The sequence below is a fragment of the Coregonus clupeaformis genome, chromosome 31 (genome assembly GCF_020615455.1).
Source record: "Coregonus clupeaformis isolate EN_2021a chromosome 31, ASM2061545v1, whole genome shotgun sequence".
NCBI classification, from domain to species: domain Eukaryota; kingdom Metazoa; phylum Chordata; class Actinopteri; order Salmoniformes; family Salmonidae; genus Coregonus; species Coregonus clupeaformis.
Window position 1 is genome coordinate 23,037,407 of NC_059222.1, and position 134,027 is coordinate 23,171,433.

General features: G+C 42.7%; 1 protein-coding gene across 5 annotated transcripts; it reads left to right on the plus strand.

The window, feature by feature from the left end:
• Positions 1-3,004: 3,004 nt before the first annotated feature.
• LOC121547263 (rho GTPase-activating protein 44-like) lies at positions 3,005-121,513 on the plus strand. Of its 5 annotated transcripts, XM_045209813.1 has the most exons (22): positions 3,005-3,277; positions 103,738-103,777; positions 104,303-104,422; positions 104,522-104,598; positions 105,050-105,161; positions 105,342-105,418; positions 106,167-106,278; positions 106,390-106,458; positions 106,762-106,843; positions 107,342-107,469; positions 107,541-107,652; positions 110,275-110,356; positions 110,520-110,600; positions 111,375-111,488; positions 111,746-111,837; positions 112,113-112,293; positions 113,719-113,739; positions 114,282-114,470; positions 117,722-117,840; positions 118,008-118,376; positions 118,684-118,735; positions 119,703-119,785. In XM_045209813.1, exons 1-21 carry the CDS (start codon positions 3,225-3,227, stop codon positions 118,689-118,691), a joined length of 2,238 nt encoding a protein of 745 aa, XP_045065748.1. In that variant the 5' UTR covers positions 3,005-3,224; the 3' UTR covers positions 118,692-118,735; positions 119,703-119,785. The 5 variants fall into 5 exon arrangements, 4 of the variants coding, with proteins under 4 accessions (XP_045065748.1, XP_041714372.2, XP_045065747.1 ...); XM_041858438.2 differs by lacking the exon at positions 118,684-118,735 and having other exon boundaries at positions 119,703-121,513; XR_006657688.1 differs by lacking the exons at positions 118,008-118,376; positions 118,684-118,735; positions 119,703-119,785 and adding an exon at positions 116,084-116,618 and having other exon boundaries at positions 117,722-117,804.
• Positions 121,514-134,027: the final 12,514 nt, after the last annotated feature.

Sequence of the window (134,027 nt, forward strand, 5' to 3'; positions counted from 1 at the left end):
GTCTCTTAAAGAAATCAGCTGGATCAACACCCTCCCTATCTTTCTGTAGTCTCTCCAACACTTCTAGATCAACTACTGGAGACGGGAGTAGCCATGGTGGATTTACAGGAATAACTACCGTTGGACTAAACTCCCTTCCAGACAGTCTCATCTCCTTCACCTGGGTATTACCCACCCACCCAAAGCTCGTGTTCGGTCTTCGCTCATGTTCCCAGCATGCCTGTAAAAAAATCCCTTTTGCAAGGATGAGACACCCCATGTCCTTGTAGGTTGACCCAGTAATTCATTGCCAGCTGCTGTCTCCTAATCTGCAACGTCATATCCCCCATCTCCACCTGTAATGCAGCCACTGGGGACGTCCGAAATGCCCCACTACATATTCTGAGTCCTTGCCCCTGTATGACATCTAGCCTTTCCAGTGAGGTCCGGGCTTCCGAACCATATGCTATACTTCCATAGACTATTACAGATCGGATCAATGCAACATACATGGTCTTCAATGAGGAACGCCCAGGCCCCAACTCCTTCCCCGTCAGACAGCGCATCACATTTAGCACCTTCTTACACTTTCCCACCACTCTCTCAATGTGTTCCAGGTCAGTGTAGTATCAAAGTATACCCCAAGGAACCTGAAGGCCCCCACCCTCTCCAAGTTTCTTCCATATAACCTCAAGCATACCTCATCTCCCACCTTCCTCCTGGTAAAGAACACTGTTTGAGTTTTCTCTACAGAGAACCTGAATCCCCACATTAATGCCCACCGCTGTACCTCATAAATTGCTTCCTGTACCTTCCTGACTATGTATGGCACATTTCTTCCCCTCTTCCATAAGGCACCATCATCTGCAAATAACGACCTCCCTATATCCAGCTGTACCTGAGAGTAAACATCATTGATCATGATTGAGAACAACAGAGGACTAATCACGCGCCCCTGCGGTGTACCATTATCCACCAAGTAGCTGCCTGATAAAGACTGCCCCACCCTCACCTGGATAGACCTTCCAAACAGGAAATCCTTTATCCAGTTGTACATTCATCCTCCTCCCCCATAATATCAAGCTTGATTAACAACCCCTCCTTCCACGTCATATCATACGCCTTCTCTACATCAAAAAAGACAGCTACAACAGTCTCCTTGTTCACCTGAGCCTTCCTGACCTCTGCTTCTAAGCAGAGCACTGGATCCATAGTTCCCCTACCCTTCCTGAACCCACTCTAATGTGGCGTTACTAGCCCTCTGCTCTCCAGGAAGTAAGTTAGCCTCTCCGTAATCATCCGTTCCATAATCTTACATACATGTGATGTTAAAGCTATTGGCCGATAGCTTGTTGGCTTCGTTGGATCCTTCCCGGGCTTCCGGATTGGTACCACTACTGCCTCCTTCCAACTGCCTGGTAGTTTCCCCTCCTCCCACACTCTGTTGTACAACACCAATACCTTATCCAGTGCCTCATTAAGATGGGCCAACATAACATAGCACACCTCATCTTTCCCAGGTGAAGTTAACCCACCCTTACCTATTGCTCTTTTCACCTCTGCCCTGGTAAATGGTGCACTCAACGCATCATTTACATCCTCCCTCCTTTCCAGCACTCCAGGATGCTCCTCTCTCGTGTTCTCTCTCCCCCTCTGCCCCTCCTCTGACAGATTTGCGGAGCTATGCACTTGGACAAATGCTTTGGCCATCATCTCTGCTTTCTCCTCATCTATTACTGCCACATCCTCCCCACTCGTCAACACTGGATAATCCCACTCCCTTCTGATCCCACTCATCCTCTTAATCATCCCCCACACTTCTCCCACAGGTGTCGCCCTTCCAATGGTGTCACAGAACCGATGCCAACATCTGCATTGCTTGCTCTTTGGGGTTTTAGTCTGGGTTTCTGTATAAGCACTTTGTGACATCTGCTGATGTAAAAGGGGCTTTCTAAATAAATTGTATTTGATTTGAAGCTCTCGACCCGCTCCACTACAGCCCTGTTGATGTGAATGGGGGTGTGCTCGGCCTTCCTTTTCCTGTAGTCCACGAACAGCTCCTTTTGTCTTGCTCACGTTGAGGGAGAGGTTGTTGTCCTGACACCACACTGCCAGGTCTCTGACCTCCTCCCTATAGGCTGTCTCATTGTCGTCGGTGATCAGGCCTACCACCATCGTGTCGTCTGCAAATTTAATGATGGTGTTGGAGTCATGCGTGGCCACGCAGTCGTGGGTGAACAGGAAGTGCAGGAGGGGACTAAGCACACATGCACCCATCAGATCAGATTAAATCAAAACCAACATCAAGATTTCTAGGGGAGGAAAACACACCATCCCTTGTATAGGTATGATATTCAGATTAATTTAATTAATAAATGATGTGTTGTTTGACAAGTCACAGTATAATCACTTTAAATGCAGATTCTCAGTGTAGTAATGTTTTAATAGCCACAAGATGATGCTGTTTGCCTTACTAAACCACAGAATCCTTTTTTTCTGCTGAGTAGGCCTACCTAAACTAGTTATACTACCTGACTGCTTTATTATACTATCAACAAACCAAATTGTTCAACATAAGGACATTTTAGGGATATGTGCCAGGGTCTGTGTGTGACCAACCAGGTATCAAACCAGGTTCCTCAGACATTATCTGACATGCTGTATTAGATGCATATTTAACCTAATATTGTAAGTAGATTAAATTGGCTATAATGAAATACAAAAAGTACATTTTGGTACTTGGGGTCTGCAAGTAGACCTTGGCCCATACGAATTCCCACTCAATTCTTATTTTTCAATGTAACCTATAGAGCAATGGAATTGCTTTAAAACTGAACAAGGGTGTTAGCTAGATCTTTTGTCAGGTTGAAAAAAATAGTTGATTCACCTTGTTTTAAACACTGTATCATAAAGAATTCATTATGGTCTCTTTGTAGGCTCAACGTTTGGTTGGTGAAACTACATTCCCCATACTGCGCTAGTGCGCAGCGTCTTGTGAGCTGTCACTCTGCCCGGAGAAATTGGTCCAGCATCTCTGAGCAGTGGACTGCGTGACAGAGACCATAAAATCCGTTGAAATTGTCTCACCTATTCCTCTTTATTTGCGATGCATTCCTTATGGCTATGATAAAAACGGATCGTTAAAGGGTGGACTGTCTTGTTATCCTCGTTGGAGAACAGGACTTTTTGTCGATGAGATATGTGGAGTCGCTCTTACTATCGGTGTTAACGCAGAAAAATAGAAGATGAAGAAGCAATTCAATAGAATGCGACAGCTCGCCAACCAAACAGTGGGCAGGTAAGGGCAAATGCATTGAGAGACCCATTCAGTTGTGCTGTCTTGGAGGGACTTCGATGAGGCAGAAAAGGCTTCCTTTATATGCTCCATCCGACTTCTCGGTCGAAAATGATTTAATCTTACATGAAGTTTGCATTTTCATATTGCAGATTAAATCTGTATGCATCACTGCTGGTTTTAGAAGTTTTCTTTATAAGGCCTTAATTGATGTAACGGTGGCCGCGCGGCTGACCATGGTTCGCGCGCACAATCGGGGAGTGTGCGAATGTGACACGACGGGAATGCGAGGTATTCTCTGCTTGTGTACTATTCCAAACTGATGTTGGACACCTGGACATCACAAAAGCAAATTATTCAATGCTTTACTGTGATTGAATAGCTTAATGCATAGCATATGCAATTTAAAGGTACAGTCAAACAAAATCTAATGTAGCCTATTCGCCAATCTTTGATGTTGAAACTACGTTGTACCACAATTCCTGGGTATTAACCGCATTTATTCACTACATTCAAGAATGCTATCCAACAATAGAAAATACATGTCAAAATTGCATAGCATTTGAAAACACAAGGCTCACAGTAGAAAGTAGACACAAGTTGCATGCCATTTGCCTGTTCTATCTATGTCTGGACAGAAGGCCTGCAATATCAGATAGTCTGAACTGGTGTTTTCTCCTAATTTGAATATTTATGGGGGCAAAAATGCGCCCCCTATTCAGTGAAATGAAATCCAAGAGCTGTGTGTCTTTGTTACTACGTCAACAGCAGAGCCAAGAGCACTAGTAGTTTTTATGTCACTGAGGTAGTGGTATTAGTGAGGCCATGCATTAACCCTGGGGCCAAATTGATTTGTGACAGACAGGGTTACAGTAAGAGCGAATGGGACACCAGAAAAGAGGTGCGATTTTGAATCCATTCCCTCAGGAATCTGGTGTTCTATTTTTTTCTCCTCCTTTTATTTCTCAAACCCACCCATACCTCATAAGGTAACTACACTGACCAAAAATATACACTGACCAAAAATATAAACACAACATGTAAGGTGTTGGTCCCATGTTTCATGATCTGAAATAATAGATCCCAGAAATGTTCCATGCACATAAAAAGCTTATTTCTCTAATATTTTGTTCACAAATTTGTTTACATCCCTGTTAGTGAGCATTTCTCCTTTGCCAAGATAATCCATCCACCTGACAGGTGTGGCATATCAAGAAGCTGATTAAACAGCATGATCATTACACAGGTGCACCTTGTGCAGGGGCCAATAAAAGGCCACTCTAAAATGTGCAGTTTTGTCACACAACACAATGCCACAGATGTCTCAAGTTTTGAGGGAGCGTGCAATTTGCATGCTGACTGCAGGAATGTCCACCAAAGCTGTTACCAGATAATTGAATGGTCATTTCTCTACCATAAGCCGCCTCCAACGTTGTTTTAGAGAATTTGACAGTACATCCAACCGGCCTCACAACCGCAAACCACGTGTATAGCTTTGTGTGGGCGAGCGGTTTGCTGATGTCAACGTTGTGAACAGAGTGCCCCATGGTGGTGGTGGGATTAGGGTATGGGCAGGCATAAGCTACGGACAATGAACACAATTGCATTTTATCGATGGCAATTTGAATGCACAGAGATAACGTGACGAGATCCTGAGGCCCATTGTCGTGCCATTCATCCGCCGCCATTACCTAATGTTTCAGCATGATAACGCACGGCCCCATGTCGCAAGGATCTGTACACAATTCCTGGAAGCTGAAAATGTCCCAGTTCTTCCATGGCCTGCATACTCACCAGAAATGTCACCCATTGAGCATGTTTGGGATGCTCTGGATCGATGTGTACGACAGCGTGTTCCAGTTCCTGTCATATCCAGCAACTTCGCACAGCCATTGAAGAGGAGTGGGACAACATTCCACAGGCCAAAATCAACAGCCTGGTCAACTCTATGAGATGGAGATGTGTCACACTGCATGAGGCAAATGGTGGTCACACCAGATACTGACTGGTTTTCTGATCCACGCCCCTACCTTCTTTTTTTAAGGTATCTGTGATCAACAGATGCATATCTGTATTCCCAGTCATGTGAAATACATAAATTAGGGCCTAATGAATTTATTTCAATTGACTGATTTCCTTATATGAACTGTAACTCAGTAAAATCTTTGAAATTGTTGCATGTTGCATTTATATTTTTGTTCAGCGTAAAAGTCAAAGTAATGTCAACATTGTGTCTTTGTCGCTTGACTGAAGAGCTTTTCTCTGTCACTGTTGCATAACCCAATGCACAATCAATGTTGTGTTTGTTTAAACTCAAATCGTTATTCTTCAGGTAATAAAAAATTGGCAAACAGGACCTGCTAGTCAGTTCAAACACAAAGACAATGATTTATGCACCACAACCAGATGAACTTGTTTTAGTTCTCAGGTTCATGACTTGTGTATTGTCAGTGTTGACTCTGATACATCCCTGCGGTGGTATAGGTATGTTAGAACCAGTTTGTTTTTCTTGGCTGAGTCTGAGACCATGTTAACGGATGATGCTGGCACACCTACAGGATATCCTATGTCATAACATCAATATAGCCTAGCCTGCTGACTTGCTCTTTAAGGCTTCGGTGAGTCAGTTAGTCAGACACTGATACAGACGCTGATCGATGCAAAAGGTATTACCTCTCAACAGAGTGGACTTGGCAGGCAGAGGTAATAGGAAACTGTGATGGAAGCAGTTTAAGGGAAAAGTGATACCTAGTCAGTTGCACAACTGAATGCATTCAGCTGAAATGCGTCTTCCGCATTTAACCCAACCCCTCTGAATCAGAGAGGTGCGGGGGGCTGGCTTAATCAACATCATCGGCACCCGGGGAGCAGTTGTTGTTGGTTAACTGCCTTGCTCAAGGGCAGAACAGCTGATTTTTCCACCTTGCCGGCTCAGGGATTCGAACCAGCAACGTTTCGGTTACTGGTACAACGCGCTTAAGCGCTAGACTACCTGGTTGTAAGTCAGTACTGGAACTAAGGAGGAGTCTTAGACCATATCCTCCAACCACTATCATCAAGGCATTTAGAAAGGATGAGTCACTATTAAAAAGCCTTGGGAGGATTCCTTTGTGACCATGGAATGTAATCTGGAGCTATATTAGGTTTGTCTTCCTATTAGACAGTAGAGTCTTACTGTATGTGTGCCTCACGAGACCCAGAGGTAGTGTTGGGATCTCATTTAGTATCTTTGTAAGAGAGTCGAAGTGTGCACGTACCTCTGCCCTGTGGGTGCAGCCAGGTGTGGTGTGTTTATATAACCACACTCTAGTGACAGCATCAACATGTTGTCCCATCCGGCTGTGTGTGTGTGTGTGTGTGTGTGTGTGTGTGTGTGTGTGTGTGTGCGTGCGTGCGTGCGTGTTTGTGTGCGTCTCCATGCATGCACAAGTGTGTGTATGTGTGTGTTTATGTGTTTCCCTGTCTACTTTGAGAGCTGAAGCTGATGCATGGAGCACTAGCCCACTGAGGCATCACACCCCGGTAATGAGTTATAACCTGTATCCTAAGAGGCAGAACATTAGGGGCAATTAGTCATATTTAGAGGGTGGCGGCACCAGCAGGGCTCCTGACTGCTGGGCATACATGTAAATGGGGATGTCTCTGTGACCTTGGCAGCTGCCTGGCTTACACTGGCTCACTCAGTAACCTATAGGAAGAAGATGCACTACCGCAAAGGCTTCTTCAATGATATGTTGTACTATTTTAGCGTGGTCCTGTGTAATGGTGTTGTATAAAAATGTGTGTCTGTGTGAAAATGTGTGACTGTCTGGGCTGTGGTGAGGGAGGCAACAGGCAAGTCACAAAGACGACTGCTTTAATTCCTCTGGCTGTTTATTTTTAGCTCTCTTCTCATTCACAGTTTTTGTGTTGATTGGACTTTCTGTGAGAGGTCAGGTCTTGATTGGGGGAAACTGTTATGTTAGCGGGAAGTGGCGGCATCTCTTTAAGAAAGGATGTCTTCATCTCGAAAACGGGAAAGAGAGATTTGCGTTTCGGATCTTTCGGCCATACTGCTGGGTCATCAGCAGAAGTGAAAGAATATGGGGACTGATAAAAGAGCAAAAGGAAATGGGGGAAACTTATGTTATACCCGTTCCCTGTTTTCCAGGAAATGGGGATGTCAGAAAAACAGTGAGAAATAGTTTATTTTTTTCACTTTATGATTTGTTTCGACTATCAGACCCCAGGGGCATTATTTGCCTCCATACATTGCATTTCTGGCCTTACCATTACTGACTGACTGTCATTCTGCCCTGTTATGGCTGATGATTGAAGACATTGGCGTAAATTGCATGTTTTTCTCAGGGAAAAAAGCAGGCACGCCACTAATGTCTTCATTATTTTGGAGTATCCAACTCGTGCTTTTACTGTTTTCCCTGTCAAAACGAAGGTGGAATGATGTATAACCATTATTTGATTGATGAACAGGGTTGTTCAATGACAAACAACAAACTATACTTGTAACTTAGGGCAGCGTGTATGGCTTTTTTTCTGGACCTTGGCTGTGGAGGTTTGAGTGCCATACTGGGGATGGTGAACCCTGTTCAAGGCCTTGTGTGAGGATAGGTGACATTACATACCCTGAGGTAGCAGGCAGTGCCAGTGTCCCACAAGACAGGGAAGAGAATGATGGGACCTTGCATGTGGAATCCCCAGGATGCCTGAAGTCTCATTGAAGACAAATCCAGAGTTTCTCCCTCGAGCTGCTGTACTTACAGTAAGCCTATGTGTCTGTGACATAATGCTCTGTACATGTACTATCTAACCAGTTAATGTCTCACCAGGAGCAACGATTGTGGTTCATCTCGGAGTTGAGTGTTTTCTTAGCTTTGTTTCAGCGTTTCATCAATGCTGATACAAGGACAGGTGTGTGGCACTTGTTTGTGTCTGTCAGGGTATAGAATTCCCCAGGGATTCTATATCCACTCTGGCATTCACTGTCAATCCCTGACCTCTTATACCACTGCATGGATGTCCCCATGTGGCCGGCACTACTGTGTCCTTCTATACATATGAGAGGCATTGTTTTCTTGACCCTGTCAACCCTCACAACCATTAACTTGGTCTTGTTTTGATGACCACCGCCACCCAACTGCTGGGTCTTAATGAGAGTATCTTTCTACATGTTTCAGATTAGGCCAAATTACTCCATAAGGCGGGCCACCCGAGTGGCGCATTGGTCTACAGATCCGGGTTCGATCCCGTGCTGTGTCGCAGCCGTCCGCGACCGGGAGACCCATGAGGCGGAGACCCATGAGCGTCGTCCGGGTTAGGGGAGGGTTTGGCCGGCCGGGATGTCCTTGTCCCATCACGCTCTAGCGACTCCAGCATGCACGCTGACACGGTTGCCAGTTGGACGGTGTTTCCTCTGACACATTGATGCAGCTGGCTTCCGGGTTAAGCGAGCAGTGTGTCAAGAAGCAGTGCGGCTTGGCAGGGTCATGTTTCGGAGGACGCATGGCTCTCGAACTTCGCCTCTTCCGAGTCTGTACGTAAATTGCAGCGATGGGAAAAGACTGTAACTACCAATTGGGGAGAAAAAGGGGTAAAGAATAAGGCTGTGAACATAAATTACGTTAATCTGTTTTTCATCCTCCCTGACTGCTGGACCATTCAGTTAAAAGTTAATGAACCCCATTTGTCAAACATTGTACGAATACTCGACTTGATTCTACAGTGCAGTGTATGTATGGTCATTTTCATGGCTTATGAATTGATTGTCCTTTACTTGGAACGTAATCAGTATTGTGTAGTGTCCCAGATGCCTAATGCAATGACAAAATGTTGTTGTGCATGCCAAATTCAATCATGTAGGTGTGACAGACTGGGTTTAAACCTGGGTTGTTTGCACACTATTGTGTTAACCCTCTGAGCTAAAGCCTAGGCATTAGCACGGGGTGGCTATTGTGAGTTCTGAGGTCTCAAACAAGATGCAGTGAGTGGTGAATTGCTACAGGGGGTTCAGTAGTGGACCAGTTAATGGGAGCTGACAGAGGTGATATTACCTTTATAGTGTGAAGTGTTGCACCTCACCGGGGTGTGGAGAGGCGCTGAGACACATGGGGTGAGAACAACTGTCTTCATCACCATCACCTTCTTCACACACGATGAGTGTGTGTATGTGTGTGTGTGTGTGTGTGTGCATCCTCGTTAATCATGGCGATAGCGCAGTAATAATAGATTCCTACAAGCTATTAGAGCCAGGGCCCATCTCTGGGCTCCACTGTAATTAGGAGAAAATGAAAGGTGCACACACACACACACACCTCCCCCCTAAACTTTCTGTCTCTCTCTGTCTGATAGCATATTCACACAAACTTTCCATTTCCAAACTTACCATTTCCATGTAAACGGACCCATGAGCACCAACATGTGAAGTACATAGGAGCACATCCAATTTGGTGTCAAATGAAAGCTAAGAGTCTATATATATTTTTAATTAAGGCATATATACATTTATCCACCACTTTCCATCCTAGAAATTATGAATAAGCGAAGGCTTTGATTTCTGGTGGAAAAGGGGTCCAACAGAGCTGTTGCCAGATAATTGAATGTTCATTTCTCTACCATAAGCCGCCTCCAAGGTCATTTCAGAGAATTTGGCAATACATCCAACCGGCCTCACAACCAGTGGGCAAATGCTCACCTTCGATGGCTACTGGCACGCTGGATAAGTGTGCTCTTCACGGATGAATCCCAGTTTCAACTGTACCGGGCAGATGGAAGACAGCATGTGTGGCGTCGTGTGGGTGAGCGGTTTGCTGATGTTAATGTTGTGAACAGAGTGCCCCATGGTGGCGACGGGGTAATGGTATGGGCAGGCATAAGCTATTGACAATGAACACAATTGCATTTTATCGATGTCAATTTGAATGCACAGAGATACCGAGACCAGATCCTGAGGCCCATTGTCGTGCCATACATCTGCCGCCATCACCTCATGTTTCAGCATGATAATGCACGGCCCCATGTCGCAAGGATCTGTATACAATTCCTGGAAGCTGAAAATGTCCCAGTTCTTCCATGGCCTACATACTCACCAGACTTGTCACCCATTGAGCATGTTTGGGATGCTCTGGATCAACGTGTACAACAGCGTGTTCCAGTTCCCGCCAATATCCAGCAACTTCGCACAGCCATTGAAGAGGAATGGGACAACATTACACAGGCCACAATCAACAGCCTGATCACCTCTATGTTAAAGAGATGTGTCATGCTGCACACCAGATACTGACTGGTTTTCTGATCCACGCCCCAACTTTTTTAAAAAGGTATCTGTCACCAACATATGCATATCTGTATTCCCAGGTATGTGAAATCCATAGAATAGGGCCTAATTAATTTATTTCAATTGACTGATATCCTTATGAAGTGTAACTCAGCCAAAAAAGAAATGGTTGCATGTTGCGTTTATATTTTTTTCAGTGTAAATGTGTTTTTGGGAAATTGTTGAAAGTAGTCCTTGTGCATAGAGTTTTATGGTTTGTTAACTTTGCAATCAATGGTTTTTGTTTGAAGGTGATACATTTTAAGTCTCAGCGTCATTCTGTTACCATGGAATTGCCCCTCTCCATGTTCCTGTCTCTTCCTCATTCGCTCCATTTTTACATTTCACTCTGAATTCACTACATTTCCCCTGCAGTCTACCCTTTTGTGGATCCTGATTGCTTCACAGAAAACAGGCCACAGCCTTTCAGAGCTGTTACATCCGTGCCGTGAAAGTGACAGAAATTAAGGAAGAGAGGATGGGGGGATGGTATTGCCTCTCGAGATATGGTTCAGAAATGTGCCTCTCGGAGAGATGAAATGAACTTGTTTTCTGTGCGCTCCACTGATCATGATCAAACAGGACTTGCAACTTACAAGTGCTCCATAATGAGATCCTGTAGTTAGGGTTAGCGCCATGAGTTTTTCTTGGTCATGTCACGTGGTCAGGGAAAACTCAAGGCCCTACCAGTACCTATACTTCTGAAATAGCATAGGGCAATTTTAGAGGGTAGTCTCAGTCAAAAATAATCTGAGACAGTTTGCTTGTAAGGGCTTCTGAGTGTGTTCCTGTGGGACGTCATCAGCCCTGTTCTCTCTGTAACCTGGGGAGGCTCTCGGTCTGTCTTGCTGTCTGCAGCCGAGCGTTGCTGCAACCACTGGAGTGTGACACTGGGAGACATGCAGGCGCTGCTGAGGGATATGAGTCGGAGCCCCTTAGGACCATGCAGACGCCACACCCGACCGTTCTTTGCTCTACCCGATGACAGCATCTTCTAGATCAGAGGATGGGAGGTGGACTGGAGGAAGCCAATGGTCTGGAACAGTGTGTTTCTCCTAGCTGTTTGGCCTGTGTTTATCCACGATGACAGACAGAAATGATAGCCTCAAAATGGCTGCCTTTTTTGTCATTTTGGCTCATACTTTAATTAGATGCCATGTCTCTCTCCGTGAAAGACCAAAGAAAGATATAGCTTGTCAGAATGATGCAGCGTAACCTCAAAGAGTGATCTATCATAGGAGCTGGAAGAGGTTGGGGGCAGGGAGGGGAAGGAACCAATAATGTGGAGTAAGTCAGAGAGGTGGCCAATGGCATTATAGCATGGTCTATTCTGTGACGCCCTTCCATCACCAGGGCAACCCAGGTCATTGAGTGAAACTTATCCAACAGTGCCAGTGAGTGGCCTCACAACCCTCCACACCTTTCCTGCATGCCCACTTGTCTCCCTGCCAAACTCTGGGATTTCAACATTACAAAACAGGACTCTACAGAGCGACCATTTTACTCGCATATGCTCCTAAACACCAGTGCGCCTAGAAATAGTAAGGATTGTAGCTTTAAAAATAATCCTACAAATTCTCATTTGGGTTTGTTTATGGAGTTGTGAAATTAGCTGGGTCTATGTCTTCTACAAAGGATAGGAAAGGTTGCCAGATATTATAAAATGTAATTGCAGATCCCCTAACAGAGTAGCGTATTTTCTCTAGCTTGAGATGTTGCATAACTTCCTTTATCCAATGGTTAAAAGTAGGAGGAAACCGATCCTTCTACTTAAATAGTATAAGACGTCTAGCTAGAAGAGTAGTAAATGCCAGCATGTTGTCCATAGAGCTGTTTAGACGGGCCTCCTGTGGTGCCACTCTGAATAATGCAATAAAGTCAGAAGGTTCTATAGGTCTCACGAGTATCTTAGAAAATGTCTCAAAAATTGATATCCAGAAATCTGTCAATTTCGGGCATGTCCTAAACGTGTAATAAAGTAGCAGGAGCCTGCTTACATTGGTCACGATCTTGGATAATTTTGCCTTTGACCAATGCAGCCAATGAACTATTTTACATTTAATTACAGCATGTCTTAGACATATAGATGAAGAATGTATTCTCTGAAGCATTCTCTGCCAAGTTTCGTCTGAAAGTTGTTCACCTAAATCCTCTTCCCATTGGTTCTTCAGAGAGTTCAAGGAATCCAGATTGTGCGAGTTTAATAACGTATATATCAAGCTTATGCCCCCTTTGATATAAGGGTTCACTTTAAAAATAGAATCTAGACGGGAGGTAGGTGCGCGTGATGGGAAGTGACTAGAGTATGAATTTACAAAACTACGCAATTGCAGGTATCTAAAGAAATGGGATCTAGGAATATTGAACTTTTGTTCAAAAGATGCAAAATCCATATCAAGGTACAAGTCGCTCAGTGAGGAGATCCCCTTTCCATACCAGATATGAAACGCCCGGTCTAATAATGGTGTAGAGAATGTATGGTTCTTTAATAATGGGGCAGAAGTTGTAAATTCACTGAGACCAAATTATCGCCTGAACTGTTCCCAGACTTTTAGAGAATGTTTCACAATAGGGTTTTTAGTGTATTTGTAAACAGGCTCAGCTAATGCACGTTTTGAGCAGAGTAAGGCAGCTAAGGAGGTGGGGCCACAGGATGACATCTCCAAGGTCAACCATATTGGGCCTATAACATCAGGGATTTCTGTCATCCATTATAGAATGATTCTTATATTAGCTGCCCAGTAATAATATTGAACGTTCGGAAGTGTTAGAACACCCTGGGGGCGAGATCTCTGCAATACGCTCTTACGTATCCAAGGGTTTTTCTTGTTCCAGATAAAAGCAGATATCAGTTTATCAATGGAAATAAAAAAAGATTTTGTCAGAAAGAAAGGAATAAATTGAAATAAGTATAAAAACAATACATAATACGAAATACATTCATTTTAACAGTGTTAATTCTTCCGCCCAAAGAAACAGAAAGTAAATCTCAGCGTTCAAGATCCTGTTTCAGGCAGAGTATCAAGGGAGGGAAATTGGCTTTATAGAGATCTTTGAAATTGCGTGTGACCCAGATTCCCAAATATTTCACTCTGAAGGGCACATGACTAAAATAAGTTTGCATGGCAGAAGGATTAATAGGCATCAATTCACTTTTTTGCAGGTTAATCTTATACCCGGATATTTTACCAAATGTCTTTAGTAGAACCTGGATCTCTGGAAGACCAGTTAAAGGGTCAGACATATATACTAGCATGTCATCCACATAGAGTGAAACTTTATGCTCTAAGCCCCCTCTTCAAATACCTTTGATAGTGGTGTTATTACGTATTGCTATGGCTAAAGGCTCAATTGCGATGGCAAACAGTTGAGGGGATAGAAGACAACCCTGTCTTGTCCCACGTTGAAGTTGGAAATAGGATGAAAGGTTATTTGTGCGCACTGCAGCCATAGGGGAGGAGTAAAGGACTTTGATCCAGGACATAAAATAGGGACCGAATCCAAATTGTTTGATGATCTGTAACGTAGACGCTGGGAGTCGAGAAGCAGGTGCAGGTGGTAAGTTTAATATAACAAAGAGCATGGAACGATACAACATAGGAGTAGTGTCTTGACATGAAACACAGAAACAATACAGCCTGGGGAAAGAATGGTCCAGGTAGCCATGATTAGCTGTTCAGGAGTCTTATGGCTTGGGGGTAGAGGCTGTTAAGAAGCCTTTTGGACCTAGACTTGGCGCTCTGGTACCGCTTGCCGTGCGGTAGCAAAGAGAACAGTCTATGACTAGGGTGGCTGGCGTCTTTGATGAAGTGCAGGTGTGCGTAATGATGGTTACCAGGACCGGTGGTTAGTAAACCGGCGACGTCGAACGCCGGAGGGGAGGAGCGGGAGTAGACGTGACATAATCCCACTCCACCTGATCAAACGCCTTCTCAGCATCAAGTGATAACAATATCTCTGGATTGTCAGATGAAGAGGGATTATAAAGTATATTATCAAGATGTCTGATGTTGAAAAAAGAATGACGATTTTTAATGAACCCAGTTTGATCTGTAGAGATAATGGAGGGAAGGACTGACTCTAAACGGCAGGCAATCATCTTAGAAAGTATCTTTAAATCGCAATTCAGTAAATAAATTGGCCTATAAGAACTACACTCAAGGTTTTTTTTCTTTTTCAGAATAAGTGAAATACATGCTTGTCTCATTGTTGAGGGTAAAGAGTTGAGGGTAAAGCGTTGATCTGAGAATTCGCTTGGAAATCTGTCGCGTCCAGGGGATTTACCACACTCCATAGATTGAATTGCCAACACAATCTCTTCTACAGAGAACTGACTGTTCTTCTAATTCAGCAGTAATCTCAGGTTCAACTGTAGGAATATCTAAGAAGGTGTTGAGCATTTTCCCTGATTTCTCTTCATGTTCATAATTTTTGTATCGAGATTTACTAAGTAGATTTTCAGCTTGTCGAGTTGAAAGAAGATCAAACTCTGTCTGAAGTGTCAAACGTTGTTTTAGTAAATCTGCGGATGAAGAGTGTGAATATGCCATATCCAAATCCAATATGTTATTTGTATGTTCCCCTAGGCGTTGAATATTGCACTTACTTAATCTTGCGCTGTACGAAATAATTTGACACCTTAGATAAGCCTTCATTGACTCCCATACTGTTGTAGGAGTCATTCCAGGGGTTTGATTAAGCTTGAGAAATAGCTAAATTTGAGATTATATAAAAGCAACAAAGGTTTCTTCTGATAGCAGTAGTGAGTTAAGATGCCAAGGGCGATAATTAGGCTGTGTATTTGGTATAAGTCGTTTCATAGTAAGAGGAGAATGATCTGAAATGACTATAGCTTGGTAATCACACTCTGTGATAAGTGGCAGAAATCTGTTGTCTAGGAAAAAGCAGTCTATACATGAGAAGGTCTTATGAACTGGCGAGAAAAAATTATACTCCCTAGCTGTGTGATTGCGGAAACGCCACGCATCAGATTTGCCATATGTCTTAAGAAATAGCTGAATTGTGGATACTGTCTTTGATGAAGATGATACCTTAGGAGAGCTACGATCCAGATTGGGTGACAGTACACAATTCATATCACCACCTAGTATTAGGTGGTGTGTGTCCATATTTGGTAATCAAGAAAATGTATTTGTGAATGAACTGTTATCCCAATTTGCTCCATAAATGTCAGCCAAGATAACAGGTGTATTATACAGTCTTCCTACTACAATAATGAAACGGCCTGTTGAGTCTGCCGCTACACTTGACATTGCGAACGGTATGTTTTTAGTAATTAAAATGGCTGCTCCTCTAGTTTTAGAATGAAAATTGGAATGATATGATTGACCGATCCACCCTCCTTTTAAACAAAAGTGGTCGAAAGTGCGGAGATGTGTCTCCTGAAGAAAGGCGATATCTACTTTAAGGTGATTTAAATGAGAAAGAACCCTTTTACGTTTCACTGGGTGATTTAAAGATTTAACATTCCAGCTAGCAAAAGTGGCCGAGCAACCAGCCGTCCCTCTCATGATATTAGGCCTAGCCATGTAAAGTCAGGTGGGAAAAGGATAGATGCCAGATTACAATAACAACTGATCCACTAAACATTTTTCCCCCCCAACAAAAAAAAAGAGTTGAAGAAGAATAAAAAAACATAAACAAACAATACTCTGAAGTCTGGTATGAAAAAGAAAACCCACCCTGGTCACCTAATAGAACAAGGTAACCGCTAATCATTTACATTTACATTTGAGTCATTTAGCCCCACGCAAAGATATCCACACATGATATGCTTGTAGTGGGGAACACTAAACCTATCAAGTAGAGAACCCTGCTGCAATAATGAAGAATTTTTAACAAGTTGCGCATAATAAATAAATAAATAAATAATAAATACTTATTTACAACCCAAAACTAGGCTATTTTAAAAGAAAGTATAAAACATTTATAAATCACATCTTACAGCAATACCACTAAAGTTAGCAGCAACGACTTTAAAGAAATAACATAACCTAATAATATAACTGTGCTTTATCTACCCTGGATACGAGTACCATCGAGAAATAGAAATGAGCAGCTTCATGGTAATAAAATAAAACTTTAAAACAAAATGAGAATTGACTCACCAGAACTAAGGCACTAACATTACCTAATAATAACAATATCAACTGATACCACTGGGAACGCTATACAGTATCTACAAAAGAGAGACTGAGTCTGCAGTGGTAGACACATTCATCCATTACCCTAATCGCCAAATAGGTGAACATTCAGCCGTTTGCTTCATCCGACCTCGGTAGAATGTTCGCCTTTACGAAGACCATCGCCTTATGGGGGTCTTGGAACTCTTTCTCAGTGCCGTTCTATGTTATACGGAGCCGGGCAGGAAAAGCCACCCCATACCGAACGTCGCTCCGTCCACGGAGCAGACTCTTGACATCGTTGAAAAAGCGGCACGGTCACGAGCAACCTGGGGGCATAGTCTGAGAAGATAGAGATGGGTGCTCCGTTGCATCGAAGTGGGCCAAATTCTCTGGCACGCTGAAGAACATCAATACAATCCTGATAGTAGTGTAGTTTAGCCACAATGACGCAAGGTTTTCTGCCAGGCTTTCTTGCTTGAGAGCCCCGATGTGAGCGGTCTACAAGGACGTCTTTATCCATTTTGAGGGCTTACTTCAATAACTTTGAGACCGATGAAGTAGAACTTGAGCCCGGGTCCTCAGCTACCCCCATGATCCTGATATTGGATCTTCGCATATAACCTTGTAAGTGTATGGATTGTTCCTTAAGGCTAGCCACATCAGTATCGAGCTTCTTAACCGTGGTTTGTAGCGTAGTCATGTCGTCCGAGCATGTTGACAAGCATTGGTCCATGTCGGAGACAGTTTTCTTAACTGCTTGTAACTCCGATTTAATAAAATTAAAGTCCTCACTGAGCGCCTCCTTGAGTTACGACTTGAGTATAGATAAATGTCCGCTCTGAGGGCAGCAAGAATCTCGGCCTTCAAATCCTCAGTGTTAATTTTTTCGCCGAGCCGAGGAGAGGAGCCGCTGCTCCCACTTGTTGAAGAACTCAAGCTCCTCGTCTTGGGCCTAGTGTTTTCTCTTTTGTCAGTGACTCCGCTGAACTTAAACATTTGCAGGTTATGCGCCATTTACGCATTAAAACAAAAATAAAAGCTCAGTTTGGCCGGTCGGCCAGCTCTAGGAAGAGTGTTGGTGGTTCCAAACTTCTTCCATTTAAGAATGATGGAGGCCACTGTGTTTTTGGGGACCTTCAATGCTGCATAAATGTTTTGTTAGCCTTCCCCAGATCTGTGCCTCTACACAATCCTGTCTCGGAGTTCTACAGACAATTCCTTTGACCTCATGGCTTGGTTTTTGCGCTGACATGCACTGTCAACTGTGGGACCTTATATAGACAGGTGTGTGCCTTTCCAGATCATGTTCAATTAATTGAATTTACGACAGGTGGACTCCAATCAAGTTGTAGAAACATCTCAAGGATGATCAATGGAAACAGGATGCACCTGAGCCATAGTGTCGGAAGACCTGCTGGAACAGTGCCTCAGCGACCTGGAGAGCGGTAGGGAGACCAGAGAGAGGGATAAAATGTCAAGATTTGGAGAATCTGTCGACAAGAACCATAACAGTGGTGAAACCATCAGACGGGGGAAGATCAGTAACAAAATCTATGGACAGATGGGACCAAGGCTGCTGAGGCACGGGCAGGGGAAGGAGTTTCCCTGCTGGAGCGTGCCGGGGAGATTTGGATTGGGTACATATGGAGCATGAGTTGACATAGTGGGCGACTTCCTGCACCAAGGTGGGCCACCAGTACTTCTCGGAGAGGGATTGGATGGTGCAGGTGATACATCCCTCGCCACTGGACATCCAGGTATGTGCCCAGGTCAACAGCCAATCTCTGACCCCGTGGGGACATAGATGCGTTCTGGAGGGCAGGTGGCAGGAGCGGGTTCCCTCTCCAGAGCCTGGCGGATGTCCACATCTACGTCCCAAAACACGGGCCCAATGATACGGGAGGACCAATTGATGGGCTGGTGGGCACTTAGAGGACTCTCAACCGGTGTAGAACCACAGGGTATGGGGAAGCAGGTCCTCTGAAATCCTGGTCCCAAGGCGGTGATTTTCATGCTCGACCATGAAATGGTGGGGTTGTAACGTTGGAGGATTACAGGAGGCCGAGGATTACATTGTGTACTGTTGCGGTGGTGATGAAGAAGGAAAGGCTTTCATGGTGCATGGGTCCCATGGTGAGGGTGAGTGGTGCGGTGATGTGCGTAAGAATGATGGGACCTTGGATCCCAATGGTCGCGTATCTAGGGCTTGGACAGGAAAAGGAGAGCGGGTACGAGGTTAAGTTCAGGTTGGAGGCGAGGGCCTGGTCGATGAAGTTCTCAGCGGCACCGGAGTCCATTAGAGCAGTAGAGAAAACACTTGAGGGACAGCCAGCCAGTGAAATAGGAACCATAAAGGGTTTGATGGAAAATGATGATAATGGAATACTCACGCCTACCCTGGGAGACGGAAGGTCATGGGGCCCCGGGTTAGGGCGCACCGGACACCGCTGAAGCTGGTGCTCCTCCTGGCCACAATAGGGACAGAGCCCCAGCTGTCTCCGGCGGCGCCGTTCTGCCACAGAGAGGTGTGTGGCCCCTACCTCCATGGGTTCAGGTTCTGCCTCAGGACAGCCAAAGGAGGGAGGCAAGTGGAGAGGTGGACATCGGCACTCCAGAAGAAGGTTATCCAGATCGATGGCCATCGAGATGAGAGCGTCCAAGTATATGTTGTCTTCCCGACATGCCAACTCCGTCTGGACCTCCTCGCGCAGTCCACTGCGGAATAGAGTGTGGAGCGCCGGCTCATTCCATCCACTGGAGGCTGCCACAGTCAGAAAGGTGAGGGCGTACTCCGCAGCGGTCTGTGTTACAAAGACAAAACATTTTATGCTCAAAATATCATATTGATGTGCTTATAAAGACAGTATGCCTACACTTACCTAGCAAATAACAATACGTTGTGTATAGAGTACAACTTCAGCTGTCTAACCAGAACTAGAATGGCATTCTATTAGTCTATTTGGCTAAATCTAAGGATTTAGCTGTCTAACCACACACTGACATGCACAGCTCTCTGGGTGAGGTTCTGTCTTTAAGTCTCCAGTGGGTGATGAAGTTCGTACCGTCTATGTCATGTATTACAGGTTATAGTCAGGTGTCGAGTTTGCCTCAACCCATGGGTCCAGCAGGCAGAGTTCAATAACTACAGGCAGATGTGAGATGCAGGAGGATGGCACTCTTCTCATACCACTCTGTAGGTACTGACCAATTAAAAGGTTACCTCCAGGAGGAAGCTTTGCATCGGTCACTAGCCTACAGAGTAATATGAGAAGAACTATGACAGACAAAATGAGAGAAAAAAATCCAGAAAATCACATTGTAGGATTTTAAATGATTTTATTTGCAAATTATGGTGGAAAATAAGTATTTGGTCACCTACAAACAAGCAAGATTTCTGGCTCTCACAGACCTGTAACTTCTTCTTTAAGAGGCTCCTCTGTCCTCCACTCGTTACCTGTATTAATGGCACCTGTTTGAACTTGTTATCAGTATAAAAGACACCTGTCCACAACCTCAAACAGTCACACTCCAAACTCCACTATGGCCAAGATCAAAGAGCTGTCAAAGGACACCAGAAACAAAATTGTAGACCTGCACCAGGCTGGGAAGACTGAATAGTGACGAACTCACTAACAAAACTCAGTTTTGGACGAGACTGATTTTATGACCAAAATGATCCTATTTACACTTTGTAGTCAATATTGACACTCAAATGAATGTTTCTGACTCATATTGATGCCACATAGGCCGTTTAAAACCAGAGACGTTGGTTCTAAGGGGCAGTTAACGTTTAAACCTACAGAAGGCAAATAATTTATGCAAAACTAAATATAAATGTTGATATTAGTTGCCAGAGGCCTTTACTTCAATATTAATGTGTTTTGATGTATTCCTAGTACCTTTTAAGACTTATTCTAGTAGATGTTTTATAAGAGCCCCTTTCCATCTGTGTGACCAGAAATCAAAGCCTTTGCTTATTCCAGGATGGAAAATGGTTGGAAAACCTATGCCTTCATTTCCACAAAATATAGACTCTTAGCTTTCATTTGATGCCACATTTTATATGCTCCTATAAACTTCACATGTTGGTGCTCATGGGTCCTTTTACATGGAAATGACCTGTTGTAATAATAGACGCTAGGCTAATTGTTGCCTGTTGGGATTGGGAGTATATATGAATCCCACTCAGTGACCACATGCTCTTTCCAGTACGTTGGCATCTAACTCAGAGTTGTCACATCCGCTATACTGGAGTCTCGACCACTGCTAAAGCTGTCAGACGAGGTCCCAAAGAAAATACATCACATCATGGTCCTCTTGTCGTCATCACCTCATTCAAATGGGAACATTGGCCATTAATCAGGGATGAGTAGAGGTTTCATTAATGGAACCTCTGCTTCCTGTTAGTGTTTTCACTCTCTTCTGTTATTAGATTAGTCAAAGGTAACACTTTACATGATGTTGTTCTTAATGTAATGCAGTAGCATTGTTATTACTATGGTAATATTACATTGTTACAGGATATAGAAAGGAGTGGTCCTTATTCCACTTTGTGTTATAACAAAAAAAATTCAACTCAAAACTATGTAATAACAAAGCAATTACACTGATGAGTTTTTTTATGATACATCAACCTTGTCTACTCTCTCTGTTCTTATCTCATTGCTGTTCATAAACATTCTCATAAACCAATGGTGCTTGCAGGGTCAAAAATCTCCTGCTCCGTCCAGCTCCCATCCAGCAGTGTAATAGTGAGGAATAATGGATGGAATTATAAATTAGGCTAATGGAGGAGAGAGACCCTCCTCATTATATTCACATTAGCTCTATGCTCCTCTCAGGGAGCGCACAAAAAACATTCCAATGGGCAAGATTTTTCTTCTTTCATGCTCCTTTCCCTCCATACAGTGAGGGAAAAAAGTATTTGATCCCCTGCTGATTTTGTACGTTTTCCCACTGACAAAGAAATGATCAGTCTATAATTTTTATGCAAATAAATGCAAAGACATTTATAACATTTCTGACATGTGTTTTTCTGGATTTTTGTTGTTGTTATTCTGTCTCTCACTGTTCAAATAAACCTACCATTAAAATTATAGACTGATCATGTCTTTGTCAGTGGGCAAACGTACAAAATCAGCAGGGGATCAAATACTTTTTTCCATCCTCCGCTGTAATGGTGGCCTTTGCACGACACACTACATCCCCTGTGGAGTGACATTCACTGAGCCTAATCTTCTCGGAAACAGGAAAATTGTCCAGCGGAGTTGGCTGCCTGGGTTTATAGTCGTTGGTTTATTTTTCCTTTTACAGGGCTTTTTTGAAGGCTGAGGCTACGGATCCGGAGGTAACCGCCCTGACATTGATTCAGCTTTGATTTAACTTTATTAAACGAGGACCATTCTCCAGAGTAGCTAGTTCTCTGGGCAGCCAAATTAGTAGAGCAGAGAATCCCGCAAATGCGCAGAAGTTTTGGACCTCTAGCTGTCGGGAAGAGATGTCCTGGGAAGTCGGATCCGCAGCCACTCCGCTTTTGAAAATGGGGACCATTGTGACAGACGGATTGTTTTGAGACTATTACATATGTGGGGGTTACAGACATTTCTGGGGAGTCACAGATATCTATTGTACAATTGGGGTCACCTGTATAAAGGATAAATTAAGGCCTAGATTGAATCAGTCCAAGCATTAACCCGCGATAGCCGACACCCGCATAGCTGGTGATTTGGCAGTGTCGGAGGTGTAACTGCATTAGAGCTGTCAAATCGGTGAGCGGCGGCTTTTGTGGTCATTGTCACGAAGCCACACCCGTCCCACTCACGTTAGAATTTCAGAAAGAGAAAGTGTAGGCTACATAGAAATAATGACACTCAAATTCAAAATCATTAAACAAAATAATGAGGATTTCTATCAGCCTAATCGAGGTGCGTGCGTGTATACGTGTATGCGTGCAGGCATGTGCACATGTCTAACTGTATGTCTATGTGTGTCTAGATGTGTATGATTGGTGTATGATTGTGTGTGTGTGTATTATACATTTCTAAATAACCTCTAACACCATTCTTCCTACCTTTTGATTGGAGTTTGCTTTATCAAGTCCCCCCGATCACCTGATCCATATGGGATCAGGATGCCAAACCCCCTCTCCTCACCCAGCTGTCAGAGGGTGTGGCCACAGCGACCATGTTACCTACACTACTATACCTGCCTGTTAAACTTTAATGGCAAGTCAACCCTCTGTGGCTCAGGTGTCACCCATGCCAGCCGCTGGGTGAGACGGGGCAGGGGTGAGGAGGGTAGCTGTGGGGTACTGGGTAGGTCTACGGAGGAGAGATGAGGACTGGAGCGGGCACAGGACTGGCTTAGGCCTAGAACTGGCAGAGCCTCTGAGGAGCTGAATTGTAGTGTGACCCAGGTCAGCCATGAGTGGTTGTATAATACATTGAGTGGATGTGCGGCAGTCAAAATGACTTGAATTAAATATAGCAATTATGCAGAGACAGTAGAGTGCTATTACAAAACCATGATATGTCAACCTGTCTCTATTTTGTTGACGTTCTATATTCAACACTGTTCTGCTGCTTTATCTCTGAGAACCCTGAGGTAGGTCTAAACACTGTCTGGTAGGTGCAGTATTTTGGTAGTGGCTTCCTTTAGGCCTCATACTTATTTTACATTTACATTTACGTCATTTAGCAGACGCTCTTATCCAGAGCGACTTACAAATAGGTGCATTCACCTTATAGCCAGTGGGATAACCACTTTACAATGTTTTTGGTGGGGTGGGTTGGGGTAAGGGGGGATACTTTATCCTATCCCAGGTATTCCTTAAAGAGGTGGGGTTTCAAATGTCTCCGGAAGGTGGTGAGTGACTCCGCTGTCCTGGCGTCGTGAGGGAGCTTGTTCCACCATTGGGGTGCCAGAGCAGCGAACAGTTTTGACTGGGCTGAGCGGGAACTATGCTTCCGCAGAGGTAGGGGAGCCCGCAGGCCAGAGGTGGATGAACGCAATGCCCTCGTTTGGGTGTAGGGACTGATCAGAGCCTGAAGGTACGGAGGTGCCGTTCCCCTCACAGCTCCGTAGGCAAGCACCATGGTCTTGTAGCAGATGCAAGCTTCAACTGGAAGCCAGTGGAGTGTGCGGAGGAGCGGGGTGACGTGAGAGAACTTGGGAAGGTTGAACACCAGATGGGCTGCGGCATTCTGGATGAGTTGTAGGGGTTTACTGGCACAGGCAGGGAGCCCAGCCAACAGCGAGACAAGTGCCTGGATTAGGACCTGTGCCACTTCCTGTGTAAGGCAGGGTCGTACTCTCCGAATGTTGTAGAGGATGAACCTACAGGATCGGGTCACCGCCTTGATGTTAGCGGAGAACGACAGGGTGTTGTCCAGGGTCACGCCAAGGCTCTTCGCACTCTGGGAGGAGGACACAACGGAGTTGTCAACCGTGATGGCGAGATCATGGAACAGGCAGTCCTTCCCCGGGAGACCAGCATCACTCTTGGGTGTTAATTTGCTGCAAGTCAGTGACCCAGTGTAGAGCGCCTCAAAGGTAAGGGCTACAGAACTGTTCCCTTGCGGCTGGAATGACTGTCTGATAGTGGCCTGTAGAGAGGGAGAGAGAGAGAGATAGAGGCAGAGAGAGTGGGAGAGTGAGGATATCAGTGTGAAAAGTGGCATTCTGGGAAGGGGAGTCCACTACAAAGGGCTGGCTAAGGGGGATGGAGCCTTGGCTCTCGGGTGGGAGTTACAGTATCACAACACTAGGGATGGGAAATAGAGGAGAGCGAGATAGAGAGGGATGGGCAATAGAGGAGAGATAGAGGGATCGTCTGAGGATGCCTGAAGGGAAAGAGCAGTGGGCTGAATGAAATCCTCCCCTTCATTTCCTGCCTCCCATTCCGTAGCCTATGTCTCCTTCAATGAGATGCTGTCGTATATCACTTTAATAGGCCCCAGCCCATACGCTCTCATTTCCGGACAGGAATTCCATGGCAGCAGTTGATTCATTCGCATAGGAGGCCACAGTAGTTATTTAAATGTGTTGTATTCCTGAGATATTTAGCATATTTCAACAACAGTATCAGCTGGGGGAAAGCATAATCTATGAGCATACTTCGGTTTTCTGGATAATTTTTAGATAGCAGATGTTATCAGCTTTACAGATTATGTGCTTTAATGTGGGATATCCTTTCAACAACAAAATGGCTCTGTGTGAAAGATGCTGTTATGGACCTTGGAATACCTCTATTTTATATTCCATAATTGAATAATTTAAATCAATGCAGAATTTGATTTAAATAATGCTGGAATTGCATTGAGGGGAGCAATGTGCTGTTCAGAGATAGAAAACATTGTTACGAGCTAGCTCTTCCTGAAATTAATCAGAGACTTCCCTTCACGGCAGGTGCCTCAAATCTCTTTATCCCCACACACCTTGTAAAGAACAGCATCGTAGCTAATGCGCTAACTGAGCTCAGTTCTCCAACACATAGTACTTCTTCATAATAAAGTAACATAATTGGACAGCGCTGCGCGAGCAGATCTAAGTGCCCCTTAAATTTCTTTGCTAATTGACTCCTTTCTTTTTGGGATTTTAATGCTATTAGATTGGACACGGAGACACTGAAAACTAGGCCACCGACACCCTCTCAGACTCCACTGTCTCAGTCTGGATAGACATCAGCTTTTCTTTTATTTCTCTTCCCTCCACTTTTTAAAAAGACTGGGTCGAATACTAAAATAACTGCTTTTGTTTTGTCCTTTTATTTATACATCCTTGTCAGCATTGTATATTGCCCCACACAAAGTGGACTTCCAATTAATGTCTTTAAAGCAACATGGTGTCTAACTCCATTCACTAAATCCAGCAACAAGACAGGATGATGAATATGATTAATTGTCCCTTTTATATCACCACTTGTAGCCCTTTACTGCAGTCTTATGACCAAAGCGCCCTCTAGTGGCCTCATGGGTGGAATGTTATTAGTATTTTTCATAATTTCATAATTAATCAACATTATTGTTGATTATTGTTTCTATGTCAAACGTTTTTGTTGTATTTCAGTCTTCTGTGATGTATATAAAGTGTAATATTGAGATGCAAACTCAACATTTTATACATTTCAACTCTATATCTGACATGGTACAGGTATCTTTAAAAAAAACATAACCATGTGTGTGAGGTGTATACTTTTGTTTCAAAGTAGATTTGTTTAAGACTACCAAGAAACACCTGATTTAGCCGGCTGCAGTAAAAGGCAAAAGAACCTAAGCTACGTCTTGTCTGTGACACCGTGTGCACCATGTTAATTACTTTCCTGTGTAAGAAACTGCCACCTCCTGTATTGTATTGGAGGAACAATGCAGTGGGTGACCCTGACAGACAGACAGACAGTTCAGGAGTGGGCGTGGCACACACACACCTACACACCCGTGATGAGTGACGACAACCACACCATCTCACACTATCACGAGTCAACAGGTGTGCTCTTACAGTCAGGTAACCCAAGAGAGAGCGACATGACTTGGCTAAACCCTCACAGCCACCCTCTGTGTTTGTGAATTGTTTATGTTCCCTGCACCGACAAGGCAGCAAGGCAGCGGAGCTTATTTTAGCTCATGGACTTCAGTTGCCCTCTTTCTCGCTCTTCAAAATGTTGTCTACGAGCATCGCACAGCACCAATCATCACTGCAACTCAGAGATTAAAGGATTTGATGAAACATAAAGATGTTGCTCATGAAGTGATATGACATGATATATCTCTATAATGAGCCAGCGCACACCAGGAGCAATGTTAGCCCAGGTTCTGGCTTCTTTCAAGCGTGTGGGTCTTTGTAGCCTCCCACTGCGAACGGATCAGGTAGGTGGAAGGGGAGAGCTAACTCTTGCACTAACACAGCTACCTGTTACCTCTCTATGTGATAGACAGGGTCATGGGTTAAAGGATGTCTTTGCATCCTAAGGTGAGGAACAAACAGGATACATACCAACAACAAAGCGTCAAATGAGACATAATATAGAGTGGCTCGAGTGAATGACGAACCTGGTTTGTGTGTGCTTGTGTGTGTGTGAGTAACTCATTGCAGTGATGATCTCTGCCAGCTAAATCACTGGTTCATTGATCTCTGGATAGCTAGCTTGTGGGAAATTGATACAGGCCGTTTCCCCTGTGTCCACACTGGTTTTATAACAGTGAATATCTTTGTCACTCCACACTGCACTTACCTAATACCTAACTAGCTCCATTAAGCACGACAGGTGCTGTTATATACACTGAACAAAAATATAAACGCAAGATGTAAAGTGTTGGTCCCATGTTTCCTGAGCTGAAATAAAAGATCCAAGAAATTTTCCATATGCACAAAAGCTTATTTCTCTCAAATGTTGTGCACAAATGTGTATACATTCCTGTTAGTGAGCATTTTATCCTTTGTCAAGATAATCCATCCACCTGACAGCTGTGGCATATCAAGAAGCTGATTAACCAGCATGATCATTACACAGATTATTATTATTATTATTATTATATTATTACAGATGCACTTTGTGCTGGGGACAATAAAAGCCCACTCTAAAATGTGCAGTTTTGTCACACAACAATGGAAATAGTTGTTTTTCAGTTCAACATCTGTTTAGAATCTGTGTCGGGGTTCCAACCAGGGACTCACAGCTACATGTGGCAAGTTCTCATTGGTCCAAATGGTCTATACATTGAGCCTGAAACAGGATTCTTGGTATTTGGCCATTGGCCCAATTTTATTGCAAGGAATTCTAATTGGTCAGCCACATGCTAGGCTTGAGTCTATAAACTACATCCTGTCTCTTTGTTCAGTGGAGAAAACATTGAGGACAGGGAAGAATGAACATCTACTTTCCAGCATAACAACTATGGTTAGTTCTCTTTGAATAAATATATTTGATCTCCCCCTGATTTGCTTAGGGGTCGGTGTTATTGAAGAATAACATCAACTGCTAACATCAGCTAGGCACAAAATCAAGATGTTTCTGTCTTTCTGTGACCACCGATATCTTCAGAATGAATCTGACTACAAATACAATGTCTTTGCAATTGTTACAAACAAGTGAAGGATATAAAGATGATTGTATTAAAAGATCAATACAGTATAGGCTACATAGACCTATATATTTCAATGATATTCATGTTCATTCAATAGAGTTTTATTGAGCTATTTGTACACTACTGTCTGTAATTTTTGCCTCAATATAAAGTATTTGTGTAGCCTACATGTGCGCAATTAACTGCCAAATCTTGATTTAGTGTATTATTATAGGGTAAGCGTTAGAATAAGCCGCCTCAATATTTGTAGCCATAGGTGATAATATCTCATAGAAGCTGATCCATCGCCAGTATTGTGGAATAATTCTAATTTTAAGGTAAGATTTGAAAGGGAGAACCCTGATCCGAGAGCAGCGCTGCCTTTCTATCCTATCAGTATCGATACATGCCTCAACAACGCACTTAGCGGACGTTCTCTCTGCGTGGTGTTTTGGGAAACGCATGTTACATCTTCGGCCGTTGTAGGGAAGATGCATCTATCGGGAAACCAGGCCCTGTTCAGTTTGTGAAGAAAACTATCCTGTCTCTCAATATTTGTTTATTTAATTTTTTACAATTAAGATTAAGATCACTTCATTGGTCAATTGCACACAAGGTCCAACTGAAATTTGACTTCCGCTTTTAAACCAACCCCTCCGAAAGCAACTGTACATATACAGGTTTTGGAGAGGTGCAGGGGGCTGCCACATTGGGAGCCCGGGGAGCTGTTATTGTGGGTGGTTAAGTGCCTTGCATCTAGGATTTGATACTAGCAACCCTCCGGTTGGCAGCTCACCCAATAGATTTTTCCCGTCGGACCCTGCATTCAAACTGTCAATGCTCCAGTTGCTTGCTCGTCTCTCTAACCGCTAGGCTACCTGCCGCTATCGCAATATACATTTTCGCCCATCTATTGTCAGCTTTTATTTTGTGAGACTGTCAGCTGTCTTCTTGAGACGTCAATATAGTGGCCAGTTTATTAGGTACACCACCCTGTTGACACCGCTACTACAGACTGAGTCAAATGGTCGTGGCTTGCTATATAAAGCAGGCAGACAGGCATCGAGTTATTCAGTTACTGTTCGATTGAACATTAGAATGAGCAAAACGAGTGACCTAAGCGACGTTGAGCGTGGTATGATCATTGGTGCCAGGCATGCCGGTTCCAGTATCTCAGAAACAGCTGACCTCCTGGGCTTTTCATGCACAACAGTGTCTCGGGTTTACAGAGAATGGTGCGACAAACAGAAAACATCCAGTCAGCGGCAGTCTTGTGGGCGAAAACATCTCGTTGATGAGAGAGGTCGAAGGAAAATGGCAAGAATCGTGCAAGCTAACAGGTGGGCCACCAACAGGCAAATAACGGCGCAGTACAACAGTGGTGTGAAAAACGACAAGAACGCACAACTCATCGGTCCTTGTCACGGATGAGCTATTGCAGCAGATGACCACACCGGGTCCCACTCCTATCAGCTTAAAACAAGAAGAAGTGGCTCCAGTGGGCACGCGATCACCAACACTGGACAATTGAGGAATGGAAAAGCATTGTCTGGTCTGACGAATCACAGTTCCTGTTGTGTCATGCTGATGGCAAAGTCCATGACCCCATCCTGCCTGGTGTCAACGGTACAGGCAGGTTGTGGTGGTGTAATGGTGTGAGGAATGTTTTCCTGGCACACGTTATGTCCCTTGATACCAATTGAGCAATGTTTGAACACCATACCTTGTATAATCCATGCCCCGAAGAATTCAGGCTGTTCTGGAGGCAAAGGGGTGTCCGACCCGGTACTAAATGGGTGTACCTAATAAACTGTATGTCAAGCGTGTGTGTGTGCAGGGTGTCACGCCCTGACTCTGGGGACTCTTATTTGTTGAGTCAGGGTGTGTATTTTCTATGTGGTGTAGGTCTATGTTATAAGTCTAGTATGTCTAGATCTATGTTGGCCGGTGTGGTTCCCAATCAGAGGCAGCTGTTGCTCGTTGTCTCTGATTGGGGACCATACTTAGGCAGCCTATTGGCACTAGTGGGTTGTGGGATCTTGTTCTGTATAAGGTTTGTTGTGTTACCTTAAGACTTCACGTGTCGTTAGTTTATTGTTTTGTCGTGTGTTTATTCGTGTAAATAAACATGCATATCACGCTGCACCTTGGTCCGTCTCGTCAATGAACGAACGTGACACAGGGATTCTTCTGCCATTGAAATCCTTGGGCAGGTTGCCTTAGCATTTTTTGGGGGGAGGGGGTCGCATAAGTCCAAACAGTGTAAAAAATGTATATATATTATTATTATTATAATACATTTTCAGGATGGAAAAACGCTTTCAGTGGTAACTTAAACAACTTAAACCAGATATAAAGTATGTAGAAAAGATAATGTACCTATATATTTTTTTGTAATATAATCTTTGAAAACGAACAATCACCAAAATAAAAGCTAGACAGTCAGGGAAAATAGAAAATTCCAAAAACAATTAATTTAGCAGTATAGATTTTGTTATTATGTTTAAGCAAAATAACACTGCATTAGCATAGAATTGCAGCAAATTAGCTTTAAAAATGTGTAGAATTGCAAGGAATTGGCTTAAAAATTCAGACATTTCTCTACACCGCAAAGATAGGGGCCTCTAATGTTCTCTAAAATTCAGCCGTGCTGACGAGCCGACCGCATCCCCTGCCACGCCCACCACCTAAGCCCCTTTTTTATCTAGAAAAAACCCTGTGTGTGTGTGTGTGTACTGTATATATATATGTGTGTGTGACTGTGTGATACCTACTTGCATATGTATGTACAGTATACTGTGCTCCATGTATACTTGCTCATATGAAGTCTCATGCACAGTCTAACTGCAGCTTACAAAACTGAGACAGAGAAGCCTGCTGCTTACAATGTCATGCCGGTGTTTGAGTGTCCTTCCTTGAAGTAGACAGTCTTTCTCTTACCTTCTTATCATCACAAAAGGATATGTTATTGTTGGTTATCATTCCCCTGTCATTCAGTTGAGAATCAGGCAGCATATGATCCTTAATAACCTAGCAGGTGCTCCTCCTAATGCATGTGGTGAACCAGACTTACCATGGCGTGTTACACTTCAAAGTCTCCCCCTTTGGACTGTAACAACAATCCCCACTATCGGTGCTCTATTTGTGCTGAATTGCTAAGCCATCTCCTAGCCCTGTGAGCCATCCTGTATTCCCAGCACCTCTCTCCTGGTCTGTCATTTCAGATGAGAGGATAGGGATTTGCTGGGCTTCACTCAAGGGCCCGAGGGCTGCCTTTCAGCCCAAGCATCTGGTGCCCAGTCGGAGAGCCTTAGAATGCGCATGAAGTCACCGCTGACATTTTAAAAACCCGCCACGCATCCAGAACAGTAGATAAGATGAGGTGATAGTAGAATACATTTGGTCTGAAGCCGAGATCTACGAAATCCCTCCTAAGAGCCTGGACCCTCTCTTCATATTTCAAGGCCGTGTTAAGATATTGACTCAGAGACAGAATAAGGCCCGCTCAGGTAATACCTCCCACCATTTCTAAGGGTTGTCGTCGTACTGTTGTCTATACTGTCAGTAGTGGCAGTTGGTGCCATTTAAGATGAGGGAGGACAATATTTTTTTTATGAGCATGGGCTTCTATTACAGCATATTGGATGACTGTCGTTCATATTCCATTCACCCAGCTCAATGTAACATCAATTGCTTTAGGCTACTACATGATACTCTAAATTTCCCTATACCCATCAGTGTAGGCTCCTCAGAGGAGGAAGGGGAGGACCATCCTCCTCAGTGAATTTCATAAAAATAAAAATTGTAAAACATTAAAAAAGTTATCCTTTTTAGATTAAACTATACTAAATATATTCACGTCACCAAATAATTGATTAAAACACACTGTTTTGCAATGAAGGTCTACAGTAGCCTCAACAGCACTCTGTAGGGTAGCACCATGGTGTAGCCGGAGGACAGCTAGCTTCCATCCTCCTCTGGGTACATTGACTTCAATACAAAATCTAGGAGGCTCATGGTTCTCACCCGCTTCCATAGACTTACACAGTAATTATGACAACTTCCGGAGGATGTCCTCCAACCTACCAGAGCTCTTGCAGCATGAACTGACATGTTGTCCACCCAATCAAAGGATCAGAGAATTAATCTTGTACTGAAAGCATGAGCTACAGCTAGCTAGCACTGTAGTGCATAAAATGTGGTGAGTAGTTGTCTCAAAGAGAGAGAAAGACAATAGTTGAACAGTTTTTAACAAGAGCAAGAGAGAGAGAGATATTTCGTAATTGTTTTACACCCCCTGATCACACGCAGTTCACTTTCATAGCAGCCACATACAAACAGCATGATCCCTTTGATTGTTGTATAATTTCTTCTCGCATCTATGTGCTCTCCTCTCACCTTTTCCCTTCGCTTGTGGACTTCAGTGCACAACACATCAGCTGTCTGTGACCAGGCGAAAAAACCTTTCCAAACCAAACCTTCATGTCATAACCGCTAACCTGTACACACATCCTACATCGTTGTTACCATATTAGCTAACATCATATTCAACATAGCTACTAGAACTAATGGGTTAGTAAATCCGCTACAGTCATGCAGTACAATGTACAGTCAGCAAGCAGTTTAGCAGTTACACCAGGATAATGCCATCATTGATGCATTTAATCGCCATGTTATTTCAACGGGCTATCTCTTTGAAATAACTTGTAAGCCTATTCACAATGATACTGGGCTGGATGCTAATAGGGAAGACTTACTGAATGATCAGAGAAATGATAGTCAAAGCTTTTCTTTTAGGCTATTTACAGAAAAAGAAGTCCTGGATGCTTTGCTAGCAATAGACAACAAGAAATCTATAGGGGCTGACCAATTGGATCCCGGTCTGCTTAAATGTGCAGCGGCCATCATTGTTGGCTCAATAACCCACATTTTTTATTTAACATTGTTATCAGGAAATATTCAAAAAGTATGGAAATCAGCTCTTGTACTGCCACTCAATAAGGGTGGGATTAGTAGTGATCTTAATAATTATCGCCCCATTTCAAGGCTTCCTTGTTTAGCTAAGATTCTTGAGTCCTTGGTAAATGTACAACTTTGCTATTTTTTATCTGAGAAATATATTTGGAATGTAAAAAAATCAGGGTTTAGGCCTGGGTATAGCACTATTACAGCAACCACTTTAGTTGGTAATGATCTTGTCGATGCTTTAGACACTAAAATGAAATGTGCTGCTTTGTTTGTGGATCTGTCAAAAGCTTTTAATACTGTTGATCATGCTATTTTATTGAATACGTTTTCCTCAATAGGCCTGAGCTCTGACACCTGTTCATGGTTTCATGATTATCTTGGTGACAGAACTCAGGCCATCGTGATTGATGGGATTAAGTCTGAATTTCTTGAAGTGCATGAAGGTGTACCAGAGGACTTGATTTTGGGACCTGTTCTCTTCACTATTTATATAAACACCATTGGTCAATCTGTTAAAAATGGTCAACTTCATCTATATGATACTATTATGTATCCTATTGCCCCGACTGTTGAGCTGGCTGTGTCAAAACTACAGTCAGAATGTATAGCTATTCAGCAATCCCTTACTGATTTAAAACATGTGCTTAATACAGGCAAAACAAAATACATGTTGTTTTTAAACTCTCGTAAGAATGTTTCAGATGAACTACATGTTCACTCATTAGATGGTTCTCCAATTGAACGTGTTCCCGCATATAAATACTTAGGCATTTGGATTGATATGGATTTGACGTTTAAAAAACATATAGATGAGCTGGTTAAGAAGCTAAGATTTAAAGTTGGCTTTTTCTACAGAAACAGATCGTGTCTTTCTCTAAGCAGTAGAAAGCAGATTATTCAGTCAACCTTTTTATCTGTTCTTGATTATGGTGATATTATTTATCAAAGTGCAGCTGCTACTACTCTTAAACCTTTGGATGCCATCTACCATAGTGCCCTTCGTGTTGTTACAGGTGACAGTTTTGATACTCATCACTGCATCCTGTATGAAAAGGTTGGCTGGACTTCGCTAAAGACCCGTAGATCTCTACATTACTCCCTTTTTGTTTACAAGGCCCTACTTCATAAACTTCCAGCTTATCTAACTTTGCTGTTGAGGTATAGACACCTGAGTTGCCTAACATGTTCACAGGATTGGTTAACTCTTGAGGTTCCTAGGGTCTCCACCGAGCTAGGTAAATCTGCTTTTTGTTTTAATGCACCGTATCGCTGGAACAAAATTCTAAACATTCGGGCAGTTTAGAGTATTGATTGGGGAATTATTTGTGGAGGAATGTAACTGTTTTTCTGGGTGATTTGGGATGTTTTACTTGTGCTTCCCATGACTGTGTTTTTGTATTTTAATGTGTATATACAGTGCATTCGGAAAGTATTCAGACCCCTTGACTTTTTCCACATTTTGTTACGTTACAGCCTTATTCTAAAATTGATTAAATCGTTTTTTCACCCTCATCAATCTACACACAATACCCCATAATGACAAAGCAAAAACCGTTTTTTAGAATTTTTTGCAAATAAACAACTGAAATATGACATTTACATAAGTATTCAGACCCTTTACTCAGTACTTTGTTGAAGCACCTTTGGCAGCCTCAAGTCTTCTTGGGTATGATGCTACAAGCTCGGCACATCTGTATTTGGGGAGATTCTCCCATTCTTTTCTGCAGATCCTCTCAAACTCTGTCAGGTTGGATGGGGAGCGTCGCTGCACAGCTATTTTCAGGTCTCTACAGAGATGTTCGATCGGGTTCAAGACCAGGCTCTGGCTGGGCCACTCAAGGACATTCAGATACTTTGTATTTGTAATTGTCTGCATCACTTCCAATCCCCCATTTTTTTTATATATATACTCCCCTTTATTACTTTTCAACCCCGCCATCCTTTCCCTACTTGGGGTAAATTAGTGAACAACAATGCCCAGGCCTCTACTTCCAGCCTATACTTACTATCTACACCTTATGGACACAGTCAATTTTACAATAATTCTATTTGATTTGTTTTTGCTCCTGAACTTCTTCTACTCTCAACCTCTCCGATCATTTTCATGATGTCCATCCGGTTTGCTTCTATATGACATATCTTTCTAACTGTGCTCTTTCCCAAAAGCTCCCAACATACAACCTATATACTTATTATGGACACAGTATGCTTACATTATTAGTTATCTTGTTATTATTTGTTGTTATTTGTTATTAGTCCCATCCTTCAACTCCATTCAATACCTCCCATCTATCTCTTAACACCATCCATATAGGATTTCTATTTGCCATATATATTTCAACCGTACTGTGATGTTTTACAAAAGTGAATTAAAAATAAACATTTTTGCTAAAAGTATTATTATATTATTGATCGATTGACTATGACTTTTCAGATCACCCAGTAATGCTATCTGCAAGGTTAGCTCCAGGTAAATATTGCAATCCTTTAGCCATTCCTGGACCTGTGTCCAAAAACAAGCTACAAATGGACAGAACCAAAACAAATGATCTAATGATTCTGTCTCTTCACAGCAAAATCTGCAGAGCTGGGAAGATTGTATCCCCCATATAAATAACATTCTATTGGTAGCAAGAATTTTATATAATAATTTAAATTGAAAGATTCTAATTTTTGAATCCGGTGTCGTTTTGCGTGTCAGTTCATAAACACTATGCCATGGGATCGGTACGTCAAAAATCTCTTCCCAACTATTTTGCAATCTATATGGGACGGCTGTCAATCCTTTGGTCCTTAAGTGAAACTGATATACTTTTTTATTTATCACAGTTTTCCTTAACCAATTATGTTCTTTAATGCAAGGGCGACAGACAAGTTCCTTACTTTCTCCCCCTTCCACTTTCCTCTTCCACTTTTGTGGTAAGGCTGCAATTATTTGGTTGTAATTTTGGGTAGAGCAGACATTTCTATATGTTTTTGTTAGCTGCATGTGCGACATAACTCCACCAGTCCTACCGATTATATCATTTACGAAGATTATAACTTTTTTAAACATTCTGTCAAAAAAAAAAGTTGTTTTGTCAATTAGTATATTTCAATTTAACCACAATATTTGTTGCATTATTTGTTCTGTCGTTTCTGGAGGATTAAATTGAAATTGCAACCAACTTTCTATGGCTTGTTTTAGAAATAGTGATATTTGGGAGATGATTTCCTTTTCAAATAATTGAAAATTAGTTGTTGTAATCTGAATAAAGGGAAAAAGGCCATTCTTGAACATTGGGTGAGACAATCTTACTAATTTGCTTGAGAACCAGTTAGGATTTAAGTATAACTTTTGTATGACTGAAGCTTTTAGTGATAGGTCTAATGCTTTAATAGACAAGTTTACGCGCTGTATCATGGGTGGCGCCATAACTCTACACAAATGCATTTCATTTCCGCCGGAAGTTGTTTGCACAACGTCTGCCGGTGTAAACACAGCGATGTCGACGCTAGCTTGGGAACACGGTTCTACTACTTTGACTGGAGATGGCGTTACTCTCCTCCACCCGAATTCAGTGCAGAACTGGGAGGATAACATGACGACGTGGCCCAACATAACATACAGCAAGATTTGCTCCTACTTCGTGCAATCCATGGCAATAGATGGAAAAGCAATGGACAATCTGAAAGCCTCCGAGGCATATCAATATCTGCACAGCAACAAAGTCGGTTGTGTCATGTCATACAAACATGATCGTTTTGTTTATCTGAAAGCAAATGTAGAGCCTAGCCAGTGTTTGAACAATGCATGGCATAATGCTTGGGTGCTGGTAACTGAAGCTGGAGAAGTCAAAACTGCGGGATGTACGTGTGTTGCTGGACCAGGGAGATCTTGTTCCCACTCAGCTGCGATCCTGTGGAAGGTAATTATTTGACCATTGTAGCCTAGGCCTATGTCTTCTTTTCAAAACGCTATAAATCCATAAATTTGTTATTTAAAAAAAAAACTATTTTGTGTTTTAATTTTCGTGTTTGCATTTATGAGGAAAAAACAATGTTAGGCCTACGACAGTTCTCCATTACGGACGTGAGCGCTCTGAAAGCGGCACTAAAGACTTTCAAACTTTCACAGACACCTCAAAACAGAAAGAACAAAGCCTTTAAAGCGAATTTTGTTTTGTATTAATTGTATCTTAATTTTAATAAATTTTTCATTAACCAAATTCCTGGATTTAATAAATAAAAAATAAATATAGCAGACAGACAATAGATAATGACAACATAAGGCTCCGGCCTGAACTGGAGCTTATGCATGAACCGAACACTTGTTTATGAATAAACAATTAAAATGTCTCATTGCAATATTTTACATATTCATAATCATTACTTTTGCTGGTTCTTTGAGACAGCTTTTAGGTGCCGTTTAGATAAGCGCGCTCATAATTGAATTGAATTATGATAATAACGCATTTTCTTCATATTCGTGTTACATCATATGACATGTGTGCAGTGAACCCATTATAATATCTATGCACTGTTTTTACTATATCTCTCTAGGTAGAAAATGCTGTGAGACAGGGGAAAACCGGGCGTGCCTGCACAGACGGACAGAACCAGTGGAATGCTGGGTCTAAAAGAAATGCTGGTCAGAGGAAGATGAAGTATGTCCGCTTCAAACGACACAACAGGAAGGATCTCTACCAGCCGCCACCAACTTCACCGCCATCCTCTACCACTCCAGAACCGGCACAGGAGGTGACACTCTTTAGGACTCATGAAGAGTGGAGGAAGAACGCACTTGCCTCACCAATGGCAGCACTTTTCAATTGCCCTGGGAATAGCCTCCTGCAGCTCTGCTTTAATGCTATAATGCTACCTCCTCCATCACCGAGCCAACACCATGTCCACACCTCCATCTCCTACACCATGAAGAGCACCACACACCACTGGCTTGTGTAAAATGCAGAACCTTCTATGATGAATACATTAACATGTCCACAGCCCAGCTTGAGGAGATTGAGAAGGCTACAAAAGCACAGAGCAAAGAACAGGTCTGGCATGATGCGCGGAGAGTGCGCATCACAGCGAGCACAGCTAGAAAGGTGCCCATTCGCTCAACCACGGCGCCTGACAAGTTTTTGTCAGAACACTTACACCCATCCTTCCGTGGCAATGCCGCAACCCGTCAAGGAGCGGAGGGGGAGGAACTTGCAAGGGACTATTTGGAAACTCTGGGCAACAGCATTGAAACCAAAGGCTTAGTGGTGTGCGAAAAGGAACCGTGGCTTGCAGCATCTCCCGATGGAGTGATAAACAACGACATTCTGTTGGAGATCAAATCACCTGTGATGGGAAACAAGTCACTTGCAGAATTTTTGGCAACAAAGAACTGCGAAATCACAACTGTGGCAAACGGAGATAGGGTAGATTACCATATTGCCTGCAATGGTCCAAAAGGCTACTACATGCAGGTACAAATTGGGATGCACTGCACAGGGCTTCAGCACTCCAGGTTGGTGATCTGGAACAAAACTGAGCACCTAGAAATCGAAGTACCCTACGACCAAGGCTTTGTCCAGGGGCATATCATAAGGCTGCGCACATTCTACTTTGCCCACATGCTCCCGAAAATTGTTGATGATTTTGTTGAGGGAAGGTTACAGTTCTGCAGTAAATATCTCAGCATTTTAAAACCAAAATAAACTGCCTTATTTAGGTCATGCCCACAGGAGCCAACAGATGTCCATTGTTTACATGATCTCTTTATGCTGTGCAATATATCAGTGTGCCTACTGTTTGAGTGAAAATAAAGTTTGATGTAATTTCAATCCTTAGAGTGCTACAATTTATTTTAACACAGTTCATAATTCATAGTAAGCTCATACTGTACATAAATAACACTCGATTAATTAATTGTTTTGAGGAAACTAAACAAATGGCTTCAACAAGAAAGATTGCGTGTTTAATCTCAACAGGTATTAAAAAGTAAAATACAAAAGCAGCCCACACAATTACATCACTATGAAAATATTCATATATAATATTAAAAAATACAATGCACGCAGTATTTGTTGTGTTTATCTGTATTTAATGAACAACATGGCTGGGTGTTGGTAGACAGGGACACAGGGCAAGATTCTAAACCTCACTGATCAGTGGACTCTTCAGGTTAACTAGGCCAGCACAGATGGTTAAGATGTTGTCCAGTTTCGGTGCCATGCTGATGGGAACATTCTGGGATAAAATCTTAAACACCTTCAGTCTCTGGATTGCTCTTTCCACATGTATGCGGACATTGGCTACCCATTGGGTCTGGGCATCTCGAAATTTTGGTGTAGCAGGCTCGGCCTCACAGACAGGCTGACAGGTTTCTGGAGCATCTAAAAAGGGGAAGAGAAAACATGGATGGAGCTAAATTAATGCAGGCATAGAGTCCTCTCACTACAAACATCACAATGGAAAAATGTGTACTACAACATTGCACTCACACGCACACACACAATCATCATCACAACAGCCTGCCACCTTGCATTGTATTTATGATGTAGACTAAGGCACATGCAGGCAGGCACACACACACACACACACACACACACACACACACACACACACACACACACACACACACACACACAATTAATGATGTAGCTATCGTGGGCATTGTTTGTCCCATCTCCAAAACAATCAACTGCCTTAGCAAAATACCGGTAGCAATGTTAATGTATGACAACTTCTTCATAATTAACAGTATTGTCAGCTTCATAGCTAAAGTTGCTGAACTTACCCTCAGATTCAAGTCTGGGTTTCTTTATCTGGGAGGAGGCAGTGGTCCGCTGGGTGAGTTGACGCCTATTTGGCTGGGGAGGGCGATTGTATCCCAACCACAACTCTGGGAAAGGATTATCCTTGGTAGGTTTTTGGTCAACAAAGTGATAGGAACAAACAAAATCGTTGAGGGGTGGTTTCTTTAGATTCAATGCCTTCAGCCAGGTCCTTGATTCCGAGTCGGTATCAGGCTTGCGAAAAAATGTAAACAATGGAGCGCATGGACATTGCCTCTTTGTAGCTGGTTTGTGGTCGTAGCACTCTCTATCTAACCACTCGTTCAGGTGCTTTCTCGAGTTTTTGCAACCAACTACCGCACACGTCGTTCCCGAACCACTTTTCTTCATGTTGTAATTGTAATTTTTATATCCTCTTTGTCACTGCGATATCAGTGCTTTGTCGGCACAACGGAGCTAGCTAGCAAAACAAACCCAGCCCGGCAGAACGGAACTGGATTGCATCGACGGGAGGAGTTCAGGAAGTAGAGCGGAAACGGCTCAAAAACTTGTCTATATTTAATCATTTCTGTCCTCTGAATTCATATTCATTATATAAATAGGCCCTTTTAATTTTGTCTGGCTTGCCGTTCCAAATAAAATTGAATATTTTTTTCTCATATAATTTAATAAACTGTTCGCTAGGCGTAGGCAAGACCATAAGCAAATAGGTAAACTGAGATAATACTAAAGAGTTAATCAGGGTGTTTTGGTATTTACCTTTCCATGGTAGTAAGATCTTATCTATTTTTGCTAACTTTCTATTAAACTGTATTGAAGTGAGATCATTTATTTCCTTTGGGATATGTATTCCGAGTATATCCACATCACCATCAGACCATTTTATTGGTAAACTACATTGTAATGTAAAAATTGTATTTTTTAGTGATCCAATACGTAATATAGTACATTTGTCATAATTTGGTTGTAATCCAGAGAGGTTAGAAAATGTATCTAGATCCTCTATGAGGCTGTGGAGGGATTCTAGTTGTGGATTTAAAAGAAAACATGAATCATCAGCGTACAATGACACCTTTGTTTTTAAGCCCTGGATGTCTAATCCTCTGATATTATTATTGGATCTGATTTTAATAGCTAACATCTCGATGGCCACAATAAATAGATATGCCGATAGTGGACAACCTTGTTTCACTCCTCTTGACAGTTTAAAACTTTCTGAGAAATAGCCATTATTTACTATTTTACACCTAGGGTTACTATACATGATTTTGACCCATTTTATAAGAGATTCTCCAAAATTGAAATGCTCCAGGCATTTATATATAAACCCCAGTCGTACTTTATCAAATGCCTTTTCGAAGTCTGCTATGAATAGCAGGCCTGGCTTTCTTGCCTTATATTATCTCCAATGTATCTTCCATGTAAAAAACCTGTCTGATTAGAATGAATAATATCCGACAATACCTTTTTAATTCTATGCACTATACATTTTGCTAGAATTTTTGCATCACAACACTGAAGTGTAAGGGGCTTCCAACTTTTTAAATGGACTGGATCTTTATATTTTCCACTTGTATCCTGTTTCAGTAATAATGAGATCAGACCTTCTTCTTGAGTGTCAGATAATCTACCATTTACCTAGGAGTGGTTAAAACATGCTAATAACGGTCCTCTCAGTATATCAAAAAAAGGTTTGGTATACCTCGACTGGTATGCCATCCAACCCTGGAGTTTTCCCGGACTTAAAGTCTTTAATTGCATCCAGAAGTTCCTCCTCTGTAATTTCACCTTCACATGAGTCTTTCTGTATAGCTGTTAATTTTACATTATCAATAGAAAAACATCTCTACAATTAGCTTCAGTTAGAGGAGATGGAGGCGACTGAAAAGAAAACATATGCTTAAAGTACTTTGTTTCCTCCTTCAAAATATCATTTGGTGAATCATAGGTGACTCCGTCAATTGTAACCAGTTTTATTAAGTTCTTTTTGGTAGCATTCCTATGTTGAAGATTAAAAAAGAATTTTGTGCATTTCTCCCCATATTCCATCCAGTTTGCTTTATTTTTATAATATATTACACTTGATCTTTCTTGAATAAGTTTCTCCATTTCTTTTAGTTTTTCCTCTAATTTCTTCTGAGCCTCTATGTTACAGTTTTTATTGCCATCTATCTGTTCTGTTAGACTTTCAATTTTCTTTGTTAGTATAAACTCTTTTGACCTAAATTGCTTTTGTTTTCGAGATGAGTACTGAATTGCATGGCCTCTAAAGGCACATTTAAAGGTGTCCCATACAATAAGGGGATTTGCTGTACCTATGCTATGTCGGAAAAAGTCAGTTATAAATTCCTTTGTTCTAATTATAAATAAATTATCATCCAATAGGCTTTGATTAAATTTCCAATATCCTCGCCCACATGGAAATTCAGTAAGAGTAATGTATATGCCAGTTATATGATGGTCCGACCGCATTCTCTCACCTATCAACAATTTTTAATCTTTTGGTGCCAACGAGAATGAGATAAGAAGTCAAGACGACTAGCTTGATTGAGTCTCCGCCATGTATATCTCACTAGATCAGTATATTTAAGCCTCCATATATCTACTAGTTCTAATGTATCCATGACATTCACAATTTCCTTAAGAGCATGTGGGTGATTGTTTGTGGTGTGATTTCCTTTACGGTCCATTGAGCTATTTAAAACAGTATTATAATCCCCCACCATAATATATTGTCTTGAATTGCTTGCAGGGTTGATAATTTATTATATTTATTGTCAAAGAATTGTGGATCATCATTATTTGGTCCGTAAAGGTTAATGAGCCATATCTGTTTATGGTCCAATAACATATTTAAAATAATCCATCTACCTTGCGTATCTATTTGGACAATTTGCACATTCGGATCGAAATTACTATTAATTAATATCATCACCCCTTTTGAATTTCTTTGCCCATGGGAGAAGTATATTTCACCCCCCCATTCCTTTTTCCACGCAACTTCATCTCGAATTGTTGAATGAGTTTCCTGTATACAATAGATATTATATTCCTTCTCTTTGAGCCATGTGAATATTGTTCTTCTTTTGTTATTATCAGCTAAGCCATTACAATTATAACAGGCTATACTTATTTCACCATACACCATAATGAGATACAAGTTTCAAGTCTATTTATCATTATATATGTTTGTAAATTTACCAATAAAAAATACCGTAATGATTGAGTGTCCATATAGCTGTACCGTAATATTTGCATTGCTACTGAGTAACCCTTCAATTGTTCTCCACTAATTCCCCCGCTAAAGCCCCTCCATTCAGAGACTTGACCCGAAGCCACTCCTGCATTGTCTTGGCTATGTGCTTAGGGTCGTTGTCTTGTTGGAAGGTGAACCTTCGCCCCAGTCTGAGGTCCTGAGCGCTCTGGAGCAGGTTTTCACGAAGGATCTCTCTGTACTTTGCTCCGTTCATCTTTCCCTCGATCCTGACTAGTCTCCCAGTCCCTGCCGCTGAAAAACATCCCCACAGCATGATGCTGCCACCACCATGCTTCACCGTAGGGATGGTGCCAGGTTTCCTCCAGACGTGATGCTTGGCATTCAGGCCAAAGAGTTAAATCTTGGTTTCATCAGACCAGAGAATCTTGTTTCTCATGGTCCGAAAGTCCTTTAGGTGCCTTTTGGCAAAGTCCAAGCGGGCTGTCGTGCCTTTTGCTGAGGAGTGGCTTCCGTCTGGCCACTCTACCATAAAGGCCTAATTAGTGTAGTGCTGCAGAGATGGTTGTCCTTCTGGAAGGTTCTCCCATCTCCACAGAGGAACTCTGGAGCTCTGTCAGAGTGACCATCGGGTTCTTGGTCACCTCCCTGACCAAGTCCCTTCTCCCGCTATTGCTCAGTTTGGCCAGGCGGCCAGCTCTAGGAAGAGCCTTCGTGGTTCCAAACTTCTTCCATTTAAGAATGATGGAGGCCACTGTGTTCTTGGGGACCTTCAATGCTGCAGACATTTTTTGGTACCCTTCCCCATATCTGTGCCTCGACACAATCCTGTCTCAGAGCTCTACAGACAATTCCTTCGACCTCATGGCTTGGTTTTGCTCTGACCTGCACTGTCAACTGTGGTACCTTATATAGACAGGTGTGTGCCTTTCCAAATAATGTCCAATCAATTGAATTTACCACAGGTGGACTCCTGTGAGTCTCATAGCAAAGGGTCTGAATACTTATGTAAATTTGCAAACATTTCTAAAATCCTGTTTTCGCTTTGTCATTATGGGTTATTGTGTGTAGATTAATTAAGTCAAGGGGTCTGAATACTTTCCGAATGCACTGTATACAGTGGGGAAAAAAAGTATTTAGTCAGCCACCAAATGTGCAAGTTCTCCCACTTAAAAAGATGAGAGAGGCCTGTAATTCTCATCATAGGTACACGTCAACTATGACAGACATTGAGATTTTTTTTCCAGAAAATCACATTGTAGGATTTTTTATGAATTTATTTGCAAATTATGGTGGAAAATAAGTATTTGGTCACCTACAAACAAGCAAGATTTCTGGCTCTCACAGACCTGTAACTTCTTCTTTAAGAGGCTTCTCTGTCCTCCACTCGTTACCTGTATTAATGGCACCTGTTTGAACTTGTTATCAGTATAAAAGACACCTGTCCACAACCTCAAACAGTCACACTCCAAACTCCACTATGGCCAAGACCAAAGATCTGTCAAAGGACACCAGAAACAAAATTGTAGACCTGCACCAGGCTGGGAAGACTGAATCTGCAATAGGTAAGCAGCTTGGTTTGAAGAAATCAACTGTGGGAGCAATTATTAGGAAATGGAAGACATACAAGACCATTGATAATCTCCCTCGATCTGGGGCTCCATGCAAGATCTCACCCCGTGGGGTCAAAATGATCACACATACAAGACCATTGATAATCTCCCTCGATCTGGGGCTCCACGCAAGATCTCACCCCGTGGGGTCAAAATGATCACAAGAACGGTGAGCAAAAATCCCAGAACCACACGGGGGGACCTAGTGAATGACCTGCAGAGAGCTGGGACCAAAGTCTACCATCAGTAACACACTACGCCGCCAGGGACTCAAATCCTGCAGTGCCAGACGTGTCCCCCTGCTTAAGCCAGTACATGTCCAGGCCCGTCTGAAGTTTGCTAGAGTGCATTTGGATGATCCAGAAGAGGATTGGGAGAATGTCATATGGTCAGATGAAACCAAAATATATTTTTTTGGTAAAAACTCAACTTGTCGTGTTTGGAGGACAAAGAATGCTGAGTTGCATCCAAAGAACACCATACCTACTGTGAAGCATGGGGGTGGAAACATCATGCTTTGGGGCTGTTTTTCTGCAAAGGGACCAGGACGACTGATCCGTGTTAAGGAAAGAATGAATGGGCCATGTATCGTGAGATTTTGAGTGAAAACCTCCTTCCATCAGCAAGGGCATTGAAGATGAAACGTGGCTGGGTCTTTCTGCATGACAATGATCCCAAACACACCGCCCTGGCAACGAAGGAGTGGCTTCGTAAGAAGCATTTCAAGGTCCTGGAGTGGCCTAGCCAGTCTCCAGATCTCAACCCCATAGAAAATCTTTGGAGGGAGTTGAAAGTCTGTGTTGCCCAGCGACAGCCCCAAAACATCACTGCTCTAGAGGAGATCTGCATGGAGGAATGGGCCAAAATACCAGCAACAGTGTGTGAAAACCTTGTGAAGACTTACAGAAAACGTTTGACCTGTGTCATTGCCAACAAAGGGTATATAACAAAGTATTTAGAAACTTTTGTTATTGACCAAATACTTATTTTCCACCATAATTTGCAAATAAATTCATAAAAAATCCTACAATGTGATTTTCTGGATTTTTCCCCCTCATTTTGTCTGTCATAGTTGACGTGTACCTATGATGAAAATTACAGGCCTCTCTCATCTTTTTAAGTGGGAGAACTTGCACAATTGGTGGCTGACTAAATACTTTTTTTCCCCACTGTATGTATATTTTGTGTATAATGTGTATATTTGGGTTGTATTGTGCAGGGCACATTTGAAAAAGAGACCTAGGTCTCAATATTTCTTCCCTGGTAAAATAATAATAATAAAAAAATATGTATATATTGCGGCTCTACCCAAGCCCCCTGTGTATGTGACTGAATGATATCCCAAGGTGTAATTGGAAATTATCAATCGTGGCATGAAGCCATTGTCATTCCTTTGATGAGCTGGCTGACCTTTCCAGATTGTAAATGGCATAATATGGCGCTCTGGAAGTGGGAATGAGAAGGAACAACATCTATGAAGTCACAAATTAAAGGACCCCTATAGGGACTCTAAGAGAGGGTCATTGAAAAAGATGACTCCTGCACACACGATTACCTCTGCATGTTTATTGTTGATGTTTTGGTACGTTGGTGACCTTTCTCAAGACAAGATGCAGGAGTATTATTTTTACAATGGTGGAGGGAGAGTGACACTTGGCCAGTCTATAGTTATCAAGACCCTTTCTCACACAGTTCCATCACACAAAGCAAGGATATGATGAGATAACCATGAATTCACTGTGATCTGTGTTCTGATCCGATAAAGACACAGAGTGTGTCCGAAATGGCACCCTATTCCCTATAAAGTGCACTACGTTTGACCAGAACACTATGGAACCATATATGGGGAATATGGTGCCATTTCAAACGTAGCCACAGTAACAATGCACACTGCTTTCCCATGCTATTGTGGAGGCAGAAAGAAATCATGATCAGCAGTGATATGATGAATATTTCAGCGTGATAGGATGGAATGTGGGTCGGAATGAGGGAGAGGCCTTGCAGGCAGCCAGAGCAGTGCAACAGAGACTGTATGCCATAAATATCCCTACTGTTTTAATGGTTCTGCTGGGCTTTATTAGAACTGCGTGTGTCTGCGGGGCTCATGGTATAACGGGTACAAGTAAACCCAGAGGACCTCCACATGGCCTGGAGGGACCTTCTCTCTCTTCATCTGCAGTCTGTGCAGCAGCAAGGAGGAATTTCTATATTCCTGTATTCTTCTACTTCAGGCTTTGTGGGTTGCTGACTGATAAATTAATCTGTGTGTGGGGGGAGGGTGTATGTGTGTGTGTGTGTGTGTCTGTGTGTGTGCGCATGTATGGTTGTTTGTGTGTGCGCATGTACAGAAAGAGTGTTCTTTTTACATATTGGCACATTTCGCAACACTTGTGATTTGAATGTGTCAGTCTACTGCTCTAGTATATGCATGATGAGGCAGTGTGTTATTTCAGTATGAGTCATGTAGGTATGTACAGTTGAAGTCGGAAGTTTACATACACTTAGGTTGGAGTCATTAAAACTTGTTTTTCAACCACTATTGTTTCGGCAAGTTGTTTAGGACATCTACTTTGTGCACGACACAAGTAATTTCTCCAACAATTGTTTACAGACAGATTATTTCACTTATAATTCACTGTATCACAATTCCAGTGGGTCAGAAGTTTACATACACTAAGTTGACTGTGCCTTTAAACAGCTTGGAAAATTCCAGAAAATGCTTCTGATAGGCTGATAGGCTAATTGACATAATATTTAAAAAATATATATAATATATATATATATATAAAAATATAAATATAATATAAATATATAATTCGAGTCAATTGGAGGGGTACCTGTGGATGTATTTCAAGGCCTACCTTCAAACTCACTGCCTCTTTGCTTAACATCATGGGAAAATCAAAAGAAATCAGCCAAGACCTCAGAAAACAAATTTTTAGACCTCCACAAGTCTGGTTCATCCTTGGGAGCAATTTCCAAATGCCGGAAGGCACCACGTTCATCTGTACAAACAATAGTACGCAAGTATAAACACTATGGGACCACGCAGCCATCATACCGCTCAGGAAGGAGATGCATTCTGTCTCCTAGAGATGAACGTACTTTGGTGCGAAAAGTGCAAATCAATCCCAGAACAACAGCAAAGGACCTTGTGAAGATGCTGGAGGAAACAGGTACAAAAGTATCTATATCCACAGTAAAACGAGTCCTATATCGACATAACCTGAAAGGCCGCTCAGCAAGGAAGAAGCCACTGCTCCAAAACCGCCATAAAAAAGCCAGACTACGGTTTGCAACTGCACATGGGGACAAAGATCGTACTTTTTGGAGAAATGTCCTCAGGTCTGATGAAACAAAAATAGAACTGTTTGGCCATAATGACCATCGTTATGTTTGGAGGAAAAAGGGGGCCTTGCAAGCCGAAGAACACCATCCCAACCGTGAAGCACGGAGGTGGCAGCATCAAGCTGTGTGGGTGCTTTGCTGCAGGAGGGACTGGTGCACTTCACAAAATAGATGGCATCATGAGGAAAGAAAATTATGTGGATATATTGAAGCAACATCTCAAGACATTAGTCAGGAAGTTAAAGCTTGGTCGCAAATGGGTCTTCCAAATGGACAATGACCCTAAGCATACTTCCAAAGTTGTGGCAAAATGGCTTAAGGAAAACAAAGTCAAGGTATTGGAGTGGCCATCACAAAGCCCTGACCTCAATCCTATAGAACATTTGTGGGCAGAACTGAAAAAGCGTGTGCGAGCAAGGAGGCCTACAAACCTGACTCAGTTCCACCAGCTCTGTCAGGAGGAAAGGGCCAAAATTCACCCAACTTATTGTGGGAAGCTTGTGGAAGGCTACCCGAAACGTTTGACCCAAGTTAAACAATTTAAAGGCAATGCTACCAAATACTAATTGAGTGTATGTAAACCTCTGACCCACTGGGAATGTGATGAAAGAAATAAAAGCTGAAAGAAATCATTCTCTCTACTATTATTCTGACATTTCACATTCTTAAAATAAAGTGGTGATCCTAACTGACCTAAGACAGGGAATTTGTACAAGGATTAAATGTCAGGAATTGTGAAAAACTGAGTTTAAATGAATTTGGCTAAGGTGTATGTAAACGTCCGACTTCAACTGTATGTGTTGTATCTATATGTAGGATTATGGGATAGCAGCTCTCTGTTTGTGACCCATGTGGGTGGTGTGTTATACCAATACCTGTATCGGGAGTAAAAGTGATGCTGGTCCCTGCAGACTGTGATATGAGAGAAAAGCTATGCGCAAAATATTATAGATCTGCACACAAAAAGATGTATCAAAAATATTTTTCACTGGACAGGAGATGGCTTACACAGACATTTAGGCTTAGCTGAATACACATATTTTTAAAGTCTTAATACCCAGTTATGTGTCTTATCTGTGTTAGTGGCCATTGTCTTGGCTGTCATGTACGACAGCAGCTATTTTAACTCTGTGCCGGCTGTTTTATCACAGAATGTACGATTGGATTCCCTTCCTGAGGGAATCCAATCTGTTTCGAATGGCTGTTTTGCCTGGCTGTTTCTCTGGAGGGCTTTCACAGTGGGTGTCACTCTCACCTGTCACAATGTTGTCCCTTTTTTTAAAGGCGTGCCTGTAGAAAAGTGCCTTGGTAAACAGACACACCTATAGTAAAGAGTACAAAGAGTTGTTGCTAGTTTATTGTGACCTTGACGCTGGTTGGTTCTCTTGCCACTTAACATTCACTGTTAGGCTCTGTCACTCACTTCATATATGCTTGTATACTCTATGTGTGTGCTTTTGTCTATGTTATATTGTATAGTACAATAGGAAAGTCATCCTCTGAGTCTCACGTCAACCACAAGCAAAGAGCTGACATTTTGTCCCAGTGCTTTTTCTTTTACTATTTTACAATCAGAGTGCACATTCCTCTGAACCTTCCAGCCCGTCTGGCTGTGTTGTCCCTCCTTGAGGTATTCCCCCCACCTCAATGAGGATCCAAGCTGTGTCTGATAGGAAGAATGGAGCCATGCCTGGACTACAGACACACATACACACACTCCCACACACACACACACACACACACACACACACACACACACACACACACACACACACACACAAACTCTTGCTGAGTCAGGATAGAGAAACTCCCAGGATAGCCAGCTGTACACCATTATCCATCTGATCCCACATTCTGAACATATTCTATACAGCCCTCCTAGAGAGCTGTTAAAATGCAGGTTGTGTGTTTTTGTGTGCAGCCTGGCCACATTAAACAGACGATTGCTATTTTTCGTAAATTGTTCTACCTGCATTCAGTATGATTTGTTACGTTACGTTATAAATGGAATAATGTTCTGGTTCCTTAAGACAGAAACGAGAGTAGGGTGTTGGTCGGGGAAGATGGGCATATACTGCAACCTTCTAGTCATTTAGCTAACCCTTCCCCTAACCCTTTTCCTAACCTTTTACTTAAATTCTCTTAACCTTTGGCGTTAGTTCTCCTAACCGGCAACGTAAATTCTCCTAACCTTTGTCGTTACGACGCACAAGCATTCTGGTCTCAAAAACGATACAATACGTCCTCCAAGATGTATGATAGGTTAAATCATCCAATTCATATGATATTATACGACCGGTTAAGACGTATGATAATATACATCCTCCAATTTGTATGATATTGTCAAATCAAAACAAATCAAATCAAATTTTATTGCTCACATACAGTGCTCACATACAGTTTCTCCCATTCTGCTCTGCAGGTCCTCTCAAGCTCTGTCAGATTGGATGGGGAGCGTCGCTGCACAGCTATTTTCAGGTCTCTCCAGAGATGTTCAATCGGGTTCAAGTCCGGGCTCTGACTGGGCCACTCAAGGACATTCAGAGACTTGTCCCGAAGCCACTCTTGCTTTGTCTTGACTGTGTACTTAGGGTCGTTGTCCTGTTGGAAGGTGAACCTTCGCCCCAGTCTGAGGTCCTGAGCGCTCTGGAGGAGGTTTTCATCAAGGATCTCTCTGTACTTTGCTCCGTTCATCTTTCCCTCGATCCTGACTAGTCTCCCAGTCCCTGCCACTAAAAAACATCCCCACAGCATGATGCTGTCACCACCGTGCTTCACCGTAGAGATGGTGCCAGGTTTCCTCCAGACGTGACGCTTGGCATTCAGGCCAAAGAGTTCAATCTTGGTTTCATCAGACCAGAGAATCTTGTTTCTCATGGTCTGAGAGTCCTTTAGGTGCCTTTTGGCAAACTCCAAGCGGACTGTCATGTGCCTTTTACTGAGGAGTGGCTTCCGTCTGGCCACTCCACTGATTGGTGGAGTGCTGCAGAGATGGTTGTCCTTCTGGAAGAATCTCCCATCTCCACAGAGGAACTCTGGAGCTCTGTCAGAGTGACCATTGGGTTCTTGGTCACCTCCCTGACCAAGGCCCTTCTCCCCCGATTGCTCAGTTTGGCCGGGCGGCCAACTCTAGGAAGAGCCTTGGTGGTTCCAAATTTCTTCCATTTAAGAATGATGGAGCCCACTGTGTTCTTGGGGAACTTCAATGCTGCAGAAATTTTTTGGTACCCTTCCCCAGATCTGTGCCTCGACACGATCCTGTCTCAGAGCTCTACGGACAATTTCTTCGACCTCATGGCTTGGTTTTTGCTCTGACATGCACTGTCAGCTGTGGGACCTTATATTGACAGGTGTGTGACTTTCTAAATCATGTCCAATCAATTTAATTTACCACAGGTGGAATCCAATCAAGTTGTAGAAACATCTCAAGACCGATCAATGGAAACAGGATGCACCTGAGCTCAATTTCGAGTCTCATAGCAAAGGGTCTGAATACTTATGTAAATAAGGTATTTCAGTTTTACATTTTTTATAAGTTTGCAAAAAACCAAAAAAACTTTTTTTTTTTTCGTTTTGTCATTATGGGGTATTTTGTGTAGATTGATGAGGATTTTTTATTTATTTAATCCATTTTAGAATAAGGTTGTAACGTAACAAAATGTGGATAAAGTCAAGGGGTCTGAATAGTTTCCGAATGCACTGTACACATATTTAGCAGATGTTATTGCGGGTGTAGCGAAATGGTTGTGTTCCTAGCTCCAACAGTGCAGTATTATCTAACAATTCACAACAATACACACAAATCTAAAAGTAAAAGAATGGAATTAAGAAATATATAAATATTAGGATGAGCAATGTCGGAGTAGCATTGACTAAAATACAGTAGAATAGAATACAGTATATATGTATGCAATGAGTAAAGCAGTATGTAAACATGATTAAAGTGACCAGTGATTCCATGTCTATGTATATGGTGCAGGGTTGAGTAACCGGGATGTAGCCGGCTAGTGGTGGCTATTTAACAGTCTGATGGCCTTGAGATAGAAGCTGTTTTTCAGTCTCTCGGTCCCAGCTTTGATGCACCTGTACTGACCTCGCCTTCTGGATGATAGCGGGGTGAACAGGCCGTGGCTCTGGTGGTTGATGTCCTTGATTATCTTTTTGGCTTTCCTGTGACATCGGGTGCTGTAGGTGTCCTGGAGGGCAGGCAGTGTGCCCCCGGTGATGCGTTGGGTAGACCGCATACCCTCTGGAGAGCCCTGCGTTTGTGGGCGGTGCAGTTGCTGTACCAGGCAGTGATACAGCCCGACAGGATGCTCTCAATTGTGCATCTGTAAAAGTTTGTGAGGGTCTTAGGGGCCAAGACACATTTCTTCAGCCATTTGAGGTTGGGTGGACTGTCTGTGTGGATGGACCATTTCAGATTGTCAGTGATGTGTACGCAGAGGAACTTGAAGCTTTCTACCTTCTCCACTGCGGTACCGTCGATGTGGATAGAGGCGTGCTTCCTCTGCTGTGTCCTGAAGTCCATGATCAGCTCCTTCATTTTGTTGACGTTGAGGGAGAGGTTATATTCCTGGCACCAAACCGCCAGGGACCTCACCTCCTCCCTGTAGGCTGTCTCATCATTGTTGGTAATCAGGCCTACTACTGTTGTGTCGTATGCAAACTTGATGATTGAGTTGGAGGTGTGCATGGCCATGCAGTCATGGGTGAACAGGGAGTACAGGAGTGGGCTGAGCACGCACCCTTGTGGGGCCCCAGTGTTGAGGATCAACGAAGTGGAGGTGTTGTTTCCTACCTTCACCAACTGGGCGCGGCCCGTCAGGAAGTCCAGGACCCAGTTGCACAGGGCGGGGTTCAGACCCAAGGCCCCGAGCTTAATGATGAGCTTGGAGGGTACTATGGTGTTGTACGACCACTATTCCATTTGCAATGTAATGTAACATAACGTAACATATCATACTAAATGGAAGGTACCAAATGTACATCTCGAATGCTACGAATTGCCCTGAGGCCAGGTTAGTGTGTGTGTGTGTGTTTGTTTGTGCGTGCCTGTCCGTTTGCGTGTGTGTGGGAGATTCAGACAGCTTTTTGGAATGATGATCTTTACTTTTGGTCCCGAAGCCAGGATACAAAATAACGGACTTAACACGATAAAAGAACAGGCTGACAGCCAAAATACGAAATAGTAATTTTGACTGAAATAATAAAGAAACAGGGAGAACACTTCTCGAGTACCTGTACATACAGTGAGGGAAAAAAGTATTTGATTCCCTGCTGATTTTGTACGTTTGCCCACTGACATAGACATGATCAGTCTATAATTTTAATGGTAGGTTTATTTGAACAGTGAGAGACAGAATAACAACAACAAAATCCAGAAAAACGCATGTCAAAAATGTTATAAATGTATTTGCATTTTAATGAGGGAAATAAGTATTTGACCCCTCTGCAAAACATGGTTTAGTACTTGGTGGCAAAACCCTTGTTGGCAATCACAGAGGTCAGACGTTTCTTGTAGTTGGCCACCAGGTTTGCACACATCTCAGGAGGGATTTTGTTCCACTCCTCTTTGCAGATCTTCTCCAAGTCATTAAGGTTTCGAGGCTGACGTTTGGCAACTCAAACCTTCAGCTCCCTCCACAGTTTTTCTATTGGATTAAGGTCTGGAGACTGGCTAGGCCACTCCAGGACCCTAATGTGCTTCTTCTTGAGCCACTCCTTTGTTGCCTTGGCCGTGTGTTTTGGGTCATTGTCATGCTGGAATACCCATCCACGACCCATTTTCAATGCCCTGGCTGAGGGAAGGAGGTTCTCACCCAAGATTTGACGGTACATGGCCCCGTCCACCGTCCCTTTGATGCGGTGAAGTTGTACTGTCCCCTTAGCAGAAAAACACCCCTAAAGCGTAATGTTTCCACCTCCATGTTTGACGGTGGGGATGGTGTTCTTGGGGTCATAGGCAGCATTCATCCTCCTCCAAACACGGCGAGTTGAGTTGATGCCAAAGAGCTCGATTTTGGTCTCATCTGACCACAACACTTTCACCCAGTTCTCCTCTGAATCATTCATGTTCATTGGCAAACTTCAGACGGCCCTGTAAATGTGCTTTCTTGAGCAGGGGGACCTTGCGGGCGCTACAGGATTTCAGTCCTTCACGGCGTAGTGTGTTACCAATTGTTTTCTTGGTGACTATGGTCCCAGCTGCCTTGAGATCATTAACAAGATCCTCCCGTGTAGTTCTGGGCTGATTCCTCACCGTTCTCATGATCATTGCAACTCCACGAGGTGAGATCTTGCATGGAGCCCTAGGCCGAGGGAGATTGACAGTTATTTTGTGTTTCTTCCATTTGCGAATAATCGCACCAACTGTTGTCACCTTCTCACCAAGCTGCTTGGCGATGGTCTTGTAGCCCATTCCAGCCTTGTGTAGGTCTACAATCTTGTCCCTGACATCCATGGAGAGCTCTTTGGTCTTGGCCATGATGGAGAGTTTGGAATCTGATTGATTGATTGCTTCTGTGGACAGGTGTCTTTTATACAGGTAACAAGCTGAGATTAGGAGCACTCCCTTTAAGAGTGTGCACCTGGGAGCCAGAAATCTTTCTGATTGAGAGGGGGTCAAATACTTATTTCCCTCATTAAAATGCAAATAAATGTATAACATTTTTGACATGTGTTTTTCTGGATTTTTTTGTTGTTATTCTGTCTCTCACTGTTCAAATAAACCTACCATTAAAATTATAGACTGATCATTTCTTTGTCAGTGGGCAAACGTACAAAATCAGCAGGGGATCAAATACTTTTTTCCCTCACTGTACTTCTCAGATCAGACACTGATTAGTACTGCTGAGCATAGAGAAACTAGCAGAGAAAACTGAGCAAGGGAACACAGGGAAGTGAGGGCATAAATACACAGGTGAACAGGTAGACACAGGTGACACCAATAGGATAATGATTAGTCCAGACTGTGAGTGAGGAGGTGCCTAAGGTTGTTGGAGGATGACACCTAGTGGGTCGCTCCGGAACTGCGACCCTCTCTTGTAACATTAGGCTATATGTTTACATTTTTTATACATTCTAAGGCTGCATGATGCGATTCTAATGATGATTTGAAAAAAGTTGCATGAAAGGTATGAGCTCTGCTTTGTTTTTTGCGCAGCCTCCACACACTTCATCAGTCTCTCATTCACAATTTGACAATACCTTGATAGTGCCTCGGATTTCCTGGTGGCATCCCCTTTGTGTGGCCGTATTGCCCCCTAAAAAAATCCATACCTTTTGCGGCCAGTGGCCGTTATGCCCGTTATGCCCTTGGGCTGAATATAATAATTAAAGTTCTCTTCTCTCGGCTGCGTGCTCCGAAGCACCTCTCACTCAGATAGCTCAATTCTTATTAGCCAATGCCCGTCACGTGATCGGGTCTTTCTCACAGGCTGCAAGTGAAGACAGACACATTGTGGACGCAATTGCGCGCATATTGATGATATTAGAACTGTCTAGATTTACTTTTCGTCATCCAACAAGATGAGTATGCCTAACGAACAGCAAAAGCACTAGCCTATGTCAATCTACTATCCCCCATAGTACAAAAGTTGACCTATTCTGTGCGAGAATGAAAAATTCCAAACATAGTCTGGAACATTTGTAGGATGCGATAGATCCCAAATTAATACAGCCACTAGCATCAAAAACACTTTTTGTTGATAAACTATTAGGCTATTTCTTCACATAATAAGGGCAGCAATGTGCACACGGCAGTAGGCTATAAGCGCGAATGTTCCAAAATGCAATCAATTAGCGGGAAAACACCATTCTCAAAAGTGACCGCAAATGTGATTATGCATGTGATGCTTTTATTATAAAGGTGGATTTTTATGGTGAAAATGATTGGCCAGTTAGGCTCTACACCCTTTGTAAAGCGGAGGAATGTGCTTCATTTTAAGAAGTTATTTGGCCACTTTAGTTGTGATACAAACCTTGTTTTGCATTACTGCACACAAGCTGGGTATCATTCACAAGTGATAGGCTAATATTGTCACCCATCAGACTATTCCTGATTTAATCTTGTCTTTACATACACTACCAGTCAAAATATTTAGAACACCCCCATTTTTCAATTTTTTATTGAAATTTAAGCAGTGCAAGTCCAGTGAATAACCTGAAATGGTACAAAGGTAAGCGGTAAACTGCCAGAAATGGAAAAATAATGTACATTTCAGAGTTATAAAAAAAGACCTTTTTCAGGGAACAAGTAATGGGTTAACAATTTACAGCTGTTCTGCAGCAATGGAAGTAAATTCAGCCTTGAAAGTTGATGCTAACAATTCCTACAGGTGTCCCAACTTCTGTTGATTACTCTGTATAAAAGCAGTGTTGGAACTGACTGTGTTACTACACCCTCTTACACATTATTTGGACAGTATTGTACTGCAGGAAGTAGTATATTGCTATCATAATGGTGAGAAAAAGGCAATTAACAAAGGAAGACAGACAGACCATTATAACCCTTAAAAGTGTAGGTCTTTCCTTTAGAGAAATTGCAAAGAACCAAGGTGTCAGTGAGTACAGTTTCCTACACCATCAAAAGGCACTTGGAAACTGGAGGAAACTCTGACAGGAAGAGGTCTGGCAGACCCAAAGCCACAACAGAATCAGAAGACAAGTTTCTGAGAGTCAACAGCTTGCGTGATAGGCGGCTCACAGGACAACAGCTTCAAGCACAGCTTAACACTGGTCGAAGTAAGCAAGTCTCAGTTTCAACTGTGAAGAGAAGACTTCGAGCTGCAGGTTTGACAGTTTGAGTGGCAGTAAGAAAGCCATTGCTAAGATGGCAAAATAAGAAAAAGAGTCTTGCCTGGGCCATGAAGCACCGCCAGTGGACTACTGAAGACTGGAAGAAGGTCTTGTGGACCGATGAATCAAAATTTGAAATCTTCGGTTCATTACGCAGGGTTTTTGTACACCGTCGAGTAGGCGAAAGGATGGTTCCTCAGTGTGTGACACCAACTGTCAAACATGGAGGAGGAAGTGTGATGGTCTGGGGCGACTTGCACAGAGTGAGTGGCACCCTGAACCAAAACGGCTACCACAGCATTTTGCAGCGCCATGCAATACCCTCTAGTGTACGCCTAGTTGATCAGAGGTTCCTACAGCAAGATAATGACCCAAAACATACCTCCAGGCTGTCAGAACTACCTTAGAAGAAAATAACAAGACGGTAGGCTTCAAATCATGGAATGGCCAGAACAGTCTCCAGACTTAAACCCCATCCAGCTGGTTTGGGAAGAACTGGGCAAAAGGGTGAAAGCAAAGCAACCTACAAGTGCAACACATTTGTTGGAACTTCTGCAACAGTGTTGGGAAGAACTTTCCAAACAATATTTGATTTCCATTGTAGAAAGAATGCCACAAATGTGTTTGGCTGTTATGTCTGCAAAATGTGGCTACTTTGATGAGTCAAAAATGTTGATAAAATGTTGTTAAACAAAACGATTCCATTATTTATTTTTTGTCTCCAATTGTTTTTTTGTTCTATGCTTTAATTTCAGAGTACATTAAGACATTAAACTGTGTGAATTTCAATAAAAACTGGAAAAATTGAGGTGTTCTAAAACTTTTGACCGGTACTGTATACTAAATAATATATGTGTGAAATTTGTTTTGATTTAGAATGGACCATTATCATGCACCTGTCTTGAAACAGGGGCAGGGGGAAAAAATACTTGTCATCTAAGCACTTAAATAGCGAATGGAGGACGCTTTTCCCGGGGTTCATTTACATGCCAGCCAGTTAGGCTATACTCCTGTTGTAAAGAGAAGCAATGTGCTTAATATTAGGAAACTTGAGAAATAAATGTAGTGAGCCTATAGAAAGCTGATGGGATCCTCCTCTTTTTAATAGAGGCCATCACTCTGTTTTCTCACGCAATTGCATAGCCTATATAAATGTTGCGCAACATGAGCTCATGGGCTCTCATGAAGTGTTTGATTAGATTTTCGATACATTTGCATTGATGTCAGAGTGCTTAGAGGGACAATAGAGTGCTGAGTACCAGGCAGTTAGCAAGTTTGGTAGGCTACTAATGACCATCAGCAGCATCAGAGCTTGGAGAAGCCAAATTACTGTGACTAAACGGTCACGTGGAATTTGACTGCTGCCATGACTCGTGACCGCCGGTGTGGCGGTAATACGGTCACACTGCATCTAAAGTCAATCATGCGACATCACAATGATGACAAAAGGTGTTCGCTACTAATTATTTGCCTTCTTTAGAAATGTAATTGTATTTCCATGCCACTGTAATGCACTTTTGATGAAATCATCATCAGAGCCAAATGACAATGCATTGAGTAGAACACTCAGTCTGGCGTCAGTCCTAAAACGAAAGTTCAAAACATTATTGTGATGAAACGTGCAACCCATGAATAGGCTAGTGTTGGTTAGAATATCTTACATTATAATAAGCAATATGTTTTTAAATGTAAGATTGTCATTCACTAGCAGTAAGAGTATTCATCCAGGAATGTGAGCTGTGTTGTTTGTTTGAGTAACAGTCTGGGGACCAGAACTGACTCTCCAGCCTCCAGCCTCCCTCTTCCTATGATGTGATGCTAAATATTATTTATTGTCCACTGGAGGAGATATGTGCATATGCGTGTGTTTCAGATCCGGAAATTGTGTCTTTCTAATGCTACCACGGTGACAATCATAACTCTTATTGCTAGGGTTGCATTAGGACACAATGTCTGGAAGTTGTTGGATGAGCTCTAAGGCGGTAAAGTGGTAAAGAGGAGGGACTTGTCCTGAGTGACAGATTTCAGATGTGCTCTTTGTGTTATTCTCACCCGCCTCCCCCTTCCTCCATGTTCTCTCCCAGAGAGTGTAAGGTATCACCATGTATGGGGGTTAGGCTAGGTTAAGTGTTATTCTGAGAGACAGTGACTCTAATGGTCTTAGTTCAGTGCTGGTCTATAGCCTCTGGATCCTAGCCCAATGTACTAACTCCTCGCTAAACACAGAGCCCTGGTAGTGTGGGATCTACCCCTGCAGCCATAGCACCCAACTCACCTGAGCTGCAGGTGGGTGAGTGACAGCCAACAGCCTGGCAGGTTATAGAAGCCTGCTGGGGCAGAGCACAATGCAAATGCATCACTGTAAACACGTCAGTAGCATGTTATACAAATCAGAGAACAGATACCTACATAATGTAATGAAATATGAGTATCCTCAGTCAAATGTCAGATTGAGAGAAAGTACAAGGGATAAAGAGACCATCTGATGAGGCAATGATAACGTGACGAGTGGCGCAGTGGTCTAAGGCACTGCATCGCAGTGCTAGCTGTGCCACTAGAGATCCTGGTTCGAATCCAGGCTCTGCTGTAGCCGGCCGCAACCGGGAGACCAATGGGGCGGCGCACAATTGGCCCAGCGTCGTCCAGGGTAGGGGAGGGAATGGCCGGCAGGGAGGTAGCTCAGTTGGTAGAGCATGGCGTTTGCAACGCCAGGGTTGTGGGTTCGATTCCCATGGGGTATGAAAATTACAAATAATAATGTATGCACTAACTGTAAGTCGCTCTGGATAAGAGCGTCTGCTAAATGACGTAAATGTAATGTAAATGTGACTACAGACACAGGTCCAACAGTGATGAATGATGACATTGAAGACTGCCACTCCCTCCCCAGTGGAACTACATAAAGCCACACCAGGCCTCTGAGACATATTCAGTTATACTGTGATCGGTGTCCCACCCTGCAACAGTTTCTCTTTCCCTCTTATCGTTCTCAGGAGCACAACAAACAAGAACCCTCCCTTAGAAACAGCGCAAGTTGATAAATCTTCCGTAATTTCAAGCCTATCTGTATAATTGTCTGCTCTGACCTATCGACTTTCATAACTATGCACTGAAATATGTCCATGTAGATTTGAAGACTCTTGTGTTCTGTATTCTCTGTCTGCACTGCAGTGAACTCTTGTAACTTGGGATGGGTTTTTAGGGTGTTCATCTCTTCTTGCTTTCCTCCTCTCCCTCCTGGCACAGCTATTAGTTATTTATTCTACTCAGTCTCTTGTTCAGTATGAGAACTTGGCAGTGTCTGAGCCTCCCCATGCTCCTGCTGTGAAGACTCCAAATAACTGTACCCACACTGGGTGCCAGAGTTCTCTCTGTCAACAAAACACAACACAACACTAGGGGGAGAGTTGGAGAAACAGGGGAGGAGAGAGAAAGGAAGAAAGAGGGAGAGACATAAATAGGGAAGGAGAGAGCGAAAGAAAAATATAAGGAATGGAGAGAAAAGTGAGGGAGTGTGTGAGAGAGATAGAGTGACATTGTATAGAGGAGAGTGAGAGAGAAACAGAGGGAAAAAGTATAGGTCCGTTTGCCAAATGTGTGACTCTCCAGAACACCACCATTGGCTCTGGTTCAGGCCTAGTTGGGGAGTGAGAATTGAGTAGTAGCGAATCTGTCCAAACTGGCCGATGAACCATTGGTGTTGTTGGATGCAAAACAGTCCTCTGACCTGACGTTCACTGCTCTGGGGAAGCATTTTCTGTTTTTATGCTCCTTGTAACATATTGACATATGGTAGTTAATAGCTAAATGTATTACCTGCCACAGCCGGCTAGTAGTATTTTGTTATTTTCTTGTATCAGTTGTACTGATAATACTTAAAATACTTTCTCAGTCTCAATGGTAGCTTCCTTGTGAATATTCTGAGTGTCCCTTTCCTAGTTGATCTAATGTCAGTGGTACAAGACAATCAGTGGTGTTAAGACCAGCTGTGTAAAGACACCAATATAAAGGCCCACCGTATCAGATGTCTAAGGATGGCCTGAGTCAACTGGAGAATGTGAGGACTCTTGTGTACGGAGGAGGCAACCGTGTCTGGCTGAGTTCAGCAGGGTCGTGTGAAGCAGAGCAGAAGTGGTAAGGACAAGGGCGGACAGAATGCAGAAAGCTTACGTTGCATGGGGCAACGTCTGTGTATATGCGGATGCATGTTTATGTGTGTGTGTTTCAGGGCAGTTCTGCATCCTATGAGTCAGGAAAGAGGGAGAGAGTCTCAGACTGTCTGCTGTGATGATCTCTATCACACACACACACACACACAGTCACGTCCTTGCACTCTGCCCTCCATCACAACTACACAGTACCAAACATACCCATCAATACGCTACTGTGGGCCTCTGCTATTTTTTATCAGTGTTGAAATATTGATGTTACAAGGGCATGAAGCATTAATGTTTCAGCGACGCTCGTCTTGGAGCAGCATAGCAACGTTACTTCCTGAGTTTCCCGTCTCATCATGGTTCTGGGGTTGTTAAGCTTTGAACCATAATAGTGAGTTACTGTAAGTAAACCACTTTCATTGTTTTGAGTAGCTCTCTGTAAAATGGCAACCCCTTGGAGGGTGGAGTAAGTTAGTAGACTTTTCAGATGTTACTAATCTTTCGGTTAACACAAGAGGCTTTAAGTTTGGCTTGGCTATGAGTGCCGCTTGTGTTTGTCGAGCTTTTGGAAAACTTGATGTCTCTAGACTTGTGTGTCCCTCAGACTGCGTTCTCTGTTTCCTATGCAGCATGTGCATTTGGCTGTGAGGTCATTCCCAGACCGGACCATGTGTTGTCCAGCATGGGGGGTACATTATTGTGATTTAACTGTTGGAATGGAGGTCTTGTTTACAAAGCTTATCCCAAATTTGAGGGCAGCAAGGGATTTTTTTTCAGCCAAGCCACCCATGTTATTACCAAAGGATTTTCAGTGTTTTCAGACTACTTTAGAAGACATGTGCTAGTGACAGCCTGCAGTTTATGTATCTGATTATATATCCAGTCGTGTGTTTGTTGAAATAGAAAGAACAGCCAGGGCCAAAGGACATCCACTGAGATTAACACTAACACAAACTGCAGCATACACACACACAAACATAGGGTGTGCACACACACAGAGACTTACATTTACTTAGATTTCAGCATAGAAGGACACCTAGTACGAGTATGAAGACTCAATTAAGATTTTTTTATTCCTCCCCCTCCCACACACACATTGCAGCACATGACCTTGAAGGCACTGAAGAGGTGTATTTTGTATTTTATTCTGGATACCCATTAGCTTCCTGGGGTCCAATCACGATTACGGAGTTACATACAATAAAACAGTACAAACTCTACACACTACTCTACCATAACATATCTACAATACAAAATCAATAATACAGCAAAATATCAATATTAAAATGTATGTGTGTGTAGAGTGTGGGTGTTAGCATGTGTGTGTGCGTGTGTGTATGCCTGTGTGTGTGTGTCTCTCTTCACAGTCCGTGCTGTTCCATAAGGTGTCGTTTTATCTGTTTTTTCAATCTGATTTTACTGCTTGACTGAGTTACATGATGTGGAATAGAGTTCCATGTAGTCATGGCTCTATGTAGTACTGTGCGTTTCCCGTAGTCTGTTCTGGACTTGGGAACTGTGAAGAGACCTCTGGTGGCATGTCTTGTTGGGTATGTACAGTGAGGGAAAAAAGTATTTGATCCCCTGCTGATTTTGTACGTTTGCACACTGACAAAGACATGATCAGTCTATAATTTTAATGGTAGGTTTATTTGAACAGTGAGAGACAGAATAACAACAACAAAATCCAGAAAAACGCATGTCAAAAATGTTATACATTTATTTGCATTTTAATGAGGGAAATAAGTATTTGACCCCCTCTCAATCAGAAAGATTTCTGGCTCCCAGGTGTATTTTATACAGGGAACGAGCTGAGATTAGGAGCACACTCTTAAAGGGAGTGCTCCTAATCTCAGTTTGTTACCTGTATAAAAGACCTGTCCACAGAAGCAATCAATCAATCAGATTCTAAACTCTCCACCATGGCCAAGACCAAAGAGCTCTCCATGGATGTCAGGGACAAGATTGTAGACCTACACAAGGCTGGAATGGGCTACAAGACCATCGCCAAGCAGCTTGGTGAGAAGGTGACAACAGTTGGTGCGATTATTCGCAAATGGAAGAAACACAAAATAACTGTCAATCTCCCTCGGCCTGGGGCTTCATGCAAGATCTCACCTCATGGAGTTGCAATGATCATGAGAACGGTGAGGAATCAGCCCAGAACTACACGGGAGGATCTTGTCAATGATCTCAAGGCAGCTGGGACCATAGTCACCAAGAAAACAATTGGTAACACACTACGCCGTGAAGGACTGAAATCCTGCAGCGCCCGCAAGGTCCCCCTGCTCAAGAATGCAAATATACAGGGCCGTCTGAAGTTTGCCAATGAACATCTGAATGATTCAGAGGAGAACTGGGTGAAAGTGTTGTGGTCAGATGAGACTAAAATCGAGCTCTTTGGCATCAACTCAACTCGCCGTGTTTGGAGGAGGATGAATGCTGCCTATGACCCCAAGAACACCATCCCCACCGTCAAACATGGAGGTGGAAACATTACGCTTTAGGGGTGTTTTTCTGCTAAGGGGACAGGACAACTTCACCGCATGAAAGGGACGATGGACGGGGCCATGTACCGTCAAATCTTGGGTGAGAACCTCCTTCCCTCAGCCAGGGCATTGAAAATGGGTCGTGGATGGGTATTCCAGCATGACAATGACCCAAAACACACGGCCAAGGCAACAAAGGAGTGGCATAAGAAGAAGCACATTAGGGTCCTGGAGTGGCCTAGCCAGTCTCCAGACCTTAATCCCATAGAAAATCTGTGGAGGGAGCTGAAGGTTCGAGTTGCCAAACGTCAGCCTCGAAACCTTAATGACTTGGAGAAGATCTGCAAAGAGGAGTGGAACAAAATCCCTCGTGAGATGTGTGCAAACCTGGTGGCCAACTACAAGAAACGTCTGACCTCTGTGATTGCCAACAAGGGTTTTGCCACTAGATCAGCTTTAATATTGTAGGTAGATTGTAGCTTCTATCAATTTAATTGTCTGCGTCATTTCCAATCCCCCATATATTTTTGGGTAAATATATATATTATTTTAAATATATACACTACCGGTCAAAAGTTTTAGAACACCTACTCATTCAAGGGTTTTTCTTTATTTTTACTATTTTCTACGTAGAACAAATTGCATACTCCCCTGATACAGGTATTGGTATAACACACCACCCACATGGGTCACAAACAGAGAGCTGCTATCCCATAATCCCACATATAGATACAACACATACAGTTGAAGTCGGAAGTTTACATACACCTTAGCCAAATACATTTAAACTCAGTTTTTCACAATTCCTAACATTTTATCCTAGTAAAAATTCCCTGTCTAGGGTCAGTTAGGATCACCACTTTTTTTTAAGAATGTGAAATGTCAGAATAATAGTAGAGAGAGTGATTTTATTTCAGCTTTTATTTATTTCATCACATTCCCAGTGGGTCAGAAGTTTACATACACTCAATTAGTATTTGGTAGCATTGCCTTTAAATTGTTTAACTTGGGTCAAACGTTTCGGGTAGCCTTCCACAAGCTTCCCACAATAAGTTGGGTGAATTTTGGCCCTTTCCTCCTGACAGAGCTGGTGTAACTGAGTCAGGTTTCTAGGCCTCCTTGCTCGCACACGCTTTTTCAGTTCTGCCCACACATTTTCTACAGGGCTTTGTGATGGCCACTCCAATACCTTGACTTTGTTGTCCTTAAGCCATTTTGCCACAACTTTGGAAGTATACTTGGGGTCATTGTCCATTTGGGAGACCCATTTGCGACCAAGCTTTAACTTCCTGACTGATGTCTTGAGATGTTGCTTCAATATATCCACATAGTTTCCCTTCCTCATGATGCCATCTATTTTGTGAAGTGCACCAGTCCCTCCTGCAGCAAAGCACCCCCACAGCATGATGCTACCACCCCCGTGCTTCACGGTTGGGATGGTGTTCTTCGGCTTGCAAGCATCCCCCTTCTTCCTTGCTGAGCGGCCTTTCAGGTTATGTCGATATAGGACTTGTTTTACTGTGGATAAAGATACTTTTGTACCTGTTTCCTCCAGCATCTTCACAAGGTCCTTTGCTGTTGTTCTGGGATTGATTTGCACTTTTCGCACCAAAGTACGTTCATCTCTAGGAGACAGAATGCGTCTCCTTCCTGAGTGGTATGATGGCTGCGTGGTCCCATGGTGTTTATACTTGCGTACTATTGTTTGTACAGATGAACATAGTACCTTCAGGCGTTTGGAAATTGCTCCCAAGGATGAACCAGACTTGTGGAGGTCTACAATTTTTTTTCTGAGGTCTTGGTCTTTTGATTTTGCCATGATGTCAAGCAAAGAGGCACTGAGTTTGAAGGTCTTGAAATACATCCACAGGTACACCTCCAATTGACTCAAATGATATCAATTAGCCTATCAGAAGCTTCTAAAGCCATGACATCATTTTCTGGAATTTTCCAAGCTGTTTAAAGGCACATTAAACTTAGTGTATGTAAACTTCTGACCCACTGGAATTGTGATACAGTGAATTGTAAGTTAAATAATCTGTCTGTAAACAATTGTTGGAAAAATTACTTGTGTCATGCACAAAGTAGATGTCCTAACCGACTTGCCAAAACGATCGTTTGTTAACAAGAAATGTGTGGAGTGGTTTAAAAACGAGTTTTAAGGACTCCAACCTAAGTGTATGTACATTTCCAACTTCAACTGTATCTGCTTTCTCTGTTTTGAAAACCATCCGAAATAAACAGCACAACGCGGAAGCGTTAATTTCCACTTAGCAACGGCTATGGAGGAGAATGTGGCGCTCTCGGAACGTTCAGACAGAAATCACATTGGCCCTCTATACACCGAGAATCCAAAACATCTTTCCATGACATAGACTGACCAGTTGAATCCAGGTGAAAGCTATGATCCCTTATTGATGTCACTTGTTAAATACACTTCAATCAGTGTAGATGAAGGGGAGGAGACAGGTTAAAGAAGGATTTTTAAGCCTTAAGACAATTGAGACATGGATTGTGTATGTGTGCCATTCAGAGGGTGAATGAGCAAGACAAAATATTTAAGTACCTTTGAATGGGGTATGGTAGCAGGTGCCAGGCGCACTGCTTTGAGTGTGTCAAGAACTGCAACGCTGCTGGGTTATTCACGCACAACAGTATCCCGTGTGTATCAAGAATGGTCAACCACCCAAAGGACATCCAACCAACTTGACACAACTGTGGGAAGCATTGGAGTCAACATGGGCCAGCATCCCTGAGGAATGCTTTCGACACCTTGTAGAGTCCATACCCCGACAAATTGAGGCTGTTCTGAGGGCAAAAAGGGGTGCAACTCAATATTAGGAAGGTGTTCCTAATATTTTGTACACTCAGTTTATATGACTCTGGTCTTGGCCATATAGGCTTATGTACTGGTCCTTTTTATCTGTTAGTTAATACCAGGGTTCTCCCTAAAGAATGTAAAAGAGGCGCTGCGCCACCTTGTGGACTGGTTGTGCCACACAAAAAAAAAACTCCAATTAGCTTTTGGAGAAGTCATTAGCCTAGGGGTTCACATACTTTTTCCATCCTACACTGTGAATGTTTAAATTATGTATTCAATATAGACAAGAACAATACAATAATTTGTCTGTTATTAGTTTAAGCACACTGTGTTTGTCTATTGTTGTGACTTGGATGAAGATCAGATCAAATTTTATGACCAATTTATGCAGAAATCCAGGTAATTCCAAAGGGTTCACATACTTTTTCTTGCCACTGTATACATATACACTACCAGTCAAAAGTTTGGACACCTATGAAAATGTATGCACTCACTAACTGTAAGTCGCTCTGGATAAGAGCGTCTGGTAAATTACTAAAATGTACTCATTCAAGGGTTTTTCTTTATTTTTACTATTTTTTACATTGTAGAATAATAGTGAAGACATCAAAACTATGAAATAACACATATGGAATCATGTAGTAACCAAAAAATTGTTAAACAAATCAACATATATTTTATATTTGAGATTCTTCAAATAGCCACCCTTTGCCTTGATGACAGTTTTGCACACTCTTGGCATTCTCTCAACAAGCTTCACCTGGAATGCTTTTCCAACAGTCTTGAAGGAATTCCCACATATGCTGCGCACTTGTTGGCTGCTTTTCCTTCACTCTGCGGTCCAACTCGTCCCAAACCATCTCAATTTCCTGTGGTAGCCATGCTGGTTAAGTGTGCCTTGAATTCTAAATAAATCACAGACTGTGTCACCAGCACAGCACCCCCACACCATAACACCTCCTCCTCCATGCTTTACGGTGGGAAATACACACCGCGTCTCACAAAGACACGGCGGTTGGAACCAAAAATCTCCAATTTGGACTCCAGACCAAAGCACAAATTTCCACGGGTCTAATGTCCTTTGCTTGTGTTTTTTGGCCCAACAAGTGTTTTCTTCTTATTGGTGTCCTTTAGCAGTGTTTTCTTTGCAGCAATTCAACCATGAAGGCCTGATTCACACAGTCTCCTTTGAACAGTTGATGTTGTGATGAGTATGTTACTTGAACTCTGTGAAGCATTTATTTGGGCTGCATTTTCTGATGCTGGTAACTCTAAGGAACTTATCCTCTGCAGCAGAGGTAACTCCGGGTCTTCCATTTCTGTGGGGTCCTCATGAGAGCCAGTTTCATCATAGCACTTGATGGTTTTTGCGACTGCACTTGAAGAAACTTTCAAAGTTCTTGAAATGTTCTGGATTGACTGACCTTCATGTCTTAAAGTGATGATGGACTGTTGTTTCTCTTTGCTTATTTGAGCTGTTCTTGCCATAATATGGACTTGGTATTTTACCAAATAGGGCTATCTTCTGTATACCCCCCTACCTTCTCACAACACAACTGATTTGCTCAAATGCATTAAGAAGGAAAGAAATTCTACAAATTAACTTTTAAGAAGGCACACCTGTTAATTGAAATGCATTCCATGTGACTACCTCATGAAGCTGGTTGAGAGAATGCCAAGAGTGTGCAAAGCTGTCATCAAGGCAAAGGGTGGCTATTTGAAGAATCTCAAATATAAAATATATTTTGATTTGTTTAACACTTTTTTGGTTACTACTTGATTCCATATGTGTTATTTCATAGTTTTGATGTCTTCACTATTATTCTACAATGTAGTAAATAGTAAAAATAAAGATAAACCCTTGAATGAGTAGGTGTTCTAAAACTTTTGAGCGGTAATGTATATTCTTTAATATATTTTCCATCTTTATCATTTTCCCCTAACGCTACCACCCCTCCCTTAATTGGAGTAAACTAATAGACAACAATATTTAGGCTTCTACTTCCAGAACGCTTTAAAAAGGATTACCTACACACACTAAAAAGCTAATGTTATTGACAGAAGCGTACTACATGGCAGACCAATCCGAACTCATCTCTCGGCATGTCCAGCCCATCCATTATCTCAGCCAATCATGGCTAGCTGGAAGGGTCCTGTCTTTTTCCGTGGCTAAACCAACTAGGCTCGTAATTTAACCATTTTATTCATATTTACAGATGGCATACAAGTTTGTTATTAAGGCACAGGAAAGTTCACATGTTCCAGATGGCATTTCTGCCAGAAAACGTATTTTGATTTTTAAAAACCATTTACCTTCAAATGCCTGTCCTGTGAAGAAGTGACGCACAACATACGCCTAGTTTCCTGAAACAAGTCACAATTAAAGATGAACAATTTTGGTAAAAGTATTATTATATTATTGATCGATTGACTATGACTTTTCAAATCACCCAGCAGTGCTATTTGCAGAGTTAGCTCCAAGTAAATGTAAACAATTTTTTTGCCATTCCTGAACCTGCGACCAAAAACAAGTTACATATGGGCAGTACCAAAACAAGTGATCAAATGATTATTCGCAGAGCTGTGGTTAATTCAATTGATTGGACATGATTTGGGAAGGCACACACCTGTCTATATAAGGTCCCACAGTTGACAGTTCATGTCAGAGCAAAAACCAAGCCATGAGGTCGAAGGAATTGTCCGTAGAGCTCCGAGACAGGATTGTGTCGAGGCACAGATCTGGGAAAGGGTACCAAAACATTTCTGCAGCATTGAAGGTCCCCAAGAACACAGTGGCCTCCATCATTCTTAAATGGAAGAAGTTTGGAACCACCAAGAATCTTCCTAGAGCTGGCCGCCCGGCCAAACTGAGCAATTGGGGGAGAAGGGCCTTGGTCAGGGAGGTGATCAAAAACCTGATGGTCACTCTGACAGAGGTCCAGAGTTCTTCTGTGGAGATGAGAGAACCTTCCAGAAGGACCACCATTTCTGCAGCACTCCAGCAATCAGGCCTTTATGGTAGAGTGACCAGACGGAAGCCACTCCTCAGTAAAACGCACATGATGGCCCGCTTGGAGTTTGCCAAAAGGCACCTAAAGGACTCTCAGACCATGAGAAACAAGATTCTCTGGTCTGATGAAACCAAGATTGAACTCTTTGGCCTGAATGCCAAGCGTCACGTCTGGAGGAAACCTGGCACCATCCCTACAGTGAAGCATGGTGTTGGCAGCATCATGCTGTGTGGATGTTTTTCAGCGGCAGGGACTGGAAGACTAGTCAAGGGAAAGATGAGCGGAGCAAAGTACAGAGAGATCCTTGATGAAAACCTGCTCCAGAGCGCTCAGGACTTCAGATTGGGGCGAAGGTTCACCTTCCAACAGGACAACAACTCTAAGCACACAGCCAAGACAACGCAGGAGTGGCTGCAGGAAAAGTCTCTGAATGTCCTTGAGTGGCCCAGCCAGGGCACGGACTTGAACCAAATCGAACATCTCTGGAGAGACCTGAAAATAGCTGTGCTGCTACGCTCCCCATCCAACCTGAGAGCTTGAGAGGATCTGCAGAGAAGAATGGGAGAAACTCCCCAAATACAGGTGTGCCAAGCTTGTAGTGTCATACCCAAGAAGACTCGAGGCTGTAATCTCTGCCAAAGGTACTTCAACAAAGTACTGAGGAAAGGGTCTGAATACATATGTAAATGTTATATTTCATTTTTGTAAAAAAAAATTGCAAAACTTTCTTAAAATCTGTTTTTGCGTTGTCATTATTGGGTGTTGTGTGTAGATTGATGAGTAAAGAAAACAATTTAATAATAATAATTTTAGAATAAGGCTGTAACGTAACAAAATGTGGAAAAAATCAAGGGGTCTGATTATTTTCTGAATGCACTGTATTTCACCACTTAACATAATGATATACACGTTTTGATTATACTTACCATAATATATCTTTGTAAACTTACCATTGAGAAGTACCATGAAAATTGAGTGTCCATGATATTTGCACTGTTAAGCATACTGTAGCTGCGACTAAGTAAACTTCTAATTGTCCTCCAATATTCCACTAAAACCTTCCATCATCCTAAATTGGGTTGTCGTCCCAGTGACTGGCTGACCATACCTGTACACATGGATCCTAGGGCCTTTAAGAGATAGGGGCCCATCCTTAAAAAAGAGCACATGGTGCCTACAGTACAGAACCAGATCCGCATCCAACATCATTTTGAACGCCTTCGCCTCGGATTTGCAGCCAACATCATTTTGAACACCTTCGCCTCGGTTGTATTGCATCTAGTTATAAAAATATATATATACAGTGGGGAAAAAACGTATTTAGTCAGCCACCAATTGTGCAAGTTCTCCCACTTAAAAAGATGAGAGAGGCCTGTAATTTTCATCATAGGTACACGTCAACTATGACAGACAAATTGAGGAAATAAAATCCAGAAAATCACATTGTAGGATTTTTAATAAATTTATTTGCAAATTATGGTGGAAAATAAGTATTTGGTCACCTACAAACAAGCAAGATTTCTGGCTCTCACAGACCTGTAACTCCTCTGTCCTCCACTCGTTACCTGTATTAATGGCACCTGTTTGAACTTGTTATCAGTATAAAAGACACCTGTCCACAACCTCAAACAGTCACACTCCAAACTCCACTATGGCCAAGACCAAAGAGCTGTCAAAGGACACCAGAAACAAAATTGTAGACCTGCACCAGGCTGGGAAGACTGAATCTGCAATAGGTAAGCAGCTTGGTTTGAAGAAATCAACTGTGGGAGCAATTATTAGGAAATGGAAGACATACAAGACCACTGATAATCTCCCTCGATCTGGGGCTCCACGCAAGATCTCACCCGGTGGGGTCAAAATGATCACAAGAACGGTGAGCAAAAATCCCAGAACCACACGGGGGGACCTAGTGAATGACCTGCAGAGAGCTGGGACCAAAGTAACAAAGCCTACCATCAGTAACACACTATGCCGCCAGGGACTCAAATCCTGCAGTGGCAGACGTGTCCCCCTGCTTAAGCCAGTACATGTCCAGGCCCGTCTGAAGTTTGCTAGAGTGCATTTGGATGATCCAGAAGAGGATTGGGAGAATGTCATATGGTCAGATGAAACCAAAATATAACTTTTTGGTAAAAACTCAACTCGTCGTGTTTGGAGGACAAAGAATGCTGAGTTGCATCCAAAGAACACCATACCTACTGTGAAGCATGGGGGTGGAAACATCATGCTTTGGGGCTGTTTTTCTGCAAAGGGACCAGGACGACTGATCCGTGTAAAGGAAAGAATGAATGGGGCCATGTATCGTGAGATTTTGAGTGAAAACCTCCTTCCATCAGCAAGGGCATTGAAGATGAAACGTGGCTGGGTCTTTCAGCATGACAATGATCCCAAACACACCGCCCGGGCAACGAAGGAGTGGCTTCGTAAGAAGCATTTCAAGGTCCTGGAGTGGCCTAGCCAGTCTCCAGATCTCAACCCCATAGAAAATCTTTGGAGGGAGTTGAAAGTCTGTGTTGCCCAGCGACAGTCCCAAAACATCACTGCTCTAGAGGAGATCTGCATGGAGGAATGGGCCAAAATACCAGCAACAGTGTATGAAAACGTTGTGAAGACTTACAGAAAACGTTTGACCTGTATCATTGCCAACAAAGGGTATATAACAAAGTATTGAGAAACTTTTGTTATTGACCAAATACTTATTTTCCACCATAATTTGCAAAAAAATTCATTAAAAATCCTACAATGTGATTTTCTGGATTTTTTTTTCTAATTTTGTCTGTCATAGTTGACGTGTACCTATGATGAAAATTACAGGCCTCTCTCATCTTTTTAAGTGGGAGAACTTGCACAATTGGTGGCTGACTAAATACTTTTTTCCCCCACTGTATATGTGTGTGTGTGTGTGTGTGTGTGTGTATGTATGTATATATACAGTGCCTACGGAAAGTATTCAGATCCCTTGACTTTTTCCACATTTTGTTACGTTACAGCCTTATTCTAAAATGGATTAAATTGTTTTTTTCCCCCCACATCAATCTACACACAATACCCCATAACGACAAAGCAAAAACAGGTTTGTATAATTTTTTGCTAATTTATTACAAATAAAAAATGGAAATATCACATTTAAATAAGTATTCAGACCCTTTACTCAGTACTTTGTGGAAGCACCTTTGGCAGCAATTACAGCCTCGAGTCTTCTTGGGTATAACGCTACTAGCTTGGCACACCTGTATTTGGGGAGTTTCTCCCATTCTGCTCTGCACATCCTCTCAAGCTCTGTCAGGTTGGATGGGGAGCATTGCTGGAGAGCTATTTTCAGGTCTCTTCAGAGATGTTCGATCGGGTTCAAGTCCAGGCTCTGGCTGGGCCACTCAAGGAGATTCAGAGACTTGTCCTGAAGCCACTCCTGCGTTGTGTTGGCTGTGTGCTTAGGGTCGTTGTCCTGTTGGAAGGTGAACCTTCGCCCCAGTCTGAGGTCCTGAGCACTCTGGAGCAGGTTTTCATCAAGGATCTCTCTGTACTTTGCTCCGTTCATCTTTGCCTCGATCCTGACTAGTCTCCCAGTCCCTGCTGCTGAAAAACATCCCCACAGCATGATGCTGCCACCACCATGCTTCACTGTAGGGATGGTGCCAGGTTTCTTCCAGATGTGACGCTTGGCATTCAGGCCAAAGAGTTCAATCTTGGTTTCATCAGACCAGATAATCTTGTTTCTCATGGTCTGTGAGTCTTTAGGTACCTTTTGGCAAACTCCTAGTAGGCTGTCATGTGCCTTTTACTGAGGAATGGCTTCCGTTTGGTCACTCTACCATAAAGGCCTGATTGGTGGAGTGCTGCAGAGATGGTTGTCCTTCTGGAAGTTTCTCCCATCTCCACAGAGGAACTCTAGAGCTCTGTCAGAGTGACTATCGGGTTCTTGGTCACCTCCCTGACCAAGGCCCTTCTCCCCCGACTGCTTAGTTTGGCCGGGCGGCTAGCTCTAGGAAGAGTCTTGGTGGTTCCAAACTTCGTCCATTTAAGAATGATGGAGCCCACTGTGTTCTTGGGGACCTTCAATGCTGCAGAAAATGTTTGGTACCCTTCCCCAGATCTGTCCCAGCTAGCAATGAGGAATCGGCCCAGAAGCGGCCCTCTCCGGGGGGCCGGAACTGATTGAATCTACCCGGAATTGGGTGTCAGACTCGGCCCGGAATCAAAATGAATGACTGCCCAGAATCAGCCCAAGTACATCAGGCCGTTTCTGTCTACCGGAATTCAGCCGACTTTTCCAGCATCTTACCAGAATCCCCCTATGCAAATTTTTATAAATATATACAAAATTACCAGATTTAGTCATTTTAAATATTATACATACAAATTATACCCATCCACAAAGTGTTTAATGCTGATCAATTGCCTTGCACAAAGTATCAAAATACTAATATACTACTTAAACAGGAACAATGACAAGTAGTTTGATTTTGTCTACTTAAGCTTTTTTCTATTTAAGCTCTGGTAGGCATTCAGTTTTCTCCATCACTCCTCCAAGGTCTGGTCACTTCTCACTCACTCTCTCCTTTTTGTCCTTCCATCTCTGTCAGGGGCTAGCTGCATCCATCGTTTTATGTATTTTTCTATCTCCACATCAGGAACTTCAGAATGGCTGTGACGCACAGCACCTTTGTAAATATCAGACAGAGAGAAAATAGAACACTTATTGAACTACTCCCTGAAATATGACTCATATTTTATGCAACTCCCCTATCCCTACAAAATAGTTTTATCAATGGCTTTTTGTAAAATATTTCCAGTTCATTATATTCTTCCTGCCTTGAAAACTGTGTTGTAATAATGAACTTCCCTGCTGACAATCAAATTGACATGCTGGCCTGTTTTATTTAATTAATCACTTCTGTGACATTATGCCTCTCTCCCCCATGCAGTGGCCTTGAAAGCAAACTTACCGATAACAACACTTTTTAAGGCAAGAGGTTCAAAAGCCTGTTGCCCATCGGCCCTTCTCCAATTCATTTTCATGGCCAGGCCATTTGTAAGGAGTTTTGAGAGGATTCTCCACACATTCTCCATGGTGGTCATCCCTCCAGACAGTCCCAAATATATGGTCTGAAAAACAAAAACTCGTATATGATGAATATAATACTAATTTGAAGAAAGCTGGAATGGTTTAAGGCACTGCATCGCAGTGCTAGCTGTGCCACTAGAGATCCTAGTTCGAATCCAGGCTCTGTCGTAGCCGGCCGTGACCGGGAGACCCATGGGGCGGCGCACAATTGGCCCAGCGTCGTCCAGGGTAGGGGAGGGAATGGCCGGCAGGGATGTTGGTAGAGCATGGTGTTTGCAACGCCAGGGTTGTGGGTTCGATTCCCGCGGGGGGCCAGTATGAAAAATAAATACAAATATGTATGTACTCACTAACTGTAAGTCGCTCTGGATAAGAGCGTCTGCTAAATGACTAAAATGTAAATGTAAATGTAATGTAAAATGTACTCTGGGTCAGATTGTGGCTTGGTTGATAAATTTTCAGCAATATATGTAATGATATAATGATATCTTGTCATACCAGCTTCTTTTTTAAGTCTTCATCTGAAAGTTGGCCCTCCACTCTCCTCAAGTCTTCCAGCGAGGACATTGGAAGTCGAAGGTCTGTCAAATCTGGAACCTCATCCAGGGTTGATCTGTTCGCCTGGAGCTTTTGCAGCTGCAGCAAAATCAGCTTTTGCTGTTGCTTAATCATTTCTATGGAGGTTAAGATCTCACGAAGAATTGCTGCAAAAATACAAAACAGAACACAGTTGTGTTTTATCCCTCACATTCTTTCAGTAGTTAAAGTTATAAAGAATAATACAGATAAATATAAACAACATAATCACATTATAGATCAGGGGTGGGCAACTTTGATGTTGGTGGGGGCCACAATATGTACCTTACATGTAACACTTAGGATCACACACTGGCTGCTGCTGTTGTTGAATGTTTGGCTCAATCCTTGTTGGCCTATCAGAATTCCCAGGGTTCTCTCTTCTGTTCTCTGGAGGTCTGACACCTGATGCAGGTGGCAAACCCTTAGAGGTGTTTGACTGGCCCTTGCGTGGAAACTTTTCCTTTGGCTACTCATCCTCACTTTCAGTGGCACTGAATATTTGCGTATTTGTGCCCCTGATATTACAAATACAAGGTCATTGAACTCATAAGAATGACCAGTGAAGTAAACATATGTTGGATATTTAGGCATCCACTGAGAAATGTTTTTTTTAATCATATTTTTTATAGTTGTTATACCTTCCTTTTCTCTTCATATATTCAGGGCGGTCATCCTCCTCCTCAGTCTGAAGATCAGATTGGACCACAGCCATAGGAAGCTTACGGCGAGCCTCTTCATATGTGTCTGTAGGGGAATATTAATGTATTGTGTTTAGATTGCAGATACATATTGTTGTCTCAGGAGGTTGATGTCAGTTATAAATAGTTGACTGCAAATATAACATTAACTCACCTCTAGTGTACCTGATGTTCACATCAAACAAACCCCATGTTTCGTCAGGTGCTTCTTGACATTTCACTGCCCTTTTGCAGCGTTCTGTGGATGTATAATGGGGCCAGTAGCTAATGCCATCCTGGACCCATGATGAAGGCACAACTTCTCTCTCCTTCTTGTTATTCCATATTCAAGAGCCCAATTCACCAAGTAGCCTTTGAAACGGTCCGTTGGACTTTCAATCTCATCGTCAACCATCTCCTCAACATCATCAACCTCACCCTGACCTCCACCTTCTCCTATACCTGCAGTGTCCATCAAATCATCCACAAACAGTTCATCCTCAATGTCCTGACCATTGAACAACATTTCCTCAGCGGCCTAATTGGACATATAAAATGTCTGAGGAACAGCAGCATTTTCTACATTAAGTGTAGACTGCTCTTGTTGGATAAATGTCAGAAATCTTGACACGTTTGCAGTACACCTTTGCCGGATGTTTGAAGTCACACTTTACTCTGAATACTTCTCAGTCATTTCTGACAAACTCTAAAACACACATTGATTAACTGAATTACTAAAGGGCATGTATAGCGACTTGCAATAATTCTTAGGAACCTTAATCATCTTTGTTGGCTGAATAGCTGGCTGGCTGCAGGAGGAAGGGCTGAGGCTACTGGTGGAATTAGCTGGCAGGCTAGAGAGACAGAGCAGAGATTTCTAGGTGTCAAAGTGACTGCATGAACTTTCAAAAACTTGTGTCATTTTCAGTGAACACTCACCTTGATTAATCAGAAGAGGTTGGTTAGCAGTTTGCTTGAAGTTAACATCACAGACAACACAATCTGACTGCTGATTATGAAACTGGCCTCGTAACATGTTAGAAATCCCTTAACGTTAACGTTAGTCGTTTTATGTGTTGATATCCTACTCAGTCCTATAAATTAACTTTAGGCTACTGCAATCTGCCTTTTCACACTGGTAACTTAAGCGGCAGTAAAATAACTTTTTAACATAATTTTCTGCAGAATATTATTTCAAAAATTATCCAGTTACTTAATGGCCAAATTGGATAAGAAATAGTATTTACCGTTGAAGTTTAACGCTATATTGTAAACACAATCACAGAAACACATAACGTGAATGTAGTTGATTTCCCGATCATTTTACCAGACCATTTAGCAAACATTACCACAAACAAAATATAATAAATAGATTACTTTTAACGTTAGAACTGTCACAAAATAACAATAATTAGCTGGCTAGCTATTTTGTTTCCATCTTAAAAAAAGGGGTCTACCTACCGTCTTGATGGTCAAGCTCTAGTGACAGTTTATGACAGTTGGAATAGCAGTTGGTGGTCCACGGTGGATGTTTAAACTCAACGAGTAGCCATACTGAATACGGCCACACAAAATGACTTTCAAGGCTGAAATCTAAATTTAGTTTGTCTTCCGTATCAATTCTATTTGAACTACCATTTTATGGAAAAATAAATAAATAATGAAATGTTAATTATATAAAGCAGCCCGTGTAATCATCTGCCAGAGAGTAGCAACAATCGGCCCGAGCCCCAAGTAATACATTTGGGCCAGATAACTCACACCGGAATCGGCCCGAGCTCAATCCCCGCATCCTAGCCATAAGTAATACTGCCGAAGGCGGGCCAGACTTGGGCCACATGACGTTGGCCGAGTCTGACTCTCAGCCGAGTGCCCCGACTCTCAGCCAGAATCGGCCCAGATCCAATGTGCTACCTGGGGTGCCTCGACACAATCCTGTCTTGGAGCTCTACAGACAATTTCTTCGACCTCATGGCTTTGTTTTTGCTCTGACATGCACTGTCAACTGTGGGACCTTATATAGACAGGTGTGTGCCTTTCCAAATAATGTCCAATCAATTTAATTTACCACAGGTGGACTCCAATCAAGTTGTAGAAACATCTCAAGGATGATCAATGGAAACAGGATGCACCTGAGCTCAATTTCAAGTCTCATAGCAAAGGGTCTGAATACTTATGTAAATAAGATATGTTTTTTATTTTTAATACATTTGCAAGAATTTCGAAAAACCTGTTTTTGCTTTGTCATTATGGGGTATTGAGTGTAGACTACTGAGGATTTTTATTTTATTTAATCCATTTTAGAATAAGGCTGTAACGTAACAAAAGGTGGAAAAGGTCAAGGGGTCTGAATACTTTCCGAAGGCACTGTATCAAATCAAATCAAATCAAAATATATTTGCCACATGTGCCGAATACAACAGGTGTAGACATTACCGTGAAATGCTTACTTACAGCCATTAACCAACTATGCATTTATTTTTTAATAAAATAAGTCAAATAAAATAACAGTAGGGAGGCTATATACAGGGGGGTACCGGTGCAGAGTCAATGTGCGGGGGCACCGGCTAGTTGAGGTAGTTGAGGTAATATGTACATGAACTCTGGTTCTTCCATTCCTGTCGTGGTCCTCATGAGAGCCCGTTTCATCATAGCGCTTGATGGTTTTTGCAACTGCACTTGAAGAAACTTTCAAAGTTCTTGACATTTTCTGGATTGACTGACCTTCTTGTTTTAAAGTAATGATGGACTGTCGTTTCTCTTTGCTTATTTGAGCTGTTCTTGCCATAGTATGGACTTGGTCTTTTGCCAAATAGGGATATCTTCTGTATACCCCCCCTACCTTGTCAGAACACAACTGATTGGCTCGAATGCATTAAGAAGGAAATAAATTCCACAAATTAACTTTTAACAAGGCACACCTGTTAATTGAAATGCATTCCAGGTGACTACCACATGAAGCTGGTTGAGAGAATGCCAAGAGTGTGCAAAGCTGTCATCAAGGCAAAGGGTGGCTACCTTGAAAAATCTCAAATATATTTTGATTTGTTTAACACTTTTTTGGTTACTACATGATTCCATATGTGTTATTTTATAGTTTTGGTGTCTTCACTATTATTCTACAATATATAAAATTGTAAAAAATTAAGAAAAACCATTGAATGAGTAGGTGTTCTAGAACGTTTGACCGGTAGTGTACATCTTTTTAAAATACATATATTTTCCACTAACCCTACCACCGCTCCCCTAATTGGAGTAAACTAATCAACAACAACACTTAGGCTCCTACTTCCAACTTATACATACTATATACATTTTACGGACACAATCTATTTTACAATAATTATATTTAGTTTGTTTTTACTCCTATCCTTCCGCTACCCTCAACCCCTCCCATCTATTTCTAAAGCATCCAGTTTGATTTCTATTTGCCATATATTTTTAAAAGTACATTTTACGGACACAGTATATTTTACATTAGTTATCTTGTTGTTATTAGTCCACTCAACCCCTCCCATCTATCTCTTAACACTATCCATATTGGATTTCTATTTGCCATATATTTTTCAGCTGTGCTGTGGTGTTTCACAAAATTCTGAACCTTTCTATTCTCATAGTTTCTACAGATTGTAAATTAAAGATAAACATCTTTGCTAAAAGTATTATTATATTATTGATCGATTGACTAGGACTTTTCAAATCACCCAGTAGTGCTATCTGCAGAGTTAGCTCCAGGTAAATGTTGCAATTCTTCAGCCATTCCTGGTTCTGTGACCAAAAACAAGCTACATATGATCTAATGATTCTGTCTCTTCGCAGCAAAATCTGCAAAACCAACATTCTATTGGTTGCAATAATTTTGTATAATAGTTTAAATAGAAAAATTCTAAGTTTTGAATCCGGCGTCGTTTTGCGTATCAGATCATAAAACATGAGCCATGGAATCGGTAGATCGAAAATCTTTTCCCGACTATTTTGCAATCTAGATGGCACAGCTGTAAATTTTTTGGTCCTTAAATTAAACTGGTATACTTTTTTATTTATCACAATTTTCTTTAACCAATTTTGGTCTTTAATGCAGGGCCAACAGACAAGTTTCTTACTTTTTCCCCCTTCCACTTGCCTCTTCCATTTTTACGGTAATGCTGCAATTAGTTGGTTGTAATTTTGGATAGAGCAGATATTTCCATATATTTGTGTTAGCTGCATGTGTGGCATAACTCCACCAGTCCTATTTATGATATATTTTACAAAGATTACATATATATATATACAGTGGGGAGAACAAGTATTTGATACACTGACGATTTTGCAGGTTTTCCTACTTACAAAGCATGTAGAGGTCTGTAATTTTTATCATAGGTACACTTCAACTGTGAGAGATGGAATCTAAAACAAAAATCCAGAAAATCACATTGTATGATTTTTAAGTAATTAATTTGCATTTTATTGCATGACATAAGTATTTGATACATCAGAAAAGCAGAACTTAATATTTGGTACAGAAACCTTTGTTTGCAATTACAGAGATCATACGTTTCCTGTAGGTCTTGACCAGGTTTGCACACACTGCAGCAGGGATTTTGGCCCACTCCTCCATACAGACCTTCTCCAGATCCTTCAGGTTTCGGGGCTGTCGCTGGGCAATACGGACTTTCAGCTCCCTCCAAAGATGTTCTATTGGGTTCAGGTCTGGAGACTGGCTAGGCCACTCCAGGACCTTGAGATGCTTCTTACGGAGCCACTCCTTAGTTGCCCTGGCTGTGTGTTTCGGGTCGTTGTCATGCTGGAAGACCCAGCCATGACCCATCTTCAATACTCTTACTGAGGGAAGGAGGTTGTTGGCCAAGATCTCGCGATACATGGCCCCATCCATCCTCCCCTCAATACGGTGCAGTCGTCCTGTCCCCTTTGCAGAAAAGCATCCCCAAAGAATGATGTTTCCAACTTCATGCTTCACGGTTGGGATGGTGTTCTTGGGGTTGTACTCATCCTTCTTCTTCCTCCAAACACGGTGAGTGGAGTTTATACCAAAAAGCTATATTTTTGTTTCATCAGACCAATTGACCTTCTCCCATTCCTCCTCTGGATCATCCAGATGGTCATTGGCAAACTTCAGACGGGCCTGGACATGCGCTGGCTTGAGCAGGGGGACCTTGCATGCACTGCAGGATTTTAATCCATGACGGCGTAGTGTGTTACTAATGGTTTTCTTTGAGACTGTGGTCCCAGCTCTCTTCTGGTCATTGACCAGGTCCTGCCGTGTAGTTCTGGGCTGATCCCTCACCTTCTTCATGATCATTGATGCCCCACGAGGTGAGATCTTGCATGGAGCCCCAGACCGAGGGTGATTGACAGTCATCTTGAACTTCTTCCATTTTCTAATAATTGCGCCAACAGTTGTTGCCTTCTCACCAAGCTGCTTGCCTATTGTCCTGTAGCCCATCCCAGCCTTGTGCAGGTCTACAATTTTATCCCTGATGTCCTTACACAGCTCTCTGGTCTTAGCCATTGTGGAGAGGTTGGAGTCTGTTTGATTGAGTGTGTGGACAGGTGTCTTTTATACAGGTAACGAGTTCAAACAGGTGCAGTAAATACAGGTAATGAGTGGAGAACAGGAGGGCTTCTTAAAGAAAAACTAACAGGTCTGTGAGAGCCGGAATTCTTACTGGTTGGTAGGTGATCAAATACTTATGTCATGCAATTAAATGCAAATGAATTACTTAAAAATTATACAATGTGATTTTCTGGATTTTTGTTTTAGATTCCGTCTCTCAGAGTTGAAGTGTACCTATGATAAAAATTACAGACCTCTACATGCTTTGTAAGTAGGAAAACCTGCAAAATCAGCAGTGTATCAAATACTTGTTCTCCCCACTATATATATATATATATTTTTTTTTATAATGTTTTTTAAAATCTATTAATATATTTGAGTTTAACCACAATATTTGTTGTATTATATGTTCTGTCTTTTCTGATGGATTAAACTGAAATTGCAACCAAGTTTCTATGGCTTGTTTTAAAAATAGTGATATTTTTGAGATTATTTCATTTTCAAAATAACCGAAAGTGATTGGTTGTAATCTGAATAAAGGGAAAAAGGCCATTCTTGAACATGGGGTAAGACATTTTATAGCAGTTATTTATTCAGACCCTTAACCATTCAATCTTCATGAAGAGAAGTGAAAGCCTTCTGCATCTAATTCTAGTCCTATATTATTCAAGGATGTCATTGGAATGATTAAGATAAGGACAACTCAATTTATTTTATTTAACTGTTGAAAGCGAGGAAGGAATGAAGCAACAATAGAGCGAGAAAGAGGAGGTAGGCTAGTAACATTAGGGGAAATATTATGAAATGTATATATTCATTTATTTACCCTAGAGAGCATATAGCTAGCTACATAATATAATTTGCCATTTAGCAGACGCTTTTATCCAAAGCGACTTACAGTCATGTGCGCATACATTTTTACGTATGGGTGGTCCCAGGGATCGAACCCACTACCCTGGCATTACAAGCACCATGCTCAACCAATTGAGCTACAGAGGACCACATCTATGGGCTTTTATGTTTTTCTATTGTGCGTAATGTGCAGTATATGTATTGGATAACAACACAATCAATGGGCTTGGGCTCAATAAATGTTGTTGATGTAGGGCTCATAATGTATTTAATATATGGCTTATCAGGCTCAGGTAGCATCAGATTTGAATTTTCATGCTGATCAAAGCTCTAATCAAATCCAGACATTTATATACTTTTGAATGACACTTCCGGTTTTGGAGGGAAATATCTGGGTACCCTGGAGAAAAGTGATTTATTTTCAGGATGGAACATTTGTAAAATATCGGGTAAATATTCAACCCTAGCCCCTTGTCAGCAGTTGGTTAGTTTATTTTTTATTTTTTATTTAACCTTTATTTAACCAGGTAAGCCAGTTGAGAACAAGTTCTCATTTACAACTGCGACCTGGCCAAGATAAAGCAAAGCAGTGCGATAAAAACAACACAGAGTTACATATGAGGTACAGTGGGGAAAAAAAGTATTTAGTCAGCCACCAATTGTGCAAGTTCTCCCACTTAAAAAGATGACAGAGGCCTGTAATTTTCATCATAGGTACACGTCAACTATGACAGACAAATAGATAATTTTTTTACCAGAAAATCACATTGTAGGATTTTTTATGAATTTATTTGCAAATTATGGTGGAAAATAAGTATTTGGTCACCTACAAACAAGCAAGATTTCTGGCTCTCACAGACCTGTAACTTCTTCTTTAAGAGGCTCCACGCAAGATCTCACCCCGTGGGGTCAAAATGATCACAAGAACGGTGAGCAAAAATCCGAGAACCACACAGGGGGACCTAGTGAATGACCTGCAGAGAGCTGGGACCAAAGTAACAAAGCCTACCATCAGTAACACACTACGCCGCCAGGGACTCAAATCCTGCAGTGCCAGACGTGTCCCCCTGCTTAAGCCAGTACATGTCCAGGCCCGTCTGAAGTTTGCTAGAGTGCATTTGGATGATCCAGAAGAGGATTGGGAGAATGTCATATGGTCAGATGAAACCAAAATAGAACTTTTTGGTAAAAACTCAACTCGTCGTGTTTGGAGGACAAAGAATGCTGAGTTGCATCCAAAGAACACCATACCTACTGTGAAGCATGGGGGTGGAAACATCATGCTTTGGGGCAGTTTTTCTGCAAAGGGACCAGGACGACTGATCCGTGTAAAGGAAAGAATGAATGGGGCCATGTATCGTGAGATTTTGAGTGAAAACCTCCTTCCATCAGCAAGGGCATTGAAGATGAAATGTGGCTGGGTCTTTCAGCATGACAATGATCCCAAACACACCGCCCGGGCAACGAAGGAGTGGCTTCGTAAGAAGCATTTCAAGGTCCTGGAGTGGCCTAGCCAGTCTCCAGATCTCAACCCCATAGAAAATCTTTGGAGGGAGTTGAAAGTCCGTGTTGCCCAGCGACAGCCCCAAAACATCACTGCTCTAGAGGAGATCTGCATGGAGGAATGGGCTAAAATACCAGCAACAGTGTGTGAAAACCTTGTGAAGACTTACAGAAAATGTTTGACCTGTGTCATTGCCAACAAAGGGTATATAACAAAGTATTAACCATTTGTTATTGACCAAATACTTATTTTCCACCATAATTTGCAAATAAATTCATAAAAAATCCTACAATGTGATTTTCTGGAAAAAAATTATCATTTTGTCTGTCATAGTTGACGTGTACCTATGATGAAAATGACAGGCCTCTCTCATCTTTTTAAGTGGGAGAACTTGCACAATTGGTGGCTGACTAAATACTTTTTTTCCCCACTGTACATATGCCACCCCCTCTTCCCCCAATCTCTCTCTCTCATAATTTTTCTCTATCAGCTTCTTACCATGATAGCAGTTTTCAGGTTAAAGATTCATCAACTGCAGTTCTGCACATCTCTGTTCACCCTTTTTCACATTTTGCATTAACTGTTTTTATTTTCTCCTCATTTCTCTCAGCCAATGTCTCTCTCTCTCGCTCTCTCTCAGGGAATTTCAGCAGTGACATCAGAAACTGCTGCAGTGTTCAGTGTTTGATGCTAGTCCCTGACTGCTGTAATGGAACCTACTGTACAGTTTGCAGACTGATGCCCTGATGGAGCACTGTAACTGTACATTATTCCAGGTTTCTCCCCAGTATTTTCTAACAAGATGGTGCTGCTGAGTACAGCCGGGGGAGAGGCTGTTTACTTTTTTTAACACCTGTAATTGCCATTGTGATGAGGTGGGGTTGAAGAAGTCAGGCGCAGCAGGGTAAATCATAGAATAACAGGCTTTAATCCGCAAAATACAGGTTTACGCAGAAATGCGTCAAACACACTCCAGGGCACAAAACAGGCGCACTGGAAATTACAAGGCATACAGGAAAATACTCCCGTCGAAACAAAATACACGAGCTCCACTGAGCTTCACTAACCTCCACAATAAACAATCACCCACACAGACAAGGAAGCAGAGGGAACACTTATACAATGACTAATGAGGGAATAAGGTCCATGTGTGTGTGATTGAAGACAAGACAAATGGAGAGATGATAAATGGATCGGCAGTAGCTAGTAAGCCGGTGACGCCGAACGCCGAAACCTGCCCGAACAAGGAGGGGAGGCAGCCTCGGCGGAAGTCGTGACAGTATCCCCCCCTTGACGCGCGGCTCCAGCAGCGCGCCGACACCGGCCTCGGGGACGGCCAGGAGGACGCGGAGCAGGGCGAGCCAGATGGCGACGGTGGAAATCCCGTAACATGGAGGGATCGAGGATATCCCTCACCGGGACCCAGCACTGTTCCTCCGGACCGTACCCCTCCCACTCCACGAGGTACTGAAGGCCCCCCACCCGACGCCTCGAATCCAGGATGGAACGGACAGAGTACACCGGGGCCCCCTCGATGTCCAGAGGAGGTGGAGGGACCTCCCGCACCTCAGACTCCTGGAGTGGACCAGCTACCACCGGCCTGAGGAGAGACACATGAAACAAGGGGTTAATAAGGTAACCATGTGGAAGTAATAACCTACAAGTGACCTCGTTGACTCTCCTCAGGACTTTGAACGGCCCCACAAACCGCGGGCTCAGCTTCCAGCAGGGCAGGCGGAGGGGCAGATTCCGGGTCGAGAGCCAGATCCGATCCCCCGGTACAAAGACGGGGGCCTCACTACGGTGGCGGTCAGCGTTGGCCTTCTGACGACGCACGGCGCGTTGGAGGTGAACGTGGGCAGCATCCCATGTCTCCTCCGCACGCCGAAACCAGTCATCCACCGCAGGAGCCTTGGTCTGGCTCTGGTGCCACGGCGCCAGAACCGGTTGGTAACCTAGAACACACTGGAAAGGCGTTAGGTTAGTGGAGGAGTGGCGGAGAGAGTTCTGGGCATATTCTGTCCATGGCAAGAACACCGACCACTCCCCCGGCCGGTCCTGGCAGTAGGACGGCAGGAACCTACCCACGTCCTGATTTACCCGTTCCACCTGCCCATTACTCTCGGGGTGGAACCCAGAGGTCAGGCTGACCGAGACCCCCAGACGTTCCATGAACGCCCTCCAGACCTTGGACGTGAACTGGGGACCTCGGAAAGACACTATATCCTCTGGTACCCCATAGTGCCGGAAAACGTGTGTAAAAAGGGCCTCCGCAGTTTGCAGAGCCATGGGGAGACCGGCCAGAGGAAGGAGGCAGCAGGCTTTAGAAAAGCGGACCACAACGACCAGGTTGGTGGTGTTACCACCAGGGGAAGATCAGTTAGAAAATCAACACTTAGGTGAGACCATGTTCGTTGTGGAACTGGTAAAGGTTGTACATTACCTGCTGGGAGATGCCTAGGTGCCTTACTCTGGGCGCACACTGAGCAGGAGTAGACATACACCCTCACGTCCTTAGCCAAGGTAGGCCACCAGTATTTTCCGGTCAGGCAGCGCACTGTCCGGCCGATACCTGGATGACCAGAGGAGGGTGGCGTGTGTGCCCAGTAGATCAGATGATCACGGATAAGAGCAGGCATGTACTGTAGCCCCCTGTATATATAGCCTCCCTACTGTCACTTTATTTTACTTCTGCTCTTTTTTTCTCAACACTTTTTTTGTTGTTGTTTTATTTTTACTTTTTTTGTTTAAAATAAATGCACTGTTGGTTAAGGGCTGTAAGTAAGCATTTCACTGTAATGTCTGCACCTGTTGTATTCGGCGCATGTGACCAATAAAATTGTATTTGATTTGATTTGATTTGATCTGGACACTGAGTTGGAGAGGGATTCGTGCGTACGCCTGCTCTATATCCGCGTCCATCGCCCATACTACCGGCGCCACAATGCAGGAGGCCGGCAGTATGGGGGTGTTGTTGCTGGGCCTCTCCTCTGTGTCATACAGCCGGGACAGTGCGTCTGCCTTCACGTTCTTCGTACCCGGGATGTATGATAGAGTGAAATCAAACCGGGTGAAGAATAGGGCCCACCTGGCCTGGCGAGGATTCAGCCTCCTCGCTGCCCGGATGTACTCCAGGTGTTTCGCCCCCTCGAGCCAATGCCTCCACACGGTCAAGGCTCGGACAACAGCCAACAGCTCCTGATCACCAACGCCATAGTTCTGCTCCGCCGGGCTGAGCTTCTTCGAGAAGAACGCACAGGGGCGGAGCTTGGGTGGCGTACCCGAGCGTTGAGACAGGACAGCTCCTATCCCAACCTCGGAAGCATCCACCTCGACTACGAACGGTAGTGATGAATCGGGGTGGGCCAGTACTGGGGCTGAGGTGAACAGACCCCGCAGTTTGCTGAAGGCCAGGTCAGCCTCAGCAGACCAGCGGAGCCAGGATGGCCCACCCTTCAACAGGGAGGTAATGGGAGCTGCGACCTTGCCAAAGCCCCGGATAAACCTCAGATAGTAGTTGGCAAAGCCAAGGAAGCGCTGCACCTCCTTAACCGTGGTTGGAGTCGGCCAATTACGCACGGCTGAAATGCGATCTCCCTCCATCTCCACACCTGAGGTGGAAATGCGGTATCCAAGAAAGGAGATGGACTGCTGGAAAAACATACACTTCTCCGCCTTAGCATAAAGGTCATTTTCCAACAGTCGGGCCAGCACCTTGCGAACCAGGGACACATGCTCGGTGCACGTAGTGGATTACACCAGGATGTCATCGATGTAGACCACTACACCGCGACCAAGCATGTCCCGAAACACCTCGTTCACAAAGGACTGGAAAACTGAGGGAGCATTCATCAAACCATAGGGCATCACCAGGTATTCATAATGCCTTTGGTTGTGCTGAATGCTGTCTTCCACTCATCTCCCTCTCGGATACGCACCAGGTTGTACGCACTCCTGAGATCTAATTTGGTGAAGAAGCGCGCCCCATGCATTGATTCAATCACTGAAGGAATGAGGGGGAGAGGATAACTAAATCTTATTGTCTCCCTGTTCAGTGGTCGATAATCAATGCACGGGCGCAGACCTCCGTCCCTCTTCTTCACAAAGAAGAAACTCGAGGAGGCGGGTGAAGTGGAGGGACGTATATACCCCTGGCGCAGGGACTCGGTGACATATGTTTCTATAGCCACCGTTTCAGCCTGTGACAGAGGGTATATATGACTCCTGGGAGGTACAGCGTCTGCCCGGAGGTTTATCGCGCAATCCCCCACCCGATGAGGTGGTAACTTAGTCGCCTGCGTTTTAGAGAACGCTTGCGCCAGATCGAGGTATTCATGGGGGAATGCGCATGGTGGAGGTACTGTCTGGACTTTCCACCGTGGTTGCACCAACGGAAACACCTAGACACCTACCCTGACACTCTCGCGACCACCCCATGAGAACCCTCTGCGGCCATGAGAAGGTGGGGTTGTGGAGTGCTAGCCAAGGGATACCTAATACCACAGGGAAAGCAGGAGACTCAATAATGGAAAAAGGAACCTGCTCACAATGAGTCTCCTGGGTAATCATGGTGACTGGTGCAGTAACTTCCTTAACCAACCCGGACCCTAATGGTCGACTATCAAGTGCTCTGATGGGGCGTGGAATGGATAGGGGAATCAATGGAATGCCTATACGGTGTGCGAATGCCCTGTCCATAAAGTTCCCAGCTGCGCCTGAATCGACTAGCGCCTTACACTGGGGAACTATCATGTGCTCAAGAAAGGAGATGTGTATTTTACAGTGCGCAGCAGAGGGCTCTGAACGAGTGTGAGTGTTCGATACCTGGGGTGATGCGAGAGTGCCCTGCCTGCCGCCTCCAAACCCAGAAGAGCGTTGACAAAAACGTGTGGTGAAATGTCCCTTCGCACCACCAGTGTGGCACTGGCGCTGTCGTCCTCCGCTCTCTCGGCTAGCGGTTCCCCCCCATCTCCATCAGTTCTGGATCCGAGTCGGCCGGGATGGAAACGGGCAGACTTCTTCCAGGACGTCCTCTGGTTGCCAGCAGGTTGTCCAAACGAATGGCCATGTCCACCAGTTGCGAGAAGGACAACATGGAGTCACGGCAGGCTAGCTCCCGTCGGACGTCCTCTCGCAGATGGCACCGGAAATGGTCGATCAGGGCCCGCTCGTTCCACCCGGACCCAGCTGCCAGAGTTCGAAACTCCAATGCGAAGTCCTGCGCAGTCCTCGTCCCCTGCCTCAGGTGGACCAGCCGCTTGCCCGCCTCTCGACCATCGGGCAGGTGATCGAAGACCGCCCGGAAGAGGCGAGCGAACTCCCCGTAGTTCTCCAACGCGGCTCCTCCTTCATTCCACACCGCGTTGGCACACTCCAGGGCTTTCCCCGAGAGGCAGGAGACGAGGGCGGACACCTTCTCCCGCTCCGATGGGACCAACCGGATGCTGGAGAAGTAGAGCTCCAGTTGGAGAAGGAGTCCCGTCGAACTCCCGTGGTCGGGATATCTGGATCCCTCCGGGTGCTGGGGTGTAGGTGGCGGGATCCAGTTGGCCAGCTGGTCTTGACGGATCGGGCTTTCTCCTCTCCAGGCGTTGGACGACCTTAAGAACCCGATCCATCGCTTCACCCAAGCCGGCTAGCATAGTTGAATGCTCCTGGACCCGTTCCACGACTCCAGGCATGCGCGTCTCTCCCGCTGACTCCATAGCGGGTGGGTGATTCTGTGATGAGGTGGTGTTGAAGGAGTCAGGCACAGGAGGGTAAATCACAGAATAACAGGCTTTAATCCACAAAATACAGGTTTATGCAGAAATGTGTCAAATACACTCCAGGGCACAAAACAGGCGCACTGGAAATTACAAGGCACACGGGAAAATACTCCCGTCTAAACAAAATACACGAGCTCCACTGAGCTTCACTAACCTCCACAATAAACAATCACCCACACAGACAAGGAAGCAGAGGGAACACTTATACAATGACTAATGAGAGAATAAGGACCAAGTGTGTGTGATTGAAGACAAGACAAATGGAGTGATGATAAATGGATCGAACGCCGAAACCTGCCCGAATAAGGAGGGGAGAAAGGAGGGGAGTCAGCCTCGGCGGAAGTCGTGACAGCCATTTCCTGCAATCTAGAGCAAAAAATGGCCTTATATAATATTTTAAAAAAGTAATACATATATCTACAGTACCAGTCAAAAGTTTGGACACGCCTACTCATTCAAGGGTTTTTCTTTATTTTTACTATTGTTTACATTGTAGAATAATAGTGAAGACATCAAACTATGAAATAACACATATGGAATCATGTAGTAATCAGAAAAGTGTTAAACAAATCAAAATATATTTTATATTTGAGATTCTTCAAATAGCCACCCTTTGCCTTGATGACAGCTTTGCACACTCTTTGTATTCTCTCAACCAGCTTCACCTGGAATGCTTTTCCAACAGTCTTGAAGGAGTTCCCACATATGCTGAGCACTTGTTGGCTACTTTTCCTTCACTCTGCGGTCCGACTCATCCTAAACCATCTCAATTGGGTTGAGGTCGGGGGATTGTGGAGCCCAGGTCATCTGATGCAGCACTCCATCACTCTCCTTCTTGGTAAAATAGCCCTTACACAACCTGGAGGTGTGATGGATCATTGTCCTGTTGAAAAACAAATGATAGTCCCACTAAGCCCAAACCTGATGGGATGGCGTATCGCTGCAGAATTCTGTGGTAGCCATGCTGTTTAAGTGTGCCTTGAATTCTAAATAAATCACAGACAGTGTCACCAGCAAAGCACCCCCACACCACAACTCCTCCTCCTCCATGCTTTACCGTGGGAACTACACATGCGGAGATCATCCGTTCACCCACACCACGTCTCACAAAGACACAGCGGTTGGAACCAAAAATCTCAAATTTGGACGTGTTTCTTGGCCCAAGCAGGTCTCTTCTTCTTATTGGTGTCCTTTAGTAGTGGTTTCTTTGCAGCATTTCGACCATAAAGGCTTGATTCACACAGTCCCCTCCGAACATTTGATGTTGAGATGTGTCTGTGACTTGAACTCTGTGTAGCATTTATTTGGGCTGCAATTTCTGAGGCTAGTAACTCTAATGAACTTATCCTCTGCAGCAGAGGTAACTCTGGGTCTTCCATTCCTGTGGCGGTCCTCATGAGAGCCAGTTTCATCATAGTGCTTAATGGTTTTTGCGACCGCACTTGAAGAAACTTTAAAAGTTCTTGAAATGTTCCGGATTGACTGGTCAGTCTATGTCATGGAAAGGTGTTTTTTATACTCGGTGTATAGATGGCCAATGTGATTTCTGTCTGAACGTTCCGAGAGCGCCACATTCTCCTCCATAGCCGTTGCTAAGTGGAAATTAACGCTTCCGTTAATTTTCACTTAGCAACGGCTATGGAGGAGAAAGTGGGGCTCTCGGAACGTTCAGACAGATGCTGTTTATTTGTTATTTCAGATGGTGCTGTTTATTTCGGATAGTTTTCAAAACAGAGAAAGCAGATATGCAATTTGTTGACACCACAACACAGTACAAACATGGATACACACATCCCGAATGCTAATCAATAAAAATGTATTTTAAATTCGCTGCTCTGTTTTGCTTGTTTACAGCGGGTCATTTCATAGGGAATTGTCGGAGGCACTCTCGTATTATTACAGCACCAACATTTGGAGAATAAAGGCGCTAACATGGCAGCTGTTGTAAAACCTGGCCCAACTCTGTGTATATGGCTCTGGTCAAGGCTAGGCTGACTCTTTTTCTTTTTGATAAACTCTATAGTATACAGTCTTGATGTTCTTACAACTGGGATAGTTCTGTTAGTTACTGGCTACTTCCAAATGTAATCGACCCACCTTCTGTCTCCATCTGAAATGGTCAGAGCTGGCTTTCTCTGTAGCAAAAGTGTTGGTACTGTAACAATAATTGATGAAAAAGTAAATTGAGGTTTCCATAGAGAAGCCTCCATGTTCCTCCTCAGCCTCTCCCGTCCTCAGCTTGATGAAAAAGTAAATTGAGGTTTCCATAGAGAAGCCTCCATGTTCCTCCTCAGCCTCTCCCGTCCTCAGCTGTGATCCCCATACTACACTAACTATAAGGGCCAAGTCCCCATGGTAAATAAAACCAACATCAGAAAAATAGACACTTGATATTCTGCTTTCTTTACTCCATCCGTTCTCTATCCCCCTTCTCTCTCATCCCTCTCTCTTTTCTCTCTCCTTCCTCCTTCAATTCCACCTGGAATCACCTTCTGACTGGTGTTTATTCAATGACGACCATCCTCTTTGCACATCTGTAGTGTGTGTGTGTGTGTGTGTGTGTTTGTGTGTGTGTTGGCTGGCTAAATATGTGCTAGGGAATTAAAAACATGTCTGCAGAGAGAACTAAAGCTCAGACGATAACAAAGCAGCTGGCATGTGGAATCTGCTGCTCTGAGGAGGCGGTGTTGGATTTCTCAGCCTCTCTATCCCTCTGTGTTGTGTATGTGTGTGTGTGCATGCGTGTGAGTGTGTGTGTGCATTTTTGCACACTCATGAACAGTAGGCCATGTATGTGAACAGTAGAATTTCAAGTAGTGTTTGGCCTAAAGATGGACATTTTGGCCCCGTTTTATTTTCTCTGTGAGTCTTAGTGTACGTGTTGCATGATCCTACTGGGCACACACTGGTTGAATCAATGTTGTTTCAGTGTAATTTGTCAACGTATTGTGACATGGATTCAACTTGGAAAATACATTGAATTTGAATAAAAGTCATCAACCAGTGCTGTTTTCATCTAATTTCAAGGAGCATTGTAAACATTGAAATTAGGGGTAAAACTTCAACTTAAATACTGTACATTGACTTAACCTGACTAACAGGTTGTTACATCAATCTAATTTCAACAGAATCATCAGAACTATGTATACATTGAAACTGTGTTACAAATTCCACACAGAAAGGTTAAAAAAAAAACGTTTTCATTCCATATTTAACGTACTATATATTGGGTGGTTGAAATTATGTTGAATTTTTTATTTGATTAGACATACAGTATTTTATTTGACCTTGTTTCAATGTTGATAGTAAAATGGTATGTTTGAATCAACGTCATGCTATCAACCTAAATATAGAGGTCTATTGCAATAATATGTGAAGCCACAGTCCAACGATTTCTGCCTGAACAGTGACTCCGACTGGTGTATGAGGTGTAATGCACATCAGTGAGAACGAGTCTACCATCCAGATGCCTTCCTCTACTGTATGTACCTGCTTAGCTTTGGAAGCAAGCTGTGTTTGTTTCAGCAGAGCTATCATGTCAACAAATTTAGACATTGATCAGCTTCCTCATTTGTGTAGACTACCTAAATAACGTTGAATAGTTGAAAGTAACTCCTCTAACTTTTCTTACACAAGCTGTATGTAATAATAATAATAATATGCCATTTAGCAGACGCTTTTATCCAAAGCGACTTACAGTCATGCGTGCATACATTTTTGTGTATGGGTGGTCCCGGGGATCGAACCCACTACCTTGGCGTTACAAGCGCCGTGCTCTACCAGCTGAGTACATTCGGAGTGAGGTTGGGTTTATGTAGGCTACATTGACATCTGATTTGCCCAACAAAGGACACCATAATTTCAATGTGTAGCTAGGTATACTATCATTCATCCATGGTTGATTGGATCTTTGGAAGTATTTACCATTAGCCCTATAAATTGGATATTGTCTATGAAGGATGGTTGGTTGATTTCAAATGTGTTGGATTCACGTCTCTCATCTCAACCACAAATCTAAGTTAAAGAATAGGACTAAATCAAATCAAACTTAATTTGAAGTGCATTTAAAGTTTGATTTGATTTAGTGCTATTCTTTAACTTAGATTTTTGGTTGAGATGGAGACATGAATCCAACATATCAATCATTCATTTGTAAAAAAATATATATGGTCCTCTGTGGTCCTCTGTGGTCCTCTGTAGCTCAGCTGGTAGAGCACGGTGCTTGTAACGCCAAGGTAGTGGGTTCGATCCCCGGGACCACCCATACACAAAAATGTATGCACGCATGACTGTAAGTCGCTTTGGATAAAAGCATCTGCTAAATGGCATATTATTATTATTATTATATATATTGAAGGAGATGTATCTTCTGCTTCGATAGTATACAGTGCCTTCAGAAAGTATTCAAACCCTTGACTTTTTCCACATTTTGTTGTGTTACAGCCTGAATTTAAAATGGATTAAATTAAGATGTTTTTGTCACAGGCCTACATACAATACCCCATAATGTCAAAGTGGAATTATGTTTTTTACGACATTGTAACAAATTAATTAAAAATGAAAAGCTGAAATGTCTTGAGTCAACAAGTATTCAACCCCTTTGTTATGGAAAGCCTAAATAAGTTCAGGAGTAAGCATTTTCTTAACAAGTCTCATAATTTTTTAATGACTACCCCACACATACAATTATCAGTAAGGTCCCTCAGTCGAGCAGTACATTTCAACCACAAAAGCAGGGAGGTTTTCCAATGCCTTGCAAAGAAGGGCACCTATTGGTAGAAGGGTAAAAAATAAATAAAGCAGACATTGAATATCCCTTTGAGCACAGTGAAGTTATTAATTACACTTTGGATTGTGTATCAATACACCCAGTCACTACAAAGATACAGGAGTCCTTCCTAACTCAGTTGCCGGAGAGGAAGGAAACTGCTCAGGGATTTCACCGTGAGGCCGATGTTGACTTTAAAACAGTTACAGAGTTTAATGGCTGTGATAGGAGAAAACTGAGGATGCTCAACAACAAGCTGTTTAATCAGCTTCTTGATATGCCACACCTCAGGTAGATGGATTTTCTTGGCAAAGGAGAAATGCTCACTAACAGGGATGTAAACAAATTTGTGCAAAACATTTGAGAGAAATAAGCTTTTTGTGCATATGGAACATTTCAGTGAAAATGGTTCTACCTAGAACCAAAAAGGGTTCTCCTGTGGGGACACTCAGATTCGATATTCACATAATAATAAGGAATTCCCCTCGACCACGCCCACAAATTGGGGAAAACATTGACACTGTAAAAGAGCCAACTTCGTCGTCAATTTTTTGTTACACAGAAATAACAAAACATGCCGAAAAGCTGCTGTGTTGTTCAATGTACATGTAACCAGATCAAACATCCCAACCTTCAGTTTGAAATAGAGCCTGTGAGAAGAGCCCTGTGGCTTCAGGCGAGAGTGGGAAATGTGGGGACCCGGTGTCATCACAGGTAAGGCATTTATCTTGTTTAGTATAGTCAGTTTGTAACTACACTCACTACTTGTAGCTGCATAGTCCGTTTGTTTGCGTTGTTGGTCTTGGCTAGTTTAATGTTCCGGTCGGTAGCTAGCTAGCACTGTCATGAAAAGGGGCATGAGGGAAGCCCTACAATATAACGTTTTTCTAAGTAGTGAGAATGCTCGGGAGCATGCAATACTGAAAAGTAATCTTTAGACATGTACTTTTCTTTAATGTAGTTTTGTAATTTACTAAAACAAGCAGAGAACAAGAAATTGCTTTTGAAAAAAGTATTTGCTGAGCCAATGGGGTAACCTGGGCAACAACAGGCAGGTGGGGCCACGATATTCTATCTAACTTCCTGACCAAACCGGCTCCGCGCGTGCATGAGTATGCGTGCGCCATCGTGCACATGTTGATTTTGTCTATCCACACCAGACGCGTTCATGACACGCAGGTTAAAATACCAAATCTAACTGTGAACCAACTATATTAATTTGGGGACAGGTCAAAACACACATGCAACATTCATGGACATTTAGCTAGCTAATTTATCCTGGGAGATAAACATTAGGTTGTTATTTTACCTGAAATGCATATGGTCCTTTTGTTTTTGCTTGATCTTTGTAGAATTTTGACCCATTTTGAGTCATACAAAATCTTGTGTTCTCTACTCCGACAATTAATCCATAGATAAAAAGGGGAAACCTAGTTCGTTTTTAGTTAGTTTTCTTTGATTAAACTCTCCTCGTTCATCAAGCTGTGAAATGGACAGTTGGAAATAAAGAGAAGGGATGGCCAGAAAAGTAATGTTTGGGAAAGATTTGGTAAAGTGGTGAAAGAGGATGATTGCGAGGTGCTATACAAATTCGACAGTCACAAGAAGGGGACTTAAAATAGGCCTATGACATGTCAAGAGAACTGTAGCCTTCTGTTCCTTAGTAATTAATGACCTTAATTCATCAATCAAGTACAAGGGAGGTGAGAAAACCTGCAGAATCTCCATGGAATGAGATTGACACGTGGGTTAAATGGAAACTGAAATCTGGACACTGACTGTAGGTCTATAACCTCTCACATAGCCTTAATAATATTCTCCTGTAGAATTAAGCATTTCTTGCAGTAAAATTATACACCAAATGTAGGCTACATTTTCACTCGGGGACAGGAGAAATATCATTTCTTTCTTTCAGCATCTTGAGAGAATGCCAATGCGTAGTAAGATACTGTCTGTCGAGGTTCTATCTTTATCACCATCATAAAAGCTGATAGTATTTCAACCACATAAAACATGCATCCAAGCTGAGCTGGAATCTTATCAGAAACATGTTGGGTCGTTTTCACAGCTTTCTATTTTCTTACAACCGGTCAAACTGATGTTATTTGGAAATTTTGCACAGAAAATCTCTCCCGTTCTCTTGCATTTTCTCCACGGTCCCTAAATGTCTTTGGTCCGCAAAAGATGCAGAGATGACAGAGAGAACTTTACCAATGTCAACTAGATTGAAGCATTAATTCTATCAATTTATGACATTATTCTGGTGAGCAAGGGTTTATTTAGTCTTCCAGGGAAACATAATGACAGAAGAGAAGCTGCATGTATCTAATTATAGAAAAGTTGACTAACAAATAGCCTACCAAAATGTTGGAAATTATAAGCAAACATATCTACTGTAAATCAGGCAAAAAGAAATCCCGCCGTCTCTGACTGTAGCCTACAGCGCATTTTCTATATTAGAGGGTTAGATCAGTTAGAGCTGCCTCAGACCTAGCCTGCGGAATGACTGTCAGTGTGTGTGTGTTGTGTGTGTTTGTATTTACAGTGGGGGAAAAAAGTATTTAGTCAGCCACCAATTGTGCAAGTTCTCCCACTTAAAAAGATGAGAGAGGCCTGTAATTTTCATCATAGGTACACATCAACTATGACAGACAAATTGAGATTTTTTTTCTCCAGAAAATCACATTGTAGGATTTTTAATGATTTTATTTGCAAATTATGGTGGAAAATAAGTATTTAGTCACCTACAAACAAGCAAGATTTCTGGCTCTCACAGACCTGTAACTTCTTCTTTAAGAGGCTCCTCTGTCCTCCACTCGTTACCTGTATTAATGGCACCTGTTTGAACTTGTTATCAGTATAAAAGACACCTGTCCACAACCTCAAACAGTCACACTCCAAACTCCACTATGGCCAAGACCAAAGAGCTGTCAAAGGACACCAGAAACAAAATTGTAGACCTGCACCAGGCTGGGAAGACTGAATCTGCAATAGGTAAGCAGCTTGGTTTGAAGAAATCAACTGTGGGAGCAATTATTAGGAAATGGAAGACATACAAGACCACTGATAATCTCCCTCGATCTGGGGCTCCACGCAAGATCTCACCCCGTGGGGTCAAAATGATCACAAGAACGGTGAGCAAAAATCCCAGAACCACACGGGGGGACCTAGTGAATGACCTGCAGAGAGCTGGGACCAAAGTAACAAAGCCTACCATCAGTAACACACTACGCCGCCAGGCACTCAAATCCTGCAGTGCCAGACGTGTCCCCCTGCTTAAGCCAGTACATATCCAGGCCCGTCTGAAGTTTGCTAGAGTGCATTTGGATGATCCAGAAGAGGATTGGGAGAATGTCATATGCTCAGATGAAACCAAAATAGAACTTTTTGGTAAAAACTCAACTCGTCGTGTTTGGAGGACAAAGAATGCTGAGTTGCATCCAAAGAACACCATACCTACTGTGAAGCATGGGGTGGAAACATCATGCTTTGGGGCTGTTTTTCTGCAAAGGGACCAGGACGACTGATCCGTGTAAAGGAAAGAATGAATGGGGCCATGTATCGTGAGATTTTGAGTGAAAACCTCCTTCCATCAGCAAAGGCATTGAAGATGAAACGTGGCTGGGTCTTTCAGCATGACAATGATCCCAAACACACCGCCCGGGCAACGAAGGAGTGGCTTCGTAAGAAGCATTTCAAGGTCCTGGAGTGGCCTAGCCAGTCTCCAGATCTCAACCCCATAGAAAATCTTTGGAGGGAATTGAAAGTCTGTGTTGCCCAGCGACAGCCCCAAAACATCACTGCTCTAGAGGAGATCTGCATGGAGGAATGGGCCAAAATACCAGCAACAGTGTTTGAAAACCTTATGAGGACTTACAGAAAACGTTTGACCTGTGTCATTGCCAACAAAGGGTATATAACAAAGTATTGAGAAACTTTTGTTATTGACCAAATACTTATTTTCCACCATAATTTGCAAATAAATTCATTAAAAATCCTACAATGTGATTTTGTGGATTTTTTTTTCTTATTTTGTCTGTCATAGTTGACGTGTACCTATGATGAAAATTACAGGCCTCTGTCATCTTTTTAAGTGGGAGAACTTGCACAATTGGTGGCTGACTAAATACTTTTTCCCCCACTGTATAACTGTGTGTGTAACTGTGTGTGTGAAAGAGAGAGAAAGAGAGAGAGAGAGTGTTCCAATGTTGGCCGTCACAAGAATTGACTTATTTGTAATTCTCTCATTAAACCGTGCCTGTGTTTGTATGAGGGAGTCCTTACCTCATGGTTTAATTCATACGCTGGAGTAAATCTCATTCACAGTCCTCTCCTTCTAATTGCTCAGGGATTGAATCCAATAAAAGAGGGACCCCGCCAGATCCATATATATATATATATATATATATATATATATATATATATATATATATAACGGCTCTGGTACCCACTGATATGCCCTCAGGTTTACATCCAAGAAGAAGTACAGAAATGATTGAATATTGTTTATAAATTGAGTTATGTTAACACTGTACTATAATGTGCTCTTCACACGCACACACACACACACACACACACACACACACACACACACACACACACACACACACACACACACACACACACTCACTCACCCCACCCCCACACACCTTCACCCACTAACACACAGCTTCATTTGTGTACAGCAGAAGACATAGGGAGCTACACACTGCTACTCTTAGCACAGAGAGGCTGCTGAAGATGGAAAAGATACTCCACTCCAGGTCTCTCCTGTTATTCATCAACTAGATCAGTGTTTCCAAACTCCAGTACTCAAGTACCCCCAACAGTACACATTGTTCTTGTAGCTCCGGACAAGCACATCTGATTCAACTTGTCAACTAATTATCAAGCCCTCTATGAGTTTAATCAGGTGAGTTTGTCTGGGGCTACAACAAAAATGTGTGCTGTTGGGGGTACTGGAGGACTGGAGTTGGGAAACACTGATCTAGATCAATACTCTGGGCCTGGCGAGCTGAGAATACAAACAGCCTGAGTTATAGAACCGCTGCCATCTCCCTCATTGTGAGCTGCAGCTGCTCCCTCTGCAGAAATACAGGGCATTTCTGTTTTTCTCTGCCTGTTCTCTCCTATTCTGTTCTATTCCTGTCATTGCACGGATACAGAGAGCGGCGATGTTAGAGGGGGTGGAAGTGAGGGAATAGGTGACAAGTGAGAGAGTGAAAGGACCTGACAGTCAGGTCTCATTCTTGTCTCTTCCCCCTCCCCTTCCTTCTGACTCTCTCTCTCTCTTTCCCAATCTCTGTCTCGTTTCTGTCATGGCCCGAAACCAGTCAGTGTGCACATGTTTCCTCCCACACTCTGTGGGGATGTGGAAGAAAAGGCTGCAGATATCTAGGAGCAGGGCTTCACGCAGGAAAAGCAATTATCAGTTATTATTTAGCCTTTGCGTAAATGATATCTGTGAGACCAATACATCACTTGTATTAATAGTAATAACAATGACAACTGTATTTGTAAAGCGTGTACATTACACATAGTGTATGCATCGTATCTGTTTTGGGCAAATAATATCTTAGTGCATTACCCTAACTGCCATGTTACTAGTGTTTACTTTCATGTTAACTACGACTCTGCTGTTAAACTGTTGTGGACAGGAGTAAGCAGGGGTCAAGATCCAATCTAGATGGACCCAAGTGGCACTCATTTCCTAACAATAAACGTATATATTGGAAGGCATGTCCCGCTGCAGGTGTTTATGTGTAGGCAGAGAGGGTAATCTCAGGCCATGAGAGTGCCTCGGCCACGCCTTCACGTTTTATTTTGTGTGTAATCTCTCGTGGATTTATGCCGCGTTCACGTGGTAGTCGGAACTAGGAAACTCTGACATTTCTGACTTTCTCACTGGTTGTAGTTATACACGTGCCACGTTCAACCAGTTAGCAAGTCTGACATTTCTGAGTTTCCTAGTTCCGAGCATAGCATAGCTCAGCTGGTAGAGCACGGCGCTTGTAACGCCAAGGTAGTGGGTTCGATATATTTCGTGACAATTAACAACAAAGGAAGAATTTTTCGCTTTTCTCATTGACTTCTTAAACCCCAAACCCTGGCCTGCTCTATTTGGTCTGATTCACAATCGTTCCCGGAAGTCTTGCAATGTTGCACCTCTGGGTTTAGAAACTCTGTAAAAAAGACGACTAACAACAGTAGTTCCAATGTTTTTATTTTCCATCACTGGTTATTTGGATGTATCAGGATTGGGTGAAGGTGGTGCTTAAAGTGGGGGCGGGGATTTGAAGCGTTCTTATTATTGCAGCGTTCAAGTGGTAATCGGAACTTGGAAACTCTGAAATTTCTGATCTGGTAACTGGTTGTAGTTATGTGCCACGTTCAACCAGTTAGCAAGTCGGAGTTTCCTAGTTCCGACTAGCACGAGAACTGGTTGGCTTTGGATGAGAGTTTCTGTTTTGGGGGTGGAGACTTTGCTAGTCTTGTTAGTATCTTTTCGCATACAATCTCAGTTTCCACTAGTTACCACAGCCACAAAGTCCAAATAGTCTATATTGTAAAAATTCATGAAAAAAAATAGCTTTTTGGTCTTAGTTTAAGGTTAGGGTTAGGCAAGGTTAGCATTGTGGTTAAGGTTATGGTTATGGTTAGGGTTAGGTTAAAAATCACATTTTAAGAAGATACATTTTAAGTGTCCTGTTAGGGTGAAGGAGGCGGAGGTGGCAAGAATAAGGGCTGTCCAGCATGTCTCCTATCCGGAGGTGGTGAGAAGAGTGGAAGAAAGGAGTGAAGATGAAGAAATAATGGTAGTAGGAGTAGAGACAGATAATATTCCTTGTCAACAGAGGGATCCTGACATGTTGCATGTTAAGAAGATGGTCAAACAGAGAGGAAATCAGAGAAAATAGGCATCATGGTGATTTTACAGCAGATGCATTACAAGGAATCCTGTCGATGAATGCTCCTTCCTCACCAGCACCTGAGCCTGTTTAGGGATGTAATTTGAACTGTGACTGAAGGAGTGAGATGGTTCTCTTCCTGCGAAGGAATATTTTTTGTTTCAATACCCCGTACAGTAGGTGGCGGCAATACACCAATAAGTGAAGTATGCCATAAAGAAGAAGAAGAAGAAGAAGAAGAAGAAGAAGAAGAAGAAGAAGAAGAAGAAGAAGAAGAAGAAGAAGAAGAAGAAGAAGAAGAAGAAGAAATAGGCAGAGTTTATGATTTGGGGCTGACATCTCCCCCAATGTAAAGTGAACATTCCTGTTATATGGTTAGCTCAACGCATTATCAGGGAAATTAATTAAATGAAAATGCACTCTGTGATGTAATTATGTTGATTCAGCGGTATGTGCATACATTTACCAATTCCCACAATAATCGAGCGTGTGATGCAATTACGCAACATTTATGTTCTGGGTTTTTGAGATTTGTGTGCGTGTCTGTGTGTTTGTAGTACAGTAGTATTGTACAGTATGCCAAGTGGCACCTAGGACCATGGACAATCTGTAAAATCTGGACATTGGCATTGTCTTTCTACCATGGCCCTGATAAGTATAAATAAGACCAGGCAGAAGGAATAGAGGAAGCCAATGACTTAGCACTTCTCCAAGGCCTCCTACACTGCTTTGTAAAATTTGAGATGGAGAAACAGAATACAGAAGTAGCCATGATTTATAGTGCATAGTAAACCCGTTGTGGTTTTTAAAGAAGGATGGAATCCATGTGTTCCTACACTCACTGATGAAGATGATACAGCATTCTTGCCATATGTTTGTGTTTTTTAAATTTGATTATGCTACCTTAGTGAGTTATTTTGTTTATTCACCTTAGTGAAATATACATTCATGCTCATCCTAGTGATCTTAGCAGCATCATTCTCCATTATCCGAAAGTAACTGACAAAATGGCAACATACAGTTGAAGTCGGAGGTTTACATACACTTAGGTTGTAGTCATTAAAACTTGTTTTTCAACCACTCCACAAATTTCTTGTTAACAAACTATAGTTTTGGCAAGTAGGTTAGGACATCTACTTTGTGCATGACACAAGTAATTTTTCCAACAATTGTTTACAGACATATTATTTCACTTATAATTCACTGTATCACAATTCCAGTGGGTCAGAAGTTTACAAACACTAAGTTGACTGTGCCTTTAAACAGCTTGTAAAATTCCAGAACATTATGTCATGGCTTTAGAAGCTTCTGATAGGCTAATTGACATCATTTGAGTCAATTGGAGGTGTACCTGTGGATGTATTTCAAGGCCTACCTTCAAACTCAGTGCCTCTTTGCTTGACATCATGGGAAAATCAAAATAAATCAGCTAATATCTCAGAAAACAAATTGTAGACCTCCACAAGTCTGGTTCATCCTTGGGAGCAATTTTCAAACGCCTGAAGGTACCACGTTCATCTGTACAAACAATAGTACGCAAGTATAAACACCATGGGACCACGCAGCCATCATACCGCTCAGGAAGGAGACACGTTCTGTCTCCTAGAGATGAACGTACTTTGGTGCGAAAAGTGCAAATCAATCCCAGAACAACAGCAAAGGACCTTGTGAAGATGCTGGAGGAAACAGGTACAAAAGTATCTATATCCACAGTAAAACGAGTCCTATATCGACATAACCTGAAAGGCCGCTCAGCAAGGAAGAGCTACTGCTCCAAAACCACCATAAAAAAGCCAGACTACGGTTTGCAACTGCACATGGGGACAAAGATCGTACTTTTTTGAGAAATGTCCTCTGGTCTGATGAAACAAAAATATAACTGTTTGGCCATAATGACCATCGTTATGTTTGGAGGAAAAAGGGGAACGCTTGCAAGCCAAAGAACACCATCCCAACCGTGAAGCACGGGGGTGGCAGCATCATGCTGTGGGGGTGCTTTGCTGCAGGAGGGACTGGTGCACTTCACAAAATAGATGGCATCATGAGGAAGGGAAATTATGTGGATATATTGAAGCAACATCTCAAGTCATCAGTCAGGAAGTTAAAGCTTGATCGCAAATGGGTCTTCCAAATGGACAATGACCCCAAGCATACTTCCAAAGTTGTGGCAAAATGGCTTAAGGACAACAAAGTCAAGGTATTGGAGTGGCCATCACAAAGCCCTGACCTCAATCCTATAGAAAATGTGTGGGCAGAACTGAAAAAGGGTGTGCGAGCAAGGAGGCCTACAAACCTGACTCAGTTACACCAGCTCTGCCAGGAGGAATGGGCCAAAATTCACCCAATTTATTGTGTGAAGCTTGTGGAATGTTACCCAAAACGTTTGACCCAAGTTAAATAATTTAAAGGCAATGCTTCCAAATACTAATTGAACGTATGTAAACTTCTGACCCACTGGGAATGTGATGAAAGAAATAAAAGCTGAAATAATTTATTCTCTCTACTATTATTCTGACATTTCACATTCTTAAAATAAAGTGGTGATCCTAACTGACCTAAAACAGGGCATTTTTACTAGGATTAAATGTCAGGAATTGTGAAAAACTGAGTTTAAATGTATTTGGCTAAGGTGTATGTAAACTATCGACTTCAACTGTAGCTAAAGAAAGCAGAAAACCTATGTTTGTTGTACAGTATTGAGCAATATTCTGTGACAGTGAGTGATCATGGAGTTGGTGACATAATTTGGCAGATTTCTATTAACTACACACCATAAGTGTCCGAAATGGAGCTGGGCCTAGTTTGTTCAGTAAGGCAGCCAAGTGGCTGTTACTCAGAAGAATATTATGTTTTTTTCTTTAGCACACTGTTTAGTAAAGTAAACATTCCTGTTATATGGTTAGGTCAAGGCATTATCAGGGAAATTAATTATTCAAATGAAAATGCACTCTGTGATGTAATTAAGTTGATTCAGCGGTATGTGCATATATTTACCAATTCCCCCGATAACTTGTAATATAATGTATCCCCAAATTCCCCACTCAACCCTAATTGTCTCTGTTTCGTCATCTTCATTGCAGAGCTGAAAAAACAGAAGTATTAAGCGAAGACTTGCTACAGGTAAGACATGAGTCAAAATTACATTTTGTGTGTGTGTGTGTTTGTGTGCTTATAAAAGCCTAATATAGGTAAAGGATATGCCTGTTTGCTATATGTGTGTGAACTGCAAGTAGGTACATACCTCTTTCCTGAATGCGAAACTCTAACCCTAAAACAGAGTATGCTATGTGTGAAATGGGTGTCGAATTACCCAAGGCAAAATTAATCAGCTATGGGAGACAAAGTCTGAACATTCCCTCTGATTTACTGAGGGAGCCTGGTTGCCGTCTCTGTTCAGCTATTTCATTCCAGTCCTTGCCACTCCTGTCGTTTGGCAAATGACAGGATTGGAATGTTATGTTAGCTAAAAAGACTGGTACCCAGACTAGGCTACTGGCTATAATTGCAACAGATTAATGAAGTCAATGGTTGCGACATCAGTGCCACTGGATGGGTTTCGGATGAGTTTAGCGGATGAGTTTATCCGTGTCCGTCTGTAGAGAGATGCCCAGTTTAGTGAGCCCTGTCCTACTGTCTGTCCATCAGGTGGAGAAGCGGCTGGAGCTGGTCAAGCAGGTGTCCCACAGCACCCACAAGAAGCTGACCGCCTGTCTGCAGGGCCAACAGGGGGTGGATGTGGAGAAGAGATCTGTCAGATCGCCCTCGGTGAGTCTGCCAGTATTTTTCCTTTTTCCTTCTTGTAATGCTGACATTGAGATGACAGTAGAGTGTGGTACATGTTCTCCTGTTCTATGTCCTGTGTAGAAAAAGCTGCCCCTCACAACACTAGCACAATGTCTGGTGGAGGGAGCAGCAGTGTTGGGTGACGACTCACTATTGGGGTGAGTACACACAAACACACACACACACACACACACACACACACACACAAATACTCGAACACACACACAGTAATCTCCTTAATTACAGATTGATCATCTGCCACATCCGTCATAGGATTTTTAAAAGTGTGCTGACATGAAAGCATGGCAGTGTCACCCAGTGAACCAGGCCTGATTCATGATCATGGCACATGATCAACAGCAGAGCGATTATTACGGTCATTACAAGTGAAGACTGAGCTCCTGTCAAATTGATGACTTTATTGTATTGCATCAGCTAATTTTAACAGCATATAACACTTTTATCCATTATTGTGAAGGCGTGGACTTTGCCATAGTGATAGCACATACAGGAATATCACACAGTTTGTAGTGAAATGAGGTCTGGTCCTGTTTTGTGTTCTAATTGGCTATGTGCTATTTTCTCTGGCCTCTCATTGGCCGGTCGCAGGAAGATGCTGAAGCTGTGTGGCGAGACACAGGAGAAGATGGCTCTGGAGCTCATCCTGTTTGAGTTCACCATTGAGAGAGATGTGGTGGAACCCCTATACGAATTGGCAGAGGTACATAGACCATAACAACCATTATCTGCACCACAGTCATTAATTTATCTCACCTACAAAGCTACACAAGCTGTGAGAACATGATTCCTATGACAATGCCTGTCTGTCTCTATCCAATCTCTCACACTACAGAACAAACCAGAGTAAAGTGTCTTTGTTTCATGATGTGATTTCACTCAGGTGGAAATCCCCAACATCCAGAAACAAAGGAAACATTTAGCAAAACTGGTTTTGGACATGGACTCGGCACGCACAAGGTAAGAGCTGCTGACTGACAGTGTGTGTGGGTGTCTGTGTCAGTATGTGAAGAATCTGTGTGTGTCTTTCAAGGTGTTTTTTTGTGTATCTGTGTGTGAAAATGATTTGTGATTTGCCTGTGTTTCCAAACAGGGAGAAACTCAATCCCCTGTGAACTGACCTCTTTACAGCATTCCACATGAATGTCACTGTTTGATTGCCAATACTGTACAGTGAAGATCTAGGCATGGCCACATTCTCCACCCCTCAAATACTCACCTCAACATACCCCTTCACCTTAATATACTCCTCACTTTGGCTTGGCTACTCTATGGATCTTCTTTCCTGATCTGGATTTCCTTTTACAGTGTCGCTCCACTGCCATTCCTGTATTCAGGGCTGTGGCTCAGGGATAGACAGTGCAACCACAGCCTCTGTCTCTGTGCTGAGTCTGACCTCTACATATTACGCACTCATTAGGGGCCATGACATTGGGAAATGTAATGTATTTTCCTCACAGAGCTCCTGCAGTTTCTTCTGCTGACACAAATGTGTGCCAAGTATGTGTCTAAGAGGTCTGGGGACAGACAGACAGACAGACTGACTGACTGACTGACTGACTGACTGACTGACTGACTGACTGACTGACAGACTGGGAAGTGAACAAGTGCACACTTAGGGCATAAGGATAGAGAATTGGGATGCAGCGGATGTCTATATGTTTGCATAGGATGTGTAACCCCCCTCTTTTTTCCCTCCACCCCTCAGGTTCCACCAGTCCTCCAAATCCGGTATGTCCAGCAACGTGCAGCCAGGGGCCAAGGGCGAGCACCTCAGGGAAGAGATGGAAGAAGCAGCCAATCGAATGGAGATCTGTCGAGTCAGTCTACATCTCCTTTTCCTCGCTCTCGTTCTCTTTCTAACGCTCCTCAAGATATTTTCTCTGAAATCGCTGTGTATTTTCTGAAGTTATCCTTTTGTATTTTTCCAGGATCAATTATCAGCAGACATGTACAATTTTGTGGCCAAAGAAATTGACTATGCAAGCTACTTTCAGACAGTAAGGACTGAACGGTCTCTCTCTAATAGCATTCACTATGTCTTCATTGAGGTAATGCAGGGACATAGAAAATACACTAATCTCTCTCCCTCTCTCTCTATTTCCCCCTCTCTCTATCTCTCTTTCTCTCTCTGTTTCTCTCTCTGTATCTAACTGTTTCTCTTTCTTTCTTTCTCTCTCTCTCGCTCTCTCTCTTTTTCTCTGTCTCTTTTTCTCTGTCTCTTTTTCTCTGTCTCTTTTTCTCTGTCTCTGTCTCTGTCTCTGTCTCTGTCTCTGTCTCTGTCTCTGTCTCTCTCTCTCTAGTTGATAGAGGTGCAGGCAGAGTACCACAGGAAGTCGTTAGAGCTCCTCCAGAATATTCTGCCTCAGATCAAAGCCCACCAGGGTGAGTCTGTCTGCCCAGCACCCAGCACCCAGCTCCCAGTGCCCACCCGGCCCTCACTCATTATTACACACATATTATACCATTTCTGTCCTCCATCAACCCTGCAGTAGGAGCACTGGTGCACATCTTCTCTATATTCATCAGGGTTGGGGTCAATTCCATTTCAATTTAGTCAGTTCTGGAGATTAATAGAAATTCCATTTGTGAATTTGAATTTGAAAAGGGCCATTTCTTTTTTAATGAAGACGTTTCAATTCATGAATGGAATTTCAATTAACTCACAGTCTTTCTGTAGTTTAAATGGAACTGAACCCAACCCTGATATTCACAATGCACCCATATCCATGGTTGCAGTATGCTTTTTGTTACCTTTTTATATATAATTTATAGTCAATACTGACTGCTCAGAGGCTATAGTGTGTATGAGGCAACCTTAGTAATAACCTGATTAACCTGCTGACTGTGTAACCTTGGTGCTGTGTGTGTTGTGGTTGACAGAGACCTGGGTGGAGAAGCCGTGCTATGGGAAACCCTTAGAGGAGCACCTAACCCTCAGCGGGCGGGATATTGCCTTCCCCATCGAAGCCTGTGTCACCATGCTGCTGGAGTGTGGCATGCAGGAAGAGGTCAGTGTGTATTCCACACTAGTGACAACATACTGATTAGCCTAACCTCCTGTGTCCCTGTCCCATTCCAGGGCCTGTTCAGAGTAGCGCCCTCGGCCTCCAAACTGAAGAAGCTCAAGGCGTCTCTCGACTGTGGGGTGATGGACATACAGGAGTACTCTGCAGACCCTCATGCCATCGCAGGTGAGTTGGCAACCCAACCTCCCAAATACCTCACTTCCTTTCACTCTGCAGTATATTATCATGCCAACTGACATTGTCATGGAGATCGTCCCGAAACCTGCCCCTAGTCTGTTCGGGTTATCAAAGGCTCCCTGTCAACCGAAAAACTTCAACTTAGGTCTTATACATAGCCTTATTATGATCCTGGCTGTGTGAGAATCTGACTATAGGAGCGCGTGAATACACAGACCCTGAGTGAGCCTTGAAAAAGCATCCTCTCTGAATCCTTTTCCATGTTCATTTCTAATGATTCCATGTTAACCAGGGTGATACACAGAACCAGCACCAAAAGGAAAGCCCATTTGCGACCCTCTCCTGCGGGGAGAGTAGTGCCAATGCGGATTCATGTCCCACGTCACCCACTCTAAACACATCAGAATCAAGTCAACAGCATAGCGCTTTCTAACAAAGCTAATAAAAAATGTTAATGTTTTCATTGTCACATACAGGTGCAGTGAAATGTGTTGTTTTACAGGGTCAGCTGTAGTAAAGATGCTCCCTGGAGGGATTCAAACTGCTTTGCATTTAATGTGTTTATCTAGTGCAGATAGACACACACACCGGCATGCCTACACAAACATACACTCTACACACAGAATGGTGGCACAACTGTTGTGGTTTCCTCTGTACCATCAGAATGCAAGGGATATCTTGTCCACAAGTCCTGGTTCAACCTTCCCATACAGTACATCCCCAGGGGAAATAGTTGCAGTAGAGACATACAGTGCCTTGCAAAAGTATTCATCCCCCTTTGTGTTTTTCCTATTTTTTTGCATTACAACCTGTCATTTAAATTGATTTTTATTTGGATTTAATGTAATGGACATACACAAAATAGTCCAAATTGGTGAAGTGAAATGAAAAAAATAACTTGTTTAAAAAAATCCAAAAAAATTAATAACGGAAAAGTGGTGCGTGCATATGTATTCACCCCCTTTGCTATGAAGCCCCTAAATAAGATCTGGTGCAACCAATTACCTCCAGAAGTCACATAATGAGTTAAATAAAGTCCACCTGTGTGCAATCTAAGTGTCACATGATCTGTCACATGATCTGAGTATATATACACCTGTTCTGAAAGGCCCTAGAATCTGCAACACCACTAAGCAAGGGGCACCACCAAGCAAGCGGCACCATGAAGACCAAGGAGCTCTCCAAACAGGTCAGGGACAAAGTTGTGGAGAAGTAAAGATCAGGGTTGGGTTATACAAAAATATCAGAAACTTTGAACATCCCATGGAGCACCATTAAATCCATGATAAAAAAATGGAAAGAATATGGCACCACAACAAACCTGCCAAGAGAGGGCCGCCCACCAAAACTCACGGACCAGGCAAAGAGGGCATTAATCAGAGCGGCAACAAAGAGACCAAAGATAACCCTGAAGGAACTACAAAGCTCCACAGATGAGATTGGAGTATCTGTCCATAGGACCACTTTAAGCCGTACACTCCACAGAGCTGGGCTTTACGGAAGTGTGGCCAGAAAAAAGCCATTGCTTAAAGAAAAAAATAAGCAAACAAAAGCCATGTGGGAGACTCCCCAAACATATGGAAGAAGGTACTCTGGTCAGATGAGACTGAAATTGAGCTTTTTGGCCATCAAGGAAAACGCTATGTCTGGCGCAACACCTCTCATCACCCCGAGAACACCATTCCCACAGTGAAGCATGGTGGTGGCAGCATCATGCTGTGGGGATGTTTTTCATCGGAAGGGACTGGGAAACTGGTCAGAATTGAAGGAATGATGGATGGCGCTAAATACAGGGAAATTCTTGAGGGAAACCTGTTTCAGTCTCCAAGAGATTTGAGACTGGGACGGAGGTTCACCTTCCAGCAGTACAATAACCCTAAGCATACTGCTAAAGCAACACTCGAGTGGTTTAAGGGGAAACATTTAAATGTCTTGGAATGGCCTAGTCAAAGCCCAGACTGCAATCCAATTGAGAATCTGTGGTATGACTTAAAGATTGCTGTACACCAGCGGAACCCATCCAACTTGAAGGAGCTGGAGCAGTTTTGCCTTGAAGAATGGGCAAAAATCCCAGTGGCTAGATGTGCCAAGCTTATAGAGACATACCCCAAGAGACTTGCAGCTGTAATTGCTGCAAAAGGTGGCTCTACAAAGTATTGACTTTGGGGGGTGAATAGTTATGCACACTATAGTTTTCAGTTTTTTTGTGTTATTTGTTGTTTGTTTCACAAAAAAAAAATATTTTGCATCTTCAAAGTGGTAGGCATGTTGTGTAATTGAAATGATACAAACCCTCAAAAGATATATTTTAATTCCAGGTTGTAAGGCAACAAAATAGGAAAAATGCCAAGGGGGGGGGTGAATAATTTCGCAAGCCACTGTACACATTCTCTCCCTCCCCCTCATTTCTCCATCTTTCTGTGTCTGTGTGTTTTATGAAGTGTTTCATCCCTAGGTACTGATGTCTTTAGGCCTACACCGTAGCCGTTTTACAATTTCTTACTCTCTTACTTCAAGCTCTCCCTCTCATTTTCAGCACACACACCACCCTCATCCTCTCTGTTTATCCATCTTTCTTTCACTCACCCTCCTATTGTCTCATCCCAACAGGTGCTTTGAAATCCTACCTACGGGAACTCCCTGAGCCACTGATGACCTTTGAACTTTACGATGAATGGATCCAAGCTTCTAAGTCAGTATCAGTTTGTAATGGTGCCGCCATTAGTTGATGTTTATTCATTGTGTTTGATTCATACTCTATGCTGCTGATTCTTTATTTACTTGAAAGGTATGAGATCATTGGATGTGGGGTTTCTCTTTCACACTAAGCTGTTATTTTGTGGTTTGTCTGGCAGCATTCAAGACCAGGACAAGAGACTCCAAGCCCTCCTCATAGCATGCGAGAAACTACCCCTGGCCAATGGCAACAACTTCAAGTGAGTCGCCATCTCTGTGTTTCGCTCTTTCTCTCTCCCGCACCCATAGGCCCCATGTAGCTCAGTTGGTAGAGCATGGCGCTTGCAACGCCAGGGTTGTGGGTTTGATTCCCACGGGGGGCCAGTATGAAAAAAATAAAAAATGCATGCACTAACTGTAAAGTCGCTCTGGATAAGAGCGTCTGCTAAATGACTGAAATGTACATTTCACTCTCTGGTCTTTCCTGGCACTTGCCTGACCATTAAATTATTTCAGTTTCCATCACCTTTCACCGTTTCTATCCTTCGCTGCACTTTTCATATCAGCAGTTGCACTGAACTGATGAAGAGTTCATCATAGCTTTCAAGCAGCCAGAACTGGGTGTGCTTTTTGTGTTTTTCTGTGTTGGCTGCTTGATCAAGGATAGCAGCATGGAATATTGGTTGCAGGGGCTTGACATATGATCAAAAAGAGTGGGAGTAGGGGGTGTAAGGGTGAAACAGAAATCAAAAGGCTGACAGACTGCAGTGCTTGTCAGTGTCATCGTTGAATCTCACAAATAGGCTTATTTTTAGGTTGTCTTCTTGTGCGAACACCTGTCAAACCTGTCCTTATCATAGCCCAATTGAAATGAGCTGCCTGGGGTTCTGTCTGAACAATCGGTTCATCTTAGATGAGCCCGAAAACCACAATCTGTAGGATTCTGAGATTTGTCAGCCAATGCAGTATACAGTACATGAATGATCATGATCGAAAAACATAAATGTATTGTTAGTTTATTGTTTCTTTTTCAGGTATTTAATAAAATTCCTCGCCAAGTTAGATGACTACCAGGATGAAAATAAAATGACTCCTGGGAATATTGCAATAGTCTTGGGTCCCAACCTGCTGTGGACAACGCAGGAAGGGTAGGACTTCATCTATCTCTACCACACTATTTAGTCACACCATGGAGACTATACATAGAGTACCTTTTTAAAAGCAATGCCTGTTCATTGATAGTGACTTAAAGAGATAAAACTGTCCAAATTAAGTAATACTCATATCTCAAGATTCAAGTGAATAACTTCCAGTGCTGAACAATTGCATTGAATTCACTGTCTGGCCATCACTCTTCATCAAATTAAACTAACTCCTCCATATCTCTTCCACTCCCTCCCTCCAGGAACATTACAGAGATGATGACCACTGTGTCCCTGCAGATTGTAGGCATCATTGAGCCCATCATCCAGCACGCTGACTGGTTCTTCCCTGGAGGTGAGAGTGACACAGTGTCTGTTCAGCCTCTGTAAGCCACAACCGCCTCTCTCATCCATTAGAATGTAATACTTTTGCTTTAATGTCCCTGTATCACCCTCTGTATGCGGGTAAATGGAAACAGGCACCTGCTCTTACATACACAGTATTACAGTCAGTCAACTTAAGGGACCTTAGGAGACCTATTCACAATTTTAAGAATCAGATCTTATAACGGGATACATGTTTATTGTCACAAAAGTAATCACCTCACCTATCTCTTTCCCCTCTCTCAGAGATTGAGTTTAATGTCACAGGAAACTATGGCAGCCCAGTCCACACCAACCACAATGCCAACTACAGCTCCATGCCCTCTCCGGATATGGACCATTCCGATCGCAAGCACAATGACCAGAGCCGACGTCCACTCAGTGTGGCCACTGACAACATGATGCTGGAGTTCTATAAGAAGGATGGGTAAGAAGATCCAACTCTTGTTGTACCTGTTTTACCCTGCCCTTTCCTTCTCCATCTCTCTTAAATCCTCTCTCTCTCTGAAGTCAACTACCTAACCAGTCTTCCCCCACTGTCCTTGCTGAACACTCTTAACTGGAACATGAACCATTGGACAACAAGTATTACTATTGATATTGGTTATTGCAGAAGAGTTCAGAATTAAGGATAGTTGTGTTAACATATTAAGGGTGACAATGAGCCTTTTGAGGTATGGATGAGCAGATGAAAGCTAATGGCTTGATCGACTAGCGAGAGATTTGAGTGTTTTGTGAAAGCTGTATGCCTTAGATATAGCACAATGTCACCTTTCTATGTCAATAGTTTTTGTTTATATAATAATATAAGCCTGTACACTCGGTGAAAAGGAGAGCTTAGTAAAGAGTTCAGTCTGGGTATGAGGGGGTGGAGAGAATATCACTAAATTCTTCTTCATCTTGGGTGAGAGCGAGAGAGAGAAATGCACTAAGACAGACAGACAGCCAGACAGAACAGGAAGCTCAGAGAAATATGTTGGTCTATGGTGGTGAGTGGTGCAGTAAGCAGTCTTGTGCTGTACGGAGGATTAGTTTCAAGTCAATCATGTTTTCTCTCTCTCTTTTCAAATGACTTCTCTGTCTTGTCCCTGTTCAGCAGACCATCTGAGCCCCTCAGCTCTGGGACCACATAAACCCAGCTAATTAAACTTGTCCAGGACTGTGTAGGGACCAATCAATAAATAGAGCTCTGCTCTCATTAGAACCCCCCTCCAGACAGAGCAGGAGGATCAGGTCAAGGAGCATTTGGCTCCTTAGTACAAACTGAGACCAATAAGGAAGTAGCATTCCCAAATTTAATTCCATACCTCTGTGATGGTTTTATTAATTCTGGGCCTTTCTCCAAAGCACTATGGGCGATGCCTTGTCCTTGACTGTTTCTTTGCTTGGTGTGTGAGATTGTCATTGAGTCCAAAATATCTGAATATTACGTAGCCTTTAACCATCCATAGTTGTACATAGCTTTTTTTTATAGTAAACAAGCACATTGACCACTGCTGCAAGTGACTTCCTGTATGTTGGTGTTATTTTGGGGCATTTTTTACATCCATGGGGAAATGTTGACCTAATTAGTTAATTGGCTCACTGGTAGGACATGCTTGGAGCTCTTTTGGGAAGGAACATATTCACCCCTCAAATACCTCACCTCATTACTCTCAGCATGACTTCCATCCCACATGACCCCCTGCAATCCAAGCCTGAAGGCTCGACCTGCTGCTCCTCCATCTTGGATCCAACCCCTGACCCGACTGCTTCCCGAGTTGCTTTGATAAACATGTAGTGATGCTTTGAATCAATTAACAGAGGTTCTCATGATCCTTACCCTTTATTGTGATGTTTTTGTCCTACCAAGCAGCGTTAGGAAAATTCAAAGGTACTGTACTTACTCTTTCTCCTGCCTGTTTCTCTGTTCTTCTCTCTGTTTACCCTTGTCTGAACTGCCTGTGGAAAGAAAGCCTCTCTCTGTCATAATTTGTCTGTCAGTATTCCAGTCACGATTATTCTCTCGTCCAAATGACACACTTGTAATCCTATAGTTCAACGTTCCCTACAGAGTGCTGCTGACAGACAGAGTGCTGCCAACTAACTGTTGTCAAGCTCCTGTGTGAACAATGTTCTCGCACTGTGTGGTTTGTTTACTTAAAATGCATCTTTGCAATGTCTGGCATTAGATGTACTCGTCTGATTGCTTTGACTAGTACAAATGGCAATAACAGGTGCAAACAGTTGTTTGTCACACAGAGACCAACCACACATACACCCACACTGTGACATATTATTACAAATGTTTCCTTTCCCTAGTGTTTCTACGCATATTGTTCAGTAAAGAGTGTGCTGACGATTGTGAGCACTACAGGATGAGGCTCCCTGGAGTTGGCTGACCTTGATTAACTGTTTGTCTCTGTCCCACTGCAGCATGGGGGTCAGGGTGATGGACACTTCTTGGGTGTCGCGCAGGGGCTCGTCGTCAGCGCGTAAAACCTCCTCCACGCCCCCGAGTGTGCAGCCCCCCCTCCCGCCCTCAGACGCTCTCATACCTGAGCAGGGGGAGCTCTCTGCGTCCCCCTCACCAACGCCTCCTCCTGCTAGCAGCGACCGTGCCAGGTAAGGCTGTTGTGCCCCCCACTCCAATTTACCCCAATCCTCGCACCCTGAAACGGACATCGACACAGCCTTGTTGTCTACTTTTTCTGTCTGTTTATGTCTTCTAATTCTCTTTCCCACGCATCGTCTTCACCTTTCTGTGAACCGAAGCCCAGTTTCATCTCAAACTTGGTTTGACCATGTGTGATATTGTTTTCATTGTGTTTGATCTTCAGAGTTTCTAGAGCCCTTTCAAGTACATTTTGTGCTTGGTTAGTTTCATATACAGGTTGTACCAGAGGGTTGTTTTTTGGAAGAGGGACATAAAGTATGTTTTTTATTTGTTTTCAGACAGCACTTTTTTATCCATTACCCATACAATTTTAACAATGTGAGCTAAGAAAATGCTAATCTCATCGCAGAGGTACCTTGCCAATGCAGCATGTACATGTTTTTCCTTTCTATCTATCAGAACAGGTTTCATTAACACTGCTCATGGACTAAAGCAGCCTAATGTTACTCCTTATAGTCCAAGGACATTACACGAATTGTCTCTGGAAGCCAAAACAGCCAAATACTCCATCTAAACTTGAATCGATTCTCAATTGCGGAATGGTTCTAGAAACATAAAGCCCTCTACTTTCATATCACATCAAAAATAATTTCACAAATGCAAAATACATACTTACTGTTTTAACTGGTTTTAACACAGTTGCAGCTGACAGTATTTTTCAGTGACAAAACGTTTGTGGCATCAGTCTTCAGTTTACACACGGGTGTTCAGAGACGCAGATAGCTAATTAGCACACCCTCTGTCTTCCGTCTGTTTTCCGTAAACAAGCGCTGTCACATGGAAATATGGCTGTGTGGGAACCCTAACCCTATAAAGGTGTATAGTCATTTAACCTTTTGTTTTTTGAAAAATATTTCTTGCTGATATGAAAGATACATTCCTTATGTTTCCAAAACCGTACCTCAAGCAATGCGTCTCAACGTTTAGAGCAAGCGTTGGGGCTCTTAACAAAAGTTCCCCGGTCAGGGCCTCCCGAGTAGCGCAGCGGTCTAAGGCAGCGATGGGACAAGACTGTAACTACCAATTGGGGAGAAAAAGGGGTAAAAGTACCCCCCCAAAAAATATAATAATAATTCCCGGTCAGAAGATACTATCGTCAATAGGCGCTAAAGCAGTTAGCGTCTATGAATGGGGTATGCTCATGTAAGATGGCAAATGGCTTTTTTTTTCTTGCATTTGTCAAGCATTTTTAGGGTTTTCATAGCTTGAGTTATGAGTGTGCTGAATGAATATACTGAATTCATGTTTTTCCTTTGTTCTTTTATTTTATATTTTTATATTTCCTTAGACCTCTCTCCTCACCCTCTTAACACGACTCTGTTCAACTTTGGTTGACTAATTCCTTCCCTGATACAAAAACCTGCACTTGTTCTCCTTCACACTTAACTGCACTGGTTATTGAGTGTTCACAAACATGCCAGAATGACCCACTGGACTTGCTCACATATTCTTTTTGATACAATGCTTTTCGTTCCACAACAAGAACATGCCAATATTGGCCTCTTCCTGACTCAGAACAGTCCAATTCCCTGTGAAATCATTGACATTTTTATCATTGCAGCTCCGATGATGCGTCATCCACTTGGTCGGACTCCTGTTATGCCTACCCCTCCCCGGAGGAGGAGAGGCCCCCTCCCCCTTACCCCTCTTCCTCCTCCTCTTCCTCCTCTTGCTACCCACCTCCTCACCATTTCTACCCCCGAGCACCGCAGTGTGCGCGCCCTGTCGCCCCCGGTCCTGAGTCCGTGCCCCCTGGGCCATCCCCGCCACCTCCCCCCCACTGGTCTGACTACCGCCCTCACCCACTGCCCCCCTCCTCGTGCCCCTCTCCCTCCCCCTCCCCCCAGCAGCTTGATATCAACTCTAACCCCAAGCCCAGCTCCCTGCACCTGCCCAAACAGAGTTCCCTGGCCGAAGCTCTGCATGCGCCCCCACCGTCAGAAACTAACGTCTCCCCCCTCTACATCAAAACCCCCCCTCGTGCTAACCCGACACGACCCGTCCCTCGTTCCCCACCCCCCTAACTTTCCCCTGTCCACACCTCTTCCGTGGGCCGCCTGTGCCTGTAGCCAAGAGAGAGGAGCCAAGCTGACTGGGTAAATACTATGTCACATCGTCCGGCCACTCCTAGAGCTTGGACACAAACTCAGTCTTCGTAACACACACAGGCCTGAGTGGCTCATAATGACAAGATGAGAGAGGGATATTGGGATACAAATGGGAGAGTGAGAGAGAGGGCGCTGCCTCCAATGTGCCAACATCTTGTTTTATTAATTTTGTTCATTTTCTCACTCTGTTCTATTGGAGCGTTTTAGTACCAAACTCTCCTTATTTTATAGGAGGATGTTGCCAAGCAACAAACAATATTAAAATCTCTCAGCGATAGCAGAATATAGTGGGCGTTAATGAGTCATTTTAGTGGGCCCAGTTGGCCTTGGATGGTAGTTGGCTAGTTCTGTTTTTGAATATGAATTGGATTTAGAGTGACTAAGTGAAAAATATGGATGGGCTGGGCATGATTCCTAACCAATCATTGGCCTTCATCGGAATGGGGTCTTTTACGTCAACAGCCGTAAGGAATGCCTCATTGCTTAGCTCCACTCTAACTCTAAATCCCTCCAGTCCCGATCACCCATCCTCACCTGCTGTCAATGGGCGGGGGAATTTGGAGCTGGGAGAGCTGTCACTCACATCCTATTATAAACTGGTTAGGTTTAGTCCTTCAAGCGCTCAACCCATTGGCATTCTGGCTGCATAGTGCCATAAAAGGCAAGAAAAAAATCCATTAAGCCTACAGGCTTGGTCTTGGATTTTTTGGGGCTTACGCTCCACTGCAATATAGCTGGTAGTGCATATACTTGCAGTATTGAAAGTGGTCACTCAGATTATCTGACATTGAACTATGGGGATTTTCATTCCTATGGATGTCATGACATGTGCCGGAATAAGGTGAATGTTTTGAACCTGATTGGCAATTGTTAGCTACATGGCGAGGATTGAGGCCATCTACCTTCCTACTGACAGGCAGTGAACACGCACACACACAGTCACACACACGTGCGCGCACACACACACACACACACACATGCACACACACACACACACACACACACACACACACACACATGCACACACACGACCTGAAGAAGATGCTATGAAGATTACATATTGTTGTTAATATATCCTTTTCTCTTCCCAGTACTCTGATGAACAAAGAGCTGTCTCCAGTGATTGTACAGAAGGGCTTCCAGGGAACAGCACCCTCTGGTGGGCCATCACAGAACTCTTCTGAACATAGCCCTCACACCCTGAGAAGAGGTACTGATGGAAGAAGGTTGTGTGTGTGTGTGTGCGTGCATATGCATGGGAGAGAGACTGTGCTGTGCACAAAGCAGCCAGATTGTTTTGTTTTGGCTTGTCACCTCTCAATTACAATCTGTGTTGGTTTTCTCTCACACTTGGCATTCTGTCTGGTCTCTCCACAGCTAAGAAGCTGGCCCCCATCCCACCTAAGCACTACTCTCAGTCTGGGGGGATGTCTGACCAGTCCACAGGTCAGCCCTCTCCAGTTAGCCTATCCCCCACCTCTCCTAGTACCCCCTCCCCGTATGGCTTTGGCTACCCCCAGGGCTACGCCACCATCGGCTCCCCGGGACAGGCCCAGACCGCCACCCTCTCCTCCCCTCCCTCGCTAGCCGGCACCCTCACCAAGGCCAGGCCCACTCCCAAGCCTCCCAGGCAGAGGCCCAGCCTGCCCCCGCCGCAGCCCCCCAGCACCCCTGGCTCCAGCCCCCAACCCCTGGAGCACAGTGGCCTGCTGGATGGATTGTCTCCTGGGGAGAGCATGTCCACAGGTAAATGCTTCAATGGAGTTTCTACACACTAGGAGCCCGCTTATACACTCTCATCTCTGGTAAAGCTGGAGGGTCTCATTCTCCAGTGTGCCTGACAGCATTTTAATCATATAATTAATTTAATAGGATCTCTGTGGTTTTAATGTGATTTCTGCAAATGGAACTCTTTTCTGTCATTTTTTAAATGACTGATACTTTAAAGCCTTTCACCTGTGTAAAACTGCGGGGAACAGGTTAAAAGATTCTAATCAATATCTCTTATCTTGTTCTTCCATATTTGTCAACTACTATTATCGTCTGCCTACAGCGGTATGAGGCGAGTGGTTCAATATGGGCTAAATGTGAGAGGGCCTTTTAGGGTAAGCAGGAGTTCCAGTACTGTACCAAAGCCTCACCCTCCCACCCCTCCAACCAACCAACCAACCGTCCGCCATCCTGGCTCACTGTGGAGCTGCATGGCTCCAGCTCTCTGTATATATAGCTGTATACATGATGTCTCATATGTATATATCTATATATCTCTGCACTGTTCAGTCCACCACTAACCAATTTTGTTGGCCTATGCATGGTGGCTGAGACTGGCGCGATGCATGGCTTGTGGATGTGTCTGAAAGACCGTCCACTGACACTACTTCACACAGAAGATTGACGTCATTTTGCTATCCCAAGAAGCTTTCTTTACTGTTTTTCCCCCGAAACCATGCCACATCCCACCGCTGCCCCCTTGCTTACACACTGCACAGTCCCCCCCCCCCCCCCCAATCTTGTGCCACACCTCACCCCACTGCTGTTCTTGAATAAGTCCACTTCCTGTTGTCCACTCACTGGTTGTTGTCCATTTCATTGTTACACAATGGATGTCATCATTCTCACATGACTGTGAGATCAAAGACAAAGTAATGACGTATAAATGTTTGTGGTGACTGCGCTGGACACTGTTGGGGATTTGTTATTATCCACACCTTGAACAAGTGTTCTTTCTTCACATGCAATTTGCAGTATTACAAACCTACCCCAACCACAATGTCTGCTGAAAATGTTGGAGTTACATTACATACTGACCTGCCTCTAATCTGTCAGTAAATTCTCTAGAAACACTGATCATCTCTAAGGATGTGTGTTTGCGCGTGTGTGTGTGTGCGTGTGCGTGTGTAAAACAATAGCCTGGGCATATGATGACCTCCCTGCTGTGTGTAATGCATCATTCAGCATTGACTTAATCATGTCTGGAACATACCTTTTTTAAGCAACCACTAACAGTTATTTTCTCTGTTTCTCTGTCTCTTATTTTCTTGTCTCTTCTCATGTTGATCTTTGACCACTCAGACTCTTTCTGCAACCTGGATATCCCCATCATCAACGTGGAACTGGATGGCATCTTCGATGAGCCTAAGATGGTCCCCTACAGGAACTCAGTGGCGGTGGTCCAACCGACCCCCAAGACGGAGTCAGAGGAAGAGTCTGAGAGCACGATACTATGACATCACGAGTTTCCTCCCCCAGCCCTACCATTCCAGCCCGTCTCCAGGACCCGTTGTCTGACCTTTGACCCAATGGGACTCACTCCAGACTTCACCTCCATCCATAGAGACCAGGCACCGGGTTCAGCCCTGTAAAGCAAAGTTCATCTCATATCATGAAATAGATATGAATACAGAAAATACAGACAGTACATCCACATCCAGAGAGTTTCTCACTGAGACTGTGGGGGGAGGAACTTTTGAAAACAATGCTATGTTTTGATGTTGACTCGATTCCTTTGATGCTATCTGTGGTGCATTCATTTTTAAGGATTTTCTTTTTAAACAATTGCATTCATTTTTCTTTACTTTTGCCTTATTTGAGTCATTTGCAATATTGCCTTTAACTTCACATACAAGACATGAAAACAATTTGCTCGGTGGAATGGATTCTACTCTTGTGAGTGCAGTAGTAAAGGAAGGGGACAGTAGATTTCTGATTTCCTCTCCCTGTCACCAAGTCTATGGCATTCCCTTTGATGCCATCCTAACCTATCCCTCGTACTCTGAGGTCGCTGGCAACCCCTTGTTCCTTCCTGAATGTGTGTTTGTGAATTGTGTGATGTGTTTGGAAATGTGCTGCATTATTGAGTGGCGAGTTCTGACATAGAAAATATATATGGTACTGCAAGACCAGTTTGAGCTTGAATCCCCAATCACACTCTTCAAAAGGAGATTAAGATTGCATTTGGCTGTTAGACGGGAAGTTATATCTGGATAATATATTATTAACTATTTAAAATGACTGTTTATACTGTACATTTCAGAGTATATGATTTTAACAGTGATACAAGAGTTATTATATGTGTCGTATAATATAAGAATACAACCATAGGTATACAGATAAAGAACTATAAATACGGTATACAGATATTCTATAGTATAGCATGTACTTGATTGTACATGATCATAGGAGAGGCTTAGAGCTCAGTGGGATAAATCTGGATGGCTATGTAGAGGGAATGGGGCATAGAAACCGAATGAACAGAATAATTCTATATGAAAGGAATGGATTGCTGAAAAGTGAGTATGAGTGGAATGTGCAGGGTGGGACTATACCTCCTCTCTGTGGTCTCTGTACTCAGCCTCAGCTTCTTTAACGAGCGCCCTGAGAGTCTTCTCTGGCAAGAGCATGTCACTGGGGAGCCTGCTCAGCTGTTTGAAAGCAAATATTGGAAACTTTTTTGTTAGAGCAAGTGTGTATATGAGTGCGGTTCTGTGTCTGTATGTGTGGGTGTTATCCAGAATATAGATATATTTCTCTTGGTGCTAGAATATATGTTTATATTCTGTCACGCAGGGAGTAAGAATAGGCTCTCATTGAAATTATACAGAGGTTGCTGTTTCAGTTCCCTATCCCCCCCCCCCCCCCTCTTTAGTAAGAGGAATCTACTATATAAAGAATTTGATGACGAGGAATGTGAATAAGTATTTGTTATTCTGCTGAAAGTATTTATACCGATGATTACAGTGCAGAGGAGGATGAATGACATCCACAACACATAAGACCAATGTTCCAATCTGTTGATCCAGGGAGGGGCCCGCCCATGACCTACAGTTGAAGTCGGAAGTTTACATACACCTTAGCCAAATACATTTAAACTCAGTTTTTCACAATTCCTGACATTTAATCCTACTAAAAATTCCCTGTTTTAGGTCAGTTAGGATCACCACTTTATTTTAAGAATGTGAAATGTCAGAATAATAGTAGAGAGAATGATTTATTTCAGCTTTTATTTCTTTCATCACATTCCCAGTGGGTCAGAAGTTTACATACACGCAATTAGTATTTGGTAGCATTGCCTTTAAATTGTTTAACTTGGGTCAAACGTTTTGGGTAGCCTTCCACAAGCTTCCCACAATAAGTTGGGTGAATTTTGGCCCATTCCTCTTGACAGAGCTGGTGTAACTGAGTCAGGTTTGTAGGCCTCCTTGCTCGCACACGCTTTTTCAGTTCTGCCCACACATTTTCTATAGGATTGAGGTCAGGGCTTTGTGATGGCCACTCCAATACCTTGACTTTGTTGTCCTTAAGCCATTTTGCCACAACTTTGGAAGTATGCTTGGGGTCATTGTCCATTTGGAAGACCCATTTGCGATCAAGCTTTAACTTCCTGACTGATGTCTTGAGATGTTGCTTCAATATATCCACGTAATTTCCCTTCCTCATGATGCCATCTATTTTGTGAAGTGCACCAGTCCCTCCTGCAGCAAAGCACCCCCACAGCATGATGCTGCCACCCCCGTGCTTCACGGTTGGGATGGTGTTCTTCGGCTTGCAAGGAACCCCCTTTTTCCTCCAAACATAACGATGGTCATTATGGCCAAACAGTTCTATTTTTGTTTCATCAGACCAAAAAGTACGATCTTTGTCCCCATGTGCAGTTGCAAACCGTAGTCTGGCTTTTTTATGGCCATTTTGGAGCAGTGGCTTCTTCCTTGCTGAGCGTCCATTCAGGTTATGTGGATATAGGACTCGTTTTACTGTGGATATAGATACTTTTGTACCTGTTTCCTCCAGCATCTTCACAAGGTCCTTTGCTGTTGTTCTGGGATTGATTTGCACTTTTCGCACCAAAGTACGTTCATCTCTAGGAGACAGAACGCGTCTCCTTCCTGAGCGGTATGACGGCTGTGTGTTTCCATGGTGTTTATACCTGCGTACTATTGTTTGTACAGATGAACGTGGTACCTTCAGGTGTTTGGAAATTGCTCCCAAGGATGAACCAGACTTGTGGAGGTCTACAATTTGTTTTCTGAGGTCTTGGCTGATTTATTTTGATTTTCCCATGATGTCAAGCAAAGAGGCACTGAGTTTGAAGGTAGGCCTTTAAATACATCCACAGTTACACCTCCGATTGACTCAAATGATGTCAATTAGCCTATCAGAAGCTTCTAAAGCCATGACATCATTTTCTGGAATTTTCCAAGCTGTTTAAAGGCACAGTCAACTTAGTGCATGTAAACTTCTGACCCACTGGAATTGTGATACAGTGAATTATAAGTGAAATAATCTGTCTGTAAACAATTGTTGGAAAAATTACTTGAGTCAAAGTAGACGTCCTAACCGACTTGCCAAAAATATAGTTTGTTATTAAGAAATTTGTGGAGTGGTTGAAAAACAAGTTTTAATGACTCCAACCTAAGTGTATGTAAACTTCCTACTTCAACTGTATACAAACCTATGACCCTCATTTAGTATGTCTCCTTAGAAACATTCCATCCATAACTCTGATGACTGTTTGGAAGCCACAACAAACCTGCTCTTTCATGCACTTACGTTCAAGTGCTATATATTTTATCCATCACAATACTGAAAATGGGGAGAGAATGAAATATACAGTACCAGTCAAAAGTTTGGACACACCTACTCATTCAAGGGTTTTTCTTTATTTTTACTATTTTCTACATTGGAATCATGTAGTAACCAAAAAAGTGTTAAACAAATCAGAATATATTTTATATTTGAGATTCTTCAAAGTAGCCACCCTTTGCCTTGATGACAGCTTTGCACACTCTTGGGATTCTCTCAACCAGCTTCATGAGGTAGTCACCTGGAATGCATTTCAATTAACAGGTGTGCCTTGTTAAAAGTTAATTTGTGGAATTTCTTTCCTTCTTAATGCGTTTGAGCCAATCAGTTGTGTTGTGACAAGGTAGGGGTGGTATACAGAAGATAGCCCTATTTGGTAAAAGACCAAGTTCATATTATGGCAAGAACAGCTCAAATAAGCAAAGAGAAATGACAGTTCATCATTACTTTAAGACATGAAGGTCAGTCAATCCGGAGAATTTCAAGAACTTGGAAAGTTTCTTCAAGTGCAGTCGCAAAAACCATCAAGCGCTATGATGAAACTGGCTCTCATGCGGACCGCCACAGGAAAGGAAGACCCAGAGTTACCTCTGCTGCAGAGGATAAGTTCATTAGAGTTAACAGCCTCAGAAATGGGCAATTAACTGCACCTCAGATTGCAGCTCAAATAAATGCTTCACAGAGTTCAAGTAACAGACACATCTCAACGTTAACTGCTCAAAGGAGACTACATGAATCAGGCCTTCATGGTCGAATTGCTGCAAAGAAACCACTAAAAGGACACCAATAATAAGAAGAGACTTGCTTGGGCCAAGAAACACGAGCAATGGACATTAGACCGGTGGAAATCTGTCCTTTGGTCTGATAATTCCAAATTTGAGATTTTTGGTTCCAACCGCCGTGTCTTTCTGAGACGCAGAGTAGGTGAATGGACGATCTCCGCATGTGTGGTTCCCACCGTGAAGCATAGAGGAGGAGGTGTGATGGTGCTTTGCTGGTGACACTGTCAGTGATTTATTTAGAATTCAAGGCACAGTTAACCAGCATGGCTACCACAGCATTCTGCAGCGGTATGCCATCCCATCCAGTTTGCGCTTAGTGGGACTATCATTTGTTTTTCAACAGGACCATAACCCAAAACACACCTCCAGGCTGTGTAAGGGCTATTTGACCAAGAAAGAGAGTAATGGAGTGCTGCATCAGATGACCTGGCCTCCACAATCACCTGACCTCAACCCAATTGAGATGGTTTGGGATGAGTTGGACCGCAGCATGAACGAAAAGCAGCCAACAAGTGCTCAGCATATGTGGGAACTCCTTCAAGACTGTTAGAAAAGCATTCCAGGTGACTACCTCATGAAGCTGGTTGAGAGAATGCCAAGAGTGTGCCAAGCTGTCATCAAGGCAAAGGGTGGCTACTTTGAAGAATCTCAAATATAACATATATTTTGATTTGTATAACACTTTTTTGGTTACTACATGATTCCATATGTGTTGTTTCATAGTTTTAATGTCTTCATTATTATTCTACAATGTAGAAAATAGTAATAATAAAGAGAACCCCTTGAATGAGTAGGTGTGTCCAATCTTTTGACTGGTAGTGTATATATTTGAAGATATAAAAAATATAAATATTGATTTAAAGAATATATACATTGACATGTCTGTGTTGTTCTGGTCCTGACCACAATACATTTACATTACATTTTAGTCATTTAGCAGACACTCTTATCCAGAGCGACTTACAGTTAGTGAATAAAAATTTTTTTATACTGGCCCCCCATGGGAATCGAACCCACAACCCTGCCGTTGCAAACGCCATGCTCTATCAACTGAGCTACATCCCTGCCGGCCATTCCCTCCCCTACCCTGGGCCAATTGTGCGCCGCCCATGAGTCTCCCGGTCGCGGCCGGCTGCGACAGAGCCTGGATTCGAACCAGGAACTCTAGTGGCACAGTTAGCACTGCGATGCAGTGCCTTAGACCACTGCGCCACTCAGGAGTACAATATTGCTAGATTCACACATAACAAAATGCAGTAAGCTTTGCACAGTTATCAGTCACAAGCTTTATACAGTACAGTGGTTGTAATAGTACTAACATAGGTTCAAGGTTAAATCTATTTTAGAGGATTGTTAGATTAGAAGTGCAGAGTCATCAGCCTAGACCTTAATGATACAGTATGTCTGAATGGAAAGTGCTACATCACAGTGTGCAGCAAGTCTCCTCTAGTCCATACCCTGACCAGTAGAGCTATTATAAAGGATGTATTTGTGATTGTCAATTGGTAAGTAAAACGAGGACCACAATCCCTTGAGGCAAAAACCAGTTGAGTCAACATAGTTTCCTAGTTATTTCAACCTTACAGTACAGAGTATATTCCCCAGTGGAGAAGACTAATATTCATCTCTGAAAGCAATACAGTTCAACCCAATGCTTACTAGACCGTTCCAGAACAAAAATTTAGAATTTCTAAACGAAAAACTAAGTGCAATTACAGTATTTATGAACAGAGAAACAGAGGGACCTGAAAGATTAACGGGGTCCCAAACTCTCTTTAAAACGATTTCATGTTTTTTACCGTTTATACTGATGTTTTATTGCTTTTGTCATTTTTGTATTACTCTTAATTCTGCCTGTAGTGGGGCATCAGTGCAACACATGTTAATCATGCCATATTATTTTGAGGAATTCAAAAAAATTATAATATAGACAAAATTGCACTTAAATTTTTTAAAGCTGTTCTTACAATTTGGATGTGCTGAAGTGAATGGCCAGTTCTGGATTTTTGTCAGTGGTGATAATGTGCTGTTCTGTGGCTGTTCTGTTTATGAGTGATGGTTTGTCCATATTTATTGAAAACACAACTTTATTAACATCAGAAATCCTGTCTACCAAGGGCAGTTGTTGGTGAGAGAGATCCACATACTATTTCCACTGTTATAGTTTTTCTAAGTATGCCCTTATAAAACCAATATTTTTTAAATAATGAATAGGTGGAATGTACTGGTGACTATTTGGACTGTTTGCCTCAGGTTGCTTTAAGGGGGAATTCTGTGTGTTTTAACAGGGTGGACAGATGTTTGGTAGTGATGTGAACAGGCTTGGGGGTTATGACTACACATTGTTCTATGTGTGAAAATCAGCAGCATGGTTTTTCATCATGCTTGTGAAATGTGTCTTATCTTTGGTCCTATTTACCTGTGCTTGTCATATTTATTTTTATATGTGAAAAGAAAAAGGGCCTTGCAATGCAGGTATAATTATTCAGTTCTGCCCTATGCTCAGTTTATCACTCCACAGTTCCTGTATTGCATTTTGCTCCAACTTTACATCCAGTCAATCAACTATTCACTCAGCAGAGTCAAATAAATATATGAGGTAGGCTACAGTACATCTAAGCATGGCTTAATAATTGCCAAACTTAATGACTTTATACAACTTGGAGACAATATAGTATCTAACTTCTAGCTTTTTTGCCTAATGAGTCAAGACAGAATGACACTGAATGGATGACTTGTATTTATTTTTGTCTGTAAACATGGATAGTTATTCTCTGAGGATAAATGGCATAAATCAATCCAATTATCCATCAGATGAACAAATCCTCCTGCTTCATATTAGGCAAAACAAAGATACACCTTTTTTGTTGGCCAATCAGGCAAGCCTGAAAACATGTGAGATATAACACACATGGTTTGCCTGTATGAACATTTGCAAGTTATGACACAGTGGTGCATGCAGCTATTGTTTGGTAAGCAAGTACATCGTCATGAATGTTTTTGCACTATTTACAGTGGGGAAAAAAAGTATTTAGTCAGCCACCAATTGTGCAAGTTCTCCCACTTAAAAAGATGAGAGAGGCCTGTAATTTTCATCATAGGTACACGTCAACTATGACAGACAAAAATAGAAAAAAATCCAGAAAATCACATTGTAGGATTTTTATGAATTTATTGGCATATGATGGTGGAAAATAAGTATTTGGTCAATAACAAAAGTTTCTCAATACTTTGTTATATACCCTTTGTTGGCAATGACACAGGTCAAACGTTTTCTGTAAGTCTTCACAAGGTTTTCACACACTGTTGCTGGTATTTTGGCCCATTCCTCCACGCAGATCTCCTCTAGAGCAGTGATGTTTTGGGGCTGTCGCTGGGCAACACAGACTTTCAACTCCCTCCAAATATTTTCTATGGGGTTGAGATCTGGAGACTGGCTAGGCCACTCCAGGACCTTGAAATGCTTCTTACGAAGCCACTCCTTCGTTGCCCGGGCGGTGTGTTTGGGATCATTGTCATGCTGAAAGACCCAGCCACGTTTCATCTTCAATGCCCTTGCTGATGGAAGGAGGGTTTCACTCAAAATCTCACGATACATGGCCCCATTCATTCTTTCCTTTACACGGATCAGTCGTCCTGGTCCCTTTGCAGAAAAAACAGCCCCAAAGCATGATGTTTCCAACCCCATGCTTCACAGTAGGTATGGTGTTCTTTGGATGCAACTCAGCATTCTTTGTCCTCCAAACATGACGAGTTGAGTTTTTACCAAAAAGTTATATTTTGGTTTCATCTGACCATATGACATTCTCCCAATCCTCTTCTGGATCATCCAAATGCACTTCAGACGGGCCTGGACATGTACTGGCTTAAGCAGGGGGACACGTCTCGCACTGCAGGATTTGAGTCCCTGGCGGCGTAGTGTGTTACTGATGGTTGGCTTTGTTACTTTGGTCCCAGCTCTCAGCAGGTCATTCACTAGGTCCCCCGTGTGGTTCTGGGATTTTTGCTCACCGTTCTTGTGATCATTTTGACCCCACGGGGTGAGATCTTGCATGGAGCCCCAGATCGAGGGAGATTATCAGTGGTCTTGTATGTCTTCCATTTCCTAATAATTGCTCCCACAGTTGATTTCTTCAAACCAAGCTGCTTACCTGTTGCAGGTTCAGTCTTCCCAGCCTGGTGCAGGTCTACAATTTTGTTTTTGGTGTCCTTTGACAGCTCTTTGGTCTTGGCCATTGTGAAGTTTGGAGTGTGACTGTTTGAGGTTGTGGACAGGTGTCTTTTATACTGATAACAAGTTCAAACAGGTGCCATTAATACAGGTAACGAGTGGAGGACAGAGGAGCCTCTTAAAGAAGAAGTTACAGGTCTGTGAGAGCCAGAAATCTTGCTTGTTTGTAGGTGACCAAATACTTATTTTCCACCATAATTTGCAAATAAATTCATTAAAAATCCTACAATGGGATTTTCTGGATTTTTTTTTCTCAATTTGTCTGTCATAGTTGACGTGTACCTATGATGAAAATTACAGGCCTCTCTCATCTTTTTAAGTGGGAGAACTTGCACAATTGGTGGCTGACTAAATACTTTTTTGCCCCACTGTATGTTCAAATAATACATTTATACAAGGGGGCCAAAATAAAAGGGAAGGTTTGATGATCCGGAGACATTGTTTTTAGATATAAAAAGGCCCTACTGTACATGTCAACTGCGGAGACATTGGGGACACTGAAATAAGACATACTCTCTCCCAGTCAGAGAGTGGAACACTTGCTTTGGACAGGTACTGTAAGATTGGAAACAATACTCATCAGAATGTTAAAACTATTAATTTTTTGTATGATTTGTGTTTGGTGTGTATTTAATCATGCCTTGTTGTGAGTATGGTATGTGTGTGACTGTATGTTAACAGGAAAGAAAATACATCCAATGCCAGTTCACATTGAGTAAGATATTTATGAAATATTTGCAATATACAACTAAACCAATCCTGCAGTCCCTGTGTATTTTAAAGCTATAGTTTTAGGAGCAATGAAAGTTATTTTGAGTTTAATGTTCCACACAGTCCAGATGATTGGCAGTTCTCAATAACACATACAAATAACCAGGCATGAACCCTGCAAACATATTGAGTAGGAAACACATGAAAATGTCCAGTTGTATCACATCAGAAGTCAGAATTCACATCTAAGGTGCTCAGGTGGAGGCCAAGTACGCTCTATGGAAATAATATCAAACGTGAATGAATCATCCTAACAGACTGTGTCTTCAAAATCTATCCCTATATAAAAGCCTACATGCAGAGGCCTTTGTCAAGGACAAGAACACAAGACAAAGACAAGGAATAAGATGAGTAAATAAATATAGCTGGGAGCAGTAATGAACGGGGGTTCTCAGGATGACAGAAAGGACATAAGATCAGTTGGATAAAAAAGCAATCTATAGGTACGGTGCGGCCATATTTGAATGGAGCAACTATTTTTTCTCAAAACCATTAAAGACTGATGTAATGAGTCTAAATAAAAAAATCTGACATGGTTCATGAGAAGAAGATGATTGCAGATTATTTTTGAGCATTAGCAACACATATGCAAATAATGAGTTGTTAATAGTTTCCTTATGTTTTTTAATATCAATACGGCATTAAGTGTGGTTCATCTTATAGACGTCCATGATAGCAAGGACAAGTTTCCAGTTGATAGGCGACTGTAGAGTGGATTAACAGTGGTTTAAATGGACACGTAAATTCCGAGTTTTTATTTGTCAATAACTCAGACATCTTTTGACCAATCCCTTTGACCATTCCCTTTTCTCAAACTAAGTTAAGGCATGTACAATGTGCCTGCATTCCACATTTTGTGTAATTTGGTCCTATGGTTCATGAGAAGATTTTTGAAGTATTTTTTGCATATTTTAGCATATTAAATATCCTTCATTCAGAGGTGCAGGTACACTCTTAGAAAAAAAGGTGCTATCTAGAACCTAAAAGGGTTCTTCGGCATATGTGCTAATATGCATCAACTGGTAAAGTGTTGCCATCTTTGAATGCATCAACGTTATTTTCTCACACTCTTTAGTGACTATTGTGATGAATCCAAAGTCCAAATTTGGAGTAAATCTGACTTTCATGAGAAGAAGATTTTTCATGATTATTTTAAGCATTAGCATTACATAGTCAAAAAAGCGAATTGTTATAATAATAATAATAATAATATGAATTGTTAACAGTTTCCTTATTTTTTAAGATATTAATGCCAAACTTAACATGGTAATATATTTGTGACCTACCCTAAAACGTTTAAAATTGATAGGCCATTGTGGAATAGATTTACTAAGGATTTAAATGGAAACGTAAAATCTGATTTCCTGATTGATCAATAACTCAGCCATCAGCCAAATCTAACCAATCCCTTAGACACCTACATACAATGTTTCAAGTCTCTAGGTCAAACGGGTGACGGATATGAGGGTTTAAGTGAGACTGCTTATAACAGCGCCCTCTATAGGCCAATCGTTGCCATTCTTTTTGACCAAGTTACTCAAGGCCTCTAGTTTCTGTGTGGCAAATTAGAAAACAAGTTTTCAATCTATACTTCAGTTATTTGACCATGTCAAATAATAATAATAATAGAACTCAGACAATAACAATAGGTATTCACATGTTCGCTGTGAACCCCAAATTATTCAAATGCACAGCATAACCTCAGAATGTCTGGGGTACACAGCAATATATTGTGCCGGAATCAAAATATCCTTCATTCAGAGGTGCAGGTACACTCTTAGAAAAAAAGGTGCTATCTAGAACCTAAAAGGGTTCTTCGGCTGTCCCCATAGGAAAACCCTTTAAAGAACCCTTTTTGGTTCCAGGTAGAACCCTTTTGGGTTCCATCTAGAACCCTTTCCACAGATGGTTCTACATGGAACCCAAAAGGGTTCTACCTGGAACCAAAAAGGGTTAGCCTATGGGGACAGCTGGAGATCCCTTTTGGAACCCTTTTTTCTAAGAGTGTACTACTTGGGGCTCAGAAGGTCTCCTCTGGACTGGAGCTGGACCAGGACGTCCTGAGGAACTATCAACTCTGGTATCTCATCCAACACAGAGCCCTGGGGCATCTTTGAACCCTGTACCCATAGAGAGATGATGGAGGCACCAAAACAAATGGTCAGTCAGCGATAAGGGATTCCAAATTGAAATCTATAGTAGGCCTAATTTCTTTCAAAAATAGCACATGGCTGATAACTATCTATTATTGAATCTTCTCCACAACGAACCCAAGACATGATGGGATAAGTCTGTCTCTATAGTTTGACCACCAGTGGCAATGCTGCTATTGATGACTTACCTTGGTGGCTTTGAGGAGGTGGTTTCCCAGCCAGCTTGAGCAGCATGGACAGGGCATTGCTGACATGTGTTTCTGTGTCCTCCTCCTCATCATCAGCCTGTCCCTACTCAGAGCCCCACCCACCCTGGCCTGCACGTTCAGCAACTTGCAGCTCTACTGCTGAAACAGCCTGTTGGGAATGTAATGTGACATCACCAGGACCCTGGGCGCCTCGATCAGGACGCTGAATGACGATAATAGGGACCATGACAACATCAAGACAGCATGTCAAACAATGTTTATGGCCGGGTTTTAGTCAAGCTATAGTGACTTTGGTTGGTCTGTCAACAGAATGCACATGCTTGACCCTCCGAACGTAGTACCAGAAGAGATATAACTATGATATATTGATTCAAATCTGCATGAAGTAAGATTCTCTACCAGTGTGGCCGTTCCTGCATGTCTCTCAGATCCTGCAGCAGAGACACAAGAACCTCGCTGGAAGACTAGAAGAGAAACAAAGAGAATGGTTGGGATTGAAAATCCCATATCATTATGCTAATCAATGGAAAGATGGGCCATAGAGGTTTTACTTGTATTAAAGTAATTGGCTGTGTAGAGTGTCTTGATGCTGCATTAACAGAGCTTTTGACAGATGTGCATATAATTATAGCTATGGGTTTCATTAAAAGGTGTTACTGGCTAATCTTGACTACTTAAATGACATGAAGCATGTTGGGTACAGCAAAAGCAGGCTTGTGATAGTGTCACCTTGGTAATACCTCTGCAAGCACTGGTTCAGCTCCTTGTTGTGTACTGCACAACCAAAGGAGAAAGAATGTAAGGTTCATTGCATAACCCTGGTTCTACGATAACAGAGTGAGATATTTCGCTATGGGAAACGCCTTGCTTTCCATGAATAAGCTTTATTGCATGCATTATATTCTGTTCTTTAGTTTAGAGTGTATTCAATCTGAGGGAGACAAAAGGCCTACACCATAATGTCCTTTCTTCTCCTTCACAGACCTAGCTGTGACAGCCCATAACAAGGAACTTGCTTGAATAACCCCAATAAGGAGCATCCAAAATTGGAGTAACTGTTGAAGTCTTTTTCTAACAAGAGGAAGTTGTAGAGGAAGTATGTCCCAACTTCAGAGACTCATAAACACATTATAAAGCATTTTGAACATTGATTTTAATTTGACCTATCAGCTATAAACAAAACCATGCTCAGGAGGAGGAAGAGGGACCTGAGTCAATGTACAGGGAGGACTTCTATCAGTGAAAAAGTCTAATCCGCCCTGGAATGCACATCCTCTTTGTCCTAATAGCTCTTAAATATGTTCTACAGTAACGTTTGGCTGACCTCCCAGGTCACTCCTGTCGGTGAGTTGCTATTTTTTTTAAAATAAAGACATCAACATCAACCCACTGACCCATCACACAAACAATCAAAGAACAATCACTGACATATTCAAACACTGTCACAGAATAGTCCAAGGCATATATTATTTAGAAATGTAACCTGAGAGGTTATGATTATATGATTTGTCATATAATACCTTTGTAAATGGCATTCACACACATGGTCAACCAATAAACAGTCTATAGTTCCCAGACACTCTTTAGACAGTATAAGCTGTTCAAATCTTAGAGTTTAAATTGCAGTACATTGCAAACCAATTGGACTCTTAGATAGCCTAAGTAAAGCATTGAACCTGACTATTGAATATAGTTTCTATAGCCCTCCCAGACAATGAACCCCTGTCAAAATATCATTCCGCTATCTCTGACTGTAGCCTACAGCGCATTTCTATAGTTGCGGGTTAGGGTCAGGTTCCAGACTCAGATTTTCACTTTATCAAATATAGTCGGGCGGTTGCAAATGGGCTATTAGCAATTGCGGATGGGTGCAGGTGAACCTGAGCACCACTGCTATGGATCACAACTGTGTTGCTACGAGTTTGTATGGAAAGCACCCATTTCATGCACTGAAAAGTACATTTTTACAGCACTGCAGCACAACTTGCCAGCACAAATCTTTCTAACGGCCCTCTGGCCCTGTGGGACTACTCCAGCATTGCAAACAGCAAAATGCTGTCTTCAAAGGCTGAGTTCCAGACGGTATTAAAGGCGATCTATAAGCCATAATTGACATTAGTTGTTTGGACTTGTTATTAAGCAACATGTGTGTGGACTGGGGACTAGGAAAGAGGGTGACTTGCTTATAATAAAGCCTTTAATAATAAAGGATATAATAAACAGTTAATAAGTTAGCAACAAACAAAATCCCCCAGAATGTTATACATAAATAGGAGAGTATATAACTAGATCACCCCCAAAAATCAACCAATTAATTCACCACTCAACAACAATATATAATTCTGCTTGTTGTTACATTCTCAGTCAAACACTGTAGTAACTTAAGCATAATCATTTATTCATATAGAACACTGAGCTATATATTAACTGGTCGGCTATAGAAAAGTGTAATTGGAAAAACTATTAATTAAAAGTGTGCATTGCAGCTTTGAAACCACCAGATGATGCTAAAATCTATTTTGATACACTTGCGCTGCTCTAGTGCGTGACTTGCCCTTGTATGACGAGGGATGCGCGTGTGTCCCAGCCTACACTTAGCATCAACAGTTTCATCCCAACAGAGTAGTGATGGGAAGTTCTATGTAGGTAAAATATTGACTTTATTATACACG

Bases quoted from the DNA above. Each gene is read 5' to 3' on its own strand.
- LOC121547263 (XM_041858438.2), top strand. From the start codon at position 3,225: ATGAAGAAGCAATTCAATAGAATGCGACAGCTCGCCAACCAAACAGTG. The intron at 106,459-106,761 runs GTAAGGACTGAA...CTCTCTCTCTAG, and splicing joins ATGCAAGCTACTTTCAGACA to TTGATAGAGGTGCAGGCAGA. The intron at 106,844-107,341 runs GTGAGTCTGTCT...TGTGGTTGACAG, and splicing joins TCAGATCAAAGCCCACCAGG to AGACCTGGGTGGAGAAGCCG.